Source organism: Neolamprologus brichardi, chromosome 14, assembly GCF_056152115.1.
Source record: "Neolamprologus brichardi isolate AB-2024 chromosome 14, ASM5615211v1, whole genome shotgun sequence".
In the NCBI taxonomy this organism is placed as follows: Eukaryota; Metazoa; Chordata; class Actinopteri; order Cichliformes; family Cichlidae; genus Neolamprologus; species Neolamprologus brichardi.
The window spans coordinates 12,365,142-12,507,273 of NC_142117.1; the positions used below are offsets into that span (position 1 = coordinate 12,365,142).

The 142,132-nt window shown below is 41.2% G+C and overlaps 9 protein-coding genes and 1 pseudogene across 13 annotated transcripts; 5 read left to right on the plus strand and 5 right to left on the minus strand.

The window, feature by feature from the left end:
* The first annotated feature begins 2,788 nt into the window (after window positions 1-2,788).
* On the plus strand, window positions 2,789-17,060 carry LOC102793213 (von Willebrand factor A domain-containing protein 5A-like). Its single transcript, XM_087851432.1, has 17 exons — window positions 2,789-2,831; window positions 2,985-3,187; window positions 3,375-3,597; window positions 4,018-4,184; window positions 4,268-4,382; window positions 4,514-4,662; window positions 4,752-4,840; window positions 5,000-5,144; window positions 9,497-9,576; window positions 9,667-9,781; window positions 9,921-10,079; window positions 10,165-10,268; window positions 14,040-14,260; window positions 15,337-15,372; window positions 16,042-16,065; window positions 16,644-16,685; window positions 17,017-17,060. Exons 1-17 carry the CDS (start codon window positions 2,789-2,791, stop codon window positions 17,058-17,060), a joined length of 1,959 nt encoding a protein of 652 aa, XP_087707558.1.
* A 1,355-nt stretch (window positions 17,061-18,415) lies between these two features.
* Window positions 18,416-42,223, plus strand: LOC148098821 (von Willebrand factor A domain-containing protein 5A-like). The gene is made up of 15 exons (XM_087850833.1): window positions 18,416-18,510; window positions 18,600-18,822; window positions 19,395-19,561; window positions 19,645-19,759; window positions 19,892-20,040; window positions 20,129-20,217; window positions 20,380-20,524; window positions 29,777-29,856; window positions 29,947-30,061; window positions 30,201-30,359; window positions 30,445-30,548; window positions 31,598-31,875; window positions 41,370-41,515; window positions 41,891-42,014; window positions 42,144-42,223. The coding sequence occupies exons 1-15, from the start codon at window positions 18,496-18,498 to the stop codon at window positions 42,221-42,223; spliced, it is 1,989 nt and encodes a 662-aa protein (XP_087706959.1). The 5' UTR covers window positions 18,416-18,495.
* On the plus strand, window positions 23,279-25,487 carry LOC148098822 (uncharacterized). Its single transcript, XM_087851396.1, has 3 exons — window positions 23,279-24,329; window positions 24,462-25,121; window positions 25,216-25,487. The coding sequence occupies exons 1-3, from the start codon at window positions 23,279-23,281 to the stop codon at window positions 25,485-25,487; spliced, it is 1,983 nt and encodes a 660-aa protein (XP_087707522.1).
* Window positions 42,224-50,797: 8,574 nt separating the features above from the next.
* Window positions 50,798-52,561, minus strand: LOC102786602 (tripartite motif-containing protein 16-like). The gene has a single exon (XM_006803897.3). The coding sequence runs from the start codon at window positions 52,545-52,547 to the stop codon at window positions 50,874-50,876; it is 1,674 nt and encodes a 557-aa protein (XP_006803960.2). The 5' UTR covers window positions 52,548-52,561; the 3' UTR covers window positions 50,798-50,873.
* Window positions 52,562-68,596: 16,035 nt separating this feature from the next.
* Window positions 68,597-78,980, plus strand: LOC102792912 (von Willebrand factor A domain-containing protein 5A-like). 2 transcript variants are annotated; one of them, XM_087850836.1, is made up of 14 exons: window positions 68,597-68,712; window positions 70,514-70,561; window positions 71,148-71,350; window positions 71,440-71,662; window positions 72,234-72,400; window positions 72,484-72,598; window positions 72,738-72,886; window positions 72,985-73,073; window positions 73,163-73,307; window positions 73,692-73,771; window positions 73,934-74,048; window positions 77,115-77,273; window positions 77,359-77,462; window positions 78,250-78,980. In XM_087850836.1, exons 2-14 carry the CDS (start codon window positions 70,522-70,524, stop codon window positions 78,272-78,274), a joined length of 1,614 nt encoding a protein of 537 aa, XP_087706962.1. In that variant the 5' UTR covers window positions 68,597-68,712; window positions 70,514-70,521; the 3' UTR covers window positions 78,275-78,980. The 2 variants fall into 2 exon arrangements, with proteins under 2 accessions (XP_087706962.1, XP_087706963.1); XM_087850837.1 differs by lacking the exon at window positions 78,250-78,980 and having other exon boundaries at window positions 77,359-77,466.
* Window positions 78,981-81,778: 2,798 nt separating this feature from the next.
* LOC148098823 (von Willebrand factor A domain-containing protein 5A-like) lies at window positions 81,779-90,664 on the plus strand. Its single transcript, XM_087850841.1, has 8 exons — window positions 81,779-81,850; window positions 82,226-82,252; window positions 82,552-82,578; window positions 83,483-83,521; window positions 85,455-85,550; window positions 86,094-86,248; window positions 88,546-88,669; window positions 88,776-90,664. Coding segments are annotated over exons 3-8 (495 nt in total). The 5' UTR covers window positions 81,779-81,850; window positions 82,226-82,252; window positions 82,552-82,577; the 3' UTR covers window positions 88,856-90,664.
* Window positions 90,665-91,913: 1,249 nt separating this feature from the next.
* Window positions 91,914-96,681, minus strand: LOC118455221 (uncharacterized). Of its 2 annotated transcripts, XM_087850835.1 has the most exons (8): window positions 96,417-96,681; window positions 95,650-96,076; window positions 94,430-95,228; window positions 94,239-94,344; window positions 93,861-94,102; window positions 93,599-93,757; window positions 93,344-93,482; window positions 91,914-93,262 (listed from the first exon to the last, which is right to left on the minus strand). In XM_087850835.1, the coding sequence occupies exons 1-7, from the start codon at window positions 96,420-96,422 to the stop codon at window positions 93,353-93,355; spliced, it is 1,869 nt and encodes a 622-aa protein (XP_087706961.1). In that variant the 5' UTR covers window positions 96,423-96,681; the 3' UTR covers window positions 91,914-93,262; window positions 93,344-93,352. The 2 variants fall into 2 exon arrangements, with proteins under 2 accessions (XP_087706961.1, XP_087706960.1); XM_087850834.1 differs by having other exon boundaries at window positions 91,914-93,482.
* A 13,749-nt stretch (window positions 96,682-110,430) lies between these two features.
* LOC148098824 (TRPM8 channel-associated factor homolog) lies at window positions 110,431-124,512 on the minus strand. 3 transcript variants are annotated; one of them, XM_087850825.1, is made up of 9 exons: window positions 124,460-124,512; window positions 117,546-117,762; window positions 116,944-117,004; window positions 113,642-114,276; window positions 112,957-113,173; window positions 112,501-112,792; window positions 111,936-112,237; window positions 111,657-111,831; window positions 110,431-110,583 (listed from the first exon to the last, which is right to left on the minus strand). In XM_087850825.1, the coding sequence occupies exons 2-9, from the start codon at window positions 117,614-117,616 to the stop codon at window positions 110,561-110,563; spliced, it is 1,776 nt and encodes a 591-aa protein (XP_087706951.1). In that variant the 5' UTR covers window positions 117,617-117,762; window positions 124,460-124,512; the 3' UTR covers window positions 110,431-110,560. The 3 variants fall into 3 exon arrangements, with proteins under 3 accessions (XP_087706951.1, XP_087706949.1, XP_087706950.1); XM_087850823.1 differs by lacking the exon at window positions 124,460-124,512 and adding an exon at window positions 118,553-118,797; XM_087850824.1 differs by lacking the exon at window positions 124,460-124,512 and adding an exon at window positions 118,415-118,549.
* Window positions 124,513-130,225: 5,713 nt separating this feature from the next.
* LOC148098825 (von Willebrand factor A domain-containing protein 5A-like) lies at window positions 130,226-139,485 on the minus strand. The gene is made up of 5 exons (XM_087851434.1): window positions 139,339-139,485; window positions 139,150-139,204; window positions 134,935-135,089; window positions 130,781-130,904; window positions 130,226-130,669 (listed from the first exon to the last, which is right to left on the minus strand). Exons 1-5 carry the CDS (start codon window positions 139,483-139,485, stop codon window positions 130,590-130,592), a joined length of 561 nt encoding a protein of 186 aa, XP_087707560.1. The 3' UTR covers window positions 130,226-130,589.
* Window positions 133,675-134,615, minus strand: LOC148098826 (uncharacterized; annotated as a pseudogene).
* Window positions 139,486-142,132: the final 2,647 nt, after the last annotated feature.

Here is a 142,132-nt window from a genome sequence, read left to right on the forward strand (position 1 = left end):
ATAAAGCTGAGGTTTTTGAGTTTCAAGTTAGTGTCTGAGTCCTGCGTTTGGATCTTCCTCTCCGCCTGCCCGCACACAGAGCCCTGACAACATCTGCACCTCAGTCAATCCTTCCATATCCCTCATGTCACGGTTCCTGCAATTTAAAAATAAAAACTTCCCCGGAAAACCCTCTTTTGCCCTATGTTAACTTAACACAGTTAGATGTGCACAACTTTATTGTGCATATCTGTCTCTTAAAAATTCCAGGGATTCTCCCCTGGAGTAGTTTCACTCCAGGCCCTGTCGTAAGGAAAAAAACATTAGCCAGTGGTGTGTCCTGCTGTAAATCATGTGATTAGATCCCACGATTAATTCTCTGCTGTGAAAAAAGTGATGTAGATGTTAGTGCAGCGCATCTTTATGCACACTTTCTCACAGTGACATTTGAACTGTAAACAATACAAGGTCATGAATAACACACTGCTGGTAAATTCACAAAGACACAGAAAGTGGCAATTAAAAGGTTAAGTCGGCATGGCCCAAAAGCTCATGCAACCTGTTGCTGTCACCTTTCTGCTCCTGTAAAAAGAAACATACATACATCCACCCTTTTGTCACTGTCTGGGTGGAGGTGTAATCTTGCATACTGGTGTCAAGTCAGTTAAGCTTTTGTCAGTCCAGTCAGTCCCCATTTTTATTTGCTGACAGTAGAACCTCTCGTGATGCAATAAGTTTCTACTGCCAGCAATGACGTCATTTCAAAAAAGAAAAAGAGTTTAGACTGGATTACCTCGCTGAATCCTTTTTGACAGGGACTTGTTTTCTGATCGTCCCAAATAAGTGGCTTTCTCCCGAGCCCATTTTAATTTTGGAGAAGCTCACTTGCGATTGTTCAACATGTTGTGTAGCGCTTTCAATCCTGATCTTGCAGGCCTGCTTGAAAAAGAGAAAATTACCGAACAAAAAATCTCAGTGCACTGTTAAAAATCTAAAAATATGAAGGCCTAGTTTTAGGACTTGTCTAAGCGTACTCTCTTAGAATGATAGATCAAAACAAAACTAATTTGTAGGTTAAAAGTGGTACCAAAAGAAAATGCATCAGTCAAGTAAATCCCCGAAACTTTCATCCACCAGTCACACCTCACACAACAACAATATTCTATTAGATGATGAGTTTTTGTTTCCCTCATGTACCCAGATGTGTGTCATGATAAGACCTCCCCCACACATCAGAAACAAGAAACTCAATAATCTATTAGTCTCCACTCATCTGACCCTCCTGCAGCATTCTGTTCACCCCTGCAATGATTCAATCATCCTTCCCCAAAAATAATACTAGTTCACTAGTCTATGTATCACTTCTTAACCTACTAAATTGCTACTATTGCTAAGCCCCACCCACTCAACTCTCAAGCAATCTCAACTGGGTATAAGAACTTGTGTGGGGATATTGTTGGCACACAACCGCTTGCTTCACATAGTGCAGGAGTAAAGTACTTACCAGACACGTAGATCCCTTTTCAAAGGTAGGCTTTTCTTTAAATGTACGTTTACGAGCTTCAAGGTGATGTAGCTCTTGAAAAACAGCCTTAATTATATTCAAGGTGCTCTCAGTTGTTATGTGTACATATCTGCATGTGTGTGTCTGAATTTCCAGATCCTGAACAAGCCGAACAGAATTATTTATCTCAGTCCAGGGCTAAGGAAACATGTTAGTGAAAGGTGACATGCTCTGATATTAGATTATTCTAAAATAAGGAATTAAACTTTTAATTTGTTAGATTGTTGTGTTAAAGTGCATAGTGTGACCCAGTTCAACACAGTGATGCCAAATTAGTAACAAGAACAGCTTTGGCTGCAAAGAACAAAGTGCGGTTAGTAAGATATCATACATTTTAAAGTGTTCATGAGAAACAAATGTCGATGCTTCTTTCCAACCACAGGAAGTACACAAGAAAGCCACCACCCAATTTCTTTCAAACACTTTGAGCTGGAAGAGTAACTTTGTTCTTTCACAGTCTGTGGTTGCAAGACGAGTGCAGGAACCCTGCACACAGTGCAACCGTGAAACACATACATACAAACATATGTAGAAATGTCACTTTCTGGGCTTTGTAATGCAACCTGCTGGTTATATTAAACCAATAACAAGAAAAGAAAACAGAGCTTTATGTGGTCAGACCTTGAAAAAGACATCATTCTGTCATCTCAGTTCATTTGAGACCTATAATTCTGGGTCTCAACAACACTGAAAGAGACAAGAATGCTTTACTCCCATCCTCTAAGGCACTGTACCATTTAGATATTGACCTCAAACTTTCTTACCTGCTATTTTATTCAGCTTGTTCAAACCTTTTGCCATTTCTGTTTGTTTTATTTTTTTTCTTTTTTATTTCTGATTCTGATCTATTGTTTTATATTCTGTAAAGCATTCTGTGAGTGTTTTATGAAAAGTGCTCTCTCATAATTTCCTGTTTTGTGTTGTACATTACTTGCTTGAGAATTGTGGTGTAGGTTAAAAATTGATTAGAATAATTTTCACTTTGCAAAACCATTCAGCCCATAAATGTGCTTTCCCATGATCCATGTGTTGTTGTTGTTGTTGTTTTCGCTTTTACTATTGAACTCTAAGTGCATCATTAATCCAAATTATATGTAAGGACATTTGGGGAAAGGCCAGATTAGATTCATCCACCTTAACCATATTTGACTTCTGGTACCAAAATCGCAGAAACTTATTAATGATTTATTTTTAACAGTTATTTAAATTAAATCTCTGTGGTGGTTGTCTTTTGTATAGAATACAATGAATAGATCCTGTGGTCTGCTAAATTCCCAGAAGGAAGCAGGTAAGAGTCAGATAAACATCAAAACCACTATGCTCATATACATCAAAATTGTTCCTTACAGATGCATGGAAACATGAATGAACACGAGGAAGAGCAGATTTTGACTTGAATTAGCAACATTTATTAGCTTGGATAATTTTGTTTGTCTGTCAGTTCCTCTGAAGAGCATTGAGGTGGAGCTGGAGGTGAGGGACCATGTGGCTACAGTGGTCTCCACTCTGAACTATGAGAACAAGGAGGACAAACCATTAGAGGCTGTTTTTGTCTTCCCTCTGCCTGGAGATGCTGCTGTCTGTCATTTCAGTGCTCAGATTGGACAGACACAGATTGTAGCTGAGGTGAAGGAGAAACAGAAGGTGAGCTGGACAGTAAATATAACCTGATTATAAGTGAGATTCAAAATAAACACAGTACATGGCCTGTATTTGTATAGCACTTTACTAGTCCCTAAGGGCCCCAAAGCACTTTACACATCCAGTCACCCACCCATTCACACACTCCGATCACAGTGAATGTCACTGACATGTGTCACCTGTGCTTCAGGCTCGTGAGGAGTATGATGATGCTCTGAGCTCCGGTCAGCAGGCCTTCCTATTGGAGGAGAGTGATCAGAGTCCAGATATATTCTCTCTGAGTGTGGGCAGTCTGCCTCCAGGAGAAAGCGCCTCCATCAGGTTGGAGTACGTCACTGAGCTGGCTGTGCAGGCTGATGATGGTCTGAGGTTCTGTCTGCCTGCTGTGCTCAACCCTCGATACCAACCTCAGGGTAGGAAAGCAGATGACACTTTAACAGAAAAAAGTTTCATTTCTGCATAAGGTGGTGGGGAAATTTCCACTCTCTTTCTGTCTGTAAAAACATAAACATTCTAGAATAAAACAGAATTTTTTTTTCAGAAGTTGTGATATAAAAGTTACATTGAAATGAGTGCAATATAACACTAAATTATTCAGTGGAAAATTTACTGCAAAATAACTTTATTTTAGTTATCACCTTTGTTTACAAGCTCAGAAAAAATATTGTGGGATGGGTTTCATTTTGCATTGATTCTGGCCTTTAAAAATGTTCAATTATTTGATTTCTCCTTAGTTTTTATTAAATGTCATTTTACTATCGGAATTTCTTTTGATATCATTTGAAGTTACAACTGGATCAAAGGGTTTTTATTCAATCTCATGTCAAGTACAGGTAGTGAAGGTGCAGGTGTCCAGGTGACTTCTGTTCCAGCCTCTCTGGTGCCCTACAGTCTGTCTTTTTCTGCCCGAGTGTCCTCTCCTCGTCCAATCTCTAAAGTAGAGTCCAACTGTTCCCTGGACTCTCTGCAGTACCTCAACACTGATCAAACCCAGGCCACGGTAGGTAGAGTGCTGATGTGTCTGCTGTGTGTGGTTGTTACTTCTTACTGAGGAATAAATATGAATGTGTTTGTGGTGTGCAGGTCAAGCTGGCTGCAGGACACAAGTTTGACAGAGATGTTGAACTGCTGATTTATTACAAAGACGCCCACCAGCCCACTGCTGTGGTGGAGGCAGGACAGGCCTCTGCTGAGCCAGGTGAGAGCAAATGAGAGAAGTCATTAGTTTGGAAATAAAAAGTTAATTATCTTTACTCATCAACTCAGGAGTTAAATATGTTTGAATAAATACTGTGTTGTTTTACATTCTTTCTGTCTTTTACTTTTCAGACTCCCTGATGGGTGATCCAGTGGTGATGGTGAGTCTGTACCCTGAGTTCCCCCAGTCTGTGATGTCTTCAAAGGCTTCATGTGGAGAGTTTGTGTTCTTAGTGGATCGATCTGGAAGTATGAATTATACTCGCATCAGCAGTGCCAGGGTATTTATGATGTGGTGTTACAGTCATAAAGTCTTTCTTAGTGTTCCTCTCACACAGTAGCCTCACCATCTTCTCCCTCTTCCCTGAAGGACACTCTGCTCCTCCTGTTGAAGAGCTTACCAATGGGCTGCTATTTCAACATTTACAGTTTTGGGTCCAGTTATGAACACATCTTCCCGTAAGTCTCTCCCTCGTATCATAGCCCAATAAAATCCAGCTGTCCGAGACATAGTTTATTTTCACTTTATTAAAGACACACATTGGTCAATAGCAAACAAAATAAATACAAAAAAATAATTTAAAATAAATGTGTATATCTGTGTTTATGTTTTTGCAGCACGAGTGTGAAGTACAAGCAGGAGAATGTGAAGATCGCTCTGACGAAAGTTGAGCAGATGGAGGCTGATCTTGGAGGAACAGAGATCCTGGAGCCCCTCAAACATATTTACAGCCAGCCCTGCATTCCTAAACAGCCTAGACAGGTAACACACACACATACGGACATTCTTGTGTAAAAGGCAAAAAGAAGAAATTTCACAGAGTTTAAGATCATAGGTAAGATCATAGGTAATTCTCAATCACAGAGAAATGTGTTGTACATAGCTTACTAAGCAGTTTCAATGCCATAACTTTAAAATGTATTTATTTTTTTCATTTGTGTTTTATTGGTTTTCTTTTTTATACAAGGAATACAAGAGTACAATTTAATAACAGAACAAAAACAGTCGGGAAAAACAATGAACATCACGCCTTTCATTTTGTGTATAGGTTAACCATTTCAACCAGTATTCCTCAAACAAGTCCGCCTGTGACTTCATTCTAAAAGTTATTTTAGAGTATAATATAATAATATAATATATATCAAATCAATCCACTCATTTATAGTAGGAGGCTTGGCTTTTCTAGAAGCCACCAACAGCACATTGGGCAGATATTTATCCCTTTTGCACAAGTTAAGACTCTCTTAGTTTCCTAAGTACAGTACAGCGAAATTAAATTGTATTTTCTTTTTAAAGACAGTTTCCAAGACCTTATGTATTTCCTACCAAAATGGTGCCACATCAGGACAATCCCAAAAGATATGGAAGTGATTTGCTACTGCATGCCCACACAGCCTCCAGGTGGTTGTCTGTTGACAATATTTGGATTTTTGCGCCAGGGTACAAAAGTAATGAGTTACATTCTTCCAGCTGAATTCCCTCCATGAGGGGGAGTTTACAAATTCTATCCCATTCCTCTCTTGATGAGGTTAGATTGCCCCTCTGTTTCCCCTTTTGTTTTTACATATTCTGTATCATGATCCTTTTGATTGGTCAGTGATCGATATAATTTTGAGATACGTTTTTGATTGGGTCCATCCTTATATGCATTCTCGAATATACAAATATTTTTTTTTCATCCCCCATCAGTAACTGGGGATGTTTTAATTTACTTATTCAGAAAATCCCTCAGTTGCAAATATCTAAAAGAAAAAAATCTTGATCCTGGTCCTGCAAACTATTCCCCCTCTTTTAATGAGGTACTGTATGTGGGGAGACCTTTATTACCCTATGTTTTAAATGTTGAGTCAATCTTATAGGCAAAAACTCTGAGCTGTATGCGACCCACCTAAAGAGTCCAGCCCCCTGTTTTAATTGACACTTTTTAAGTAATCCATTCCATGTCTTCACCGAGCTTATTATCCAAGGGTTACCTAGGTCTCCCAAACAACTTAACATTGAGGGGTCTCCTATCAGTGCCCTAACAGGAAAGTTACCTCCCAAGGAATACTCGATTTCCTTCCATCTTGATACAATACCCAGGCTTACACCAGCCCACCAGTGGCTTTATTTGGGTTGCCCTATAATAGTCATGTAAGCAAGGAAGGCCTAGTCCTCCTTTATCTTTGGGAAGCTGAAGTGATTTAACCTAAAATCTCGGCTTTTTACCCGCTCATATACATCTGGAAAAGATTTTATCCCACTCTCCAAAGCATTGCTCCGGGCTTTCTATAAGAACAAACTGGAATAAGTGTAACATCTTTGGGAGCGGATTTTTTTTTTTTTTTTGTTGGGTGGGGGGGCTCTAATGACTATTGACAGCTTGTGTTTTTGCACATACATGTTGTACATAAACTCCGTAAATGATCTGGTAGGGTTTGATAAGTAAGCCAAAACTCATTTGCAAACAATGCCAATTTCTGCTCACTTCCAGCTTTATTATTCCTTTTATTGTGTCATTCTGCATAGTCCATTGAGTCAATGGCTCTATAAAAATAGTGAATAAAAGTGGACTCAGTGTGCATCCTTGTCTTGTTGACCTGAAGGATCTGAAAGTTCACCATTGATCTTCAATTTTGCGGTTGGTCTGTTATATATAAAGCCTTCATTATTGCAATAGTCGATCCACTAAACCCAAATTTAAGCATTACTCTGAATAGAAATTCTCATCTCACTGAGTCAAAAGCGATTACAGCATCTAGACTCAGTAATATGGCTGGCATTTTATTTAAATTGATGTGTCTAATAATTTGCAAAGTTCTCATAACACTATTGTGGTTTTGGCGCTACCTAACAAAACCAGTTTTATCCAAATTTACTATTGTTAGCATGATCCTTTCAAGTCTCTGTGCTATGATTGATGCAAACAATTTATAATCTACATTTTATACACTGACTGGTCAATAATTGGGGCACTCTAATTTGTCTTTACAATCTTTAGGTATAATAGAAATTATAGCTTCTTTCCATGAGAGGGGAACTTCTCCCTTTGTAAAGACCCAATAAAATGTGGGGTAGCACCAGTGTCAGATTGTCCCTCAGTTTCTTATACCACTCTGCAGTAAAGCCATCTGTACCTGGAGCCTTTTTTGCCTTGATTTAACAATCACCAAGTGAAGTTCTTCCTTTGTAATTTGCTCCACTAACGATTTATTTTCTTGTTCCATGAGTTTTGGGAGGTGTAGCATGTCAAACAAGCTCTCTGTTTTTCCATCATTATTCGTGGGGTGTTGGGAATATAGTTTTTCGTAATATTTCTTAAAGCAGTGCTTAATTTCCTTTATATCTTGCATTTTCATTTTGGTTTCTGGGTCTCTTATCCTGTACACTGTTCTATCTGCTTGTTGCTTCCTTAGTCTATATGCCAATTATTTCATATATTTAGTTCCCCCCTCATAATATCCTTGTTTGGTCAACATTAGTTACGTTTGGACATTTTGAGTGCATATCTCGCCAGTTTGATTTCTCTTCTTTGCAATTTCTAATCTTGTCTTAGTGTCAATAGTATTATTCACAATGCCCCGTGCTCTCAGCTCTCTCTTTTTTTTTTCTTTTTTTTTCTTGCCTGTCCCATTTGGTTCTTTAGCCGTCAGAATTGTTGTCTGAAGACCAACAAGGATACCCAATGGATTTATTTTGCCAAATGGATCATCATGGCATTGCCGTATTGGTCCTTTTGATTGACCTTTGTTTTTATTATTTATTTTATTTTATTTTCAGTTGTTACAGACGGGACAGACATAAGTGAGGGATAGGAAAGGGAGAAAGAAAGAGGAAGGAAAAGAAAAACAGAAGGGGAGAGGGACAGTGAGAAAGGGGGAAAAAAAAAAAATCTCCGGGATCACCTGTGCTCTCAACTCTCTCACCGCGTCCTCTGCGTCCTTGTAGCTCCAGTGGATGCGAATCCGGGAGAAGGGCATTTGAAATCGAATGCTCCTCTCTTTTAGTGCCTGTTTTATTCCCATGTACTTGTACATTTTGTGTTTCTCCATGACTTCATAAGCATAGTTGTGATAAAAAAAACAAAAAAACAGTTTGCTTCCCATCAGCAATTTTTCCTTCCAGGCAAGTCTAAGGACCGTCTCTTTTACATCAAACTGAAGGAAATTAATGATTATAGATCTCGGTGTCGCATCTGGCTTGGGCTTACATGTTGAGGCTCTATGTGCTCAAGGGACATACCTTCAGGTAATGGCAGTTCTTTCTTGAGCAGATTTTGTAAAAAAGTAATTACTGACTCGCCCTCTGAGTCCTCGGGTACCCCATAAATATGGATGTTGTTCCTCCTGGATCTGCTCTCCAAGTCAATAACCTTTTCTCCAAGCTCATCTTGTCTTTCCAATAAACTGAGTAAGGCCTCATTTGTCACCAAGCCACTCTGCTCCATCTCAGCTATACGTCCCTCTGCCTTGGCAATGGCCTTACCCTGTGACTGCTGTGTAGCCACACATTCGAGTAGCTTTTGGTTTATTTTCTGATTGAACTTTGCCAACTCATCTGTCAGTTTTCTGCCAATGTCTTCTGTGACTTATGAGAGTGATTCTTGAACTTTATCTTTAAAACTGCCAGGCTCCTTGGACACTTCTGCGATCTCACAGAGGATGACGCAGTCTCCTCCAGCCTCAGCTAGCGCTTTCCCATGGCTAGGTAGCCAGCAGCCGCCATCTTCTTTGTTGTGTGGTTCCATTCTTTCTTCTGTCTTTGCCCACTCATTCATCACCTGGTTAATAATTTTCTGTCCTATTCTGGGTTTCCTCTTTTTCATCCCTTTTTAAATACTCTGGTACTTTTACTTTCGAGTCTGGGGGCTGTAATTTAGTTCAACTGGATTGGAGCTCAGTAACTATGCGTCCATTGCACAACCAATTTATTTTTATGTGACTTTTTTGTAAGCCTTGTGAGTGTAATCCTTTTTCAGGCAATAGATTTTGTTTGGAGTTCACAGTAACTGTATATTGTTCTTTGCACATGATATAAAAAATATTTGTGTTTCTGAAACCTAACTCAGCTCTCAGAACAAGATGTGTGTTTCTGGGATTGACGTTATGTCCTCATGTGCCAACTCTCGTTTTTAGCTGTTTGTCTTTACTGATGGAGAGGTGGGAAACACCAAAGAAGTGATTGATCTGGTGAAGAAGAATTCAGATTCTCACAGGTGAAACCACAAAAATACAACTATATCTACACAATTCCCAGAATATCCAACATGTCCTCTGTGTAATCAGCAAAAACTGTTGTATTGCAGATGTTTCTCTTTTGGGATTGGGGAAGGGGCCAGCTCTGCTCTCATCAATGGGTTGGCCAAGGAAGGAGGAGGTCACGCTCAATTCATCACAGGGAATGACAGGATGCAACCAAAAGTACGACATTAAACACAATTATAAGTCAAGTTAATCATTACAGCAGCAGCAGATACATTTTTGAGACCAGACCTGCAGTGAGTAAAATGTCTGTTCCAGCTGTTTACGTATATTTGGAGAGTTTTTCATTATTTTTCAGGTGATGCAGTCGCTGCGATTTGCTCTGCAGCCAGTTGTGGTCGACATCTCAGTCACATGGGATTTACCAAAGGGTGTTTCTATCACTGTCCTCTCTCCACCAATCATAACACTCTTCCAGGGTCAGAGGTCACTGATTTATGCCCAGCTCACTGGACAGGTAGGAGCATCAGCCTCTCATGTTGTTGTTTAGGTATTTGATGACAGTAATTAACGTGACTTCTAACACTGTAATTCTGTGTCAGAGCTCAGAGGCAGCAGAGGGCTGTGTGACGCTGAAGTACAGCCTGGCAGGTCATCGCTCTAAGAAGAAGCTACACTTCAGTCTCAGACCTGCAGAGGACACTGGGTACAACATGTTTTTATATAAACAACACTATTCTGTGGCCCATGACCTTAGACACATGTTTAAAATAGCAAATTATGAGACATATGACACAACCTATTAAAATATGTTGCGGTCATATAAGATGTTAACTGTGCAACACGCATCCACAGATTGCATGCTATAAATCTACAGTTTCTTTATTACAGCATGTTTTAAGTGCATGTTTTAATTTAGATTCTCTCCTGGGTGAATGTGTGTAGCTTACACGTACCTCCCTAAAACCACTGAATGAAGCATTAAATGTGCATCACATTGTCACAGGAATGTCTTGGTATGTTCTTGTATTCAGTTAGTTTAGAAAATGTATAAAATGTTTTAATACATGATTTTTCTTTGCTGCTAAGATAGACAGGTACACATCAATGATCACTTTTAAGTCAATAAAATTATTTTTTGATTTAATCTGTTGAAAGACTAAAGTAATTTCCATGTCTTCTTTATTACACACTGTAACTTCAATCCCAAAACTGTGATAATAGAACTAATGGCAGATTTAAAACCTGTAGCAATTGTTCACATGTCATTTGGATTCTCATTCGTTCTATTTATGAGCATTTGTTTCCATTATCAGATATTATTTGTGTGATTCTTACCCAAAGCTGTGGGTTTTGACTTCATCTTTGTACAACCTTAAAAACAATACAATGTTATTGTGGACACAAAAGGAGTATCTCCCCTCTCCGGCCCTGCCCACTGCTGAATAGGGAATGATTAAATTATGCTCGCCGGCTTTGAAGACCAGCCTCCCCTGACACCACACCCTGAACTTTCTGCATCACTCCTCCGCTGCCATCAACTACACCACGCCACACATCCCCACTGCCCAACTGCCCAACTTTTACTGGGGAGCCTTCCGACCATTCCTACTCATGCCCCACCCCCTACGAGCAGGAGAAGAAATCAGCAATGACTATCTGTGCCCCTGGCAATTTCAACTTAATAGGCTGGAGGGCCAGATAGAACCATGTGGTCCCGGCATTGGCATCCTTCATGCGGTGGAGCCATTGCAGCAGGGTGTGACCAAACAGAGGGTGAAAGCGAGGCCAGGATGTAATAACGGAGGGAGTCAACTGCTGACAAGGCACTCTTTCTCCATGGTAGTGTACCTAGCCTCCCACTCCAACAGTTTGCGGCTGAGCTGGGACAAAATGGCCCCCAGCACCAGAACCAGTGAGACGTGAGGGAGACGTTAGGTGGATGGAGCAGAGGTTTCCCATAGAGAGCCCTCTTCACCAGTGCAAACCTACTGGACCAGATCTTGGGTGAGAGTCACGGTGCTTGTCAGGTCCTCAAAGTCGGCCACAAACAGCAATAGTAACCAGCCACCCACAAGAACCACCTAACTTCTTTTTTTGTCTTGGGATTGAGGCAGTTCTTTGGGTTGGCTGTGAGTCCAGCCTGACTCAGGGACGCCAGAACCGCGGTCACCCACTGCACAAGCGACACCCAGGTGTCTCTATGGATGATAACATTGTCCAGGTGGTCAGCAGCATGTGCAGCTTGTAGATACAGCCCGTGGTCCATGAGGCGCTGGAAAGTGGCTTGGGTTCTGAACAAGCTGAAGTGTGACAAACAAGTACAAACCTTATGTAGTGGGGAAGGCTGTTTTTCCTTAGACTCTACAGACAAGGGAATCTGCAAGTAGGCCTTAGTTAAATCCAGTGTTGTAAAAAAATAAATAAAAAAAAAGCGCAGTGACCCAGAGATAATCATCAAACAGTCAGACCATGTTCACATTTCAGTAGTCAACACAGAACTGGATAGACGTATCTTTCTTAACTACAAGAAGTATTGGTGATCGTGGCTCAAGAGTTGGGAGTTAGCCTTGTAATCAGAAGGTTGCCGGTTCGAGCCCCGGCTTGGACAGTCTGTGCTGCTTAAGCAACATTGAGGTTGAAGAAGGCAGTAATGCAAGCAATCTGTCTCCAGTTTGTCTTTGAGTCCAGCCCTTCTGATGACCTCCCAACATGTGCAACTTTGCTCTCAGGTCCATTATGTAATGAATCTTCTTTTTGCAGGGCTTGGACCTTCCTCTTAAGTTTCCTGTAATCAGTTCCAACACCCCCCATGACTTTCTGCCAAACAGTAATTCAAAGAGAGAAAATCCCATGAAGGCCTGGGGGCACCTCCTGCACTGCAAACAACAGTGATCCCAATTGTGTTCATCCTCATGAATGAACTTCAAATTCTCATTCAGCTGCTCCACCAACCCATCAGTCTGATGGTGGAAGATCCTGGTCCGAATAGATTTATTGTCCAATAATTCAAACAGCTCTTTTAGCGTGCGATATGAATGACGTGCCTGGGTCAATCAATGTCTCTTTCAAGATGGCAACTTGGGAGACGACCTGAAACAGTGCCTGGGCCACACTAGTACTTGGCGGCATGGCTTTCTGTATAATCCACCAGAACTAACATAACATACACTCCGGTGAAATGGGGTTCATGCCAATGCACTCAAATAGACCCTCTATTAATGGCAATGGCCACAAAGCTGACTATTTTGGAATGGTCAGCTGGTTAACCAGGTGACACTCCAGGGAGGACATGCCCCAGCAGGGCACGTTCTCCCATATGCCCGACCAGTGAAATTGAGCCATTATTCTATCCAGAGCAATATTTATGAATATCCCCATGCATGCACCTAACCTCCAGCCACTCTGTCTCCAGCAATGCTGCCAGGGCAATCAGGGCTTGCTGGACCAGGGACTGCATACAGACCAAATGTATCTCCTTGGCACCTTACCAGTATGCGGTACATCTGTCCTGGACCCGGACCATTCTTCGTGGGGCTGGAATAGGTCAGTAAGCCGCTACTGGTTGCAGGTAGCAACGGACCCACTCCACTGTCCTGACTGGCAGCCAAGTCTCCCCAGGTGTGAGATCAGGCTGTAGCCACTTGGCTGTGGCATTGTGCAGCCGCCTGGCATACGTAAAGGGTTGTACCTCTGGCCACATCCGACTATCCCAGAAGTGGTGCTGATGGTCCTGGGGAGAGAGCCCTAACCGTTCAGGATGGCTCTCCGCAAATCTGGGAAAGATTTCCCTCGCTGTTGCAGGAAGGCTCAGTGCTGCCACCTGGGCTTCCCCTAACAGCAATGGGAGCAGCCGGAGAGCCCACTCTTCTGCAGTCACCAGTATGTCTCCACCATCACTTGGACCACCTCCGGGAAAGCTTGGGGCTCGTCATCCCTCCTATCTAATGCAACGTCACTGGGGGGAGCAACAGTGCTGGAGCCACACCAATTGACAATGCACTGCCGCCTGCTCCCGGTGCATTGCTGCCAGCCCCGACACCACCTTGGCCAGTTCCTCCACTGACTGTGCAACATGATGGTGGCCTGGGTTTCGGCACCACTCGTAGACAAGAAAGGACCTGGCATGACCCAGATGTTTATCCAGACTTTTATAATACGTGTTCACTTCCACACTTTATAGTGCCCACTGCTCAGCTCTCCAACCTCTGGTCTCTGCTATCAGCTCCTCCACTGCAGCAGTTCTGATCGGATCTACCCTCCCCGGCCAAGGCTGCCACTGAAATAGGTAAAGCATGATTAGATGATGCTCGCCAGCTGCGAAGGCCAGCCTCTCCTGACACCACACCTTCATCCCACAGCTCCATTACTACCCTGCAGCCAAGCCACCAACCACTTCCTGCCACAGTTATAACAAACATTGAATTCACAGGTAAACAAATGTAGTATCTTTGTGTGCGTTACTTCTTGTCTGCAGATTAACAGTCCACAGGTTGGGTGCTCGGACTCTGATTCGCTCCCTTGAGATGGAGGAGAGAGAGCACGGACGACAACAAGATGGAGGAGTGAAGGAGAAGGTGGTGCAGCTCAGTGTCCAATCAGGAGTGAGCAGTTCTTTCACTGCTTTCATTGCTGTTAACAGAGATAACGGCAGGGTGATTCAAGGACCCCTGAAGCACAGAAATATTCCAACACCAAGTGAGTTTAATTTAAAAGCAAAATAAAACTCAGCTCTGAAGATAAAGATGGCTGAACTTGAATGAAGTGTGTGTAATGACAGCTTTAATTGCAGAATATTAGAGTCAATTCAAGAAACTAACAAACAAACCTAAAAAAAAACAGTTAGGTAGTAAGTGGTTTCTCAGGTGATCACCACAGATCAGAAAGGATCAGGAAGTAAAAAGCTGAAAGAAAGTACGTTTTATAGAATAAATCACATCTTTGCATTCGTTTCTGTCCTCTTCTTACATCAATTCCCCCCCCCCCCCCTTTTTTTTTTTTTTATCTAAAAGTGACATCAGCTATTAGACCAGCATCGTGTGGATATGCTGGGAGAAGTAAGTATAAAGCTGAATGAATGGCACTGAAAAGCATGTGTGTGCATGGACGTTTGCGGCATACCTGAGGTTTAACACATTTATACATGCAGCTGACAATACAGCAATTATGATAGTGAGAGACTTGATGCGGGGGTCAGGGGTTGGGCCAGACTTAAATAGCCAACAATCAAGCACAGGTTCTGGGAAATGGGTCACAGGGTGGATCCAGGAAATCTATATACAAGGACGAGATATTCAGTACCAAGGAAAGCACAAAGAAAAATCAGAATTATGCAAAGCCGGGATTACACTGATGTGCGTTACCCAATAGTCCAGCAACGAGAAGCTCAGAGCCACTGCCTTAAGAAGTGGCTGGCAAATAGGAAGATGAACCAAAGGTGAGAAATTACTTGCAGCTGTGTGGACCAAATGCCGGAGCCCGTGGTCCAGGCAGAGCATTACAAGTGAGAAGAAGAAAGAGAGAGAAAAACAAAACACATGTAGCCCCACTGGGCCGACCTAGCAGACACTGAGACCATGATACACTGTGTATAAAATATTCGCACTTGCTGTGATTTATAGTGTGAAAATATATCAAATATGTAATATGAATGAAAAATATTACTTCAACTGCTTGTTGTGAGTCACGAAGCACAGCAACCAGTAAGTTAGTTCATATTGATTTCTTGCTGATTTTGGCATATTTTGATTTGTCTTTATATTTTCTCTTCTTAGCTGACATGTCGGATGACTCCATAGAAGATCTAGAGGGTAAGTAAAGTAGTGCTTATTAATTTTTCTATTATTTTTCCCCACTGTTATGGAAATCACTGCATGGTTTCTATCCTGCAGCGTGTACCCTGACCAGTTGTGTGCAAAAATGTTTACTCATGTGGCATTTTATTATTATAACAACTATATTACTCTGTATAAGTTTTAAAATGCTTGCTGTGAGTCATGGTAAGAAGCTCAGCAAACAATAATTTAGTAAATACTGATCATTTGCTGATGTTGACATATTTTGACTTCTTTTTGGTTTTTCTCTTTAAAGTGGACTATGGTGCGTGTATTGACTCTTTTATCTGTCTAGTGGGTAAGTAAAACAGTGCTTATTAGTTGTTTTCTCTCTTCCTTTTTTTTCTTTTTTTTACAACACTACCAAACCTCAAACATAATCTGGAGAATCTGAGGTGTCCCTTTGAACCTCAAGTTTAGTGAATGCTGACCAACTGTATGCAAAAATGTTTACTCGTGTGACATTTCATCATTATAACAATGATATCTCTCTGTATAATTTACTCTATAAGTTTTAAACTGCTTGTTGTGAGTCGAGATACTTGTAAGAAGCTCAGCAACCAGTAATTTAGTTCATATTGATTTGTTGCTGATTTTGACATATTTTGATTTGTCTTTATATTTTCTCTTCTTCTTACATGTCAGATGACTCCATAGAAGATCTAGAGGGTAAGTAAAGCAGTGTTTATTATTTTTTTGATTATTTTTTCAACACTGTTATGGAAATCACTGCATGGTTTCTATCCTGCAGGGTGTAACCTGACCAGTTGTGTGCAAAAATGTTTATTATTATAACAACTATATTACTCTGTATAAGTTTTAAAATGCTTGCTGTGAGTCATGGTAAGAAGCTCAGCAACCAATAATTTAGTAAATAATTTAGTAAATACTGATCATAAAGGGCGACCCCGGCTCAGGGGGTTGGGAAGCGTATCTGTAGCCGGAAGGTCGCTGGTTCGATCCCCGGGCTCTGTGTCCTGGTCGTTGTGTCCTTGGGCAAGACACTTTACCCTACCGCCTACTGATGTTGGCCAGAGGGGCAGATGGCGCAATATGGCAGCCTCGCTTCTGTCAGTCTGCCCCAGGGCAGCTGTGGCTACAACTGTAGCTGCCTCCACCCATGTCAGAGTGAATGAATAGTGGAATTGTAAAGCGCTTTGGGTGCTTTGAAAAGCGCTATATAAATGCAATCCATTATTTGCTGATGTTGACATATTTTGGCTTATGTTTGTTTTTTCTCTTTAAAGTGGACTATGGTGCGTGCATGGACTCTTTTGGCTCTCTAGCAGGTAAGTAAAACAGTGCTTATTAGTTGTTTTCTCTCTTCCTTTTCTTTTTTTTTTTTTTTTACAACACTACCAAACCTAAAACATAATCTGGAGAATCTGAGGTCTCCCTTTGAACCTCAAGTTTAGTGAATGCTGACCAACTGTGTGCAAAAATGTTTACTCGTGTGACATTTCATCATTATAACAATGATATCTCTCTGTATAATTTACTCTATAAGTTTTAAACTGCTTGTTGTGAGTCAAGATACTTGTAAGAAGCTCAGCAACCAGTAATTTAGTTCATATTGATTTGTTGCTGATTTTGACTTGTGTTTATATTTTCTCTTTTTAGCCGACATGTTGGATGACTCCATTGAAGATTCAGAGGGTAAGTAAATCAGTGCTTATTATTTGTTCTCCAGTGTCATGGAAATCACTCCATGATTTCTGTCCTGCAGGGCAGGGCCATGCAGAGATGCTTGTAGGGGCGGCTGCTCAATTTTTTTAAAAAAAATGTATATATAAAAATATATATTCCGTTGTTATATATATTGTTTTTTTCTCTTCTAAGAGGACTATGCTATGCGCTATAGCTGTTTACATGATCTAGAGGATAAGTATAACTGTGCTTATTACTTTTGTTCTGTTTTGTTCAACACTACCAAAGACCTCAAAGTAATCTGGAGAGTCTGAGATTGCCCTTTAAATCTGAACCTGGTTTTCATGGTAAATAAGATGTCACGTGTTATTAAAAATAAATTAATAAATAACATAAGCAACACATCTGAAGAAATTTGGAACAGGACAATAAAAAGCTGGGATAGTAAGTCTACTGACAAGAAACAGTTGCCACTAGTTAAGCTTATTGGGTTGATCAGGTAATCAGTGGATCTGGATGAAGAGGTAGTCCACACATGAGCCAGCACAGGACCAGTGTGTATGCAACTGGCCTTGTGCTGGCCCATGTGCGGGACCCCTCTGGCAAACCCGATCTGGACCACCAAAGGGCCGTCATTCTTTGTAGTATGTGGGCCATGTGTAAACACATTGTGTGGGGCAGATCCAGGCCATACCTATTTTGCTATGTGAGTTAACTGGGTAAAAGGACTTGTGTGGGGATATTGTTGATACTCAAGTGCTTGCTTCACATAGTGCAGGAGGAAAGCACTTACCAGGCACATAGATCCCTCTTTTCAAAGTTAGGCTTTAAATTATATATATTTTAAGAGCTTCACAGCATGTGTGTGTCTAAATTTCCAGATCCTGAACAAGCAGAACAGAATTATTTAATTCAGTCCAGGGCAAAGGAAATGTCTTGGTGACATGCTCTGATATTAGATAATTAAGCAGATAAAGGAAGCTAACTTTTAATTGTTAGATTAAGAGAACATTTATTTAATTATTTATTTTTTTAAATGCAGTTAGATTAATTCTCTGTGGTGGTTGTTTCTGGCATAGAAACAATAATCAGATCCTGCAGTCTGCTAAATTTCCAGAAGGAACCAGGTAGGAAGCTAATAAACATAAAGAAATTTCAGTCTAAATAAAAGTTTATACAGAGGCATGGATGAACTCGAGAAAGAACACATTTTTGCTTGAATTAGCAATATTTGCAAGACTGGATGCTGATGTTTGTCTTTTAGTTCATCCGAAGAGCATTGAGGTGGAGCTGGAGGTGAGGGACCATGTGGCTACAGTGGTCTCCACTCTGAACTACGAGAACAAGGAGGACAAACCATTAGAGGCTGTTTTTGTCTTCCCTCTGCCTGGAGATGCTGCTGTCTGTCATTTCAGTGCTCAGATTGGACAGACACAGATTGTAGCTGAGCTGATGGAGAAACAGAAGGTGAGCTGGACAGTAAATATAACCTGATTATAAGTGAGATTCAAAATAAACACAGTGAATGTCACTGACATTTGTCACCTGTGCTTTAGGCTCGTGAGGAGTATGATGATGCTCTGAGCTCCGGTCAGCAGGCCTTCCTATTGGAGGAGAGTGATCAGAGTCCAGATATATTCTCTCTGCGTGTGGGCAGTCTGCCTCCAGGAGAGAGCGCCTCCATCAGGTTGGAGTACGTCACTGAGTTGTCTGTGCAGGCTGATGATGGTCTGAGGTTCTGTCTGCCTGCTGTGCTCAACCCTCGATACCAACCTCAGGGTAGGACAACTTCAGAATACTTGGACCAGAAATGTTTAAACCATATTAGGTCTTTAACAAACATTCAAAACACTGACAGAATACAATGTATGGCAGAAAATTAAGTCAAGATCCAACTTCATTTTCTAGAAGAAAAAGTGATATAGATATTTTTCATATTATAAACTTTGTAAGAAACCAGAGGCAGATGTGTTGAGTAACCACAGACTGTAACTTTTCAGATTTTCTTGTCAGCTTGATATGTTGCAAGTGAAATTTGAATATATAAAATTGTTATGGGAATTTGTGTATGTTCCAGTTTGCTATTAGAATTGATCAAGTATGTGGAACATTTGCAAAACACACAGAGTACAGCTGTTAAATTGTAAAGCTGCTCACAGAGATGCATGGTTCTCTATCATTTGTACTCTGATAATTTAGTTATTCCTGAACAGCTGAAATAGAACTGTTTTTTTTAAAAATACCTAATTTTACTGAAATCCTTATTCGAAGCAGAGGTTTTTAGCAGCTGAAGTTTTTTCTTGTGAGCAGACTTATTGTTTACAGCATTTCTAACCTGATGCTGTGTGCAGGTAGTGAAGGTGCAGGTGTCCAGGTGACTTCTGTTCCAGCCTCTCTGGTGCCCTACAGTCTGTCTTTTTCTGCCCGAGTGTCCTCTCCTCGTCCAATCTCTAAAGTAGAGTCCAACTGTTCCCTGGACCCTCTGCAGTACCTCAACACTGATCAAACCCAGGCCACGGTAGGTAGAGTACTGATGTGTCTGCTGTGTGTGGTTGTTACTTATTACTGAGGTGTAAATATGAATGTGTTTGTGGTGTGCAGGTCAAGCTGGCTGCAGGACACAAGTTTGACAGAGATGTTGAACTGCTGATTTATTACAAAGACGCCCACCAGCCCACTGCTGTGGTGGAGGCAGGACAGGCCTCTGCTGAGCCGGGTGAGTGAAAATATGTGAAGTCATTAGTTTGCAAATAAAAATTATTGTTCTTCTTCAACCTAAAAGTTAATTGTGTTGGAGCTATTATAAAATGTAAACTTGACCTATTTCTGTCCTTTTCATGTGTTTCAGGCTCTCTGATGGGTGATCCAGTGGTGATGGTGAGTCTGTACCCTGAGTTCCCCCAGTCTGTGATGTCTTCAAAGGCTTCATGTGGAGAGTTTGTCTTCTTAATGGATCGATCTGGAAGTATGAATTATACTCGCATCAGCAGTGCCAGGGTATCTATGATGTGGTGTTAGATTTATAAAACATTTCTTAGTGTTCCTCTCACACAGTGGCCTCACCATCTTTCTCTCTTCCCTTCAGGATACTCTGCTCCTCCTGTTGAAGAGCTTACCAATGGGCTGCTATTTCAACATTTACAGTTTTGGGTCCAGTTATGAATGCATCTTCTCGTAAGTCTCTCCCTCGTATCATAGCCCAACAAAATCCAGCTGTCCGAGACATAGTTTATTTTCACTTTATTAAAGACACACATTGGTCAATAGCAAACAAAATAAACACAAAGATATATATATATAAAATAAATGTGTGTATCTGTGTTTATGTGTTTGCAGCACAAGTGCGAAGTACAAGCAGAAGAATCTGAATAAGGCTCTGAAGAAAGTTGAGCAGATGGAGGCTAATCTTGGACGAACAGAGATCCTGAAGCCTCTCAAACATATTTACAGCCAGCCGTGCATTCCCAATCAACCTAGACAGGTAGCACACCTACACACACACACACACACACACACACACACACACACACACACACACACACACACACACACACACACGATATACAGTGGGGCAAAAAAGTATTTAGTCAGCCACCGATTGTGCAAGTTCCCCCACTTAAAATGATGACAGAGGTCAGTAATTTGCACCAGAGGTACACTTCAACTGTGAGAGACAGAATGTGAAAAAAAAATCCATGAATTCACATGGTAGGATTTGTAAAGAATTTATTCGTAAATCAGGGTGGAAAATAAGTATTTGGTCACCTCAAACAAGGAAAATCCCTGGCTCTCACAGACCTGTAACGTCTTCTGTAAGAAGCTTTTCTGTCCCCCACTCGTTACCTGTATGAATGGCACCTGTTTGACCTCATCATCTGTATAAAAGACACCTGTCCACAGCCTCAACCGGTCAGACTCCAAACTCCGCCATGGCCAAGACCAAAGAGCTTTCGAAGGACACCAGGAAAAGAATTGTAGACCTGCACCAGACTGGGAAGAGTGAATCTACAATAGGCAAGCAGCTTGGTGTGAAAAAATCAACTGTGGGAGCAATCATCAGAAAATGGAAGACATACAAGACCACTGATAATCTCCCTCGATCTGGGGCTCCACGCAAGATCTCATCCCGTGGGGTCAAAATGATCATGAGAACGGTGAGCAAAGATCCCAGAACCACACGGGGGGACCTGGTGAATGACCTGCAGAGAGCTGGGACCAAAGTAACAAAGGTCACCATCAGTAACACACTACAACGGCAGGGAATCAAATCCCGCAGTGCCAGACGTGTTCCGCTGCTGAAGCCAGTGCATGTCCAGGCCCGTCTGAAGTTTGCCAGAGAGCACATGGATGATACAGCAGAGGATTGGGAGAATGTCATGTGGTCAGATGAAACCAAAGTAGAACTTTTTGGTATAAACTCAACTCGTCGTGTTTGGAGGAAGAAGAATACTGAGTTGCATCCCAAGAACACCATACCTACTGTGAAGCATGGGGGTGGAAACATCATGCTATGGGGCTGTTTTTCTGCCAAGGGGACAGGACGACTGATCCGTGTTAAGGACAGAATGAATGGGGCCAAGTATCGTGAGATTTTGAGCCAAAACCTCCTTCCATCAGTGAGAACTTTGAAGATGAAACGAGGCTGGGTCTTCCAACATGACAATGATCCAAAACACACCGCCCGGGCAACAAAGGAGTGGCTCCGTAAGAAGCATTTGAAAGTCCTGGAGTGGCCTAGCCAGTCTCCAGACCTCAACCCCATAGAAAATCTGTGGCGGGAGTTGAAAGTCCGTGTTGCTCGGCGACAGCCCCGAAACATCACTGCTCTTGAGAAGATCTGCATGGAGGAATGGGCCAAAATACCAGCTACTGTGTGTGCAAACCTGGTAAAGACCTATAGTAAACGTTTGACCTCTGTTATTGCCAACAAAGGTTATGTTACAAAGTATTGAGTTGTATTTTTGTTATTGACCAAATACTTATTTTCCACCCTGATTTACGAATAAATTCTTTACAAATCCTACCATGTGAATTCATGGATTTTTTTTTCACATTCTGTCTCTCACAGTTGAAGTGTACCTCTGGTGCAAATTACTGACCTCTGTCATCATTTTAAGTGGGGGAACTTGCACAATCGGTGGCTGACTAAATACTTTTTTGCCCCACTGTAGATGATATGCCCTCCAAACCAGCTGAGATGGACTATGCTTTCCAAAGGTTCCAGAGTCATGGGAGAATGGCTACGCTGAAAATCCTTTAAAAATTTGCGTCACTTCAGACCTCGTACAATATTTATGTATTTACATACAGTATATATCTTGCCATATTTGACACACTCTGTCTCTATATCCAAACACCATTGGTTGGTAAACATAGACATTCAGAAATTATGAAAGACTTATGTCTTTCGATTTTAATCGATAAATCAATTATCAAAATCCACCCCTACTTTCAGGTCAACAAATGTAAGAAGGACAAATTCAGCTTTAACCTGAGCAATGGAAGAAGAGGGGAGGAGTGTTGGTCAAGTAACTTGAAAACAGTAATTAGTTATTAATTACTGATTACTTCTCCAAACACACTCCACTTTATCCATTGTTGGTCTACACACGCCTGTTGCTCTCACGGACATCGCATTCGCTTACGTCATTGTCATGAGACACTCTCACAAACAAAATCACGATGGTTTAGTAACTGTCATGGTGGTGGGTCGTTGACCCAGCGTTTTGTGTTTTATGATTATTTTCCTCTGTTCTAGTTATTCTGTGTCCTCCCCCCTTGTGTCCGGTTCGGGTTCTAGATTTCCTGTTTTGTTCTGAAGGTCTGTGTCTGTTGTCATTGTGTTCAGCTTGTCTCCTCCGGTCCTCATGTGTATTGGGTTCAGCTGTTCTTCCCTCCTGTGTGTGATTACCTGATTACCTTGTGTGTGTATATTTAGTGGGTGTCGGTCTGTGTTCGTTGTGGGCTCGTCTGTGTTTCTTGGTATCCTGCTCCTTAGTCTGCGTCTCTCTGCTCTGCTCTCTGTTTCGTTAAGATTTCAGGTTTGCTCTTTAGTTTCTCCTAGTTTAGGTTTCCGTTAGTAACTTCTCACGCTTCATTGCCTGTTTCTGCCACTGCCACCTTGTAAATAAACTCTCACTCATATCATCAGTCGGCTGTATGCATTTTGGGTCCTTCTTTTCCTCCACACCACACGGCTCACCCTGCCAGCCGTGACAGTACGAGCCCACCAAACATGGACCCAGCAGCATCCGCACCTTCCCAGGAGTTTCGGGAGGGATTGATCGACACCGTTTCAAGGTTGGTTAACCTGTGGCTCGAACATGAGGGAGAGGAATTTCACCGCGCTGTAGAAGCCAGGCTACAGCAGCTGATTTCTGCTCACCCCTGGCTACTGGACTCTCTTCACCCGCTCGCACAGGACTTCATTCTGAAAGAACTGCACGTTCACCCTCCAGCCGCTACCGCTACCGCTTCCCGACCCAGCCCGGTGGTGAATGTTTTGCACTGCCCGCCGGGGAATCTGCGGCCCGGCCCGCCGGATGTGGAATTACCCGGCCGGTCGGAGCTATCTCCAAGAAGGAAGCGACGTTCACGCCACCGACGCCCATCGCCACAGCCGGGCCCCGAGAGTTCTGAGTTGCCGGCTGTGGTGAGTGGAAAAGACACTCTGTCTGTTTCGCCAGACCTTGTGACTGTGACTGTGACTGTGTTTTTTGAGTCAGCTGCCCAGCCGGTAGCTCAGTTAGCCGCCCAGCCGCCACTAGCTCAGTTAGCCGCTCAGTCGTCACCTCCATCGCATTCAGCCTCACTACCCATAGCCCAGTTACAGTCACAGCCAGACTTATTACAAACTATGTTGCAGTCCATAGCCCAGTCAATAGCTCAGTTGGTAGAAGACTCATCAGCTCAGCCACCTATTCAGCCATCATCTTCACCGACTCCTCTGGTACAGCAAGCCATAACAGTTCAACCCATAAAGGACAGTTCAACAACTTCTTATTCTAAGCAGAGAGACAAACCTAACAACAATGAAAACATTTCTCAAGAGCTGGCCAGTTCTGAGACTGAGACGCACTCCAGGGCCTCCCCAGATCCTGGGTTTCAGCCCCCAGCAGACTCTGGACCCCTGGAGGTTAAGAAGCCAGCTGAGGACTGCACCCGGCTGTCGCTGCCTGAGCTGAGTCAATGCTCGGTGCAGCTGCAGTCCGCTTTGTGTTTGCCAGAGGCCCGTGCGCCTGCTGGTTCTGATCTGTCCCTGCCAGAGGCCCATGCGCCTGCTGGTTCTGATCTGTCTCTGCCAGAGGCCCATGCGCCTGCTGGTTCTGTTCTGTCTCTGCCAGAGGTCTCCGCACCTGCTGGTTCTGTCCTGTGTGTGCCAGGGGCTTCAGTGCCCACTGGTTCTGAGACTGTTCTCACTGGAGGGCCCGAGGAGCCCGTCCGGCCTCCTTCCTCGTCAGCTGGAGGGCCCGAGGAGCCCGTCCAGCCTCCTGCCTCGTCAGCTGGGGGGCCCGAGGAGCCCGTCCAGCCACCGGTTGCTCCACCAGCAGCCTCATCCACGCTTGCAGCAGCAGTTTCATCCATGCCGCCGCCTGCTGCAGCGCCTCCGTCTCCGGCTTCCACGCCGCCGCCAGCTGCGGCCTCCGTGTCGTCATCCTCGCCAGCTGCGGCCTCCGTGTCGTCATCCTCGCCAGCTGCGGCCTCCGTGTCGTCATCCTCGCCAGCTGCGGCCTCCGAGTCGTCATCCTCGCCAGCTGCGGCCTCCGAGTCTTCATCCTCGCCTGGTCCGGCCTCCGCTTCAGCCTCGTCTGGTGCGGCCTCCGCTTCAGCCTCGTCTGGTCCGGCCTCCGCTTCAGCCTCGTCTGGTCCGGCCTCCGCATCCGCTTCAGCGTCGCCTGGTCCGGCCTCCGCATCCGCTTCAGCGTCGCCTGGTCCGGCCTCCGCATCCGCTTCAGCGTCGCCTGGTCCGGCCTCCGCATCCGCTTCAGCGTCGTCTGGTCCGGCCTCTGCTTCCGTCTCGTCTGGTCCGGCCTCTGCTTCCGTCTCGTCTGGTCCGGCCTCTGCTTCCGTCTCGTCTGGTCCGGCCTTAGCTTCCGTCTCACCTGGTGCTGCGAAGGCCACGCAGCCTTCAGGTCCCCAACTGCCGCCTCAACATCGTCGGTCATCTGCCAGGCCGCATGTTGGGCATCTTCGCCACCGTGGTCGGCCTCCGGACTTCCTTTGTTGCCGCCGCTGTCGTGCGCACGGTCGGCTCCCAGAACTGCTTTCACGCCGCCGCTGTTGTGCGCACGGTCGGCCCCCAGAACTGCTTTCTCGCCGTCGCCGTCCGCACGGTCGGCCTCCAGAACTGCTTTCATGCCGCCGCTGTCGTGCGCACGGTCGGCCGCCTGAACTGTTTCCCCATCGCCGCCACTGCCTTCCACATGGTCGGCCCCCTGAGATGAACTGTTCTGGGCTCCTGAGTTGTCAGCCTCCGGGCCGGCTTCCTGAACTATGTTTTGGGATCCTGTTCAGGAACTCCAGTCTGTGTTGTGTTTTGGACAATTCATTTGGCCCACTGGAGCTTGTTTTTTGTTTGGTTGTGGTCCCTCCGTCCTGGGCCCCCGCCGCCCGCCCTGGGTTGGTCGTCTGTTTTTTGTTTTGGGCTGTCGGGAGCCAGCCCTTGGAGGGGGGGTACTGTCATGGTGCTGGGTTGTTGACCCAGCGTTTTGTGTTTTATGATTATTTTCCTCTGTTCTAGTTATTCTGTGTCTTCCCCCTTGTGTTTGGGTTCTAGATTTCCTGTTTTGTTCTGAAGGTCTGTGTCTGTTGTCATTGTGTTCAGCTTGTCTCCTCCGGTCCTCAAGTGTATTGGGTTCAGCTGTTCTTCCCTCCTGTGTGTGATTACCTGATTACCTTGTGTGTGTATATTTAGTGGGTGTCGGTCTGTGTTCGTTGTGGGCTCGTCTGTGTTTCTTGGTATCCTGCTCCTTAGTCTGCGTCTCTCTGCTCTGCTCTCTGTTTCGTTAAGATTTCAGGTTTGCTCTTTAGTTTCTCCTAGTTTAGGTTTCTGTTAGTAACTTCTCACGCTTCATTGCCTGTTTCTGCCACTGCCACCTTGTAAATAAACTCTCACTCATATCATCAGTCGGCTGTATGCATTTTGGGTCCTTCTTTTCCTCCACACCACACGGCTCACCCCGCCAGCCGTGGCAGTAACACAGTAAAGCAGTGTGCTTATGGGAAAGTAACAGTAATCTAATTACATTTTTTGTAATACTTATCCATTACATTACTCGTTAATTGAAAAAAGTAATCGGATTATGTTACTGCCCATCTCTGCTGGGGATTGTAGAATTTCTTAAAAAAAAAAAAAAAAAAAAGCAAACAAAGAAAAAGATGCACTTTACCTGGTGTTCAGAGAACTTTTGAAATCTTTTAAAGTAGAATGACTCTGAAAATGACTCATTCAGTGGGATGCCAAAGTTTGGACAACCTTGTTACTTGTTATTTTCCTGTATAAATCGTTGGTTGTTACTATAAAAAAAAATGTCAGTTAAATATATCATATAGGAGACACACACAGTGATATTTGACAAGTGAAATTAAGTTTATTGGATTTACAGAAAGTGGCAGAGAAAAGCATCTCTGCATCACTCTCACATACAGCATCTCCTTGGTTGAACGATGCACAGTGACTCCATCTGCTGCAAGATGATGTTGTAGGTCTTTGGTGCTGGTCTGTGGGTTGAGTCTGACTGTTCTCACCATTTGTCGCTTCTGTCTGTCCGAGATTTTTCTTGGTCTGCCACTTCGAGCCTTAGCTTGAACTGAGCCTGTGTTCTTCCATTTTCTCAATATGTTCCCAACTGTGGAAACAGACAGCTTAAATCTGTGAGACAGCTTTCTGTATCCTTCCCCTAAACCATGATGGTGAACAATCTTTGTCTTCGGGTCATTTGAGAGTTGTTTTGAGACCCCCATGTTTCTACTCTTCAAAGAAAATTAAAAGAGGAGGGAAACTTGCAATTGACCACTTTAAATACTCATTATTGGATTCACCTGTGTATGTTGGTCAGGGGTCACTGAGCTTACGAAGCCAATTTGAGTTCCAATAATTAGTTCTAAAGGTTTTAGAATCAATGAAATGACAACGGTGCCCAAATTTATGCACCTGCCTGATTTTGTTTAAACAATTATTGCACACTTTCTGTAAATCCAATAAACTTAATTTCACTTCTCAAATATCACTGTGTGTGTCTCCTATATGATATATTTAACTGACATTTTTTATTGTAACAACAAACGATTTATACAGGAAAATAATGACTATTAAAAAGGTTGCCCGAACTTTTGAATCCCACTGTATTTGATATAAAACTGGAGCAAATGTGCGATGTAAAAGAACACTGATTAAAAGGACAAGTAATGATTTCTTTATTCCTCAGATGTTTACCATAAGTTACTTTGACACAAAGGCATCTGATGGGATGCTTATACCTCTGATGAAGTCTCACAAGTGTCAGCTTTTTTTTATACTTGGATATGTAGATTTACTGATGAATAATCAGAATCATAATATTTCTGACTGTCTGAGTAAAAGTTGAATTGATGGAATCAGGACATTGTGAATCGGAATCGAATCACTTATAGAAATCAGTGACAATACCCTGACCTATTTTCTACACATTATTTGCATCTCTATATACACGGAGAGAGAAAGACCAGTGTGGGACCTATGGATTTTTCAACACACCACATCAATAGGCTCAGTTATTTGATTAGTGGATCTAAGAACATACCATAGCAACCTCCTTGAACAGGATCCCTTAACCATCACAACCAAAAAAGAGTTGGAAAGCACCAGGCCCTGACATGATTCTGACATACTGGTTGAAGAAGCTAACTGTACTCCATGAGCACATGGCAGCACAAGTGAATCTGTTGCTAATGGATGAGACACATCCAGAATGGCTAACTGAAGGTCAGATAGTTCTGATCCCCAAGGAACAATCCAAGGGACCGGTCCCACCCAACTACCGGCCAATAATCTGCCTCAGCATGACATGGATTTTTATTTTTCAATTAAATTTTAAACACCAAGCCTTGTGTTTGATTGTAGTTAAACTATAGCTCACACTAATTAAGAAATCTAGCCCCAGACATTTTTTTCAAACAAACAAATCAAATAGATTGTATTTACACTTTCAATCTCACTGAGAACTCTAAGGGGATTTGTTTTTTGCAGGTTCCTGTCAATTTGTTAAACTAGTTGATCTAAGTAGTCGTCTGTAGCAGATGAAACACAGAAGAAAATAACATTAAATTAACAGTTACGGGCAACGTAACATGTTTAGTTCTAAGTTCTGAATACAACTATTCATTTAGCTGTAGCACAAGAAGCAAATGCTGAACATTTGATTCCTTTCCACTTGTTGAAATTTTCAAACTATTCCTGGAAGGCCATCTTTAATTAAGATAAACTCATACTTGGAAATACATTTTACAAGAAAGTAACCCCTTTATAAACAAATGGCACAAGACAGAATAGCTAAGAGAGCTAACAATGCATGCATTCAGTATTTTGTATCACAAGTTGTGGCGAAACCCAGTCGTGGAAGGTGGACCCATGACCACAGTCAGTGGAAACACTGGCAAACATAGTGACAGAGCTGGCCACTATGCAGGCAGCATTGCATTAACACCAACTCAACAGGACACAGGACCAAGCAAAACCGCTCCATGTGGCCCCATTGGATGGCTGTTTCGCCTATGCAGCCTGCTGCCAAGTGGTTGCTTTCAGGTCCTTTACAGAGGACCTCATTGTGGTCAAGTGGTTCACGGAGGGGCTCAGAACAGGCATAGTGTGGTGGGACCAATTGGTCAAGCCTTGTTTCAACCATGTTCATTGTTGGCGGTGGTGTGGGTGGAGGTCAGGTGCATGAATGGGGTCATACACAAATTGTCACGCAACTCAACAGACTCAGGCACAGACCAGAATTCCTTCACAGGGACAAACAGTGAGTTTATTTAAAGTGCAAGCCCAAGTGCTGATATGTACAAAGTGCAGAGTGAGGTCCAGGGGTTCTGGGTTCGTGGGGAAAAGGGAAGGTCCAAACACATACAATTCTCTCTCCAAACTCCAGCTCCTTTCAGGTCTAGGGCAGATCTATATACAAGAGAGATCAATTAGAAACAGATTCAAACAGAGGCTCGGATTCAAATGTCTTAAGACAGATTCACTGATGCAGACTACTCAATGATCCAGCGACGAGTAGCACAGAATTGCCATATTAAATAAGGCCCAGGGTTGCAGCGATCAGTGGCAGGTGCGCCGATTAGGAACAGGTGCGTGGGTCAAAGGCGAGAGCCTGTGATGAGCACTGTCCAGGTAGATAGAGAGAGAGAGAACGCAAGAGCGGGGTGGCTATTTGTCCCCCAGTTTGCATGCCAAATATCCTTGGGCAAAATACTAACCCCGACAAGGCTATGTGCATCAGGTCCTTTTGTGTCACACATATTGTACCTGGTGGTAAATCATATACATAGGTGACTGCACATACACACACTCAAATGTTATACTGAATTATACTCTGAAACTCATTATGAGAATGTCCCGATATACCATTGTCCCAGTAAATTATATACCTAGGTGAATACACACACACACACACACACACACACACACACACACATAGAACAAGAGATGTTTCTGGGTTTGATGTTATGTCCTTATGTGCCAACTTATCTCTAGCTGTTTGTCTTTACTAATGGAGAGGTGGGAAACACCAAAGAAGTGATCGATCTGGTGAAGAAGAATTCAGGTTCTCACAGGTGAAACAACAAAAACACAACTATATCTACACAATTCCCAGAATGTCCAACATGTCCTCTGTGTAATCAGCAAAAACTGTTGTATTGCAGGTGTTTCTCTTTTGGGATTGGGGAAGGGGCAAACTCTGCTCTCATCAATGGGATGGCCAAGGAAGGAGGAGGTCACGCTCAGTTCATCACAGGGACTGACAGGATGCAACCAAAAGTAAGACATTAAACACAATTAGAGGTCAAGTTAAACATTACAGCAGCAGCAGATACATTTTTGAGATCAGACCTGCAGTGAGTAAAATGTCTGTTCCAGCTGTTTGTGTATATTTGGAGAGTTTTTCATTATTTTTCAGCTGATGCAGTCGCTGCGATTTGCTCTGCAGCCGACTGTGGTCAACATCTCAGTCACATGGGATTTACCAAAGGAAGTGTCTGTCACTGTCCTCTCTTCACCAATCACAACACTTTTCCAGGGTCAGAGGTCACTGATTTATGCCCAGCTCACTGGACAGGTAGGAGCAGCAGCCTCTCATGTTGTTGTTTAGATATCTGATGACAGTAATTAACGTGACTTCTAACACTGTAATTCTGTGTCAGAGCTCAGAGACAGCAGAGGGCTGTGTGACGCTGAAGTACAGCCTGGCAGGTCATCGCTCTGAGAACCAGCTGCACTTCAGTCTCAGACCTGCAGAGGACACTGGGTACAACATGTTTTGATATACACAAAAAAAAAAAAAACACTTTTCTGTAGATCATGATCTCAGACACATATTGAGCTTAAAGAAAAGATTATGAGACAAATTACTCTTTTCATTTAATTGCATATAAAGTATCTAAATTTTAGGAGCAGGTCCACACCTCCAAACACGCCCCTTCTGGTTCTCATCTATATATGATCCCCCAGTTTTACAAGCTGTTCATTCTTGGAAGCCACGCCATTCCCATGCTTCCGTAAGGTCTCCCAAATATCCTTTCATTAAGGATTCAGACTGGACTGTAGCCTGGTTTTAACTGTTTCTTAACTTCTCACATCCAAATGTCAATCCAAAGTTTTCTTCCATGCAGAAGCAAAACTGCAAATTCTATAGCAAAAGCTACTGCACACCTTGTAGCTCCACCCACCCATCTGTGCCAGGTAGCATTTCTGTGCACCTGCCTCCTAACACCATTTAATGTGCAGCTGGAAATCAGTTGCTAATTGCATGCTCTGCTCCTCTTCCATTTAACTCTGCCAGCCATGGGAAGCCAGTTTTGATGTTTTCTATCCCTCCTTCCACAATGTGCACGAGCAGGTTTGGCACTGGGATGCCAGGTTCTTCTCTGGCATCCATATACATAAGGAGGAGAGTGGAGATGCACAGGAAGACTGAAGGATCATGAAAAACTGTGTTTCACATTGTCACAGGAATGCCTTTGCATTCAGTTGGTAATTCAGAAAATGGTTCAAATGTTTTTAATTCTTATGTGCTGCTTAGACTCTTTTATAAATAGGACACACAGCAAGTTGGTAACTAAAGTGATTTCCACATCTTCTTTATAAGGCTATGCCGCATTAACCTTAATTCCATAACTGTGATAAAAGAGCTAATAACCGGTTTAAAACCTGAAGCAAGTGTCCACCTTTCATTTGGAGTCTGGTTGCTTCTAGGTATGAAGAAGTGTTGTGTTTGACTCCACCTTTGTATAATATACAATTAAGTCACAGATAAAGTAATGTACTATCGTTGGGTGTGTTCCTACTTCTCTGCAGATTAACAGTCCACAGGTTGGGTGCTCGGACTCTGATTCGCTCCCTGGAGATGGAGGAGAGAGAGCACAGAAGATGCCAAGATGGAGGAGTGAAGGAAAAGGTGGTGCAGCTCAGTGTCCAATCAGGAGTGAGCAGTTGTTTCACTGCCTTCCTTGCTTTCAGTAAAGACAATGGCAGGGTGATTCAAAGACCTCTGAAGCGCAGAAATATTCAAACACCCGGTGAGTTTATTTCAAAAAACGAAAACTTTGTGATCCACAGCTCTGAAGATAAAGATGGCTTAACTTGAATGAAGTGTGTGCAATGATAGCTCAAATTGCAGAATGATACCAGTCAAAAGGTTTAGAACACCCCAATTTTTCCAGTTTTTTATTGAAAATTATGCAGTTTAATTTGTCATTGCACTCTGCAATTTAGTAAGTACTGATTGTTTGCTGTTGTTGACATATTTTGACTTTTGTTTGTTTTTTCTCCCTGCGAAGAGGACATGTGCTATGGCTGTTTAGATGAGGGTAAGTAAAACAGCGCTTATTAGTTGTTTTTCTGTGTTGTACAACAGCCTCAAACATAATCTGGAGAATCATGTGACTGATGCAAGTCAGATTATTTTATTTAGCAAAATTGTGATTAATTGTTAAATGTTATTGTCGAGGGCCACAGGCAGGACTCCACACACACTGACACATTTTTTTAAACAGCCCCAAGAAATGGGCACATCAAAGTAAAGCAAGTTTAAGATTTTACATTTTATTTGTACTCAGTTGATGTTATTGTACACAGCTTCATGGAATTGTTTTTTAGTTTAGTGAATGCTGACCAATTGTGTATAAAAATGATTACTCATGTGGCATTTTGTCCTCATAACAACTGTATTAGTTTGAATAATTTACTCTGTATGGGTTTTAAAATGCTTGTTTTGAGTCATGGTAAAAAGCCCAACAAACAAAAATGTAGTAAATACTGATTGTTTGCTGTTGTTGACATATTTTGACTTTTGTTTGTTTTTTTCTCCCTGCGAAGAGGACATGTGCTATGGCTGTTTAGATGAGGGTAAGTAAAACAGCGCTTATTAGTTGTTTTTCTGTTTTGTACAACAACCTCAAACGTAATCTGGAGAATCTGAGGTCTCACTTTGAACCTGAAGTTTAGTGAATGCTGACCAGTTGTGAGTAAAAATGTTTTCTTATGCAACATTTCATCATTATAACAACTGGTAAATGTGTCATTATTATCTGTGCTTTTTTTAAACCAGATAGTGAGGGATCCACTGTCTTTAGCAGCCTCACATAGCTCCTTTTCTCACTGTTTCTTCCTCCTGTCCTCACAGGGCATTTCTAGACAATGTTCATGAGTAATAACTTTTAAAAATCTATACACACAAAACACACACACATTCATATATGCACATACAGTGACATTTTATACCTTCTCCAGAATACTATATACTATGACCTAGTGTCCTAGTGCTGTAATAATAAATGAATACAAATAAAAAATAAAGTAATAAATATGAAATAACATATTTATAATGATACAAATTGTTTGACTATCCACTCTCTGCAAGCAGAAAGCTTATTCAATTTTTAAACTGTAGAGAGAGAAAATCAGCACTTTGTCATGTATGAAATATAAATCTAATAGAATTTGTTTCTTAATGTTTTGTTCTTTAAAACACATTTGCAATGGTAGTCAGTAACATAAGCAGCAATTTAAGATAGCTGAGTTGTTACATGTGTAGTGATATTTTGAAGACCGAAAACCTGTACACCTTGAACACTGCAGTGGAAGAAACACCATGAGTACGTGTCATAAGTTTGGATATACCTCCTTATACAGTACAGGGATTTTAGTGTTTTTTTTCCATAGTGTACAACAATACTGAAGACCTCAAATGAATGAAATAACAAAAATAGGATTATGATATAGAAGAAAGTTTGCCTTTTTTAAATTTTCAAATGAGTTTGCTTTGATTACAGCTTTGCACACTGCAGCACTGCATCACAGAGGGTCTCAGGAACAGTGTATGATCTGAGCATTAGCGCCAGATGACACTTTGTTGAAAATAAGTATCACAGTAATTTAATGCTCCCATCGAGTTTAGTTACATGTGGAGAAGTGGCTTTCCATACTAGGCAAAAGTTTTTAACACTGTTTTGACATTTTAAACAGTTTAATAACCTTGCTAGTATAGGTTCATTGTTGATCCATGGTATAAAGTTCAGTTGTAATGTCTTTACCTCCAATCTTTTATTTATTTTAAACCTGAAAAAGTTTTCCTTACTTTATGAGTGTTCCACACCAGGTTCTGCTGGTAAGAAAAAAGCTAAATAGAATAGAAACACAAATGTGTGTTTTACTGTAAATATGGTAATTGCCAAACCAACATATTTCTGTGGGTTATTTAAATTCAACATATTTCTAACCTATGCATTCATCATTCATCCTATAGGTGAAGGTAGGGACATAGATCAACTGATAAATTGGGAGCTTTGCTTTCAGGCTCAGCTCTCTCTTTACAACAACAGAGCAATGCAGTATCCATGTAACACTGTCAGGTTTCCTGGGTCATTGACCCAGTGATTTCAGTTTGTTCATGTTCAGTTTATTTTGCCACATCAATGTTGTTCTCACTTCCTGTTTTTCCGTGTCAGCTTGTCTCTTGTGTCGTTAGCCAGATTATGTTCAGCTGTTCACTCACTGGTCTCTCATTATCATCCTCATCAGTCTGTGTATTTAAGTCCTCGGTTTTCCTCAGTTCACTGTCGTGTCATTGATGTGATGTTGTCGTTGCCGTGTGTGCAGTATACTCAGTCAGCCATCTCATCTTCTGTTCCGCTCCTCCGTTCATCCCGTCTGTAATAAATCACCAGTCTTCACCTACCTGCGAGTCCTGCGTTTCGGTTCTTTCTTCTTCACCTCCACACAACTCCTGACACACACCAGCTGTGTTGCTAGTCCATATGGCGATGTCCCTTTCCCTTCTTCCCTCACTCATGAAAAAGACCCTTAAACTACACTCAATCTCATGCACTCTCCCACGGTCCTTCCCCACCAGTGAAGATCCCACAGTGCTTCAATAATGGAGCACTGTGGGAGCACTAAGGAGGCCAAACCATAATAAACCCATGTTCCATTGTGTGTGTATGTGTGTGTGTGTGTGTGTGTGTGTGTGTGTGGGGGGGGGGGGGGGGGGGGGGTGTTCTATTATGGTATTACTTTACTGCATTTCCAGTGTGTTTGAGATCTAACTTATACTGAAAAATGAAGCCACTTCCAATCAGATGCTTTCCAGATGGTATTGTATGCTAATTCAAAATCTGATATTAGTTTAATATGTTCATAATTCCTTCAATTTTTACAAGATCTCAAACACCACTGGCTGAAATACAGGGTGTTGACCAGAACATGTTAAGGCACAACATGGTGAGCAAAGCGTTCTGAACTGACAAAACTTGTGTGTTGGTAACAAGCACTCAAGCCAATGATTTAGTTCATTGTTTGCTGATTTCAGCATTTTTTTAACCTTAGTTGTGTTTTTTTCCCTGTTTTTTTTTTTTGATTACAGAAAGTGAGAGTGAGTCTGAATACATAAACTATGTTTCCTCCCCTACGAGTAAGTTCATTGTTATTTACTATTTTCTACTGTCTCCTATTCATCCTTGTGTTGACTTTGACTTGGTTTGTAAAGGGAAATTACAGATTAAATGGAATTAGAAATACGCAAGTATGTGGTTTCTATAAACTCATTAAATACCTTAAAACACTTAAAGAAAACTTTATTTATTTATTTTTTTATTTTTCTATTTGACAATTTTAAAACAGGCTTCATAATTTAGTTTTTAGGTGTCTTTAGTTTAGCTCTTCATCTTCCTTGTATGTATCGTCAAGTCTCAGTCTGTGATGTTTCCATTTTATTTTGGTACCCTTTGTCTTTTGTGTTCTGTATTCGGTTTCATTTCCCCATGCCTTGTTTGAAGTTGTCAGCCTTTCTTCCCAACTCTTCCTTGATTATCTAGTACAGGGGTTCCTAATTCCAGTCCACGAGGGCCGGACCCCCTGCAGGTTTTTGATATCACCCTGGGTCAACACGCCTGAATCAAATGATTAGTTCATTACCAGGCCTCTGGAGAACTTCAAGACATGTTGAGAAGGTAATTTATCCATTTAAATCAGCTGTGATGGATCAAGGACACATCTAAAACTTGCAGGGACACCGGCCCTCGTGGACTGGGATTGGGGACCCCTGATCTAGTATGTATTTAATGTCTCTGTCTCCCTATGTTCAGTGTCATGCATCTGCATGCCTATGCAGTTTTCATTGCTAACTTTATGGACTTAGTGACGTAAAAGGCCCTTTTTGTTTTGCCACTTCATCTTCAATAAGACTTTTTTCAAACCAAAGCAGTTAAATTATTACATTTTGCAGTGTCCCTAATAAAACAACTGTTAGAAATATAAATTAACATATTTTTTACAACAACTAGTTTGTATTGCTCTTTAGACATAGAGCACAGACTTTGATGATTATTTACATTTAATTAGTGTTCAAGTTTGTGCAACATTTTTGTAAAAATCCCCAAATTAAAGCCAACTGTCTGTCCTCCCTGTACACTGTGGTAGTGCATAGTGGCAAAACTCAAAAAATTATCTGTGTTAAACAAATTATGGATCTTATTATTTAGATTATACTATTTATTTATATTCCTGTAACGTCTCTTTGGGGGTGATCGTGGCTCAAGAGTTGGCAGCTCGTCTTGCAATCGGAAGGTTGCCGGTTCGAGCCCCGGCACGGACAGTCTCGGTCATTGTGTCCTTGGGCAAGACACTTCCACCTACTGGTGGTGGTCAGAGGGCCCGGTGGCGCCAGTGTCCGGCAGCCTCGCCTTTATCGGTGCGCCCCAGGGTGGCTGTGGCTACAATGTAGCTTGCCATCACCAGTGTGTGAATGTGAGGGTGGATGACTGAATGTGTAAAGCACTTTACTAGTCATTAGGGACTAGTGAAGTGCTTTACACATTCAGTCATCCACCCTCACATTCACACATGTCATTAGGGACTAGTGAAGTGCTATACAAATACAGGCCATTTACCATTCTTTGTTTTTTGTTTTTTACTTGTATTGCTTAGGTATCCAAGAGGCATCTACTGTGACAAAACAATCTGATGGTAAATAAAAACTGTCTGTCTGTATTTTTCTATTATATAAAACATATTGTTGGGTGAATGCCAAAAAGCATTCAACCAACTGAGTTCCTGTTTCTTTGTACTTCATTATTATTCAAGTTGCTTTGTTTTTTGGCCTAAAACTATTCCCATAGTTTTTCTGCTATTTTCACCATTCAAATATTAAAATTTGAATTTGGAAATTTGCTATTTCTGCTTTCATCTGCTATATCTTTTGGTGTAATTTTTATACTTTTTAAAATATTAAGCTTTTTATGTGATTTTTTTCCCCATTGAAATAAATGGGAAACGTCCCACAAATATCAACTTCCTTTAAAACTTGCTTGTGTTTGAAGCTTCACTGCTTTCACATGCTTTCACCTACAAACACCATTCAAACTTTAAAATGTTCCCGCCGTTATTGGTCTGTCATTGATCTTTCATATCTCTTAACATTTTCTTAAAATCCCTTGTTAACTTTTGGTTGGAAAGAGGAGAATTTTTCACATAGAACATGGGTTGTTATCATTGCTACAGACCACTGAACAGGCCATGTACTGCCCCTTTGTGAATCTGTTCTTCATGTCCAAACAAATGCTACTAACTCACTCAATTTTCATTCTATCCACACACAAATTATATATCAAAACATAGGTTATTTTGTTGGCTTTCAGAAAATGTCACTGGTATTATTGTAGGAGTTACCATTTTCTTGCAAATTGCCTTGAAGCAACACAAATTCAGAAAACTTCCCAAATTAAATGTCTATGGCGACTCCAGTGAAATCACAGCTGATATTCTGTAACGGGATACATTTTCAACTCGTCATATGTCCTAAACACTAATCCCTAGAGATATGAGCCTGGTGCCAGTACATCTTCAGACACTCGTGACGCTCACTGTGTAAAAAGTTTTTTTGATACCTTTTACCATGTTCCCATGAATTACGTTTGCTTCAGGGTAAGAAATCTGTCCTTCTCTCAGATTTCAAACTCTGGAAATGAAGCCGTTTTTTCTCTCATCATATCTCCTAGATGGATTTTCCTAGGGACCTGAAACCATTGCTTTGATTGTTCACCAAAGCCTGCTGATTCTTACAGTGAATGAATGATATTGTTAGCCTGAGTACTTTTCGAGTTACAGAATGTTTAGTAACAGCAAGAAACGGCGGTTTTTGCTTCTCATCTAACACTACAAATTTAGAGGCCTGTTTAGGTCACTGGGAGGAGCCCAGCTTTAGCTAGAGTAGAGAAGGCATTCTGACAACAGAAGACACTGGTTTGAAACATACCTTTGGCAGTATGTTTTCAGCAGACAGTACTACTTTTTTTGGCTGTTTTCAGCAGACCATTTCAGGTACATGGCATTCACCTGGCATTTTCGCAGGAAATGCAACTCTTTCTAGTTTGAAGTGTTTTGAAGTGTTGAAGTGTTTTTTTAAACTTGTATTGCTTAGGTACCCAAGAGGCATGTACTGTGACACAACAATCTGAGCGTAAGTAAAAACTGTCTCTCTGTATTTTTATATTATATAAAATATATTTTTACAAGTGTTTTTCAATTGAAGATTTGTTTTAACTTGTATTGCTTAGGTACCCAAGAGGCATGTACTGTGACACAACAATCTGATAGTAAGTGAAAACTGTCATTCTGTGCGTATTTTTCTATCCATCCATCCATCTTCTACCACTCATTCAGGGCCGGGTCGCGGGGGCAGCAGCTCAAGCCAACAAGCCCAGACCTCCCTCTCCCCAGTCACCTCCTCCACTGATGTTCTGGTGGGAACACCAATGCGTTCCCAGGCTAGCCGAGAGATATAATCTCTCCAAAGTGTCCTGGGTCTGTCCCAGGGCCTCATCCTGGTGGGACATGCCTGGTCACCTCACCCCGGGAGGTGCCTAGAAGGCATCCTTGTCAGATGCCCGAACCACCTCAGCTGGCTCCTTTTGATGTGGAGGAGCAGCGACTCTACTCTGAGCCCTTCCCGGATGGCCAAACTTCTCACTCTATCTCTAAAGAAGAGTCCAGCCACCCTTCGGAGGAAGCTCATTTCTGCCGCTTGTATCCACGATCTCGTTCTTTCGGTCACTACCCACAGCTCATGACCATAGTTGAGGGTAGGGAATTACAGGTTACTAGGTCGACCAGTAAATAGAGAGCTTCGGTTTTACAGTCAGCTCTCTCTTCAACACAACAGAACAGTACAGCGTCAGCACCACTGCAGTCGCAGCACCAACCCGTCTATCGATCTCCCGCTCCCTTCTTGTGACTTAGGCTCTGGTAACCCATCCTGGGAAGGGTGAACGGTTCCCTCGATGGTCTTCTCATAGGGGTCTTCTCAGTCGCTCTTTTCTGGTTCCTCACCCACTATTTTTATATTATATCATATATTTTATATTATATAAAATTGTTGTTATGTTGTTATAAGTGTTATCTATCTATCTATCTATCTATCTATCTATCTATCTATCTATCTATCTATCTATCTATCTATCACAATTTGCAACCTTTAAGTACTATTTGTAAAGAGTTAATAGATATTATAATGTTGTCTGAATCCAATTTTTACTTGATATTACATTTATTAATCTACTAATTATAGACCCTAGCTGTGCATTGGCTGTAGAAAAGACATGAAATAGTAGACATGAATATTATGTTGTCATTCTCTTCCATTATACAGAGAAACCATTGCACTGGGTGATATTTTGCTTAATGGATTTAGAGCAGGATTTTACATTTGGCTTTGTAATATACTCATGAAAATGAGTTTTGTTAGTCATAATAAATAAATACATTACCAGAATGTTTAATTTGGCTTTGTTTTGTATTTTAGTAATTAATTGAGCCTCATCAGATTCCCGTTTCTCTGCTCTCTCAACAGATTGTCGCTACAAGCCTACCAAAAATGTTGACAACATCACAAGAGTGTTCTCTCAGATGAAGAAGAAACTAGTTAAGTTCTGGAAATCTCGTGAAATGCCTTTGGAGGCTGATGATGCAGCTCCAAAATATGTACCCAAGAATAATATGCATCGTAAGTATATAGAAAAGCACAGATATATAGGGGTGGGTTTAAAAAAAATCTGATTTTCCTTCTTTTTTTTCTTTTTTTTCGCCTCTTGGGAAATCAGATTTTCCAATTCAAATAAATTCTAGCTTGAATAACGCGATATTAATTAATTAAATCCTGAATAAATTTTTATATATAAAAATATTTTACCAAAAATGATAAATTTCAGTTTAGAGCTCACAAAACTATTTTAACAACCACCAAACAGGTAAAACAACAAATGAGAGCAATTAAACATATTCCACACAAAGCTGTAAACACAAAGCCCAGACATACACAGACACGCCATCAGACATCTCACAGATTCTAATGCTGCAGGTTTTGTCGTTCTCCGACCAAAATTCACTAAACCAGCAGCAAAAGAAGATCAAAACTAGGCTTCACATTTGATAAACATCGCCATTAATTCCCTCTTACGTTTGCTGTTTTGCTTTCACCATGCTAAAATCACTGCACAGCTCTTTCGCTCTCTCAGTGTACTTAAAGAACAGTTCCCCATCTCAAATCTCTGTTTTCTGCATTGTTCGCTTGCTTATTACGTACCAGAGTTCTGTTGTGTACAGTGCTCAGTGGTCAGGAAAATTCCCTTTGGGTTTTTCTGTGTTTTATCCTTACTTCGTTTCACACAAAGGCATCTGCTGTGATTCTCACACCTCTGGTGAAGTCAGTCATGAAGTGTCAGCTTTGTTTTTATACATGGATATAAAAATATTGATATGTACTAATAAATGATCAGAATTATAATATTTCTGACTGTTCTAGTAAAAAAAATTATTGATGATGATCAGTGACGATACCCAGCCCTACAGCCATACACATCAATCCTTTACAATGTGTAAATGTAAATGACAATCACTGAGAAAAAGCCAGTGACGAGCTCTTTGGACTGATTTTTAATCTTTGTTTTAACCTTTGTGATCATGTATTATACTAAAAGAAGGTATTTGTTAGCACTCATAAGTATAGGGATTTATGTCGGTATATGGGCATTTTACTTAATTTTTATATTATAAAGTGTTCATTTTGTGACAGTGAATCTCAGGCCATGTTATAGAGAAGAGTGAAAGTAATGTAACATGCAATAGCATCTATTATTAATATTTTTCATATACTGTTTTATATAGCATTTTTTGTTCTAGACAGCCAGTGAGCTCATTAAAGCGAATTGTTTTATTTCATTTCAAATCCATGTTAGTTATACAGTCCAAATTCCCAACAATGTAAAATCAAGACGCTACAACCCTACAACGAACAGTCATTCATTCTAAAGTGAAAAAGGTCATTCAAAAGTGGAAAGACACTGAAAAGAGCTGCCAATCTTCCCACAAGTTGATCTAAAATTCACCTTAAGGTCAAACCACACAATGCTTAGAGAAACAACAAGACACCCAAGAGCTACATCTCAGATTCCATGGGCCTTACTTGTGGTGGTTTATCCATTTAATTATTTTGTATACTATTTTATGTCTTCTCATCTGGTGTCTTAATCAGATCAGTCAAGTCAGGTTAGAATTTCATTTTTGCACTTTTTTTCAGCTGCTGTGCCCGAGCAGCCACCCAGAGACCCTTTGCTGCAGTTAGTCTCACTCCAGGAGGCGTCTGGCTGCTGGGTGCTTGATCCAGCTCTGGCTGCTGCACTGGGAAAGTCCAGTGAGAAGTTGGAAAAGTCAAAGCCTGCACTGGTGGGTTGCTGTTAAGTCAAATCATAACACAAAACCTAGAAAGTAATTTATTGATTTTTTTAAAATAATTAAATTGTTTAATTTAAAAGAAAATGCCTAATGTAGCTGAAATTTTTAACTACAATGTGAAGTAAAACTAATAAAAATGAAGTCAAACTAAAAATAGGTCTGCCCATCTGCATAAAAAATATGTCATACTTAAACCTTCAGAGCAAAACATAACTGATACTTACACTCTTGAGCACCTACTGAACTGCACTGAAGTCTGATATTATCCAGAAATCATCCAGCAGCAAGTATTTTCCATGGAGATGAAGTTGTTCTGAACTACTTTTTCTACTTGTTTCATGTTAATGACTTTGATTTGATAACTAGGTCACTAAGGAAGTGTGGGCCACCATTCTGGCTCTGGTCTGGCTTCATGGTTTCAAGATGGATGCAAAGGACGAGTGGGAGCTTCTTGCTATGAAGGCTGCCTCGTGGCTCCGTGCTCAGAATGGTAGTAACCACGATAATAACTGCTCGTGTTTTTTTTTAATGTGCTAATTTATTTATTTATTTGCATTTGATACTAAAAACAACTGTTTTCCCTTCCTATAATATTTTCATGTTTTGTTTTGTTTTTAAGCAGCTCGTGTGACAAAGTGTGTGGAAGCTGGAAATGTACTGCTGGGATGCAGTGTGAAGAAAGAAGCTCTGGGGCTGTGAAGAGTTTCTTAAAGTCATTTGCTTTTAGGATTGGCTTACAAGCAGTTCTGCTCCCCGGTGTGCTATACATCTACATCCTGTCATAACTGAATTCTGTTAATATTTTATTTTTGTTTGTTTTGTGGTAATTTTGAAGAATTGAGTATTTTAATATATTGTCTGCCAAAGCACTTTGTGAACAACTTTTAAATGTGCCATATGTGGATTTTTGGAATACTGTAAACTGCAGTGCACTGGGTTTTAAGCTTGAAAGATGAAAACTAAAAAACGAACACAACAAACACCAGCATGGTATTGTAAAGCTTTTAGTTTTGATTGATATCTTTCCACTATGCAACACACTAACAAGGTAAGAGTAACAAGGAGGATCCTGCTGCTCACAAGTGGGAAGGACTGAAGTATTGAAATACCACACCTGTGTTTCCAATGTCAAAAGTTAGAAACCTTTAAGCTGTGTTAAGATTTAAGATTTGAAATTTTAATGCCAGAAAAGAGCTTGAAACAGTTGTACAGCAATGATGGAAGTCAAAATACAGTCAGTTCTTTTAGACTACCCAATTTTACAACTATTCTTCACCATTTTAATATGGAATATTATTTTACATTGGAACCAGCAGCAGGCTGCACCATCAAACCAGTGATCCTGAATACAGAGACCATCCACAACACTGACCTGCTGTTTTCTTTGAGCCAGGTCATCCTGCTCGGTTATCCTGTTAAGTGCAGTCAGGTTAGGTTCCCAATTCTTTGTGAAGTGAGTGTTTCTGGCAAAAAAAAAAAAAAAAAGGCACTTAAAAGTCAATAGCAAATGATCAATAGAAAAATGTAACAAATGACAACTAAAAATACATCAAGGATCCATCATGATGACATCAGTGACAATTCAATGCATCCATCCATCCATTTTCTTCTAAATTATAAATTTCTTCTGCTTATCCGGGACCAGGTCGCAGGGGAGCAGCCCAAGCAGAGAAACCCAGACCTCCCTCTCCCCTGTCACCTCCTCCAGCTTATCCAGGGGAACACCAAAGCGTTTCAAGGCCAGCCGAGAGATATAATCTCTCCAGCTTGTCCTGGGTCTGCCCCGGGGCCTCCTCCCGGTGGGACATGCCCGGAACACCTCGCCCAGTTGGCGCCCAGGGGGCATCCTTGTCAGATGCCTGAAACACCAAATTATAAGTCTGTATCATAATGTCTGGTGTTTTTGTGTTTGTTTTTTTAAATTTTATTTTGTTTTATTTTGCGAGTTGGTTATTAGACACTGATACAGCCAGCCAGAGAATCCCCCGCCGCCCTGCCCTCTCCTCCCTGTGCCGCAAGCAGCAGGCGCACCTCGCAAACGGAGGGCGCTCTTACTCCCAGCAAATGGGCAATAGAAAACCGATCGGTGCCTATGCCATTCCCAATATGCGCTGGCATAAGTACGAGTAATGTATTATTTTTATTTTTTTCCGATGCCCGTGATGCTGCCCCCCACCACGATGCCGCCCCGGGCAACTGCCCTTGTCGCCCGTATCAAAAACCGCTACTGCCCTCACCTATGGTCACGAGCTGTGTGTAGTGACTAAAAGTAGGGATGCACCGATACCAGTATCGGGTATCAGCCTCAATACCACATTTTCTAAAGTACTTGTACTCGTTAAAAGTCCCCCGATACCGAGGACCGATACCACGGTCTGAGACCTGTCTATGTTTGAGCGGCATGTAAGGGGTTAATCACAGGCGCCGAGTGCCCGCCCCCAGGCCCCGGCTGCAGCTCAGAGCTGGGAGAAGGCGAGGCGAGACATATCAGCCGTGTGGAACTATTTCAAAGTGAACGAAGACGCGAAAACAAAGGCGGACTGCAAGTTGTGCTCAGCGAAATTGTCCAGAGGAGGCTCAAAAGGTAGCACATTTAACACAAGTAATTTAATCAAGCACCTAAAATCCCAACACGACAACGAGTACAAAGAGTTTACCCACGCTTATTTACCCACGCTTATTAGCACAGAGGAGCATAGCTGATGCTATAGCAGTGGGACGGAAAATAGTTGGGCATTTTAAACATTCCGCCTTAGCCTAGTCCCGCCTCGAGGACATTCAGGGACAGCTCAACTAGCCAATAAAGAGACTGCAGCAGGACGTACAGACTCGCTGGAACAGCACGTATTACATGCTCCAGTCCCTCATTGAGCAAAAGTGAGGGCTTGGGGTGTCCGAGCATGAACTCCCTGACTATCTCACCGCTCACCAATGGGCTCTTATGGAGACGACTGTTGCCATCCTCGCCCCCTTTGAGGAACTAACTAAAAAAGTGAGCAGCTACGACGCACTAGCCTCTGATGTCATCCCAGCTGTGACTGTGCTAGTGAGACTTCTAAACAGAGAAACAGACGAACAAATTTAAAATTACATTTTGTTTTTTTTATAATTATTTATTCTGTAATGTTGCATACAACATGCTTTTCATTTTAAACAAATGTTCTTAATTCTAAACTAGTCCCTTGTTTGTTTGTTTTTTGTTAAATTATAGGACTAAAGCTGTTACCTGCAAATTTAAATCATGTTTTTATTAAGTACTCGGTATCGGTATCGGCGAGTACTGAAATGCAAGTACTCGTACTCGTACTCGTTTCCAAAAAAGTGGTATCAGTGCATCCCTAACTGAAAGAGCAAAATCAGGGATACAAACGTCACAAATTAGTGATGCTTGTAAACTTCAGGTGGCTGGCCTCTCCCTTAGAGATAGGGTTAGAAGCATGGCCATCTGGGAGGGGCTCAGAGAAGAGCGGCTTCTTCTTCACATTGAAAGGAGCCAGTTGAAGTGGTACTGGCATCTGACAAGGATGCCTCCTGGGTGAGGTGTTCTGAGCATCCCCCACCAGGAGGAGGCCCTGGGGCAGACGCTGGGCTGGAGAGGTTATATCTCTCAGCTAGCCTGGGAACGCGTTGCTGTTCCCAGGGACAAGCTGGAGGAGGTGGCCAGGGAGAGGGAGGTCTGTGCTTCCCTGCTTGGGCTGCTGCCATCTCGACCTGTATGAGATGGCAGCAGGCAGGCAGAGCAGGTCTTTGTCCCATTGCATCAAAACTAAGGCACTGTTACATCCCCCAGGATGATGTTGGTTTTCTTCTCTCAACTAACTTCTTATGTTTTGTCTAGGCTTCACCTCCTCTGTCGTGATCGAATGCTACTCACAGAATCCAGCTAATTGTCCATCAGCAGAGAGCTACTTAAGGCCTGTGGAGCTGTGTTGCTGGGCCCTCAGGCTATTTTGATTGCCATATCTGTGCAGGCTTGCATGCCTTTTGACTTATATGTGCACTTTTGGTGTTTTCATGTTCAGACTGCCTGTAGGGGAGAGCTGCCTTTTGTTTTCACACCCTGTTTTCTCCTGTTTATGTGTTGTTAGGTAGGTTATGGTTAAAGGTTGTATATTTTGTTTTCTTTGGAGTTAGGTAAGTTTCTTTTATTTTCATATCAGGGATGTTTTGTTTGTTATGTTGGCCTTGGCTCTCCCTGAAGTTAACCCTCAGTCTGACCCAGGTTTTCAACATGAGCATGAAATAAACCTTTTAAAATTACCACCTCCTTCACTGTCTAAGGAGCTTGCAAAGAAAAGCATCTGGACTTCTTTGAGTTGCTTGAAGACGTTTCACCTCTCATCCGAGAAGCTTCTTGAGTTCTAAGGGTCAAATGGTAGAGAGTCCCAGATTTAAACCCAGTGGGAGCTTCCTCCCAAAGAGGGACAAAGGACCCCCTGATGATCCTCTACCTAATCACATGAGCCAAGGTGTGAAACTGGGTGTGGGTCACAATCAGCCAGGGTTTCGGGTGAGCTCATTATGAAACCTAGCCCCACCCTACCATGTGATTTCCTGAGGTCAGATGGCCCAGGATGTGAGTGGGCATTAAGGCGTCTGGGACGGGATCTCAAAACTGGCTTATAGATGGCAGACAGTTGGTGTTGTAAACCACCGCCTCTGTTCAAAGGTGGTCACTCACAGTGGACGTAAATGGCTTCTTTCACTCCTCTTTCAAACCATCTGTCCTCTCTGTCCAAAATGTGAACGTTGGCATCCTCGAAAGAGTGACCTTTGTCCTTTAGATGCAGATGGACAGCTGAATCTTGTCCTGTGGAGGTGGCTCTTCTGTGTTGTGCCATGCGCTTGTGAAGTGGCTGTTTGGTCTCTCCGATGTAGAGGTTTGGGCATTCCTCGCTGCACTGTACAGCATACACCACATTGTTAAGTTTGTGTTTAGGAGTTTTGTCTTTCGAGTGAACCAGTTTCTGTCTGAGTGTGTTGCTGGGTCTGAAGTACACCGGGATGTCGTGCTTGGAGAAAACTCTCCTGAGTTTCTCTGATACACCGGCTACATAGGGGATGACAATGTTGTTGCGTCTGTCTTTCTTATCCTCCCTCGCTGGTGTCTGATCTTCTTTTCTGTGCATCTTTGCTGACTTTATAAACGCTCAATTAGGATAACCGCATGTTTTAAGTGCTTCCTTTACATGTGTGTGTTCCTTCTTTTTCCCTTTGGGCTTAGAGGGAACATGTTCTGCCCGGTGGTGTAGGGTCCTAATTACTCCAAGTTTGTGTTCCAGAGGGTGATGGGAGTCAAACAGGAGGTACTGGTCCGTGTGTGTGGGCTTCCGGTAAACTTCGATGTTGAGGTTGCCATTCTCTTCAATGTGCACAGCGCAGTCCAGGAAAGGCAAACAGTCATCCTTTGTGTCTTCCCTGGTGAACCTGATGTTTTTATCCACGGCGTTGATGTGCGCAGTGAAGGATTCCACTTCTTGTCTTTTGATTTTGACCCAGGTGTCGTCTACATATCTGTACCAGTGGCTGGGTACTCTCCCTTTAAAAGAGCCAAGAGCCTTTCTTTCCACTTCCTCCATGTAAAGGTTGGCTACAATAGGTGACACGGGGGAGCCCATGGCGCAGCCATGTTTTTGTCTGTAGAAACCCTCGTTGTATTTGAAATATGTAGTGGTGAGGCTGAGGTCTAACAGTGTGCAAATCTGATCGGGTGTGAAGTTGGTCCTGTCTTCCAAGGAGCTGTCTTCTTGTAGTCGTTTTCTGACAGTCTCCACTGCCTCCGTGGTGGGTATGCAAGTGAAGAAGCTTCTCGGATGAGAAGTGAAACGTCTTCAAGCAACTCAAAGAAGTCCAGAGAAGTCCAGATGCTTTTCTTTCCAAGCTCCTTAGACTACGATGACCTGGATGACTGAGAACCTTGACAGACATACCCACCTCCTTCACTGCTTACCTTTATGTTAGTCCCTTCAAACCCCCTAGACTAGCCAGGGGACAAAAATTATATTAATTTAGACATACACACATATTTGTAACTATATGTGTCTTGCATTTATAGATATACTTTTCTATAAATGCAAGAAAAGTATATCCATATAATTGTCATTATTGTCATTATAATCTCAAACAACTCCAGGATCCAAATTTTGGTTACATTTTAAAAGTTGAAGCCACATTAGGTTTGGCAATTTTTGGTAATTTGGTAATTTATTTCAACATGTGAACAATATACAATTACATTTAGAAAAGAAAACAAGAAAGAAAAAAGAAAAAAAATACTATACAAATTACATACAAAAAAACGCTCTGATTAATTTACATGTTGAAAGGGAGTGGGAAGAAGTAAACACTTATTTAATCCCACCCCTTTGCCATAAATTATCAGTTAATATTTAGTCAGCTTCCTTACTGATATAATTTGTAATAAAAATAGTGAACAGATTTCTGATATACTACATACTATAATATCACATCATGAGTTTTTGTTTGTTTGTTTGTTTGTTTTTTAAATAGAGACATTCACTTAATTTAAATATTTTCCTTGTCTTTATAGTTCGAGAAGATCATATTTTTATAACTCTTTTTGAACAGTTTTATGTTTGAACATTGCTTTAATTCCATATTCAGACTGTTCCATAGTTTCACTCCATGAACAGAAACACAAAAGCCTTTTCTTGTAGTACGTACCTTCATTGTTTTGAAGTTACAAAAACCCCTTAAATTATAACTTCCTTCTTTCAAAAAAACATACTCTGAATATTACCTGGCAGTTCTTTATTTTTTGCTTTTAATAGAATTTGTGCTGTTTGAAATTTTACTAGATCGTCAATTTTCAATATTTCAGACTGCAAAAATAGTGAGTTTGTATGTTCCCTATAACCTGCATTGTGGATGATTCGAATTGCTTTTTTTTGAAGAGTAAAAAGTGAATGTAATGTGGTTTTATAGTTATTGCCCCAGACCTCTGCACAATAGCTTAAGTATGGTGAAACCAGTGAACAGTATAGAATATGAAGTGATGTTCTGTCGAATACCTGCTTTGCCTTGTTTAGTATTGCAAGGCTACGTGATACTTTGGAATGAATATATCTTAAGTGAGCTCTCCAGTTAAGTTTTTCATCTATTATTACCCCCAGAAATTTATTTTCACTGACTCTTTCAATATCAACACCATTTATTTGAATCTTTGCATTTGTATTTAAACTACTATTTCCAAATAACATAAGTTTAGATTTATTCAAATTTAATGATAATTTATTTTTATCAAGCCAGAACTTCACTTTACTTATTTCATTAGTCATATCCTCCAATAAATTCTGCAGATCATCACCAGAGCAAAAAATGTTTGTATCGTCAGCAAAGAGAACCATTTTTAATACTTTGGACACTTTACAGATGTCGTTAATGTACAAGTTGAAGAATTTTGGACCCAAAACTGACCCTTGGGGTACACCACAAGCAATGTCCATACATAAGGAACAACCACCATTTATTTTCACAAACTGCTTTCTGTCACTTAAATAACTCCGGACCCAATCTAAAACTACCCCTCTGACACCATAACGTTCCAGTTTTCTTATTAATATATCATGATCTATAGTGTCAAATGCCTTTGTCAAGTCTATGAATAACCCAGCCACATATTGCTTTTTGTCTATGGAATTTGTGATGTATTCTATTGAATCTAATAGTGCCAATGATGTTGATCTGCTTGATCTGAATCTGTACTGACTGTCAGTGAGTAGTTTATGTTTATTTTAGTTTATATAATATTTCCAGTCGGTTTTTAAACAGTTTTTCAAGAACTTTTGAGAACTGAGGTAGTAAAGAGACAGGCCTGTAGTTTGTGAAATGGTGTTTGTTTCCAGATTTGTATAGAGGTATGACTTTTGCTATTTTCATTCTGTCTGGAAATTACAGATGTATATAAATGGTTTTATAATAGCCTCAATGACTCTTTTAACCACTATCATATCAATATCATTACAATCCAAAGATTTTTGATTTTTACATTTTTTGACAATTTCAAAAACTTCATTTTCATCAACAGCTGTGAGAAACATAGAATATGGATTTCTGTCTGTGTATCCGGTTTTTCCTGTGCTTTCCCAGGATGAGTGATTGTTCTTGCTAAATTTGGTCCAGCAGTTACAAAGAATTCATTGAGACTATTTGCCACAACATCCATATTGTATTCTTCATGGTCATTACAAATGAAATACTTGGGATAGTTCTTTTGTCCAGTCCCACGTTATATAACACTGTTCAGGATTTCCCATAATCTTTTATTATTATTTCTATTTATATCTAATTGCTTCATATAGTATTCCTTTTTACTAAATCTAAGTATATTAGTTAACCTATTTTTATATCTTTTGTATCTGAATTCAGCATCTTTAGTACTCGTTCTTAAGAACTCTCTATATAGAGCATTTTTCTTTATACATGCATTTTGCAGACCTTTTGTTATCCATGGACAGTCCATATATTTATGTTTCCTACTATATTGCTTTATTGGACAGTTGGTATTGTACAGTAATGTAAATATTCTAAGGAATTCATTATAAGCACTATTAACGTCCTGTTCCTGATATGCTTCACCCCAGTTCTCTTTCAATAAATCTTTTTTAAATGCATTCATTCTTTCTTCTGTTCTTACTCGTCTGTACTCTTTTTTACTGTCCATTTTATTGATCTTGTAATTCCTATCATAGATTGTAAAAATTGGAAGATGGTCACTTATATTGTTAATCAGGAGTCCACTTACAGTCTTATTTTCAATGTCATTTGTAAAAATGTTGTCTATGAGAGTTGCACAATGTGATGTAATCCTGGTAGGTCTAGTAATTTTAGGGAATAGGTTCATACAGTGCATTGTGTTTATAAATTCCTCAGTGGTTATATGTTTATTTATATGTTTATTATAGGTTTACAATCATATATGAAAAGGAAAATTAATTGTTACATTTTAGAAATCAGAGTACTCATTATTTTACTTTTGTGAGTAAAATGATAAAACAATAAAATGCCTAATCATTCACTAACAGAAGAATCTTTACAGCTCCAATGCATGTTTTGCACTTAGCCTAGGACAGCCACAGAGTTACACAGAATAAAACCACTAACCAGACTAAAGTAGACAGATTAATGATTTAAAGTATGCTGAATATAAAAAAGTAGCATAATTTAAACTCACATTAACTCATGTTAGCTATAATAACAAATTCTGATTTATATTTATATAAGTACAGTTGTAATCACTGCAAAATTATCTGTCGCCCACTGAATGCTTCAGAAAAAGCCTCATTTAGAGGTTTACATAATGATCAGGGATCAAAATGAACTTGTCCTTCTATTTGATTCGAATCAACTCTGCAGTGACTCCATCTACCCAAAGCCAAAGTCCAACCGAGAGAGGCTGAGTGAATGTGGTCTGGACTCTGTGGAGTAGGGTCATCGTTTCAGAGATGCTGTAGAATGACATAATACCTGCACTGTGATCCAGGTAGACCCCTACTCTGAAGGACCGAGGACCTGAAAGCTTAGTTTGTACATTGTTGTGCCAAAATACATAACTGTTTGTGTCACAACATAATGCCCATGATTTGTCATTGAAACCAAATAAACATTCATATGACTTCCCTATTCTTCTGATATTCTTGTATGCAACTGCTACACCGACTCCTCCCCCTCTCCATTCCACCTCCCAGTAGCAACGTCCAGTCAGACTCTCTCTACTCAGGACCTGCTCCCATACACTGAATCTATCTGGATGATGAAAATAAGCCTGTTTTTGTTTCACTCTTGTTGCTTTTCTATTGCCCTCAGATAATAACACATGTGGAAATGCAGTGTTTGGATCCAGTGTGATTTCACTGGAGTATTTTAAGAATCCAGCCCTGGTCTTTGGCTCTGGTGGTGAGAGCAGAGCATCCTTTTCAGTGACTTTTAGTGAGGAATTTGTCCATTTCTCTCTCAGAAATTCCTGTAGTTTATCTCTGGCCTCTGAAAGAGTTGCTGTCACATCCTCAAAGTACCTCTGAGGACAGATGCTTATACTGGATGAGAGTGTAGAATCAGCGAGTGTTGACAGTGAGGGATAGTTGTGTAGAAACTGGTTGTGATCCTCAGTGTGTGAGAGCTGTTCCAGTTCTGCATCTTTCCTCTTTAGCTCAGCAATCTCTTTCTCCAGTTCTTCCAGAACCTCTTTGACTCGATTCACTTCAGTTTCCTGCTTGGATCTGACCTGCTGCTTCACATCAGAGCTTCTATTCTGAATGAGATGAATCAGTTCAGTGAACATCTTCTCACTGTCCACCACTGTTTTATCAGCAGAGCTAATGATGGCCTCCACCTGTTGCTGAAGCAGCTTGACATCTTTCTCTCTGTTCTGGATACTCTGCTGGATTTTTAGTCGTCTCACCTCGAGCTCTTTCTGTTTCTCTGTCCTTTCTGTTGCAGCTGGGACTGTTTCATGGCCTTTATGTTCATCCAGCAAGCAGAGATAGCAGACACACTGCTGATCAGTACGACAAAAAATCTTCATCACCTCATTATGGCGAAAACAGATGTTCTCTTGGAGCTTCTTGAATGGCCCAGCAAGTGTGTGCTTACTTAGTTGGGCAACATCACGGTGAGGTTGTAGGTGTTTCCTGCAGTAAGAAACTAAACAGACCAGACAGGTTTTGCTGGCTTTCAGCTTGGTCCCAGTACAGACATCACAGGACACGTCTTCAGGTCCAGCATAGCAGTGATCAGCCAGAACAGCCTGGGGTCCAGTTTTCTTCAGGTCTTCCACCAGCTCTGCTAACAAGATATTTTTCTCCAGGATAGGTCTTGGTGTGAAAGTCTTCCTGCACTGAGGGCAGGTGTGGATTTGCTTCCTGTCCTCTTCATCAAAGTGGGTTTTAATGCAGTTCAAGCAGTAGCTGTGTCCACAGGGAATAGTCACTGGAATTTGCAGTAGCTCCAAACAGATTGAACAAGAGAATTTCTCTGAATCCAACTGATTTAGTCTCTGTGCCATTTCTCCTCTCAACAGCAGTGAATCACCAGATATTGGGCAAAAGCAGCTCAACTCAACTCACAGCATTCTGTGAGTTGAGTCTGTGGAAGGGGAGGAGCCAGCACAAAAGCAACACTGAAACCTGTTTCTATGAAAAGCTGCCAAGATTCCAGGACAGGGAGCAGTCTGAGTCGACTTCCTTCTTTCTTTAGAACTCCTTTGGCATGTTAACCTGCAATAACCTTTTAATATATAAATTTTTGGTGTTCACCTGTGCATGTTTATGTTTTTAATTTTTCTATTCCAAACAGCAAAAAAAATGTGATCCAGTATTAGTCTGTGAAGGTTCTCAGTCATCCAGGTCATCATAGTCTAAGGAGCTTGGAAAGAAAAGTGTCTAGACTTTGCTTTCCAAGGCATGGCATTTCCTTCCTTTTTTACAACAGCCGTGTTTATTAAATTCATATTGATGAATCCAGTGACTTAAAGTTTATCCCATCTTCACATTTCAGATAGTAGAAACGGCTGTAGTAAAGCCTTTCTTCAATCATGACTAATAACTGAAACTCCTCCAATAATTAGTGAAATGCTACACTACTAAGCAACAAATGAAACTGAATGCTTGTGGCTCAGGAGATGCACTCAAAACAGAGTATAGAAGTGTTATATAAGTACCAGTCCATTTAAGGTATATTGAATATGTATAGTTTAGCTCAGAATAAGTAAGAAAGGGAAAGTGACTTTGAATTTGGCGTGGTTGTTATTGCCAGATGGGCTCATCTGAATATTTTAGGAACTCTTCATCTACAAAATAGTGAAGAAGGCACTAATTCTCCCATTTATGAACTAACTACTTTCAACTGCTCCCTTGTAACATGGCACCACCACATGCGATGCTCCACGTGTGTGATTTTGGCAGTTTCATATCAGAAGCCCTTCCTGCTGACAGTTGCTCTGATATGAGACTGATGACTCCATGAGATGTCTGCAATAACTGATAAGTATTTCTGGGGATTCTTGGAATAATCCTTTATTCAGTTGTGATTCCATAACTTAATGAATCCCGGCGAATTGTGAGTAGACCTGAACAAAAATCGACAAAAGAAAAGGGGCAAAAACAAAAAGCTTTCCAATCACCTCCTGCTCCACTATGCAACCCTCTCCCCTGGACCCCGGCAGATACTTAAATAGGGTTTGTTAGCTGGATATCAGCTGTGCAGGCCAGCCTTCCCTGGCACTGTCCCTGAATGAAATGTTCACCCTGTAGCTGAACCACAGTCCACACCCTGCCCTGTTATCTGACAGTCATGGAAGGACTACAGTGGACCACCTAGTCAGCTACATATTGTTGGATTATAATATTATTTTATGCCATGTTAGACCCCTAATTAAAGATTGTGAATTATTATGTAGTTTTGGTTTGCATTATTCTCCTGAATTAGAAGAAGGTGATAACTATTACATTTGTTAAACTGATTTGCATTACATTAGACTGCTGATTTATTGTGAATGAATGATATTGTTTTATGATGCATTATACGGCTGAGTTATAAGAAATACTGTTTGCAGAAAGTCATCGCCTTATTTGTCTGATTAGAAGAGAACAGAGCATACTGGAGAGGTTTTCTGCCCCATCTCAGCAGGAGCAGATAAACAGGGAGCCAAGGTCGTAGCTTAGGCGCTGTGTGAGAGAAAGAATGTGAATGTTTAGGCTTTTATGATTAGGTGGGGGCCACTAGAGGCTATAAGAGTTTGATCAAGGCTCCACCATTTTGAGATCTGATGCTGTCTGCTGTATGGTGTCCATCTCCCACGCGTGTGTTCATTAAATCATCGTTTGACTTGACCCGGCCGGACCAGTGTTGTTATTTTGGTTTTCCTCTTGTATCCATCCCCAATATTTGAATCCGTAACAATATTCAGCCAGGGATCTCCATATCCTTGGACCCTGCATCTGCTCCCACTGGAGGCTCTGGTGAGCAAATCCAGCTCTCCGTGGCTCCAGCTCCACAGTTTGTTTCAGCTGAGGGCTCTGGAGAACCCAGCCAGCATCATGTCAAGCCAGCTGGATTGTCCGAGGGCCCCGTTCAGCCGCCTGTCTCCGCTGGAGGGTCCAAGGGGCCCATCCAGCAATCTTCTGTTTTAGCTGGGGGTTCTGGAGAGCCCAGCCAGCATCAAGCCTCATCAGCTACACTTAAGGCCTGGCGGCCACCTTCCAGGCCGCTGACTGGACTTCTTCGCCGGCGTGGTAGGCCTCCTGAACTGCTCCGTCGCCGCCGCCGGTTCTGCGGCCGGCCTCCTGAAATGCTGTGCCATAGACTTTTCAGTTTTGCATCATTATTGAATTTTTTGTCATCACTTTTCTTTTCTAGTCTTTTGATTTCTGTTCTGTGTTCTATGGCTGCTGTATCCCTAAGTCATGTCGGCGTCTGTTTTGTTTCCTGTTTTACTTTGACATAAGACACAGACTTTCAATGTATTTAGTTTTGCTTCCCTTGCTCTCGTCATGTCAGATTACTCCCAGCTGTGCTCCCCTTCTGTGTCTCATGCCCTCGTTATCCCAGTGTGTATTTAAGCCCTGTGTTTTCCCTGTTCTGTGTTGGGTTGTTGACGGTCACGTCCTCCCTGTGCTGTGTTTGGAAATTGTTCTTAGTTCTTGGTTCTGTTCCCGTGGGTTCTTTAGTTTTAGGTTCCAGTGTCCAGTCTAGTTTCGTGTTTATGATTTTGGTTGTGTTTCAGTAATGTTTATTTCTCTGATGAGTCATCCCAGTGAATAAACTGCACTTTAAGTTAACCTCTTAGTTACGAGTCCTGCGTGTGGGTCCTCCATCCTGCCTGGTCCACAGCACACTATGACTGCTCCGTGACAAAAGATTTGCGTTCGTGACAGAAACTACAACATACTCCTAAACAGGAACCAGGAAATAAATACATGTACCAGCAAAACTGGATTCCGTTTCTGAGAAAAGGAAGTGATTGTCAGAGGTTTGTTATTCTAATGAAGAGAGCAGTTTAAGCTGACTTTATACCTTGTTTGGGATCCTTTTCCCCTGTGGCATTAAAATTTGAAGGTTGTGGTTGTTAAATAACACACTGGTGTCATGAAAGGATATTTGTGATAAGCTCAGTTTGTTATAAATTTTACAGATAATAATGTCCTTTTTTTTGTAAGTTACATTTAAATAAAACATTAAATAGCTGTGCTTTGCGCCTAGGAAGAAGCAAAGTAGTGGTAACCACAGAGGATAGCTACTCAAAAACTGTTCTCTTGCATATATGCATGTTTTGTTATAGTTGCATATCACCTAGCACAGTGAATGCTTGTGCATCACCCAATACACCTACACAATAATACAGAGAAAATAGAGAATTATATGACCCCCTATGAGCAAGTGTTGGAGGTTTTTGACTCATAATTTAAACATTTAAACTGAAGCTGTGCTATGTTAAATTATGTACTAATGGTTATTATCAATTGATGGGTGTCTGCAGTATTAACGACTTAAGAATTTAATGTGTGTGTATGTACCTATTTTCCTCTATTACTTTCCCTTAAGCCACCAAGTACATCCTGTGTGTGAGTAGAAAGCGAGGGTGAGGGTGCATCTGAAGACTGACCAAGGATTCAGGGCCCTTGCTGGTTACAGGAACTGTTTTCAACTCTGTGTTGGACAATACTTTTGAGCCCCTAAAATGAAGGAGCTGGAAAAACTCAGGGAACGTGCCAGCTTCAGTGCATAAAGAGGGAAACACATCATCATGTAGCAATTTCAAATATCCAGTGGCCTTGAGGTTTCCATTGATGAAGAATGGACCCACTATCGTTGTACCCCATATACCACACCAAACCATCACTTTTGTTGTTCCAACAGTCTTGGAGGGATCCATCCAATGTGGGTTAGTGTCAGACCAATAGCGGTGGTTTTGTTTGTTAACTTCACCATTCACATAAAAGTTTGCCTCATCACTGAACAAAATCTTCTGTGTGAACTGAGGGTCCTGTTCCAATTTTTGTTTTGCCCATTCTGCAAATTGTGTGCACCGATCTGGGTCATCCTCGTTGAGATGCTGCAGTAGCTGGAGTTTGTAAGGGTGCCATTTGTGAGTAGCTAATATCCGCTGAAGGGATGTTCGACTAATGCCGCTCTCCAGTGACATGCGGCGAGTGCTACGCTGTGGGCTCTTGCTGAATGAAGCTAGGACAGCCACTGATGTTTCTTCATAAGGGACAGTTTTCTTGCGTCCACATTTTGGCAAATCCAACACTGAACCAGTTTCACAAAACTTAGCAAGCAGTTTGCTGACTGTAGCATGGGAGATGGGTGGTCTCGTAGGGTGTCTTGCATTGAAATCTGCTGCAATGACCCGGTTACTGCGTTCACCAGATATCAACACAATTTCTATCCGCTCCTCACGTGTCAACCTCTTTGACATGTCAATGGCTGTGAACAAAGAGAAACTTGTAAATAGCTCATGAAAGTATAAAGTTACGTTGAAACCAAGCACACCATTGTTTTTCTTGAGACATTACCAATAAGTTTGATGTGTCACATGGCCCTCTTCCTATTGAAAAAACAAAAGTTGTATCCAAGATGGCCGACTTCTAAATGGCCACCATGGTCACCACCCATCTTGAGGAGTTTGCCCCCTCACATATACTAATATGCCACAAACAGGACTTTAATATCACCAACCATTCCCATGTTATTACGGTGTATCCATATAAATGGCCCACCCTGTACATCACAAGCCAGTTCTGGAGTGGAATTGGAGTGCCAGGACCTCTGCATCTGACTGTGACCCAATCCACAGAGCACACAATCGTTGTTTCTTTCCATTACTGTGGAACTTCTTTTAATGCGTTGTTTCTAGAAAAATTCAGTTGAATACACACAACATACAAAGATTTAAGTTTCTTCAGTTTGACAGAAAAACAAATATGCTATTTTACCAAAAGATTAATTGTAAATAATTAAATAAGTATTCCTTTACTTATTTTTAACCAAATATTTATATTAAATTATAACAACACAAAACATTTATATTTCACATGCAAACACTACTGACAAAACAGCTCATGAAATCTTTAATAAAAATAAATAAATAAATCTCTACTTGTGAATTAGTTAAGTTTAGGATTCAACTAAAGGTATACAGGACATCAGTAAATTTATTAAATCTAGTGATGTGGCCAAAATTGCTGCTTGTGTAATGCTGTAGTCTCTCACACCTTAGGCTTTTCTCCCCAGTAACACAACAGGGTGATTCTCAAAGTATGACTAAATACATAAATACTCTGAATTTAAAACAGAAAGATCCAGTTGGAAGATCGTAGATTAATAATGGTGGGTTTATGGTACGTAGTACAATAAATCTTTCTCGATGTAAAACTGCAAAGAATTTTTTGGATAGGATAGAACATTTTGTAAACAGCTACCTGAGAACCTGCTGAAGCTTGCCTCTCCTGAACTGTTAGATGGATGTTTGTGTCACGATCCTGGGTCTTATGACCCAGCGTTTTGAGTTTTAGTTCATTTTGATGTTTATAGTGCATGTTTAAGCTCATTAGTTTTCTATGTTCATTTGCTTATTATATTCCCCTTGTGTTTTCAACCCTTGCGTTAAGTCTCCCTTATCCTTCATGTGTTTCATGTCTGTTTCTTATGTTGTCAAGTCCATGTAGTCATGTCAGTGTTTCATTGTTTCCTGTTTTATTTTGAAAGAGGTCCTATGCTTCGGTGCTCTGTTTTGCTCTTTCCCTGTGGGCGTCGTTATGTTCATGTTGTGTCTACTTTGCCTTTCTGTCCCATGTTTCAGCTCCATATGTTCTGTCTCAGTTGCTGTTAAGTTTACATGTTTTGAGTTCAGTCAGTGTGTTTCCTGTTTTACTTTGAAGGTCCATGTCTCATGTGAGTGTTTCTAGTTTTGCTTCCCTTGTCTCGTCCAGCCTGATTACTCCCAGCTGTGCTCTCCTTCTGTGTCTCATTCCCTCGTTATCCCTCTGTGTATTTAAGCCCTGTGTTTCTCTTTGTCAGTGTCGTAGTCTCCCTCATGGCTGTGTTTCCTTGCGTTTTAGTTTACCCATGTCCCAGTTTAGTTTTCCATGCCGTCCTGCAATAAAGCAGCTTTTTGAGTTTAATTTCGTTGTCGTGAGTCTTGCGTTTGGGTCCTTCTCCTGCCTGTACACAGCCGAAACTTGACAGTTTGGTTACTTGAGTAACAAACAAATACATTTACTCTAAACAATAATAAGCTATATCTGATTGTTTCTTCAAAAAGTAGCACAAAAAGTAGCACAAAAAGTGGACAAAAAAAGACTCAAAAATGATAAATAGAGCTAGGCTGATATTCAAGCAAACAATAATTTATGTTTAATGCTTCAAGACCTGTGACTTCATCGCATGTGCATTCAAATTTTGCAACAGGCCCAACATCGTTGGTGTTTAATGGCTTTTAGCTGCTCTACTTTCACTTTGAACAGTCTGCTTTCATTTTGTCTTGTGACTGTGTATTCTTCTAAGGAGAAGGTTTGGTTTTGTTAATATAAACTTTGAGTGAAGTTCACAACAGAGGTGAACACACTAGATTTAAACTTTAAGTCAGTTAGGAACAAAACTAAATCTGCTAAAGAATGCATGAAGTGTGGAGAAAATTTAATTTGATAATTAAATAACACAACCAGATCTTGGGTAAACTAACCCAGGATCATGACATCTGTCACAAATTCAATTTTCAGTTCAATTTAATTACAGCCAAATCACAACATCAGTTGCCTTAAGGTGCTTTGTCATTTAAGGTAAAGACTCTACAATAATGCAAAGTATTCAAAATAATGACATCCAAAATAGTTTTCCTGGGAAACAGAACAGTAGCCTAAAGAGAGTATAAACACACTGGGTTTGTTGGGTCATTCATCTGTTTCCTCAGGAATCTCATCTCACTGTGACAAGGGAGAAGTAGTCCTGTTCTTAACTGATTTATTAGCAATTACTGCTGTTGTCATCTCTGATGTGAATGCAAAGCACCGAAAACACAAATGTGAATTTGAAATGATGAAAACGAATAACAGAGTTTTTAGTTTGGATACATTCTTTGTTAGGAACATAAAGTGAACATGAAGTTACAAGCTTCTGCTTTGAAACTGAAAAACAGCTTCAGTACATACACTTGCATCAGCATAGGTGCTTCAGTAGAGCAAGGCTTGTTGTTCAGACCTGGCAACTGGAGAAAGAAACATCCTGACCTAATGTTAAGCGAAACAGCCACTTTGACAGAAGAATGGCCGTTTTTCATGGCAGTTTGCATCCAGTCAGTTGATTTCTTTTGTCTCATTAACTGAGATGGTCTTTCCACAGAGGTTGTTTAAGAGGTTCACTGTTGTTCCACTGAGAATATAAAATGTTTGACCCTGAAATCCATTTCCATTTAGGACTGCTGTCAGAAATGGATCGTTCCAGGCCGACCCACACCCCTGTGTGTGAGTCTGTTTTTTTGGCAGCAGATTTTTAGCTTCAACACCCACTGTGTCATTGCAGATTTCAACCAAGGAGAAATTCTCTTTCTGACAGGGCTGCAATACATCACTCCAAGCTTTGTTTACCGAGTAGAACTGCAGATCTGAACACAGAAAAGGTAAGTTAAGGTTTTTGCAACCCAGATTTTAAGATCTGGTGACACAAAACTATCTTCTGCCTGACTGCTGCAACAGCAAAGCTCTGAGGACTGTTTTCACTTTTCAGTTGCTGGGGTAAACTGAAACTCACTGCCGGGTTTTGTTCAACAAAATTGTCTCTGACATGAATGCTTTTACGGTTGTTTAGTTGTCAATATTTAACCCTTTAAAGTCTGAGCCATGAAATAATTGCCAAAAAATTCTAATTGTTTGTAAACTAAGCATTTATTAAGCCTTCTGGCAATTTAAAAAATATACAATAGAATAGAATAGCTCTTTAATGTCATTGTACATGTTCAACAAAATTGTGTGTTCTCCACACCAACCGTGCCGGAAAAAATATAGATATAGACAGCAGGAATAAATAGCAAACAGGAGAAATATATACAAGAATAAGAGACAGGCACTCACTAGAGAACAAAATAGTCGCAAAGTGCTCGGAAGTAGTGCAAAGAAAAGACTTGGTCTGAATAGAGTCCATCTCTGAGTGGCCTGATTGTTGAGGGTTACTCAGGCTGTGGCTGTGGTGAGGTGGACAGGCAGGGGTAGGGTGTGGGGGGACAGTGCTGACTGTCTGAATAGCCCAGCAGAGAAAGCCGTTTGTGAGACTGGAGGTGTGGGAGGTGGAAGGCATGCTTCCCGGCATGTTTTACTGGAAGGAGCCCCCAGGGTAGAACCAGGACAGGCTGGACAGACTATATCTCTCAGCTGGCCTGGGAACCTCTCTGTGTTACCCCAAATAAGCTGCAGGAGCTGGCTTGGGAGAGGACGTTCTGGAATTTTCTGCTTGGGGTTTTGCCCTCGTGACCCGGCCACAGAAAAGCAGAAGAAAATGGATTGAAATGAATTGAAATTTTATAACTGATGGCTCCATAATGTAGTGGTTTACACATGCACTTAGCAAGCTGAAGGCTAGTTCATTTCTAGCTGGAGGCACAAATTGCCTTTGGGGTTATGTCAGGATGGTCGCCAGTTGTAAAAATGTATCAGATCAAAAACATGCTCTACTACCTGCTACATGACCCTTTCTGACATGAGTGTACTGTTTTTTTCTCCCATGACTAAAAATTATTTGTTGATACTGTGGGAAGTTATAATACTGAAGTTAGGGGATGATGTTACCAGTGCATGTGTAGTGTGTTAGATTTTGTAGATGTTCTGTTTCTGCATGGTGTCTGTGAACGCAGCACGAACATTCAACTTTGCCCTAGCTCTCTAATCAGAGGTTGGTTATAAGGTGCAGCTGTGGCCTACTCCCTGAGATGAGTTTGATTTTTATTTGGGATTAATAGATGCTTTAGTGTCTTACTGATTGATTAATTACTTAGAAACCTGCAGACATATCAGTATAAGATGTGCAGGGCAGCTTAAAGACCATAACCAGTGCTTTATATCCATCATGGCCACCTCTTAGCTCAGGCCCTGCAAAACAAGCAGCTTCTCCCCACCAGTTTTAACTGGTAAAACTTTGCCGGGGGGCTAACTGAAGAAAACTGGTTCTGAACAAAAGATGCGCATGATAATATTTAATCACTCCTTGCCTGCTTTATTAAATAATAATTGAAGAAAGAAGTGTAAATAATGTAAATACCACCATATTAATATCATAGTTAATAATATAGCATGTGTATTTCAGTAATAGTGTCACGGTCTGGCAGGCAGACCGTGGGGATATGGGGAATGAGGACCCAAAACGCAGACTCTGCGATGCAAACAGTGCTCTTTATTTACAGTGAAAACTGTACACACAACAATACATCCCCGTGTGCTCCCGACTTCCACTCCGTGTCTTCTCCCAGTGTTTGTGTAATATCCTAGGACTAAGGAACCACGGAGACCATGTTTAACTCACAGTTACTTCTTTATTAAGAGAACCGGGGCATGCGCCCCACAGACTGAAAACTCCCCAACAACTGTTGCCCCCTGGTGGACAAATCCCTGCCACAACATAACATTCCTCCCCCCTTAAACTGAAACTACTCTGTAGTTTTAATCACTACAGAAAATACCCATAAACAAAAACTTCACCTTTATAAAATTGCAACAACCCCGTCCCCAGCCTTTATTGAATTTTCACTCTGTAATAATGAACCTTTAATCCAACAGTCTTAGGGTAACCTATAACAGTTCACCATAATCTCCTTCTTATTATTGTAATCACGGCACAAAGCCTCTCAGGTGCTCCGGCGGTCTCTTGGTTCTTTGCGATCGCCGTAACCCAGTGGCAGGTGATTCCTGTGAATCACTACTCTCCATATGTGGCTTCACCACTGGTGTAACTTGCACCTCCATGTGTCTCTCATCCTCGTCTCCTGTCTCAGTGCCGATGTTTGGGGCTGCCTTTGGAGGCTCACCTGGGTGGCCTTCAGGCATTCCTGCTGCCAGGCACGGCTCCAGGCGGGCAAACAGCTGATCTACGTGACGCCTCACCACTGTCCCATTGCCCAGCATCACCAAGTAGGAAACAGGCCCCGTCATCTCCTGTATAAGTCCTGGTATCCATTTGGGTCCTCTGCCATAGTTTCTGGTACATACTGTGTCTCCAATAACAAACATGCGCTCCTTGGCATGTCTATCATGATACAGTCTTTGGCTGTCTTGTTTTGCTGTCACTTTCTGTTTCAAATCAGGGTGTATGAGATCAAGAGTACACCTCAACTTCCGGCCCATCATCAACTCAGCGGGAGACTTCCCTGTTGTGGACTGCGGTGTGATTCTGTAACTAAACAGAGCCCTGTTTAACTTGGTTGCCAGTGTGTCTCCAGTACTCTTTTTCATGAGTTCTTTGAACGTTTGCACTGCTCTTTCTGCCAACCCATTGGATGCTGGGTGATATGGAGCGGAGGTGACGTGAGTGATTCCGTTCTTTGCCATGAACTCTTTAGTTTGTGCACTTACAAAACACTGGGCATTGTCTGAGACCACCATCTCAGGAAGGCCGTGCGTGCTAAAACAGTTTCTCAGGCAGTCTATGGTTGCAGCTGCTGTAGCGGATGGGACTGGATACACATCTAACCATTTGGAGTGGGCGTCCACTATTACTAAGAACATTTTACCCAAAAACGGGCCAGCATAATCGATATGTATCCTTCTCCAGGGCTTTTCTGGCCACTCCCAGGGGTGTAGCGGTGCCTCTTGAGGCCTATGTCTATGTTCTTGACATGTACTGCAGGACCTCACCTTGTCTTCAATGTCATTCTCCATATGCGGCCACCACATGTAGCTTCTGGCCAGGCCCTTCATGCGGCTTATTCCTGGGTGTGACTGATGTAGCTGTTCCAAAAGGGGGCGTCGACCTCGTTCTGGTATCACCACCCTCGCCCCCCACAGCACACACCCATCCTGCACACTCAGCTCCTGTTGTCTCTGTCTGTAGGGCTGAAAATTAGGATGCTGCGTAGTGGGCCATCCTCTCAAAGCATACTCACGCACTCTGGAGAGTATGGGATCTTTGGTTGTCCATCTTTGCAGCTGCTCAGATGTCATCACGCCCTCCTGGTCCTGATCTACCATCAACACTTGGTCCTCAGCTGCTACCTCTTTAGGGAGGTTCTCTGGAAGAGGGAGACGACTCAGACCATCAGCATTACTGTTATTTTTGCCTTCTCTGTATTTAATGACATACTCATAGGCTCTTAATAACACCGCCCATCGCATGATCCTCTGTGACGCCATCTGAGGGACGGCCTTCAACTCATGGAACAAACTTATCAAAGGCTTATGATCTGTGATAATCATGAACTTCCTGCCATACAGGTACTTATGAAAATACTGTACACCAAATATTACAGCCAATCCTTCTTTATCCAGCTGTGAGTAGTTCTTTTCTGCTGCATTCAGGGTACGTGATGCAAACCCAATGGGTTTTTCCTGACCATCTGGCATGCGGTGAGCTAGTACTGCTCCCACTCCATAGGGGGACGCATCGCAAGAAAAAATTAAATCTTTTTGCTCATCATAGTGTACCAATACACTGCTTGACTGCAACAGTTCCTTTGATTTGCAGAAAACCTTCTCCTGTGCTGGTCCCCAACACCATGGTTCCCCCTTTCTCAGAAGCTTGTGTAGTGGGGCCAACAGTGTGGACAAGTTTGGCAAGAACTTATTATAGAAGTTCAACAACCCCAAATAAGCTTTGAGTTCTGTGACTGATTTTGGGGGTGGCGCCTCCTGCACTGCTTTCACTTTTGCTGGCACTGGATGTAAACCGGTCTTATCCACCCGATGTCCTAAAAATGTCACTTCCTTCTCCATGAATTGACATTTGCTCCTTTTTAAGCGCAGGCCCGCCTCCTCCAAGCGCTGCAGCACTTCATCCAGTGTTTGAAGATGTTCTTTGTCATTCTTTCCCGTCAGGATGATGTCATCCAGATACACTGCGACATTGGTCAGACCTTGCAACACACTCTCCATGGTGCGCTGAAAAATGGCAGGACTTGAACTTACACCAAATGGCAACCTGGTGTATGTAAACAAACCCCTGTGTGTGTTCACTGTGACATACTTTCTAGATTCCTCATCCAGTACAACCTGTTGATATGCGTGACTCATATCTAACTTGGTGTATTTTTCTCCTCCCGCCAGCCCCACTATCATGTCCTCCATTCGTGGAATGGGGTATTGTTCTACAGGCGACACCTTGTTAACAGTCAGTTTGTAGTCACCACAAATTCTGGCGCTGGAGTCTGGCTTTAGTACGGGTACGATGGGTGCGGCCCACTCTGAGAATTTCACTGGTTGGATGATCTTCTCCTCCAACAGTCTCTCCAGTTCCTGCTCCACTTTCTTTTTCATAGCAAACGGAACTGATCGGGGCTTATAGAAGCACGGTTTGGCATCACTGGCGACATGTATCTTTGCTGCAAACCCCTTCAGCGTTCCCAACTCATCCTTAAACACTGTTTCATGTCTGGCCAGTATCCGCTGTAAGGCATCATCTCTGCCTTCTATCTTATGTACAGGTTGCCAATCTAATTGGAGGGCCTTAATCCATCCCCGACCCATCAAACTAGTTCCAGCCCCTTCAACCACCACCACATCCAGTTTTTTTTTACTGTCTCTGAATTCCACCTGCACTTGGGCTGCTCCCCACACGGGTACCTTGTGGCCTCCATACGTTCTCAGTTTGATTCCACACTTGCTTACTTTGGGTGCATTACTGCCTTCAAAAAGTTTTTTAAATGACTCCTTCGACATGATAGTGTAGCCACAGCCTGTGTCTACTTCAAATGTCACATTCTGTCCATTTACTTTTAGCTTCTGTCTGATTGGTTCCTCCCTTGGGATGCTAATCTCCTCCTGCACATTATACATAGTCACACTTGCCTTTATGTGGTGCATTTCAGCTCCTTCTTCCTCACTCTCCACATTCTCCTCTTCCAAGAAATGGGCTTGTTTACCTTGTCTGCTACGCCCTCCTTTTTGTTCCATTTTCATTCGGCAGACCCTTTTTATGTGTCCCACCTTTCCACAGTTGTGGCATTTTTCTGAAACAAACCTGCAGTCCTTGGCCACATGATTTAGCCCTCCACATCTGTAGCACTTCCTGACAACCAGTTGTGACGTCGAGCCGCCGTCCTCCATCTTGTTCACCGCTCCTAATCCTTTAGTGCATCGCGACTGTTCCGTCATGCTTTTCAAATCCACAATGTCTCTGTTAGCAGCCTCCATTGCTTGAGCAAACTTCAGCGCCTTTTCAAATGTTAGCAAATCCTCTGCTAACAATCTGCGCTGTATCCTGTCGTCGCTTATTCCACATACTAAACGATCCCGCAGCATCACCGTCAGGGAGTCTCCAAAGTTGCAGTCCTGTGCGAGCTTCCTCAGCTCCGCTACATAATCGCCCACACTTTCCTCCGGCCTTCTATTCCGTGTGTTAAACTTCCACCGCTGCACAATTTCACTCGGCTTAGGGTGAAAATGATTGTTCAACAATCCCACCAACTCAGCATAAGACCGATCCCCTGGCTTGACCGGACTGAGTAGGTTCCTAATCAGGGCATAGGTCCGTGCGCCCACGCAACTCAACAGTACCGCTCGCTTCTTCTCCTCCTCCTTAATATCATTCGCCACAAAGAAGTAATCCAAAATCTCACAATATTCCTCCCAGGATTGCAGCTCGCTGTCGAACGGTGCCACCGAGCCCAAAGTGGTAGCCATTATTCCACACCGAGGGTTACGCTCCGCTTCCAACAGATGCTAGCGCTGTACCACTTGCCAACCTCACTCCATAAGTCACTTATCACGGTGTAACTTCACAGCAACACCTGGCCTTTATCCTCGTCGCCATATGTGATATCCTAGGACTAAGGAACCACGGAGACCATGTTTAACTCACAGTTACTTCTTTATTAAGAGAACCGGGGCATGCGCCCCACAGACTGAAAACTCCCCAACAACTGTTGCCCCCTGGTGGACAAATCCCTGCCACAACATAACAGTTTGTGCTCGTGTGTCCGCTCCCTCGTGCCAGTGCACTCTGTGTCTGCTGCCCTCTCGTCCAGCAATCCTTCCTGGGAAAATAGAGGCAGTAGTTAGTACCCTCAGTTCACTTGGTAAGCTCACACTCACAAACAGACCAACTGGAGAACTGACGGGAAGTCTCACGAAATGATCCCGCGTCGGTGGGAGCTCCAAGACTCTCTTAAGTAGCTCCCCGACGAGGCCTGATCAGGAGCAGGTGTGTGGCTTCGGGTGTGGCCAGTCCACCAGCAGGGCCACACCCACCCGGCCTGAAGGCGCCCGCAGAAACACATACACACATCCGCAAACAGGAAGAAGAGAGACAGCAACACCAAATATACATATAATATAACCAGTCCATAACTGCTCAGGGATCCTGGGTTGCTCAGACCCAGAACCCTGACAAATAGCCTATTTATTTTAGTATAATTGTGTGCAGTTCTTAACAGTCCACATGAGTCCAGATTTCCAAGGACACAGATCACATGAGAGTTATCTTTGACACTCCTAACTATAAGTTAACTTCAGTTAACCAAGTCACAAAATTCTTTTATCATTAAAAATAAAAACACTCATATCTCCCGTTAATTATCGCAGTGTCAGCTGTTTGATTCACAGCAGCTTCTGCAGCAAATATGGTAACCATGGACACTGAGCGGATGGATCGATGCAGGTCAGACTTTGGGAAGTATCCCTCATGTCTCTTTGAAACTAAAAAGAGGTCATTCATCAACTGTGCAGCTATTTTTCCAGCACGGTTCTGCTGTAAAACTGCAAAACAAATGGAATGTGTTGATGTTGAAAATAGTGGGTCTGCCTGAGAGTTTTACTGATGAGCATCAGTAATAAAGTCATAGACAAAACTTTATTCACCATTTTCATGTTGGCTGCAAAAATTTTTTTTACATATAAGATCTTATATGTAGTGTCTGTTAGACACAGACACTCCTTGCTCAGAATGGTCGTACCCATGAGACAACAAATAAAATATTCTTTTAAACACTGTTTGATGCTGTAGTGTGTTTTTATTTGATTTGTTCTCATAATAACTTTTCTATTTTAGCAAGATGTGTGTCCGAGTGTGTGGAAGCTGGAAATGTCGTGTTGGGCTGCAGAGTGAAGAAAGAAGCACGGGTCTATGAGGATTTTCTTAATGTGCCTTCACCTTCAACAGAAGCAGATCTACTTACACCATACTGCCTTCAGTTCGATGTTGTGTGTTATAAATGCTGTTTAATCAGTATTTCTTCAAATTTCTTTTGAACTATTTCTATGATCTGTAAGCCAACTATACAACCTTATTTGTGCTGATTAATGAAAGGTATGCACAGTAAATTACCGAATAACGCGGAAGAGTAAGCTCAATTATTTTAAGTAAGATTTTTAGCACTTCAGAGCTATTGCAAAGTAAAAATGAAACTCACAGAAGCTATTCTCAAGTAAACAAAAAGAAAACAAACAAGCTACAGATAGCTCCGCCCACCCAATTGTATAGGGTGCAAAATACAGTAGAAGTTAAAAGAATTAAGGGAATGAATAGGCGGGAGGAGATTGTTATGTGTAGAATAAGAACATGGCATTGTTTCCTGAATGGCACGCTTTTTAGGATGGGGAAACATTTAACGGGGCTGTGTAATGTAATTGGTGTGGTGTTATGGAAACAATTGAGCATGTATTTATTAACTGCAGAAGGTATGATAACCATAGGAGAATGATGAGGGTAGAATTGGGAATTAGGGGGGAACTCAGGTTTGAAAAGGTGGTTGACTGGCTAGGATGTCATGAAAGGAAAGGAGCGGTTCTTCGGTTTCTGAGAAAAACGGGATTGTTGAAGAGGATTTAAAGAGCTAAGTGCAGTCTAAGTAACAGCAGAGGGTGGCAGTAATGCAACTTCGATGGATGCAAGCTGCCGTTAAACTGGAAGAAGAAGAAGAACAAGGAAATGGGACGTATCCGACAGCAGTGACTTGTTTCTGCAATGGGGTCTGTAAACTACTACAAGGGAAAAGAGCTGTAATCAACCTGCCCGGATACAACTACCTGTCCACACAGGTAAGCTTCTATTGCGCACGATTCTTCATTTGGGATCTCGAGTGCCATATTTTCATATTTGACAGGTGGATTTTAACCATCCTGTTCTTCATGAGTTTGTCCGTCAGTTCATTCCTAATGTCACATCATTGGTTTCTATTTCAGTTTTCATTATTGCCTTTTAAAAAAAAATGCTTTCGGGTCAAAGTAAAAAAAAAAAAAATTTCAAAACTGCTTCAAAACAATTTCAAATAGTTTTGTGTTTTGTGAAAAAGAACTACTGCCTTAGGTTCTAAAGGTTATTATTGCCTAGGTGCACAGTCACTCTGTCACAAGAAGAAAGATGCAAGTTTCAAGTCAGAAGTTATCAACGCATGGAAAAAGTCCTCGGTTTTCCATCTTAACTGGTTTTCTGGTGGCGTTTTTCAACATTTCACTCCGTGTAAAAATAATCCATATTTTTCTAGTCGCAGATTCCTCACATTATGCGAATCTTTGTAGAAGCGAAGACGTAATCTTAGTAAGACGCGTGTCGAGTCATTGACGTTTAGACGATTTAACGGGTCAAGGAGAATTTGTTTTCTCTTAAGAAAACCGCTCCCATAAAGCATGCACTCTATGTAACGCACTCTACTGCGTTGGTCAGGAGCAGGATATGTTCAGAGTTGCAGTTTTAAATTGATTGGAATGAATTGTTTCACACTGTTGGATTTGCAGATACAAACACAGAACGCATTCAAGGATTTCAGTTTAATAAATAAAAATCAATTTGGTCGATGTTTTTGACTCAACTGATAATTAAGTTCATATTTTTCAGTGATAATTTGATATGATCTGCTGACAAACCGAAGCATCTACGCGAAAGTAACTCTTGATGTTTTAATATTTAAAGTTTCGGAGCTCTAATGCGCAGCTGCCATATTAGAAATAAACAGCAACACTGAGAGTACACTCAGCGTTATAATAGTAAATTAAATTAAGTTTAATTATTTTTATTTCATCCTTCTTTGTGCGCATATTCTGTTATAAATTTTTAATCACCCTTTTATCATTGTCACCTGATAAAGTGTCTGAATGGATTGCGCTGTATTTATAAGAAGCGCCATGTTACCAGTAGAGCCCCCCCTCCCCCGTCGTTCGTGTGCCACGGTGAAGTCAGCCGCCTCTTATCCGACGCTTAAATTTCTCGCGCCTTTTCAGTAAGCTTTACGGTAGCGCATCTTTGTGTCCTTTGTTGTTGCCCCTAACACACACCGGAAATTAAGCGAAATAAAGCTCTTGGAGCTCTTGTTTTTACCAGTTAAGTTTTTATTTACTTTTCTTTTTACTTTTGCTGCTAATGTGCTTCTTCGTCCATGATTCATTGAAATCCTAAATGTTACCTGCACCCACACTACATTTGTCCCGAGTTTCACCCCAATCAACTGCAAAATTCCTAAGAGGTTAAAGGACAGTTATGCTCAAACTCAACTAACGCTGCAGCTATAGTTTATAATTCTATCGAATATACCGTTGATTAATCGGATAAGAAATACTTTTGTCTTATTAATGAGCAATAACAAAAAAAAAAAATCTAAAGAAAAACAATACAGGGCGTTTAAAATGAACTCCAGTGTTTTTGTTTCATTTGTTAAAAAACTAAAAACAACAAAAACAACCCTTTAAATGTCATATTAAGTTTTTGTTTTAAGGAAACATTTTCTTAAATGCAGAATTGTATATGTATATACTATATATATAAAGTAGAGCATTGTTCCAGGCTGCATAGATGAGAAATATTTCTTGTTTTTAATATTAATATCACTATGTTTTTGTTTCACAGGTACGATTATGAACCGCTGTGGTCTGCTAACTCTCCAGAGGGAACCAGGTACTGACAGGAAGTAAAGTTTTCTCTGCAGACTCTTTTCATTCATGTAACATTCAAATGTAAAGACTTTAATCAGTTGTAGTAACAAATAATAATATCTAATTGTTTCACCCTGACTGAGGCTGTACTCAACTATCAGCATGAGAATTGCATTGAGGTTCGTGGCCATTTTCATCTTCTACTGGCCAAAGCATACATAATAAAAACGTCTGGGTCTCCCAGACTTACTGGTGGAGAGTTCAGGATGGCAGCAAGCTCACTCTGTACAAGTTGGTAAAGTTGACCATCTGCATCCTGGGCAGTGGGCTGCTGCTACATATGGCTACGGGTCATGCAGAGTATATCCTTGTAGTAGAAAAGTAAAGAGGAAAATTAATGGATAAAAATGAATAAATAAATAAATGAATCAATATTAATAAAAATAAAAACACATTGCGACACTATCGAACAGTCAGGTTTAAGTATCAACTTGTTAATAGTTAACTTTTGTGTGGCTGAAATATAACACAAGACACAATCTGTGAATCAACATTTGCAAAACATCAGTATGGTTTATGTAGTTATTCTAATTCTGTTTCTCTGTCAGTTCCTCTGAAGAGCATTGAGGTGGAGCTGGAGGCGAGGGACCATGTGGCTACAGTGGTCTCCACTCTGAACTATGAGAACAAGGAGGACAAACCATTAGAGGCTGTTTTTGTCTTCCCTCTGCCTGGAGATGCTGCTGTCTGTCATTTCAGCGCTCAGATTGGACAGACACAGATTGTAGCTGAGCTGAAGGAGAAACAGAAGGTGAGCTGGACAGTAAATATAACCTGATTATAAGTGAGCTTCAAAATAAACACAGTGAATGTCACTGACATGTGTCAGCTGTGCTTCAGGCTCGTGAGGAGTATGATGATGCTCTGAGCTCCGGTCAGCAGGCCTTCCTATTGGAGGAGAGTGATCAGAGTCCAGATATATTCTCTCTGCGTGTGGGCAGTCTGCCTCCAGGAGAGAGCGCCTCCATCAGGTTGGAGTACGTCACTGAGCTGGCTGTGCAGGCTGATGATGGTCTGAGGTTCTGTCTGCCTGCTGTGCTCAACCCTCGATACCAACCTCAGGGTAGGACAACTTCAGAATACTTGGACCAGAAATGTTTAAACCATATTAGGTCTTTAACAAACATTCAAAACACTGACAGAATACAATGAATGGCAGAAAATTAAGTCAAGATCCAACTTCATTTTCTAGAAGAAAAAGTGATATAGATATTTTTCATATTATAAACTTTGTAAGAAACCAGAGGCAGATGTGTTGAGTAACCACAGACTGTAACTTTTCAGATTTTCTTGTCAGCTTGATATGTTGCAAGTGAAATTTGAATATATAAAATTGTTATGGGGATTTGTGTATGTTCCAGTTTTCTATTAGAATTGATCAAGTATGTGGAACATTTGCAAAACACACAGAGTACAGCTGTTAAATTGTAAAGCTGCTCACACAGATGCATGGTTCTCTATCATTTGTACTCTGATAATTTAGTTATTCCTGAACAGCTGAAATAGAACTGTTTTTTTAAAAATACCTAATTTTACTGAAATCCTTATTCGAAGCAGAGGTTTTTAGCAGCTGAAGTTTTTTCTTGTGAGCAGACTTATTGTTTACAGCATTTCTAACCTGATGCTGTGTGCAGGTAGTGCAGGTGCAGGTGTCCAGGTGACTTCTGTTCCAGCCTCTCTGGTGCCCTACAGTCTGTCTTTTTCTGCCCGAGTGTCCTCTCCTCGTCCAATCTCTAAAGTAGAGTCCAACTGTTCCCTGGACCCTCTGCAGTACCTCAACACTGATCAAACCCAGGCCACGGTAGGTAGAGTGCTGATGTGTCTGCTGTGTGTGGTTGTTACTTATTACTGAGGAATAAATATGAATGTGTTTGTGGTGTGCAGGTCAAGCTGGCTGCAGGACACAAGTTTGACAGAGATGTTGAACTGCTGATTTATTACAAAGACGCCCACCAGCCCACTGCTGTGGTGGAGGCAGGACAGACCTCTGCTGAGCCGGGTGAGTGAAAATGGGAGAGGTTGTTAGATACATTTTTATTAGCAAATTATCTTTACTCATCAACTCAGGAGTTCAATATGTTTGAATAAACACTTAAAGGCGATGTTGTTTTAAGCTTTTTCTGTCTCTGATTTTTCAGGCTCCCTGATGGGTGATCCAGCGGTGATGGTGAGTCTGTACCCTGAGTTCCCCCAGTCTGTGATGTCTTCAACGGCTTCATTTGGGGAGTTTGTGTTCTTAATGGATCGATCTGGAAGTATGAGTAATACTCGCATCCGCAGTGCCAAGGTATCCATCATTTGTTCTTACACTCATGTTAGATAGATATTCTTTCACAGCGTTCCTCTCACACAGTGGCCTCACCATCTTTTCCCTCTTCCCTTCAGGACACTCTGCTGCTCCTGTTGAAGAGCTTACCAATTGGCTGCTATTTCAACATTTACAGTTTTGGGTCCAGATATGAACACATCTTCCTGTGAGTCTCAACAACAACAACAAAGGCCCCGCTGTCCTTGTTAAGCTATCTTAATGGATGTTTTGGTGCATGTGTTTATGTGATGGCAGTAAGAGTGTGGAGTACAGCCAGCAGACCATGGAGGAGGCTCTGAAGAAAGTTGAGCAGATGGAGGCTGATCTTGGAGGAACAGAGATCCTGGAGCCCATCAAACATATTTACAGCCAGCCCTGCATTCCCAATCAGCCCAGACAGGTAACACATAAAGTGGGACACTTTCCTAGGGTGGTTATGGCTCAGGTTGTGCAGCAGATAATCTGCTCATAAGAACATTGGTGGTTCGATTCCTGGCTGCATGGCAATGTGTTCTTGATCCCAATGTCCATGATGTAGAGTTAGTATGCGCATGTTACTGCTTTATAGAAACCCATAGAAAAAAGGGCCTGTATTCACCCATTTTATTTGAATAGGTGAATGAGACATGTTGCATAAAGAGATTTGAGTGCTCAAGCAGAGTAGAAAAGCACTAATAAAACACAGCCCAGTTACTATTTCTGAAAACTAACTCAGCTCTCAGAACAAGCTGTGTGTTTGTGGGTCTGGTGTTAGGTCCTTATGTGTAAAAAATTTGCTCTCTAGCTGTTTGTCTTTACTGATGGAGAGGTGGGGAACACCAAAGAAGTGATCGATCTGGTGAAGAAGAATTCAGGTTCCCACAGGTAAAACAAAAAAATGTGATTATATGTGCTATATGCCAAGTGTGTCTGTTTTTAAAACAACTGCTGTATTCTCGCAAACCAGAAAAAAACAACTACATCTACACAATTCCCAGAATGTCCAACATGTCCTCTGCGTACTCAGAGAAAACTGTTGTATTGCAGGTGTTTCTCCTTTGGGATTGGGGAAGGGGCCAGCTCGGCTCTCATCAATGGGATGGCCAAGGAAGGAGGAGGTCACGCTCAGTTCATCACAGGGACTGACAGGATGCAACCAAAAGTAAGACAATAAACACAATTATGAAGGAGGATAATGACACCATATGAAGGACTTACTAAACATACTTAACCAACTCATAAAAGACACAAAATCTTATTCTGCTGTTTTGATCAATGGTAATAAATCCAATCAAAGGTTTTTGTTTGACACCATCAGCAGATTCCTTAATCCACCTCAATCTGTTTTCCCTGCCATGTATTCTAGTGACTGCTTAAAAAGTCTGCACATCTTCAACTGGACCAAGTCTCTTGATCGGTTCTCTTCTCTGATTTTTAACTAATTTTTTCGACAGATCTCCTTGACATTATTTCACACATGCAGTCTTTTTACTCTGAGGTACAGTACCCTTCCCAGTCTACCCAAGACTGGCAGCCACGACCATGCCGGCGCACATCCAAGATCCTGCACATCAGCCACGCTGCTTTGCTAGCTAAAACATCGGTGTCGGCACATAAGGACGCTGTCATAGCCTGTCAACGATGTTGATTAGCTGCGTATATACGAATGTGAATCGCATCATTGGCTGGAGCAGCCAGTCACCGGTCACTTACTGACTTATACTGCAAAACAGAATGAATTGGTAACGTACAATGCTGTGATTGCAGCCATTCCCCAACTCTCTGTGAATGGTGCTCATGGCCATTGATCAGTGGTTGTTGATCAATGTTCATGAGTGTTTGATCAAGGAACTGACCTCCCAGCCCATTGTTCCTTCACTGGGCTGGTTTCAGTCATAATGCAAATGTTCTGTTTATAAGATTGGGGAAACCTGCAGTCAGCTGAGACTGAAGAAGTCACTTAGTTGAGTGACAAAACATTTCTCCCACTGAAAACGCTACATCCAGATGAACAGAATCAACTTTTGGGGATTTACTTACCTGGATGATTGATTATGCATCAAGATGCTGGTAGCTTCAGTTTAACTACCTCGGGGCTAATGAACGAGCCCCACCTTGTATGGGTAAATGCAACAGTGACTTTAGGGAAATATCTTTTGCAGCAAGCCATACCTTCTGCCCAAGTAGCTACCTGGGAGTGCGTGGTCTGTTGTGGTCTGCTTAACGGCGCTAGCGCTCATCTTTCCAGACTAATGTCTCTCTGGCCCGTGTCCAGACACGTTGACATCGTCGCTGCTGCACTGAGGGAACTGCCAGTTCTATCTCTGTTTCTGGGAACAAAGTGGTTGGTATCCTAAGGAGATTTCAAAAGAGAGAGAAACCAGTAACGGATGAAGTGTGAGAGTTGTGTGCATACTCCACTCAGAGGAGATATGATGACCAGGTTGAAGGGTTGTTGAAAGTGAGACAGCAAAGTGTAGCCTCCAGCTCCTGTTTCATCTGCTCTGTTTGGCTGCTGGTCTGGCTATGATATCCAGAGCTGAGACTGACCCGGCCTCCTAATGCTGAACAAAATGACCTCCACACCTGTGAAGTAAACCAAGGGCCTTGATCAGACATGATCTCCACCGGAATACCATGGACTCGGAAAACATGATCTGTTAACAATTTAGCTGTCTCAGCAACTGAAGACAGTTTTTTTTTTTTTCAAGGCTATACGGTGGGCTAACTTTAAAAAACTGTTAAATATGGTGATTATTACAGTTTTGCCTGAGGAAGCAGGGATATGATTGTAGGAAACAGAGACGTTAAAACGTGCGTAAAATAGTGACCAGCGAGCCTGATGGGCTCTCAGTCTCTTGGCTGTCCTTAAATAGGTTAAGTTCTTATGATTATCCAGATCACAAAAGGATGCTCTGCCCCCCTTGTAAGTGTCTCCATTCTTCTAGGCCCAATTTTACAGCCAACAACTCACGGTCATCTACATCATAATATCTGGGGAGAGACTGCGAGAAAAGAAGGCACAGGCTTGTAGTTTGCCTTGAGAACCTGAGTACTGTGAGAGGACTGCTCCAACACCAGAGTCTGATGCTTCCACTTCTACAATACACAACTGTGAGGGGTGGATGAGAATGGGAGCAGTTGTGAATAAGTGTTTTAATTTTGAAATGGCGATTCAAAGAAGGCAGTGTGTTTGTTCAGCCTCACTTCTAGTACCGGTGCCCACCTCAATTTTAAATACACGTAGACATTGAGGGTTCTTTGGGGGGGCATGCTGACACTGGCTTTTGTCTGGCAGGTGAACAGGGGCAGGTCATTGGCACCATGCCCCTCCCATGTTTTAAATTCACTTTTGAACAACACCATATGAATGGGCAGAGTGAGGGGGGTCGTCACAAACTGCTGATGCCAGGAGAACAGGAGAACTTCCCTGCTGCTGCAGGACTGGAAGCGGTCTCCTTGTCTCCACCCCAGAGTAAAGGAACCCTCTCCTGGGTCTGGTTATTGCCTCAGGTAATAATACTGATGGCTTTGGTCTGGTGGGTAATGGTAGTGAAAAATTGGTTATTAAGGGCTGTAGCAGGGATGGGAGGATTTAACAGGACCAAAGGGAGATGTAACTCGTTAGCTAACCTAATATCAATTAGGTTCTGCTCAGCTCCTGAATCTGCTGAGGCTTGAAGTGACCTAGTGATCTAGTTGAGACTGAGGATGACCAGAAGGAGAAGCAGAGATTCAGTGGAAGTGAGGGATTCGCCCACCCGTATGCCCGAATTTACCAGTGGGCGGAGTCTTTTGGCCAAATTGGACAGGTTGCCATAAAGTGATTTGGAAAATTTCTCTGCAATGGAAGCATCTCTCCCTTTCATCAGCTGGAGGTGGTGACACACGGACCGGGATCGGAAACAGAGGGAGTCAGGACAAAGACAAGCTATGAAAGAGAGAAAGCATTTATCGGTTACCTTACCCTTGATCTTTCCCCTGTATTTTGGTCCATAGTTTGCATGTTGGAATAAATGTCTGAATGTATGGTTGATTATGTGCATGTATGTATGTTCAAACATGTTATATATGATAATAATAATAATAATAATATTATTATTATTATTATTAAGTCAAGTTAATCATTACAGCAGCAGCAGATACATCTTTGAGACCAGACCTGCAGTGAGTAAAATGTCTGTTCCAGCTGTTTGTGTATATTTGGAGAGTTTTCATTATTTTTCAGGTGATGCAGTCGCTGCGATTTGCTCTGCAGCCAGCTGTGGTCGACATCTCAGTCACATGGGATTTACCAAAGGAAGTGTCTGTCACTGTCCTCTCTCCACCAATCACAACACTTTTCCAGGGTCAGAGGTCACTGATTTATGCCCAGCTCACTGGACAGGTAGGAGCAGCAGCCTCTCATGTTGTTGTTTAGGTATTTGATGACAGTAATTAACGTGACTTCTAACACTGTAATTCTGTGTCAGAGCTCAGAGGCAGCAGAGGGCTGTGTGACGCTGAAGTACAGCCTGGCAGGTCATCGCTCTGAGAACCAGCTGCACTTCAGTCTCAGACCTGCAGAGGACACTGGGTAAACAGTTTAACACAAACAACACTTCTGTTTTGAATTGTGAGTTTCCACGTATTGAATTCAAAACAGTATTTTCAGAAATGTAACTCTACTTACTGGAAAACAGTTAATAATACCCAGATCTAATGCTGTTTGTCTAGTTCTAAACATGTTTCACTTTTTCCTAATGATTATTTCTTGGATTAGGGGTATCATAACATCTAATAGTATATCATTACTGATCACAAACATATTTGACATGACAGAGTAATCTCAGTCTGCAGTTTGTGTGAAATCAAGGAGACATTGTTTGAATTCAAGTCCAAACACTTTTGTGCAATAATCTGACACTTTTACTATAAAATACACTAAGAACAGACAGATTGACACACACAGGAACATCACCAACAACAACTAATTTGTGTCCTCAGAGCCTGCTTTTGTATAAGAATGACAGACTTGTCTGTACATTGCACACTGTCATAGTGTTTGTTTAGAGAAGAAAACAAAGTCTGTCTGACTTTTAGAGGCAAATCCATCAGCAGCAGAAATAAATCTGTGCAAGATACTGTCAGGACTCCTTCAGCCTGATTACTGCGGTTACGTCAGTGGTTCCCAAACTTTTTTTTTTGCTAGGCCCCCCCTTTGTTTTACAAGAAAATCTTGTCCATGATTTGGACAGGGGGAACAAATTGTGGCAGGATCAGCCTGTCATTATTTGTATTCCACTGTAACTTTACTGTATAAAGTGTCAAAATGTCAGGGATAGTTAGTCATTATAAGAAGTGTTTGTGAACTAAAAATCCAGAATGTGGGATTCTGTTTGTCCGTGATTTGGAGAGCCCAGCGCCTGCTCCCGACACAGGGGAAACTAATTCTGCCGGGGAGACCTACCTTGGCACTTGTGCAGGTGAGGCCAAAGGCAAGATATGCTTCATCGTATTTTCTAGTCTTTGGCTTGGAAGGAAGTTGGTTTGGAGACATAGTTGTGGGGGCCCTGTCAAAAACCTGTCCATTATGATAGCAGTGTCCAAGCATTCTTTTTTTCTTTAATTCATGACACTATTTAAATTCAGACACTATCTCTATTTTTAACATTACTCATCAATACTTTCCCGTTGGGGCTGTATCAGATGACCCTAAACCATCCTTTAGGTATGCTGCAACTGGGTTGTTGGTGGCTTACCATGATACACTGAGCATTTTATCTTCATTTTATTTTCACTCTCCATGTGTTTATACACCAAATTGCACTTCTCTTGCTTTCTCTCTTTCATAGTTTGTCTTTGTCCTGACTGCCTCTGTTTCCTTCTGTGGGATTTCTGCCAAGCTGCAGCCTTTCTTTGAGGTCTAGGGAGCGGACCCAGCTTTGGTGTTACTTTAAGGACAGCTCAGGAATTTCTTAAGCTAATGGGTAGTTTTTCTTGTACTACACAAACTACTAGCTGCTTGTTAAAAAATAACTTCAAACAGTTAGTAAAGCCAAACCCAGCTCATGGGTCATTCTGTTTGAAATCAACACAGGACTTCTGCTCAACCATCCATGATTTTCATAAAAATGTTATGGTACAAAGTTTGGGCACGTATAACGACTACTGTGAAATTTTAACTTCAAATATTAAATACTACACAAGATATTTTCTTCAAAAAATGCTCTTTTGAACTACGTTGTACTGCTAAAACAAAAATATCAGTAGGTTGTCCTGTCAAAATAGAATATATGTATATTTTTAATTTGTGAGACCCAAGTGACTCCATTTCAAATAATAACATTTTGTCAGGGTCCTGGGTCTCCTGACCCAGCGTTTTTAGTTCTTTGTGATTTTTTTTTTTTTTTTTTTTAGTATTTTGTCGAGTTCGCATGTGATTTATTCTATGGTTTCTAGTTTTGATCCCTTGCCCCTCATGTTGCTCTGTGCCCCCTCTGTTCTGTGTAAAGTCCGTGTTTCTTGGTCTGTGTCTTGGTATGTGTTGAGTTTCCTGTGTTTTTTGTCACTCTGTATTGTGAATTATGTTCTCATGGTTGGTCTTTTGTTGCTCCCTTGAGTCTAGTTTCTTGTGTTCCAGGATTTCACTCTGCGTATTATTTATCATCTCTAGTCTTTTGGTTCTTAGAGTTCTCTGCTTTATGGTTATGTCTCTGTTTCTTAGTTGTTCTGTCTCCACCGTGTCAAGTTCGTGTCTCAGTATTATACTTCCTGTTTTACTTTGAAGGTCTGTGTCTCATGTGAGTGTATCCTACTTTGTTTCCTTGTCTCGTCAGTTCTGATTTCCCCCAGCTCTGCTCTTCTTCTGTGTCTCATTCCCTCGTTATTCCCCCAGTGTATTTAAGCCCTGTGTGTCTCTGTGTCAGTGTCACGTCTTCCTTCATTGCGGTGTGTTACTCTGTCCCTGTGTTTCCTTGAACTTAGATTTCCCAGTGTAGTTTTTTTTTTTTTTTTAATGCGTCTTCCTTGCCAGCCAATAAAGCTGTGATTTTGAGTTTACCCCTTGAGTCCGAGAGCCTGCATTTTGGGTCCAACTCCTTCCTGCCACACAGCACTTCCTGACACATTTTTTACATTTTTTTTCCATTTGACCTTCTGGACACTCTAGTATTTGTTGTATTTTGAAGAGACAACCTACTGATTATTTTTGTGGCATGCCTTGTCATGTTTTCTCAATGCCACATGAAATTTGAAAGGAAATACCATTTTCTTCAATTCAATTCAGTTTTGTTGATACAGCCCCAAATCACAACAACCGTTGCCTCAAGGCACTTTATATTGTAAAGTAGACTCTACAGTAATACATACAGAGAAAAACCTAACACTCATATGACCGCCTATGAGCAAGCACTTTGGCCACAGTAGGAAAGAAAAACTCCTTTTTAACAGGAAGAAACCTCCAGCAGAACCAGGCTCAGGGAGGGGCGGGGCCATCTGCAGTGATCAGTTGGGGTGAGAGGAGGAAGACAGGATAAAGACATGCTGCGGAAGAGAGACAGAGATTAATAACAAGTATGATTCTGTCCAGAGAGGTCTGTTAACACATAGTGAGTGAGAAAGGTGACTGAAGAAGAAATACTCAAGGAAAATAATAACAAAATCCAATTTTCTTTCAATTTTGTTATTAAGAATATCATGTTAAAGTATTTAGCATCCTTTATTTTGTCATATTGTGAAATTAAAAAATAAATATTCAGAAATTGACGCTAATCACCTTTTGAATAGTAAAGCTTTTTAGTGCTGTTTACCTATATCTGCCTTTGAAGGAGTGCTGGACATGGCCCTTATATCAATAAAGTGCCTAACCGTGTACACAGTGTAACTATAATATAAAATATGCATATGCACAACACAACTGAATGACATAATTTCTTTGTACATTAGAAGCATTACAGTCTATGTGAATAAGCCAGCTAATTTGGATCATTCCACCCTGGAACAACAAGAATCCAAAGAAACCATTAAAAGTCCAGAAATACCATCAAATTCATGCCCATGATGAGTGTATGTAAACTTCTCATAACACCTGTGCAAAGTTTTGTGTTCTTGCACAAATTCTTTCACAATGAGTAGACTTTAACCCTGTGACTCAGTGGTCCTGAACAACTGCATACAATATTGTTAACAATCTACCAATCAATGTTTGACTCACTTCCAGCTTATTGTAGCTTTCCTCCCTTTCAGCAATTTCTACGCTGCAGTTTGAGCTTTTCTACACTTGTCATGATCAAATGAAGTGACAGTGTTGACTTTTTAGCTGCAGTTACTTGTCAGACTCAAAGGCAGAGACTCCATTCCCACAAAAAAAAAAGCAAAGTTAGACTGAGGCTCAGATACACAGATAATTTGGGTTGTTTTGATCATTCTTTTAAAAGGACATTTGTGAGGTTGGTCATTGATCAGGTTGAGTTGAGGACTCTGTGCCGGCCAGACCAGTTCTTCCTCATCAAACTTGCTCATGTATCTTGCTTTGTGCACTGGTTTGCAGTCAGGGAGGACCCCTTCCTGCTAGAACAGGTGGGGGCCCAGTAACCCTAGCCCAGGCAGCGTTAACTGTTCCCTAATTTTTTTCACTCAGAGGGGTCTTTTGACATAATAAACATAAACATACTTATTTAATATACCTGATTATATTCGATCAGTATTAAGCATAATTAGCTATTGGCAATATCACATATGACATATGATTCTGTAATGTTTTCCTTCTTGCCTGCAGACTAACAGTCCACAGGTTGGGTGCTCAGACTCTCATTTGCTCCCTGGAGATGGAGGAGAGAGAGCATGGAGGAGTGAAGGAGAAGGTGGTGCAGCTCAGTGTCCAATCAGGAGTGAGCAGTTTGTTCACTGCCTTCATTGCTGTCAACAAAGACAACAGCGAAGTGATTCAGGGACCTCTTGTGCGCAGAAATATTCCAACAGCCCGTGAGTTTTTTTTTTTTTAAACTAAAATACTGAAACACAGTTTGAAGATGAAGAAAGCTGAACTTGAATGAAAAGAGTACAATGATAAATAGAAGAGCAGACTATCAGAGTCAGTTAACAGGATCCAGACGGTGTACAAATTTTTTTTTTTTTAAAAAAAAAAAGGTTGGTTAAAGCGCGCATATATATATATATATATATATATATATATATATATATATATATATATATATATAAAGTGAAGACTTTTACCTGATAACCTCAGTCTGTTTAAGGTTGATTTATACATTTTAAAGATGGACAGTGTTTTCTTTTTCTTTTTCTCTAATAATATTCAGGCTGATATTTTTTTTTTATTTTTTTTTTTTTGCGTAGTGTCTTGTTTGGCTCCAATTTCTTGTGGTGAGTAAAAGCTGAGCAAAAACATGCATCTACACAAATATGCATTTCTGAAGAATAAAAATAAAGAGACCAACACATATTTTTATTTGAATTCACATGAATACTGTATGCAAATAGCTGCAGTATTTGCTGTGACAGCCTTTGTAATGCGCTGTGTCCCAAAGTGAAGACTTCACCTGATAATCTCAACCTGTTTAAGATTGATTTATACATGTTAAAGATGGACGGTGTGGTAATGCCAGTTTTTATTTCTCTCTTATATGTTCACCCTCAACCTGACTTTTTTTTTTTTTTCATAGCGGCCAGGGCTGCTCCATCCACGATTAGTAAGTAGAAGCTGAGTGACAACACACATCTACACACATGTGCATTTCTAAAATAAAAACAAAGAAACCAACATATTTGTATTTGAAATGTTAAATGTCAAACATTCACTGCACAGTTGCTGCAGTATTTATTTTTCCAGTTGCTGTAATTGGCTGTATTTATACTACCATTTATGATAAGTTGCAGGTCATGATAATGACCTCAGAAGCCATAAACGTACTGATCTAAACAGCAAATGAAATGTCTAATTTTCCCAACATTTCCATATTAGCGTCATAATCTAGCTGCAATTCCTCACTGTGAAACTAACTTTTTTGAATTATTAAATAATTAGAAATGTAATTTATTAAATATGTGATCATGTAGTTCCTTCCATAAAGAGCCATTTTCTTCTCTGCTGCACAAAAGAGTAAAAACAATGAAAAAGACCCTTTAAATGAGCCAATGTGTCTGAACTTGAATGATTAAATATAGGTGGTGTTTATCAACATGTTGATTTAAATACAGTTTAAATATTGTAATAATATTCTAACCTGCTGTAAGACTCTCGGAAGCCAGAAACATAGTATGATGTGGAGACATTACATGTTAAGATGAAATATTAATCTGTTTTTGTCAGACAGATGAATGTGAATAAAAAGAGTACGATGATAAATTTAAGAGCAGAATATCTGAGTCAGGTTCAGACGATCCAAAAGCAATAAATGACATTGACTTTAAAATATTTGTTACAAGAAATCAAGATTCTGATTAGAAAGGTGACAGTGATGTACATTTAAATACTTTTATACTATTATATTAGTATATTATACTATTGTTTTGTATTTATATATCAGCAAATCAGTAAGTTAGTGTTCCTTAGCAAATTCTTAAGAAATGTACTGACTCTATTTTACGTTATAGTGTGTGACTCCGCAGTGATGTTTGAGGAAATTGAAACGGGTAAGTAAAACCTAAATGACACATCTGTACATCTATGTAAATGTGTAGCTGTTTGTAGAAGGGACCGGGCCCATACAACTACTGGACATAACCTGCATCAGTACCACATGGAAGCTCCTGTTCAGGCATCATAGCGGCTAAGATGAATAAGCACATGGCTCAATACATAAGCGGGGCACAAAAAGGAATTGGCATGAATACCAGAGGCACAAAACACCAGCTACTGATAGAGACGGCAAGACTTGGCTGACCAAGCCCCACACTCAGATCCTGGAATGCCTAGAACTGTACAAGATCAACAGGACCCTAAGAGCCTTCATCAGGAACTCTATGTGGATGTGGCGAACAACACTAGAGGCTAACTTCAAGCCAATAGCACAAGTCACCATCAAGTGCGGGATCTACCAAGGAGATGGATGATCTGTCCCCACTGCTTGTCTGCTTAGGCCTGAACCCCCTCACTGAGATCACTGACAAGACTGGTTACAGATACCGACTACAGAATGGAGCACTTGTCAGCCACCTCCTGTGCATGGATCATATCAAGCTGTATGCCTAGAGTGAACGAGATATCAACTCACTGATCCACACCACCGAGATATACAGCAATGACAGAGGAATTTTATTTGGGCTGGAGAAGTGTAATCAGATGACAACAAAGGGAGGGAAGGTAGTCAGAACTGAGGGGATCGAACTACAAGAAGTCAACATTGCAGACATAGAGGACAGGTACAAGTACCTGGGGATCCCACAGGCAAATGGGAGCTGTGGAGAGGCTGCTAGGAAAGCTGAAACCACCAAGTACCTGCAGAAGGTCAGGCAGGTCCTGAGGAGTCAGCTGAACAGTAAGAACAGATCCAGGCTATCATCACTTACGCCCTGCCCGTGATCAGGTACCTGGCTGGGATAATAAGAGATAGAAGCCACTGACATCAAGACAAGGAAACTCCTGACCATGCATGGAGGGTTCACCCTAAGTTCAGCACCCTGAGGCTGTACGCTAAGTGGAAGAAAGGAGGACGGGGACTGGTGAGTGTCAGTAACACAGTCCAGAATGAGACAACAAATATCCACCAATACAACCGACCACGTGCTCAGTGAATACCTCAGGCAGCAGAAACCCGAGGAAGAGGAGGAGCCATTGTAGAAGGACAGACCCCTGAACGGTGTGTACCACCGGCAGATAGAGGAAGAGGTATCCAGATGTCCTGATCTGAAAGACAGCACAGAGGCACTAATCATGGCAGCACAGGAACATGCTCAGAGCATATATACCTTTGTGTGTGTGTATATATATATATATATATATATATATATATATATATATTGTTCACTGAACTTAAACTCAGTATTTATTCAGGTTAGGATGTACGCATTTGGAAAAAAATAGTTTTAGGTGTGGTTCAGTGTGTGGACTGAACATGCACATGTGAGTCCTCATTGTGTCATTGTGCACACTTGTGGAGCTCGGTTTACGCTTGTGGATCGACCCTTTGTTGAACACATTTTTCTCCATACATATGCATCAGTTAGAGCAGCAAACAAGCAATAAAAAGAGTAAATACAGCAAAACCAGTTTTCATCAATGTGATATTTTGTACAGTTTCTGTGAATACACAGACTGTTAAACACAGAGTAAATGATGTGAGCTATTACATGTAGGAGTTGGTAATGTGGTCCATAGCAACATGTATGTCAGGGGAATGTTTGTGTCTCTGACAGTCAAAAGAATATTATCATGGAGTGTGTATGCTAAGGGCAGAGGGGCACAATAGTGCACTGTTTTAACATTGTATTAAATCAGGAAGTGAAAAGGTTATGATTTTTTTCTTGGAATATGACTGTTTTTGAGAAATCCATGCATTCAGATACGATTGCTGAGGAATTCTCTGTAATGAACTCAAAAATGTTTTTTGTGTGTTTACCAATTCAGATGGATTCCCGATGATGGAAGAAGAAAACCAGTCAAGAAAAAAACAAACTGAGAGCATGTATTTAGCTTTAACTACCAGGAGTGTTTTTTCAAAAGGTTAACTGATGGAAATTCTTATTTTCTTATTGTCTGTAACACCATCAGTTAATTTGCTGGGTTAGAATAAAATAAGAAAAAATAAGCATGCATTATCTTGGTAGATATGAAGGAAGTTTAAGGCTTAGTGGAAGAGACTGCATAACAATGTTTAGTTCAGTTGCTTTGATGTTGAGATCCAGTTTTCTCCTGTTGAATAATCTTTAAGTCTTATATTCCAATAAATCAGATTAAAATAATTTAATATATAAAACCATATATTTTCTCTGTAAAACATGTGAAACACATACTTTACATCATATTAAGCTTTCATTTCATCAGCTTGATTGCCTTCAGATGGTATTCATTAAAACCACAGTAACTGTTGGTGTGGTGCTGCCAGTTTTAGTTTTCTTTAATAAGTTCAAACTGTTGTAAACATTTGATTTTGTTGTGGAGCTCTTATGTAATTATTACAGTTTTAAGATGTAATTTATGGTTATCATGTAGAGTTCTGTTTGTCATCTAGCACCATAATCAGGTTTTGTTTTTATTGCATCTTAGATTTTTCAGCTGCTGTGCCTGAGCAGCCACCCAGAGACCCTTTGCTGCAGTTAGTCTCCCTGCAGGAGGCGTCTGGCTGCTGGCTGCTTGATCCAGCTCTGGCTGCTGCACTGGGACAGACCAACGAGGAGGTGGAAAAGTCAAAGCCTGAAAAGGTGCACTGCTGTCAATTTAAATATTAATACAAAATGATGATGTGAGATAAAACAGATTTGATTCTATGATTTCAACAAAAACACATGATGTAATCAAAAATACACCATAAAACAAAGAAAATAAAGTCAAACTAAATGTAGGCCTGCCTCAGCCTGAGAATAAACATCTGCATATCAGAAGCTAAGGCTACGTCCACACTAATGCGTTTTCGTTTGAAAACACATCGTTTTCTCTCCGTTTTGGTCTCCCGTCCACACTGAGACAGCGTTTTCCTCAAGGAAAAATGCAGGGTTTTGAAAACGCTCTCGAAAACGTATACGTTTCAAAACAGAGCTGCCCCGTCACAGTGTGGACACTCAAAAACACAGACTTTCTAAAGCGATGACGCATTTTAGTCATGTGATGCAGTCATGTGACCAATTAAACAAAGATAGCGGAGGGCATTATACAGCAGTTGTTTTGTTGGGAAGCATTTATCTAACAAAGTGTTTTGCAGGTTACCTCTGTGGTGGCCATCTTGTTTTCCCAGTAAAGAGGAAGCCTGTCTCAATTGCAGCTGTTTTATAGGCCAGTCTGTATTAAGAAGGCGTGGTCATTAGGGTATTTAAAGGGAGCAGGAAATGGATTTGGAGCCATTTTGAGAAGTTGTTGTCTGCATGTGCATGATGTTGGCAAGAGACAATAAAATAATTACTTTAATTAAGATAGAGTGAAGTCTGATGTTTCCTTCACCACCCCTCTCTGCGTAACAGATTGCTCTCAATTTTGACAGCCCTAAAACAGATTATTATCAGTTTGTACATGCTCCAGATAGATTTTCTTAAAATTCTTTAATTCTCACTCGCTTTTGCGCATGCGCAATACTGGAACGTAAGCGTTTTAGGCCGTTTCAATGTGGACGCGCAACTCTGTGAAAACAACTCAAAACGCTAGTGTGGACGCAGAGCATTTTCAGACGAAAACGCAGTCTTCAAATCTATCCGGGCTAGCGTGGACGTAGCCTAAAACACTGGTGGTAATCATACTCCTAACCACCCACTGAGATGCACCAGCGTCTGATATTATCCAGAAACTGCAGAGCAGCAGAAATTTTTGACTGGCAGGCTGGCAGGCTGGCAGTCCATCAGGATCGGCAACAGGACTTCAGCCAGCATTATTACAAATACTGGCGTCCTCAGTCACATCCTTTACACCCTGTACACCCTGTACACCGTGTACTGTGTCACCTCCAACAAGGATAACATCATTTTGAAGTTCGCGGACAACTCTGCAGTGGTCGGTCGCATCACTGGAGGAGATGTGGCGACTTACAGGAGAGAGGTGGTCGGTCTGGTGTCATGGTGTGAGGACAACAACCTCACCCTCAACACTGGCAAGACAAAAGAGATGATAGTGGACACGAGGAAGAAGAGGAGGCCTCACTCACCGCTGTCTATCCGGGGCCTTGAGGTGGAAAGGGTGAGCAGCTTTAGCTGGGCGTCTACATCTCTGAGGACCTCACCTGGACACTGAACACCACACAGCTGGTCAAGAAGGCTCATCAGCGGCTGTATTTCCTGAAGAGGCTGAGGAAATTTGGTATGTCGGCCAAGATCCTCAGCAGGTTCTACAGCTGCATTGTGGAGAGCACACTGACTAGCTGCATCACTGCATGGTATGGCAGCACTACTGCCATGAACTGAAAATGCCTGCAGAGAGGTTCAGAAGTGTGAAATCCAGAACATCCAGACTCAACAACTTCCACACTGCCATCAGATTCTTGAACAGCTGACCCATTCTGAACAGTAATAATAATTTTTTTTGCACGTCTGGTCATCTTACATATTAAGCCAGCATATTAAGCTATAGCTCTTTTGCACACATCTGTTTCAAATTTCCATATTTTGTCTCCTTTTCTGTCTTCATTTATTTATTTGTACTATTTGTATTATATGTTCTATTTCTATTGTATATATTAATCGACATCTGTGGGTGGAAGGAATTTCATTGCACAGAAAAATGCCTTTTCTCTTGCGACACATGACAATAAGCACTGTGAATCCTTGTATTATTTTCTTCATCAGTTGTTGTAAAACATGTCAGCACATTATTTTAGAGCATTTATGATATCACAGTTTGGGATTTCCTCAGAAGAGCATCCAGTGTAATAATCTGCCAAATCAAATATGCAGAGCTGCCCACCTTGGTGACCCCGTGTGACAAAGAAGTACACAAACATATCTAATATTACTGGTTGTAGAAAGTAAAATGTGTGTTCTGTCTGTTTTATTTGATTGATTTTGATTTGGTGAATTAGACCAGCAGTGAAGTGTGGGCCACCATTCTGGCTCTGATCTGGCTTCATGGTTTCAAGATGGATGCAAAGGACGAGTGGGAGCTTCTGGCTATGAAGGCTGCCTCGTGGCTCTGTGCTCACAATGGTACTAGCAATGATTGTAACAAATAAAAAAACAGCTTTAAAAAACTGTTTCATTCTACAGCTTTCCTCCCACAATCATTATTTTAATATCTGTGTTGTGTTTTTAGCACAGTGTGTGTCAGAGTGTGTGGATGCTAGAAATGTCCTGCTGGGTTGCAGCGTGAAGAAAGAAGCTCTGGGACTCTGAGGGTTTTCTTAAAGTAGCTTCATCTTCAGAGTGAACAGAAGCAGGTCTGCTTACTCCACACTGCCTTTGATACAGAGCTGTTTTATATCATTGAACCCTTTTACATGTTTATTTGTCATGAATTATGTACCTAATTTTGGTTTTACCATTGTGGAAAAAAAGTATGTCAAAATTATCTGAATACTCCTAACACAGTAGAAGATTGGACCACTGCTGTGGCAGCTCATTCAGAAAGTGTTTTGATTCCTTTTCTCTGCCACTAAATGGCGATTATGTTCATACTTTTACTGATTTCACACAGAAACACCAAAACCAATCTAAGAAGAGTCTTTTCCCTTCCTGTTATAGTTCTGAAAATGGCTTCAGTTCAGGACATTTTCAAGATGGTCCTCAGTGAATTTATTAAAAAAAAATTTAAATAACTATTTACAGTGTTTACACCATCTTCTAAACAAAGTAGTCTATCTTAGCTTTTATTTTTTAGAAAGTAATATTTTTATGGCCAAATTGAAATGAAACCATACAGAACATCATTCTGTTTCTCTTGCAGGAGTTACAATTTTATCCATAAAACACTTTCATTCTGCTAACTGACACTGATTGATCCTTGAATGTCTTAAGACAGCACATAGTCTTCATTCATGTTTGCTTATTCATGTAGTTCGAGTTGAATCTGAAATTCCCAAAACTGCCTGTTTTGTAATGACTTTCCAAATAATACTTAGCATAAAAAGTTAGAAAATTTATGTTTGGTCTCTCATTCCTTTGTTTGTGATTCAGCTAATAACACAAGAATTTTTGAAGCCACGCTGAAAATACTCAGCAATCTGTGCATTCATGACTGGATGTAATACTGGTAGCTTAGCTGTAGCATTTGTAAGGCTTCAGCTACAGGTTACAAGGAAATTCCATCATTCACGTAGATTACTGATTAGCAGTGCTAACTCAAAATTTCTAGTTACTTTTCTCAAAATTTTGAGTTAATAAGTCAAAGTTTCGATAAAAATAGTCGAAATTTTGAGTTATGGATCCTTTTTTAATTTTTTTTTTTAGTGGCAGAAACGGGCTTCCATACAGAGCACATCTCCTTATCTAAGGAAGGTTTTATGTGTTTCTTATTCTCTTTAAAAGTTCTGCTGAGGGCCTCCAGAGCCAACTCTGTTCTTTGGCTCGACTTTCTTCCATAATCTTTTCACTTTTGTGAGAAATAAAACACAATTTAAGAACAGATTGTCAGAAAAAGAAATGACATCAATAACTACACCAAGGACATTCAAAACAAATTTTAAACTTTGCTTAAAGACCATAAGTCTGATCTGAAAATGTCGACCAACTTCGACATTTAGATTGTGACACTAACTTGTCTCTCTTCCACAGTGTGTTTCTTTTGTCCTGCTCCCCTCTCCCTTAACCAGTTGTGGCAAATGGCTGCCCCTTCCTGAGCTTTGATCTCCCAGAGGTTTCTTCCTGTTAAAAGGGAGTTTTTATTTCCCACTGTTGCCAGGTACTTGCTCAAAGAGGATCATTCAATTGTTGGGTTTTTTTCTGTATTACTTAGTGTATTTATTTTACAATATAAAGCACCTTGAGGTGACTGTTGTGTTGATTTGGCGCTATATAATTAAAACTGAATTACATCTCTGAAGAAATGTTACATGCATGTTTTGTTGCCTTTTTAAAGTGATGGGGGAATAATTGTAATGGGCTAATAAAAAGGGACAGACGTGCTCTGTGTAAAGATCAATCCTTTGACCATCATTCACTGCATCAGTAATTGCTTTAACTTATAGTCCATAATGCTGTAAAAACAAAAAAAGAAAAAGCTGAGTCATTTTCACATTTTTATTGAGGTTTGAATTCAGAAAGTCTGTTGCTGATCTCAGTAAATGTAACAGGATGTCTCCGTCCCTGCCTGAAAATTTACAGATGTGGGTAAAACAGGGTGATGTGTTATTGTCAGGTTTGAGTGAATAACAGGACCCAAATGCAGGACTTCCTGAGAAGCCACAGGCAGTTTATTTACTTCACTTAGACTTTATATCAGTTTGGCCAGCAGTCACGTATAGGTTCAAACAAAATGGCACGAGGCTGCAAAAATATTTATCATCTAGTAATCTTTATTAATGAAAGCATGAGTGTACCCACCAAAACACACCAAAGAACCCAACCCCTGTAACAGCAACTGCCTTCTTTTTATTCTCTACCATTCAGGTGAGCATCTGGAATAGCCCAAGTCTGGAGGAAGCAAAAAAATGAGAAACAAAACATCCACATATGCAAACATCAAACCACAATATAACACATGGAAGACATTTATATTTTCTACAAAGTCCTGTGAATAATTCAATATGTATATGCTTCAGTCAATTGCATATAAATTAGAAACACCAAGAGTGAAACTTCCCCAACCTGGCACATTGGTTTACTCCAGGAGCTCATAGGCAATTAAGAAAATCAGTTGTTGTGCTTCACCTTTGCTCCCAGTGTGTCCTGCCCATTATTAACCAAGCTTTCCCTCTGTTACACTGGAGTCCTTGCCAGTGTTTCTCACCCACGTTCATGTGATTAAGATTCCTGTAACAAACGAAACTTTGTATTCCCGTGAAAAGATCTTTTTTTATTGAGTCTGCTTTTGGGTAAAGGCCAACGTATCGACCTTCCTTGGGACAGAAAATAATCTGTGTCTTAGTCTTAATACTCGTCAACAACACACACAAAACAAAAATGAGCATTTAAATTTAAATGGCATAAATAACACTGAATATAAACAGTCTGGTTTTCTAATATTGAAATGAAAGAAATTCTATTTTTTAAATTCAATCATTTTGAATTTTTAGCAGCACTGCCAAACTCTGATTCCTTCTTTAATAAACCTGGAGAGTCACTTACCTCTGTGTCAGTACTTACCAAAATATTGCCTCTTGCCCCTCTGACAGATGAGAAAAAAAACAAAAAAAGAAAACTTAAAATGGCTGCAACTGCTGTGCTCCCTAAATTAGTACAAAGGGGGGGGGGGGGGGGGGGGGTATTTGTAATGAAAACTGTGCAGAACATTAGGAAAGAAATATACTGTGCAGGAAGACTAGCAGCATAAAACCAGTTTACTTTCATCACTCCAGGCATGATATTACACTGTCCCAAATATAGTCATGGACCAAGTGAGGAAATGCAATATTTGCTTTTGAAGGAATCCTTTAAAAGCCAAAGATCCTTTTTTATAGATGATGTTTGGTGAGTATTCATGCATGTATCATCCATTAATGTTTGGGATGAGGGGCTGATTGACTTTGTCAGGACTGTTTTTCCCATTAAACTTTGACAAGCCTTATGGCCAACTCAACCCATCAGATCTTTGATGTGTTAAAGCCAAAAACCTGCTACAAGACACAATCGAGAGGACTGATGAGAAAAGAAAGTGAACTGGATTTTCTTCAAATTTAAAGAGCACCATTAGATTTAGCTCATTTCGCTTTGTTAGTGAGCATACATGTAGCTTACAAATAAGTCAATTGAATTAAGGGAGGGAAGAATCAACTTGAAGGCTGAACTCCAGGAAAAACTAGGAAGCTTGAAAGGGAAACAGCAGTTACTTTGGCTGCTTCCACAGCCGCTCCTTAAATACCTGGTCTTGCTGACACACTTAATTATCAAGCTGGTGCCTACATGAAGGTGAGAATTTCACTCCCAACCACTGAATAGACAAGATTGTATCCACACGACGGCTTTATTGATCCCTTTGCAGAGGTTTGAAATTTCTTAAAATAAATCTCAGAAAATCGATTTGGTTTCGATGTTTAAATAATTTTTCCTCAACAACAAACAGGAGCAAGCCTGTGAGCATCGGTCCAAACAAAAACAATACAAAGATATTATTAGTAGCTAACATATTGCACTTTAGGCTACTGACTAGATAGCCACTAATTACGCGAGGAAATACAAGAATAACTCTGAATGCAATTTGATTTATTGAATTTGTTTATTGAAAATGACTTGAAGAAAGACGAGAACATTTGTTGTCGTTTAAAGTTTTCTTTATTTTGTGCCAAATTGGTGCCAAATCAATAAATGAGCGGTAGAAGCTACCGTTCACAGATGGAAAATGTAAAACACTCACTTGCCACTCTATTAAGAACATGTTGCTTTTTGGTCAATGTGACGGACCAAAAAGCAACAAAGTTATTGTACCCAATTGATCCCTATGAGCAACTGTGGAGAGGAAAAACTCCCTTTTAACAGGAAGAAACCTCTGGCAGAACCAGGCTCAGGGAGGGCGGCCATCTGCCTCGACCGGTTGGTGGATAAGTGAGTGTTTTTTGTGCATATTAAATATTTAATTACTGTGAATGTTATATTAAATATTTAAATTACATATATACTTACCTGAAGCTGACGTGATGTGGGAAATTTCTGAAAATGCCACACAGAAATGAGCAGCCTTCAAAGTGGTTTCTTAATTTGAAGGCTGCTCATGTGTGCTGTGCGGCTTACCTGTGTCTGTTATTTCTGAAATACGTCTCTGAATCTTCTTTCCACCTCCCAGCGGGATTTATCCGGGACGCTTTCTTCCCACTTCTTTCTGAATTTCCTCTGTTTGACCAGGTCTTTTAGGATGGCCTTTCCATGAGCTCTGCAGAGAGAAGGATTTTTAATCAGCACTTTAGTTTCTAAGTAAATGCAGAGAATTTATCAAAAGAAAGTCAAAATAGAAATATCAGCCTATAATTGTTAAAAGTTCACACTGACCTGACTTCAGAGGAGGCATCCTGACACAGTTCACTGACAGCCAACAGGAAGCATTTGGTGAAAATCTGTCCTGCAGACAGAACTTTCTCCGCTTCCATGAATTTACTGATTATGAGGAGCGTCAGTGCGGCACCAGCTCTCACGAGAACGCTCTTATGTCTGAGGAAGGAAACACAGACAAATCCACTCAGTGTGTTTGATTTTCACCTGATCTGATTGTGATGCTGGGGGTCACAGATACTCTTCACAGGTGTGAACTTACTTCAAACCGTCAGTCACCAGGCTGTTTAGAAAGCGTTTCGGGCTGCAACCGTGAACCAGAGCTGTCAGAGCTTCCTTTGCATGCTGCTGAATGAACACATTGGCATTTGCCCTTGCAAACACCTCCAGTAAACTCTTACAGGTCCATTCAGCTTCTTTGTCCATCTTCTCTCTGAGGTGTGCACACAAATATATTACGGTGTCCAGTGCCGCACAGGACACACAAGGGAGATTGTTTTTAATCTAAAGAATCAGAGGAAAATTTCAGCAGTTAGAAATCAAACCTGTTACAAAACTGCATGAGACAGGGCACGCTTGCAAACATGGACAGAAGAGGGTGGCAAAAACACAGATGTAGAGAGAAAAACAGCTGGTATACCTCTTTTGTCACCGCCAAGCAAACTCTACGGAGGTTTAACTCCAACTCCACTGGGTGATGGTGCGCCAGGGTGCGGATGTATCGCAGCCCCTCTATCTTTTTCTGCCTGTAGGAAGATCAAATAGTTTTAAAACTCATATCCTCACATTAAATTGAAAATAATTAATGATAATAGTAGAAAATCATTTTACCAGTCGTCCTGACTCAGCAGGCTGAGGCTCAGACAGAGAGTCTCTGAAGGATTCGAGACTGGCTGTAGCTCCTCCCCTAACTTTTTGTCAATTGACAGGAGGTACCCCACGATAAGCCCTTTAAAGTCCACCTCTGGAGGGTGTCTAACAACCCTTCGAGGTTTCCTTTGTTCTGGAGCTGGAGTTTGAGGAGGAGCTGGAGCTGGAGGAGCTGGAGCTGGAGAAGCTGGAGCTGGAGGAGCTGGAGGAGCTGGAGCTACAGCCCCTGCTCGAACTCCAGCTCCTCCTCCAGTTTGAGGCGCTGGAACTCGACGGGGTGCCGGAACTGGAGCTCCAGGAGGAGCTGAAGCTCGAGCAGGGGTCAGAGCTACAACCCTTGCTCGAGCCCCATCTCCTCCTCCAGTTTGAGGCGCTGGAACTCGACGGGGTGCCGGAACTGGAGCTCCAGGAGGAGCTGGAGCTTGAGCAGGGGTCAGAGCTACAACCCTTGCTCGAGCCCCAGCTCCTCTTCCAGCTCGTGGAGCTGGAACTCGACGGGGTGCCGGAACTGGAGCTCCAGGAGGAGCTAGAGCTCGAGCAGGGGTCAGAGCTACAACCCTTGCTCGAGCCCCAGCCCCTCTTCCAGCTCGTGGAGCTGGAACTCGAGGGGGGGCCGGAACTGGAGCTCGGGAAGGAATTAGCCTCCGACGAGCTGCAAGGGTTTGGGGCAGGTAGGCATCTACAATTTTTTTAATTGATTGGTCCAATACCCTAACCGCATGTTGGGCTGTCACCAGCCTCACACCAGCAACTTCTTTGTCTGCACAGATTAGATCATGAAATATTTATTACTCACATTTCTGTTTGTTTGCAGCTGAGAATTGAACAAGACAAAAGTGCACTTTAAAGGGGAGAGCAAACCATGTATGTCTATAAGTGTGTTTATTAAATTAAAGTACAAGTTTTCAATTCAACATAATCAATCTTAATTAACCATTTACCAAAATTTGTATTCAAATAATAATAACCAAATCACAGGCTGGATAAAAAGTGAAGCTGAAATGTCAAATTTTTCACCTCTATAGATATTTTACCATGGCAACACCTTAACACTCAATGTGTTTTAGCAATGTGTAAACTCTGGTTGGAGGGTTTATCTCTCACACAACAGCTGATTAAAAGTCTGAAGAGTTTAAATGTCTGACATTCTGAGTCTTTACTGCGTCGATATAAGAACTGACATGTTTCTCTGTAGTTTTTTGGCCTCACTGGAATCTGACATCTGTGAGGTCGAGAAGATGATGGAGGACATGGAGCAAATGGTGGAGGAGGAGAGGGTGTCTTAACTAATGGGATAGCCCTGAGCTCCTCGGGAGTGCGACTGTCTCGACGTGTTATTGAACTTCCATCAGAGCTCAATGAAGATGCCAAGCTCAATTCCCGCTGCGGCTGCACCTCCCCAAAAATTTCACCAATTGGAGGCAGGCTGACCCTGGGTGTTTCTCTGAAGGCTGTCACGTTTCCAACAGCCACCCTGCATTCCAAGTGATCATTGAAAATCCGGGCACGGATCCGATATTCTAAGTCCTCTGTAACTCGAAGAATCTCATTAATTTGGAAAAGAGTGTTTGTCCTTCTCTCCGTGTTTTCTATGTCCCATGTATATCTCTAGACAATCAGATTAAAGGAAAAAAAGCTGAGTTGACTTGAAATGTTTAAAAATTATTTTACAAAAATAGATTCACAATTTTACTGTAATAAACTAAACGACATTACACCATCACACATCTAATCCTAGAAGGTTTGTTTTTTAAATGACCAAAGTATTTTAACTTTATGCCATAACAACAGAAAGTATGAAAACAGAAAAAGCGATGAGCTGTCTTCATATCTCAGTTATTGTTACAACAGTCTTTATCTGTTTTACTTTTTAGCATCTACGTTTTCTCTTCAGGAATTTGAGATGTGAAAAGTATGTTTAGAGAAGTAAAAAGAAGCTTGTACTTACATTCATTTCTATAAAGCGATGATTTTCGTTGCGCTATCGTGTAAAGTTATAATTTTATCCTGTTTAAGCAAACAAAAATACAGTTAATGCACCGAAAGCTGTACTTTCCCAAAGTGACGTCTCAAAAACGAACGCGTCTGACAGCGGTAGGGTGTTTGTGACGTTACACAGAATGTCACGTGCAATGTCTTGCCGTTGTAAAGCTGCATCCATGGTAACAAAACAGCCAGGGTGGGGGAGATTCCAAGATGGCTGCCGAGTAGAAGCATCTTTTTTTTTTTTTTTTTTTTTTTTTTTTTTTTTAACATGACCTTTATTTAGAACAATAACAATGACAATCTCAAAGAGACAAGCGACATATTGAATAATTCAGAACAGAATCACACCTCCTTTTTCTTTTCTCCCAATCAGAAGAATACACATCACTGCCACAGTGCAGTTGGTACACCACAATGAAATCGACAATAACTGCAAGTGAACATACATACATACATACATACATACATATACATGTATATATATATGTGCATATACACATGCATACGCACACATCTATACACACACATCTACATAGTAATAATAATATAAAAAGATGAATAACCAATACAAAAATAAATAAATAACAATAAAAAGAATGAAAAACAAGGAACAGAAATAAAGGGGACAAGGGGGATCATAAAATCTCTAAAAGTGAGGTTCCATAAACAAGACACATAACTTAAATAAGGGGCTAAGAAAAATCAAACTCTTCTAAAAATCTATGCAATTTGACTGCTTGGGGCTTATTCATGAGCTTAAGAGATTTACGGAACAGGGAGAGTTCGTTTTTAAGAGCAGGCCATGAAGGGGGGGATTTAGCATATCGGCATTTATGAATATAATACTTTGTTATAATAATGAGATTGTTAACTAAAAACTCACTACTTTTATCCTTAAGGATTACTCCAATTTGAGTATTTTGAAAAGACCAAAAATCAATATTTCCATACTGGGACAATATTAGGACATGGAGAGATTTCCATAAATCCTGGATTGTGACACACCCATAGAACATGTGCTCTGTTGTTTCCGAAGTTGTTTTACAAATATAACAATTGTCTAACACAAATTTAAACCTGTCTCTCAAAAATTCATTGGAGGGGTAAACGTTTTTTGTAGTTCTAAAATGGACTTCTTTAAATTTGGGGGGAATTGGAAATTTTAAATATTTGGTTCTGATCAACGAGATCTCAGATTTGTTATAATCTTTAAAGATGAGTGAATGTTTTGTCCTACCTGGATATAAGGTGTTAACCAAATACCTCCTCAAAAACTGATTATTGCATTTTTCATTAACCAAGTCAAGACCATCTAGTTTAATTTTATGTAAATTTGGAGTCGGTATATTTGAAAAATTGTTCTTTATCGTATTTACAAGGACTATTGGGATATTCTGTGAAACCTTTTTATAGAGCTCGAGCGAGCAACTCATATCATATTTCTCATTAAGCCTGTTTAATTCAAGTATATCTCCATTTTCATCCAATATATGTGCCACAGACCAAATTTGTTTTGTCATCCATTCTTCCACAAACATAGATTTCCCCCGATTCATTATCACCCTATTATTCCACAGTGGAACGTTGTGGGGACTAAAGTTATGTTTAAACATTAATTTCCAATTTAACAAAACTTGTTGATGAAATTTGGAAAGTTTTATGGGTAGTTTAGAAATTTCAAAATCACATACTAAAAGGAATTGGATCCCCCCAACTTTGTTGAAAATAAGAGATGGTATCAAGAACCAGATCTCATTATCATTTTTTAAGAAAGATCGGAGCCAATTAATCTTTAAAATGCCATTCATTATTTCAAAATCGATTGCTTTTAAACCCCCCTCTTCATAGTCTTTTATCAAGTCCCTGTTACTGATATAATGATGTTTATTTTTCCATATGAAATTAAAATTCACCTTATTGACGTCTTTTATAATTCTTGGTGGGATGGCTAGGGAATAAGCTGGATAGATTAATCTGGATAAAGATTCAACCTTGGTCAACATTATCCTGCCGAACAACGTTAAATCCCTCTGTAGCCAATGGTTTAGAGTTTTCTTGCATTTGTCAATTGTATTCTGAATATTCTTTTCTTCACTATCAGCCATGCATTTAGTAATCCAGATTCCAAGATATTTGATTTCATTTTTGACAGGTATATTGTACAAAAAAGAGTGAGAACAATTGTGGATACTCATGAGTTCACATTTGTCCAGGTTCAGGCGTAGTCCAGAAGCATCAGAAAAGACCTTTATTGTATCTAAGGCCAATGGAATTTGTTCTTTATTTTTTAGAAAGATTGTTGTATCATCAGCAAGCTGACTTATTATTAATTTGTGGTTATTTATATCTAATCCTTTGATGTTTGAATTTATGACAGTAATAGCAAGTAATTCAGTGGCTACAATGAATAAAAGAGGTGAGATGCTGCAGCCCTGCCTGATACCTCTCTCCACCCTGAACCTGGGACATGTGCCTTCTGAAAGAGAAACACAACTATTAATGTCAGTGTATAACATAGTGATCATATCCAGAAATGCATCTCTCGAGTAGAAGCATCTGTCGCTGTCACTACCCGATCCGTACCGGAAACCCGATCGGTACCCCGCATGCGCAAATCTTACGTCACTTCCTCTCTTTGCCAACATTACGACATTCAAAATATTTGAATGATACGGTTAGCGCCCAGTTAGCTCCTAGCATTTCTCAACAGCTCTGCCTCCTTTTCGACTGCCCGGGACATTTAAACAATGGATAATCCGTATACAAACAAATTCATGCTTTTCTCCTCAACAGAGAGCGTTCCCCGATTGAACAACAGTGCCGTAAAATAAGAAGAATGGCGCCTTATTACAGACTTAATAATATTGATTTAGCAATGTGTCACGTGAAGATTCATCAGCCAGATTAAGTGTTTACTGACAATTGACAGTGATAGCGGACATCATCAACACTATTCCAGTCAATCCTCTCAACACAGACAAGCATAAACATACTCGACTATCACTAAATCAAATTTAACATGCGTTTGTAATGACGCTAATTCAGTTTACAATAGGGTCCATTCGCTCGGTCAGCAGGTGGCAGTATCCTCATACACTGGGGAGTAAACTGCCATTAAACCAACAGAAGAAGAAGAAAACATCTGCACATGCGCGGTACGGATCGGGTAGACCCGGTGCCAAGATGGCGGAGTGAGTAGACGCTCTCTACCGAGTTCTGCACAGAAAGTTCGTGAACAACGGTAAAACCTCAACTTTATGCTGCTAACACTAACAGTTCACTAAACAAGAGAAGATACAGCAACCATAGGGCAAGAAGCAGCAGAATGCCGAATCAGAAAGGAGCGAAAAGGGGACTGGAAAGTTCCAAGTCTAAGATAGCGCCTGAGAATGCTAACGAGGAGAGTGCTACGCCCAGCAACGTGCTAATGGATAGCTTCCATAACTACGCAGCTACTACGGTGGCACTCACGTTGGCCGAAGAAGAAATGGATGAGTTCCCACCTCTCCCTGTTACACCTCTCAAGTCGCCAGCTCCGAAGAAGGTGATGTACGAACGCAGCAACTCTGACCCAGCTGATGTAAATCAGATAATTTCTCGTCTGTCGGCACTAATAAACACCAGGTCTGATAACATTGAGAGCATGGTGAGAGAGAACTCGAACATGGTGAAAGAAAATACGCTCCAGATTGAGGGTCTCAAAAAGACGATTGATTTTGTGTGCGCGGAAATGAAAGATATGAAGGGGAAAGTTTGCGACTTGGAAAAAAAAGTAACTAAAGAGGAAGGTCGAGTGGACAACTGCCAACAGAGAATATCTGAGTTGGAAAGATATTCCAGGAGGTGGAATCTCAGACTACATGGAGTCAAGGAGGCTGAGAAAGAAGACGTAAGGGGAAAGGTGACTGTGATATGCCAGTCTGTTCTGCCAGAACAAAATCATAGGCTGCCTGACGTCATCGACACCGTACACCGACTCGGAGCCAAGCGACAAGGTAGCACCAGACCTAGAGGCATCATCGTGCAGTTCACCTCCCGAATCTACAGAGATGCTGTATGGAAAGCAGCCAAAACATCCTCCTACCTGCAGGACAATCATTTGAGGTTCGCTGAAGATCTGTCCAGGGAGGACAGAGAACGTTGTGACAAACTGTGGCCGATGATAGACAAAGCCCGTAAGGAGGGTAAGCCGGCTTATTTCGTGGGAGGCCGAGGATTCATCAGTGGATCAGAAGTTTTCCCTCCTTCATAGAGACGCTTATTCAGTCTCCGAAATGACTTTTCTGTAAGTTTGTTTACATGGTGAACTTGATATTTTCACCCTCAGGTTAAAGTTTTATTTTGTGTTGAAGAGTGTGTTTATCTATAAAAAGCTATATTTAAACCATAATAGATAGTTAAATACTGTATTTTTATAAGCTTAGTCACTCAGGGTTTTTACTGTTCTACTACCTAAATTGTGCAGCATCCGGTCCCCTTATCCTATAGATCTATTCTTAGCTGTAGAAGTTTAGAACTTACTTTTTCTCTTTCTTTTTTCTAATAACTTTGTCTTTTTCATTTGTTTCTCTTAATACCAGGGGTTTAAGACAAACCTGTAAACGCAAAGCTTTGTTTTTGTTTGCCAAACAATTTAAAACAGATTTTTGCTTTTTCCAAGAGAGTCATTCCACACCTGCTGATACAAATTTTTGGAAATCACAATGGGGTAATGAAGTCTGGTTGTCCCATGGCTCTGAGCGTTCTGCTGGAGTTGCCACGCTTAAAAATTATTTTTCTGGAGATGTGTTACACTCTGACTGTGACACCTTAGGACACTACCTCTGCTCAATAATCAGACACAATAACAGTACTTTCATTGCAGTAAATATATATGGTTACAATAATAAAACTGAAAATGATAAATTACTTGACTCCTTAGAAGAAAGAGTTAATTTCTGGCTCTCCAAATACCCAAATTCAGTCCTTTTAATTGGTGGAGACTTTAACATCGCTTTAGACAATATGGTTGATAGGTGGCCTCCAGGGCAGCAGTCTTCATACAGTGCAAACTTAAAAATTTTTATGGGAAAATTTAATCTTGTGGATATTTGGAGAGAAAAATTTGCAGATGATAGACTCTTTACTTGGAGCAATAAGACAGGATCCAGGCAATCACGTATTGACTTTTGGCTTGTTTCTGACTGTATTGATAAAGATAATATTACCGTTAATATACTTGCCACCCCTCTCACTGATCATAGAGCAATTCACATTAACGTCCAAATGTTTACATTGGATAATATACCTCATAAATTCTCTTATTGGAAGTTAAATAATTCTTTACTAAAAGATAAAATAGTTAACATGCAGATTAATAAATTAATTGTTTATTATTGGAACAAAGCTAACAGAGAGAAGTCCTTTTGTACCAATTGGGAACTTTTTAAATTTGAAGCATGCAAATTCTTGAGAAGATATGGGAGTCAAATTGCTAAATTAAGGAAAGCTGAAGAACAAGAAGTAATAAGCAGAATTGCCTCTTATTACCAGAAGTCCCCAGAAGAAATCTCAGACGAAGATAAATTAAGTTTACTAGAACTTCAAAATAAATTGGACGGTTTATATCGACGCAAGGCTGAGGGTGCTTTCATAAGATCCAGGAAGAGGTGGCTGGAGGAGGGCGAACAGAATTCTGCTTACTTTTTCAGGCTTGAAAAATACAGATCAAAAACAAACTCTATTCATCAACTAAATATTAATGGCATTGTCTCTGACAATCCTAGAGAAATTTCACATTTCTGTGCCGAATTCTATACTAAACTATACAACTCAAAATATAATGAGGATGTCTCAACAGGATTTTTCAATAATATTAAAAACCTAAAAACTATTGTTGTGGAAGATAGAAGTTATTGTGACAGCCCTCTGACTGTGGAGGAAGTTTGTAATTCCATTACTGCACTTAAGGCCAATAAATCTCCCGGCACAGATGGTTTAACTGCAGAGTTTTATAAATCATTTTCTAATCTCCTAGCTCCGTTTTTACTGCAGGTTTTTACAGAAAGTATAGAGAATAACACCCTCCCTCCTTCTCTTACTCAAGGTCTCATAACACTTATTCCAAAACCAAACAAAGACTTACTCTTTATTGATAATTGGAGACCCATCTCCCTGCTCAATAATGACTATAAGATTATGGCTATAATACTTGCTAACAGAATTAAAGAGGTCTTGGAAACAATTATTGATGAGACACAATCAGGCTTTATGAGAAACAGACACATTTCTAATAACATTAGACTGGTTTTGGATTTACTTGATTACTCTGATTTGGTACCTGACAATAGCTTCATTCTCTTCCTGGATTTTTTAAGGCTTTTGATACAATTGAACATCAATTTATTTTCCACTCTTTGGAAAAATTTGGCTTTGGAGAGTTTTTCTGTAAAGCTGTCAAAACCTTATACACAAATGGCAATAGTTCTATTAAAATGATTAACGGCTCCACCCCGAGATTTGACCTGAAACGTGGTATTCGCCAAGGATGTCCTATTTCACCATATTTATTTTTACTTTGTACACAAATTCTTGCAACTAATATTTCAAACAGTGTTGTACAAGGAATCACCATAGCTGATAAGGAGCTTGTCATCAGCCAGTTAGCCGATGACACCACACTCTTCTTGAAGAATGCCAACCAAATCCCTCCAGCTCTTACTGTGATTAGGGATTTCTCTGAGGCCTCTGGTTTATGCCTAAATCTAAAAAAGTGTGAGTTACTAGCAATTAAAGACTGCCCTGCAAATACTATCTGTAATATCTCTGTTAAACAAGAAGTCACATACTTGGGACTGTTAATATCCAAAGACCAAAAATCAAGATGCTCTTCAAACTTCACTCCAATTATACAGAAAACCCTAAAAAAGTTCAACCAGTGGCTGCAAAGGGACTTGTCGTTGAAAGGTAGAGTGTTAATTACTAAAGCTGAAGGGATATCCCGATTAACATATGCTGCTCTCTCCTTACATCTGGATAAGAAAATTAGTAAAGATATTGACCGTATGCTCTTTGATTTTATATGGAAAAACCGTACGCATTATATTAGAAAAACTGTTGTGATGAATAAGTACGAATCAGGTGGGCTTAACGTTTTAGACTTTTCTACTTTAAATAACACTTTCAAAATTAATTGGGCTAAACATTTTCTTAAAAACCCTACCTCTATCTGGAACTTTATACCATATCATATTTTCTCTCGTTTTGGTGGCTTTAATTTTATTTTAAATTGTAATTACAATGTTGAGAAACTTCCTGTAAAGCTTTCATCCTTCCATAAGCAGGTCCTCTTAGCGTGGACCCTCATTTATAAACACAACTTCTCACCTCACAAATACCTTATCTGGAACAACAGAGATATTTTATATAAAAATAAATCACTTTTCCTGGAAACTTGGGTCCAAAATGGGATCCTATTGGTGGCTCAGCTGGTTAATAAAGAGGGACAACTACTTACTTACAACGACTTTATTGTACTATATAATTTTCCAATCAGTGTTCAGGAATTCTCAATGGTGCTTGGTGCCATACCCTCAGGGACTTTAATGTTATATAAAAACACTGACAGCTCAATATCTACCTCAGTCACTCTCCCTGATCCAGCTGAGTCACCAATAGGAAAAATCTGCTTTTCACAGGAACTTGGTAACAGCAATAAGAGAATACGTAGTTTATTCCAAGAAGATATCGTCTCTCTCCCATATATAATATCTTATTGGAACCGATATGTTCCAGATATCAAGTGGAAGACAGTCTGGATGATCCCCCATAAATATTTGATTGTAAATAAGGTGAAAGAAGTCTCATTTAAAATTCTACATAAATGTTATCCAGCCAGTCACTACATGGTAAAATTTAAAAGGGACATAAATACTAATTGTACTTTCTGTGGGGATCATCCAGAAACTGTGACACATCTTTTTTGGTACTGTTCTTTTACACAGAGATTCTGGAAGGAATTTAGCAGGTTTGTTATTGTCCATATTTTAAGGGAGTTTTCTTTACGATGGGAAAATGTTTTATTCTGTTTCTTTAAGTTCCCCAAGAAGTATGATAAATGTTTTTTATGATAAATTTGTTAATACTTTTAGCTAAATTTTTTATCCATAAATGTAAGTTTACTAACAAAACACCATATTTCTGTCATTTTTTTAAGGATGTGGAAATGTACATTCAATCAATATCAGACTCCACCAACAAAAAGGCTCTCAAAACAATATATGTATGTGAATTTTTGCGTGTATTCTTATAATTGTTACCTTTTTCTTTTACCCCTGGCTTTTTGTGTTCATGTTCTGTTTTGTATACTTCATCTGTTTGTATGTTGTATACTCATTGTTTGTTAAATAAAGCTTAAAAAAAAAAAAAAGGATCGGGTAGACCCGATTTGTACGGTCCGACTTTGCACATGCGCAGTAAGGATCGGGGAGTCCCGATCCGTAACTATCTTTTTATTTTTCGTTTTTGTCTACATTGTACTGAAATGCTTCATTATTGCAAACATTTTAAGATATACTTATTATTCTTAACATCTTAACTGATACGCTGACCCATAACTATCGTAAAACGCTACGACCGGAAGTAGACACCTTTCGCGCATGCGGGGTACCGATCGGGTTTCCGGTACGGATCGGGTAGTGACAGTCACTATATTTAGCGAGTTTTCAGACTTTTTTTTTCTAAAAAGTGACTAGCGACAAATCTGGCAACTTTTTCTGGTGTTACTGGAGACTTATTTATGATGCCTTTTTGACGTGAAAACGCGTATCGCTCTTACTCTCAACAGGCAGCGGTGCTGCCGTGGGCACCTCACCCGTGCCAAAGCGCTCCCAGGCGGAGGATAGTCCTCCCCCAGCTGCTATCGGGGCAGGAGACGTTCACACCTGTGCGTCCAAACGGCAAATGAATCGCTCATGAGCGAAGCCGCTGCTCCCGCACTGACTGTAACGTAGTCAGTTCTTCTTTTACTGTTATGCTGTTTTGTGAATCACAAGGTTTAAAACTACTTATAAACAAACACACACACACACAAAGTAACTCCACCAGAGTGCCTATTTCGGGTCACTTTTGCCAGTCCAGGCCCGGATAAAGGAGCAGGGTTGGAATTGTGACATTACAAAAACAATAATTGCTAAAATAAATTTAATTCGTAGTTCTAAATAAATTCTAACTGCATTTAGGACGTTTTTTACTCACTTTATGTCTCTTCCACAATGTTTTTTCTCTCTCCAACAACGTACGTTACAATTACATTAGCATGACCGATTATGCAAATTAGGCAATGACGTCATTTGGCGACTTCTAGCGACTTTTAGGACAGCCAATAGCATGGCTCGAAGAAGGAGAGCAGAATTGACCCTGTGCACGAGAAAATGCTAACTTCCTGGTTTGAGACCGGATGTGGGGTTGTACATTTCCGGTAGCTTTACTTTGCGGTCAATCGCTCCTGCGAAGATATACTCCAAAATTGATGTCCACAACTCGAAAACGGAACGATCGCGTTAAGTTACAAAGAGGAGAAGGTGGGAACACTCACCACTGTTGTGTCAGAAAAATCTTATGATCAATTTTGACGTTTAAAGAGTTTAGATCGATCAGTTGTTTACATCACTAAACACAAGCAGAACTGCATTACTGCAGCAGAAGACACATCGTCCACATTCAGAAGCACATCTCTGTACAGTGACTGTTCTTATGATTTAAACAGGCAAATGTTCAGCATTCAAACTACAGGTGAACAATAGTCAAACCAGATGTTTCCCCCGTTATGTCGATATCAGCTAGTCAAGTACACACCTACACAGCATGTTAACAAACCGTGAAAAAAAGCCACACAAAAAAATTATGATTGCTGGTAACGGTTTCTATACATTAGTATTTACGAAGGGTATGTTGTGACTTACCTTCAAAATTACAGCGGTCCCTCGCTACAACGCGGTTCACCTTTCACCTCGCTGTTTCGCAGATTTTTCAGTGCAAGTTTGCATGCTTTTTTACGTCCTGCATCCTGATCGCTGCAGACGATCTCCTCCGTCTCTCCTGTACAGTACAGAATCGCTGCATCTATCGCTAGCAGTGTGACTCTGAAGTGCAGTGCTGTATGTCCACGATGTCCACGAAACGTTTTGCACCGTCAAAAAATAAAATTGGCTACTTGATTTCACCTATCGCTGGTTATTTTTAGAACATAACACCCGCGATAAACGAGGGACAGCTGAGAAATATAACATTTAAATCCATTTTCTCTTTTCCCCTGAGGCGTGGGGGAAAAATATCAACAAGTCGATGAACATCATTTACAGATATATTGGGTAAATGCCCGAGACATCTATAGAAATGTAAATCGCCGCTTTATTTATTTATTTGCTTAACTTGTTTTGGACCGTAAACAGGGCGCGAATAGGACACCGGAAACAAAGCTCCCCACAGGAGTTTCCGCACCGGAAGTAGCATATGCTAACGTGCACATAGTCAATTCAGCCTATTTTTTCAGACTTGAAAAGCATCTATCTAACACCAACTCCATCCTACAACTAAATATTAATGGGACAATTTCTAATGATAAGGATACCATAGCAAAATATTGTTCAAACTTTTATTGCAAACTTTATTCTTCTAGTTATTGCCCTGAAGCTTGTCTGACTTTTTTTAATTCTTTAGACAAAATTACTCAGCTGAATGAGGAGGATAGTCAGCTTTGCGACAGATCAATTTCTTTGATTGAGGTTGCAGATGCTATAAAACATCTAAAGATGAACAAATCACCTGGAACTGACGGCCTTACTGCCGAGTTTTACAAACAGTTCGCTGACAGTTTAGCCCCGTTTCTTTTAGAAGTTTTTAAGGAAAGTATGGATAGAGGTGCACTCCCTCCCACTTTATGTCAAGGTTTGATCACCCTCATTCCAAAACCAGGAAAGGATCCTTTGCTCTTAGACAATTGGCGACCAATCTCTTTACTGAATAATGATTATAAGATATTGGCACAAATTCTGGCTAATAGAATGAAACCTGTATTAGATAAAGTTATTGATGAGAGTCAGTCTGGTTTCATGCAGAATCGTCATATCTCAAACAACATAAGATTAATTTTAGACATAATAGATTACCCAGAACTTGTACAGGATGATAGTCTTATTCTTTTTTTAGATTTCTACAAGGCGTTCGACTCCTTAGAGCATGAGTTTATTTTTACTGCTTTAAATAAATTTGGGTTTGGTCAGTCCTTCTGTAATGCCGTTCGGACACTGTATTCCAATAGTAACAGCTCCATAAAGCTTGCCACTGGTATTTCCCCAAGATTCTCTCTAAAGCGTGGAGTGAGGCAGGGTTGCCCCCTATCCGTATATTTATTACTTCTTTCTGTGCAACTCCTTAATTCACACATTAAACTCAGTTCTTTAAAAGGCCTGGTCATTGCTAACAGAGAAATACTCATAAGTCAGCTGGCAGACGATACAGCTCTCTTCCTCAGAGACGCCTCGCAAGTTTCAGTGGCCATTAACAATATACAGCCATTCACTAAAGCCTCCGGACTTTCACTCAACCTGCATAAATGTGAACTTTTACCAGTTAAAAGTTGTTTAGCAACTTCAATTCATGGAATACCTGCAAGAAACTCTGTAAGATACAGTGGGGCAAAAAAGTATTTAGTCAGCCACCGATTGTGCAAGTTCCCCCACTTAAAATGATGACAGAGGTCAGTAATTTGCACCAGAGGTACACTTCAACTGTGAGAGACAGAATGTGAAAAAAAAAAATCCATGAATTCACATGGTAGGATTTGTAAAGAATTTATTCGTAAATCAGGGTGGAAAATAAGTATTTGGTCACCTCAAACAAGGAAAATCCCTGGCTCTCACAGACCTGTAACGTCTTCTGTAAGAAGCTTTTCTGTCCCCCACTCGTTACCTGTATGAATGGCACCTGTTTGACCTCATCATCTGTATAAAAGACACCTGTCCACAGCCTCAACCAGTCAGACTCCAAACTCCGCCATGGCCAAGACCAAAGAGCTTTCGAAGGACACCAGGAAAAGAATTGTAGACCTGCACCAGACTGGGAAGAGTGAATCTACAATAGGCAAGCAGCTTGGTGTGAAAAAATCAACTGTGGGAGCAATCATCAGAAAATGGAAGACATACAAGACCACTGATAATCTCCCTCGATCTGGGGCTCCACGCAAGATCTCATCCCGTGGGGTCAAAATGATCATGAGAACGGTGAGCAAAGATCCCAGAACCACACGGGGGGACCTGGTGAATGACCTGCAGAGAGCTGGGACCAAAGTAACAAAGGTCACCATCAGTAACACACTACAACGGCAGGGAATCAAATCCCGCAGTGCCAGACGTGTTCCGCTGCTGAAGCCAGTGCATGTCCAGGCCCGTCTGAAGTTTGCCAGAGAGCACATGGATGATACAGCAGAGGATTGGGAGAATGTCATGTGGTCAGATGAAACCAAAGTAGAACTTTTTGGTATAAACTCAACTCGTCGTGTTTGGAGGAAGAAGAATACTGAGTTGCATCCCAAGAACACCATACCTACTGTGAAGCATGGGGGTGGAAACATCATGCTATGGGGCTGTTTTTCTGCCAAGGGGACAGGACGACTGATCCGTGTTAAGGACAGAATGAATGGGGCCAAGTATCGTGAGATTTTGAGCCAAAACCTCCTTCCATCAGTGAGAACTTTGAAGATGAAACGAGGCTGGGTCTTCCAACATGACAATGATCCAAAACACACCGCCCGGGCAACAAAGGAGTGGCTCCGTAAGAAGCATTTGAAAGTCCTGGAGTGGCCTAGCCAGTCTCCAGACCTCAACCCCATAGAAAATCTGTGGCGGGAGTTGAAAGTCCATGTTGCTCGGCGACAGCCCCAAAACATCACTGCTCTTGAGAAGATCTGCATGGAGGAATGGGCCAAAATACCAGCTACTGTGTGTGCAAACCTGGTAAAGACCATCTTGATCTTATTGTATGTGAGTAATCCACTAGTCTCTACTTTAGGTGATATTCCTCATCGTTTCTTTGTATATATATTTTGTTTTCTAGAAATCTTTGCATCCCCTCATCAACAGAGTCAAAAACAAATATAAAAATGTATCACACTGAGCATGAACATGATGTTTTATTTAAATTGTTGGTCATCCACAGTGAGTTGGGACAGGTTTCAAGTCCTTGGGAGTCAAAGTGCACTTACCAGCAGAAATCTGCACATCTGTCACAAAGCGCTCCTTGCGGGGAAATTTGCGTGGTTTGGCAGCCAGATCCGCAATAGCCCTCATGATTTCATCCCAGAGAGCGGCCACCTCCTCGGGGCACTCCAGACCCCGAACAACATCTGATGGTACGGTGAGGACGATGTTTTCAAACTCCAACTCTGCCCAGGGCCCAGGAGCCGTGCGCAGCGTTAACCATTTAGCTGCAGTTGTCACACCTGAAAAGAACAAAGAGAGGAGCAGATCTATTAAAATGCTTTGAATTACTGCATTTTAAAAAATATAAACATTTTCTATAGTATCTGTATTTTGTATTTATGTAATTTTTCAGCGTCACATATGCATTTGATTACACCCTTCAAACATCCTTTAAAGTTTTAAAACAGGCTTTTGTGTAAAGCTGAAGGCTTTGAATAATAAGAATTAAGCGAACCTTGTGCACTGTTTTAGACGAGAGGGTTAAACTGTTAACTAGATTTTTGTTTACTTTACTTAACTTTCAACATGTTGAACTGAAATTGTACTGCATCGTCCATTGAAAACACTTGGGATCAGAATGAAGGTGATCCAAGTGAATAAGATTAAGACTTATCAGATATCTTCCATTAACTCCATGGACATAAAGTACACAGCACTGTTATAAACCACAGACTCACCAGACTTGTAATATGGAGCAGTTACAGCTTTCTCCACTATGATCTCCAACCCCTTCACTTGTGTGTTGGGTGGGGCCACCAGGTAAATAAGGCCCCCCCACAGGTTGGACACATGCATCATCTCTGAAGTAACAGGAAATCGCTCATAAACACGTGGAGGTCTCTTCAGCTCATCCTTTCTGTGTAGGTCATCAGTTTGACAGCCTATCTGAATCTGTAGATGAAATGGAAAATCTATTGGATATCAGGGTTTTGACAAAACACATTCAATTCAGTTCATTTTTTTTATATAGTGTCAAATTACAACACCAGTTGCTTTTACAGCCCCATTCCTGAATACAGAGTGCATTCAGGAATGATTTACAAAGCAGTTTATAGATGTCATGATTACATTTTCTTTCTTGCGGTGTGCTATTAGTTTTCTGTGTCAATATCGTCCAATCAAGTAAGAGATTTCAAGGATGGTTTGAGCTGTTAAATGACAGAAAAAATCAAGTGGGGCTGGTCCTTTAGATTGAATGAACCTTTGCTGCAAACAGGCAGAACCTAAGGGGCTGTTGCGGCACGCCATGCAGCACAACACAACATAACTCAACAACACTCCAAAAAGCTTCAAAACAGAGCATCACCTGTGAGTGATGTCATGGTGGTTACATCAATCTTTTAAATAGCTGCAACTACAAATGGACCTTGTTACATTTACAAGGGGTAAAAAAGAGTCATGCAAACCTCACTTGAGGTTTTCATGAACATGTAGTGTCATCAAAAGGAGAAAGAACTTTAAATTATACAATTTTGTAGGTTTCACCTTCCACTCCTTGTTGACAGTCTCAGCTGGCATTACCATGTAGGTACTCATACCAGGAGAGAGGTAGAGACCAGTGCTGATCCACTCTTCCCCATTTAACACACACACACACACACACACACACACACACACACACACACACACACACACACACACACACACAAATTTGAAGAAAAAAAAGTGTCACTGGGCGTCTATCTCTGAGAGAGAGAAATTTGTGGAGGAGAATCCGTTTCTGTGTCAAGTGGGATCGGACGTTCGGGATTTCACTAGTGAACACTACGAGTTCCTACAGACTTAGTAGATATAAACAGTGGATTTTCTCTTGCTTGAAGATTTTGTAAGTAGTTATCACATCACTTGGACTGTAAATAAACTCACTGAATCTGACCCACTAAGTTTTGTGTTTGAGTGTGGCTTGCACACTGGTTGTGACATATTCACAGTTGACACATTTGTCCACAAACATGAAATCAGACCTGCTGTGTTAACATCGATCTTGAGCCTGTGGTTATAGACGTCTGGCATCAGTGGCCTATCCTTGATGAGGTAGGGCAGGAGGGCCTCAGGATTTAGGCAAAACTCGTATACAGGTGATCCCACACTGAGGAGTAGATGGTCTTTTGGCGTCTTTGCAGGGCAGCTGTCACTCACCTTGACAGAAGAACATATTAGTTTAACATCTTAGTGGTTAACAGCTGCCATACAGTGATCAGTGGCACTAGTCTGTGTTGTTCAAATGTTTTTTCTCTACTCACCTGTGCCAGGCCTGACCTCTTTAACATGTCAGTGAGTGCAGCCAACACTTGAGTGTAATAGAAGCAGCCATGTGCCTTTGTGCGCAAGTAAGCATCACAGTCGTTGCCCAGCTTTTTAAGACATCCCTCCTCATACTTGCTAAGTTCTACACCTGTAGTCACATGGGCAGCGAAGCGGTGTAGAAGGTGGCGGAAGTGGTAAGTATCTTTAATCGGCCAGCTGGGTACAAAGGCTTTGTATGTTCCTGCACTGATTGTTGCTCCCAAAAGGCTCAATCCCATTTGGTTCAGGATCTTGTTCCCTGAAAAAAAGTAAAGCCAGTTTGACTTAATTTACTGAGTTATGTGGTTGGAAATGTCGTGACTTTGTTTTTTCCACTAATGAGAAGATTCCTTTTTTGATCCTTGACTTATCACAAGATATTACACCTTATAATGTATGAGTCTGTTACAGCACTGCATGTATACAACACATTTTACACATGGACAATTAGGTGGAAAATAAGAGCACTACCAGTATTTCTACTCTGTATATTTTGAAAACCCTTGTGGTGCATTTTCATACCTGAGAAATCTGTTAGTACATTTTGCCCAGCATGTGTCTGTGCCCAGTGCCAGGCATGTCCTCCAATCAGCAGGCCTCCTCCCTCTGCCACAAAGTTTTGGATTTTCTCCAAATGCTCAGTGATATACGCTTTACACACAAACACACTGAGGTCTTTCCTGAAGTTTGTCTTCTCACACTTCAGCCCAGACTCACTCAGAACTTTGAGTGCAGGATCCACCATGACACCAACAACCCCTCTGCGACCTTCATCCAACCAGTGAATGGCGTTTCTCCAAAATGGAGCCATGCTCTAAAATGAAAGGAAAGCAGCAGCAAAGGAAGTCGTGTAATTGGTGATATATCAAAGACAAGTCCAATCAGCACACATTTTACTTTAAATCATCCTGAGGTCTAATACCTAAACCTCTAAAGATTTTGACTTATTTTATGACTAACATTTAATGTTGACTCTACCTCAACTCCAACACATCTTTCATGCGTAACCACAATGACTCGTCCTCGCCCATAGTAGGCTCCTGCCAGGAATGGTCGTCCATCTTCTGTAGTGCCGATGGGAAAGGCTAGTGGGCTGTGGACTAGAACCTCAGAACACAGATACTCAGAGAGGAGGTTGAATTCTGAAACCCCCTGGAGTAAGAACCCCAAGTCATCCTTGAAATCCCTGCCTGTCCTGTATTTGAAAAGTGTAATAGAAAAGTGACATGTGCAGAATTAAAGAGATTTAAGAATAACTCTACACATTTCTTCATATAAAAAGATCAGTGGTTTGTAAATTAACCTTTTTGTGAAAACTATATAAACTCTGTAAAAATAAACTGACTTTTCTGAAAAGATAGATACACACACACACACACACACACACACACACACATACACACACACACAAACTAAGTCCTTTGATGGACTTTTGTGGATGATCCTCCAAGATCCAGGGATGCTGGGAGGGGAAGATCCCAATATAAATTAAATTAGCTAATAAAGAAATGGTATCAGTCACAAATTTAACCTTAGAAAGACTCTTTCAATGAGAGAAAAACTGTTTTCAAAAGCTCAAAAGGTCACACAAAATTTAGAGTTATTATATGGAAGTGGAACTTTTGTAAACATGCAGTAAAACAGAACTCCAGCATATACTCACGCTAACGACTTCCAGGAGGACGGGATCTGAGGGTAGACGGGCAGCTTCTCCACTTCACCACAACGCTCAGTGAAGTAGATTCCTGCCACTCCTGCCACTTTATTCCCATCAAACTGATGCAGTGTGTTGTCTTTGGGGTGAGTTGCAGCCCAATGCCACGCCTGTCCAGCTATCAGCACCCCTCCTCCAGCTTTCAGAAACGCCACCAGCTCCTTTGGGTCTGAGCCCATGCTGTAGGCATTGGTCACATAAACACCAACTCCCAGTTTGTCACTGAAAGCTTCCACAACCTTTGGTTGGAAGCTGGAGTTTTTGAGGCTATCAGCAACTGCACTGACATTTCTGTGCACCCCTACGGAGAGGTTATCAGAGCCTTTACCTCTCAGCCAGGTCAGAGCATTTTCTACCAGAGCAGGAAAGGCTGTCAAGTAGCCCTCATGACCCAGGACCACAATCCTTCCACTGCCGTACAGAGAGGCAGCCATCAGCACCTGACCTCGGCTGTTCATTGCTAAAGGAAAGGCATGGTCTCCAATCAGGACCAGGCCACTGGGAACATAGGATCCCTGTAGGTCCAGCTCCTTCAGGCCTCTCATCAGGGAGGCGTAGGCCTCTTCATGTTGGTTTTTGAATGACTGGTTAGATGACATAGTGTAGAGGATTTATACTCTGTAGACTGATGAAGAAGGTTAGGATGCAGAAAGAGGAAGTTGTTAACACATCAGGTTTAATCTCATTACAACCAAATGCAACATTTTTTTTAACCTGAAAGTTTCCTTCTGTGGTATTACGCTGTAGCCCAACAGGTTTTAAGAGAAACACACTCTACGTGACAGGACAGGAGAAAAAATAAAAATGAAAGCAGAGAATGGAGCTGGTTACACAAGGTTATGTGCTAAGGAGGAAAAAGCAAGGGGAGGGACCACTGATGAGAGACAGCTCCTTTTATCACCACTGGGGCAAAATGTGAGCATAAATGAATGTTTAATCAGAATGTGACGTGTCCTCTCTAAATTTGCAAAGATCATTGTTTTAAAATGTATTTCCACTGAAAAAATGAAGAAATGAAGTGTGTCACAGCTACTTCAGGGTTAGCAGGGAAGGAAAGAAAATCTTCCAAGAAGCAGGTGAATTTGGCAGTATGATCCTCGTAACTGACCAGGTGTTCAGTTTCTGGACCAATGTGCAATGAAAACAGTAAAAGTACCTCATTTTGCATACCCAAATACATTAGATGTTTAAATGTCCTTAATTATATTCCAACTTGTGTCTGCCTTCTTTCTGTAAGGCCAGCATCCAAATTTAGATGAGGGAGTAAAGAGTGTGGCCAGAAACTTTATTACACTCATCCACCAAAATCTTGATAGAGGCAGTGAGACAGACAGTATGGTTGGCCGATATGTAAATTGTCATGGTCCCCGTGTCTGCCCGGCCAGCTCCTCAAGGCCACATGTGTTTTGTGTACATTCTCCCCTGCCAGGGCGGAGCTCACTGCAGGCTCGCGCCCTTGGCACACACCTGCATCTCGTCAGGCTCTGATTACAGGTTGGACTCTTAAGGCCGGGATGCAGACAGCCTCACCGCTGGATGATTATGCTAGACACGTTAGTGAACCTCTGCCTCGAATCTTTAAGCCTTGTAGACTTGCTGCGATCTCCGTGTAACTTTATTTTCTCCTGTGCACAGTTTTCCCCGGACCCGTGACTAACCTGTTGTTTTTACTGCTGTAAAGAAGAAGAGCCAGCGTGTTTGTGACTCCAATCCCGGACCTCCCTTTCGGACCTAGGACCCCCGTTCCCCTCACTGTATATATCTGCACCTGGTGGTTGTGTAAATAAACGTTGCTTTCTCCTGAACTCTGCTCTGCGCCTGAGTCCTACTACACCGCATGACATAAATGTTTTCAACCGACATTCGTCGTTCCAATAAATGAGGCGATATCGCGCAGTCGACTTTTTGATGGGCAGAGCAATGTAATCATGCACGGACTGATTTGCGCATTTAAAATTTAGAAGCTTTGTTTGGAGGAAATATTTTTCTCTCTTTTCTTGTTTTTTTTTTTTAAGCATTAATATCGCTACTTTTTGGATTATTCATTAATTAATTTGAGAAGCACCAAATCACAAAAAATATTTTTTTTTATGTTCGCTGGAACAGACATTTTGGTTTTTAACTTACTTTTTGTTTAATTTTGTATTTGGTTACAGTGGCTGTTAAGAGATATATTCTAAAACACTTCTTCAGCAGAGAATCAGAGAGGAGAAACACACAGAATTTCTTGCTAGCAAGGGCAGCCTAGAGTGAGACTCAGAGACTCGCGCTGAGGACTTGCCCTGGTCCTTTATTTATACACTTCAGTGGGTGCTTGTGTGGTGTGTGTGTGGTGTGTGTGTGTGAGGGGGGGTCAGAGTGTGACCCCATAAAGACTTCCCTAAAACTGCTGGTCTGGAAAGTCCAGCAGTTCATCAAACCAAAACCACTTAGACTGGAAACAGATATAACTACGTTAATCCTACCGTAAAACAATAAAACAAGGTACGAACTTTCCCATGCTCCTAGGATGTGGGGGTGAAAGCCAGAACACCCTGGAATGTTACAGACTTCCTAGGATGAGACATCCTTTCAATAAACACAAATGGTTACATGTAGTATTCTACCATATACAAACTTATATCATTAAAAGATTATACTGACTACTAAGTACAATTTTCCATTGACAGTGGCAATTGTGAATATAACACACAATGAAAGTTGAGACAGGGTCCTACTGGTTTGGAGCATTTTCACAGAAACAAGTACCCCTTCAGGCTCAGGTGTTCTGATTGTCACTGCTGCCTCACTGTTATTTACCTCACTATTGTTATTTACACAAGATTTATGAATAGCCTTGAAAATGCCCCTCTTTGGAAAAAAAAAAAATACTTTCCAAACTATTTCCACAGTTACAAAATTAAGAACAGAGTTGTGTGTATTGTTGTGTGTGAGTCTGTGTAAGTGTAGTAAAGATCTCTCCTCACAGAGAGAAACTGATGTTTCTTCCTCCATATTCTGAGGTGCATTCTCCTGAAGGAGTACATAGGTCAACCTTAACACATAAGAGATGTCTGTCTACTCAGTAAGGCAAAAGGAACCTGATTAAGTTTTATAACACTGGAGTCAACGTTTATACAAAAGCAAGTCTTTGACTATTTGAAAATCAAAAGCTAAGATGTATTCTGCAAAAATAAAAAGCTGTTCTTCACTGATCTCATTACAACCAAACACAACTTAAAAACACAACACTTTAGGATTTTCTTTGTTACCTGAAAGATGCCTTTCTGTTGTATTAGACTGTAGAGATGAAAGACCAGGAGCTCCACGTGACTGGACAGGAGAAAGAATGCAATTCAGAGCAGGGAAAGGTGCTGCTTATATCAGGAGATACGCGAAGAAGAGGACAAACATACAAGGGGAGTGACCACTGAAAGGAGGCGTTTCTTTTTATGGCCACAGAGTCAAATGTTTATAAAGTTTATAAATGTTATGTAAATGTGAGAATGGGAATGAGAACTTTGATGTGTTATATCCTCCTGAGAACCAACCTATTCATTTATGTCCTCTGTAATGGACATTTGTTTTTGGTCAATATCTTTTTGACTTATTTAAGCTATCCTGCTAAGTCTAAGCAGCATGCCCGGGAGCTCCAGTCACCCTTCTATGGGTCACGTTTGGCTTGGGGTGGGTCTCTCCTCCAAACTGCCATGGCTACGGCCGAGCCGGCGCCTATGCCTCGGAAGATCATATTGAGCACGTGCTCATTCTCTCCGGTCGCTACACCTCCGCCTCCACCCCCGGATTACCAGTCCAACAAGAGGGTTAAACAGCGGAGGAAGAAGGATTACGTGACGCCGGACGTTACACTCACTCCGCTGCAGTCCTTCGCTCTGTTTTTGGGTCTGCCACGTTCTGAGCTTCACAAACTCTCTGCGTCCTCATCGCAGCCCGGTCTTTTGGAGGATACGCAGCCCAGTTTGCCACCTCCCACTTCCCGGAGAAAGCGACGCTCACGCGGTCGCCACTCTGTCTCTGCTGAGCCACTCCCCGTGGTGAGTTATGACTGTTTTCATTCTGCTCCCTCTGAGCTGGAAAAAGACAAACATGTGAACACTATAAAATCTGAGACTGTGAAAACTGTTAAGACTGTTAGACATGGTGGTGGTAGGAAGCTAAAAAACATTTTAGAGGAGTCTGTGTTTGCTGAGCCTGCTCCTTCACACCGCTGTGTTCCTGCTCCCAGCGCAGCGCTGGCCCAGCATTCCACTGCACCCTGAAACGGGTGCAGTGGAACCTGAACCACTGAAACGTGCTTCAGGTGAGGGAGGCTGAGGTCCAGCTGGTCCCTGCTCCGGTGTCCAGGCCGGCTGAGGCTCTGCCTGTCGCTGCACCCGTACCAGCTCCTCGGGTGGGGACAGCAGCTGCCCAGCCGTTGACGGTGCCTGCCCCAGCTCCCGAGGTGAGGCTAGCCAGGACACAGCCTACCTCTGCACCCGTACCTACTCCTTGGGTGGGAGCGGCTAGCGCCCAGCAGGCTCGTGCACCCATTTCTGACCTTGCTGGAGGCTCTGGTGAGCCCGTCCAGCTGTTTTTTCTCATGTTCTGGAGGCTCAGGAGAATTAGCTCAGCTACCTGCTAAACCACCACCTAACCCACTGTTACTACCATCTTTACAACAGTCAATACATCTGAAACTTCTGTCCATAGCTCAAACATTACCTCACCTATCGGCTCAGTCACCTGTTCAGTTTTCACCTCAGTCGTTTGCCCAGCAACCTGCCTCCGCTGGAGGGTCCGAGGGACCGCTTCAGCCTCCTGTTCCCGCTGGAGGGTCCGAGGGACCGCTTCAGCCTCCTACCTCGCCTGCAGCACCACCACCTGCGGCTCCCACGCCGTCGCCTGCAGCTCCACCCTCGTCTGGACCAGCCTCCGAGTCTTCGCCTTTGTCGCCGGGCCCAGCCTCCGAGTCTTTGCCTTTGTCGCCGGGCCCAGCCTCCGAGTCTTCGCCTTTGTCGCCGGGCCCAGCCTCCGAGTCTTCGCCTTCGTCGCCGGGCCCAGCCTCCGAGTCTGCGCCTGAGGTCCCCATGCCGTCTGGTCCTGCACGTCCTGTTCGGCCGCTTTCCAGGCCGATGACTGGACGTCATTGCCATCATGGACGGCCCCCTGAACTACGTCGCCGCCAGTGCCTCCCGTCCGGCCGGCCTCCCGCCTGCCCGGCCCCCTGACCTGTTTTCTGGACTCTTGGGCCGTCTGCCTCCGGGCCGGCCCCCTGATATGGAACGCCAGGACTGCCATAATGAATTAATTAAATGTGTCAATAAATAATTAATTAAATGTGTCAATAATTAATTAAAATGGGAAATAATTAATTAAATAAATAGTTATGACACATTTAATTAATTAATTATTGACACATTTAATTAATTATTTATTGACACATTTAATTAATTATTTATGTATTTCACATTTTAATTAATTATTGACACATTTAATTAATTATTTAATGATATATTTATTTATTTCATTTTGGCAGTCCTGGCGCCTGGCTCTCATCATGAAATAATTTTATCTGTCAACCTCACCCATCAAACGCAGGGGGCGGGGTTAACGCTGATCGACTCAAAACCATTGCTTTGGCCTGGTGGCCATTGTTTTTAGCACGCAACAACCAGCATGTGGAAACTAACAGAACTGAACTTTGAAAAACCCTGTTTGTGTGTGTCACCAAATACAGTTTTAATATTTTTTTAGCCGAGAATGTAGTGGTTTAATTTTCATGTGTCTGGTCGGTTTCTCAAGATACAGCCTCTTTGCAAAAGTGCTTCGATGATTTCGGAGATGTCTGCCCAGTCTCACGGCAAAGCGTGGATAGACCCGCTCGCCTCGCAAGCAATCGAGCTGTTATTACCACCGACAAAGCGCAGGCCCCGGTACACAGCTGTAATAACCCCCGCTGACACGGACTTCTTTTACTGAGGTTATATTTATCAGGGTTTTATTTCCTGATGTTCTTATGTGTCCTACATGTTTCAGTCGCCAATTCTGAATTATAACTAACATTAAAAACATGTTTAAGGAGGAGATAGAGCAAATAAATTCGATTAACAGCTGATCTTTGGGTTTTTGTTCAGTAATCAGCGTGACCTGTGTATAAACACATAAAAGAGATAACGTTGGTGTTTCCTCATGTAGTAACTGCTGGCTTTAACTGTACAAAGGTTGTTCGAAACTATGACACACATACAGACTTCATGATGTTCGGCTAATATTTTTATTGTGAATATTAATCATGAGGGTAAACTGACCTGTACACCACAGAGCGAGGTCAGCATATCCACGATATCTTCAGCTCTCTGAGTTAACCCAGAGTTTCCCAGCTGACTAATCTAACTGTCATCTACGAATAATTCACGGGTCATATCAATATGATTTTACAGAAAATCATCCTTAATACTGCCAACTATTCCAGAGACGTGAAAATCTACAGCATAAAGAACAAAAAATATAGCAGTCTAACACAACACTGTAACAGAGATGAACCGTCAGTTTGTCGCAGATCAAAGTGGAATGAAAGTGATTGGTTGAACAGGTGTTCGTGATCTGTGTTTTCTGCATTTTCATCAGCGTAAGAGACTCAGCAGCAGATTAGAATAACAGTTATACATTCAATAAATTACCAAATGAACGCAAGAAACGAGCAAACCTGTTCCGACAATTTGAGTTTGTGTTCCCTCAGCTGCAGACTGTTTAAATGTTTGAGAGGAAGATTAGATATAAAGCAATCGTCAAACATAGACTCAGTCTGCGTTCACATTTGATATGAGGCCAGGACGGATAATGGCTGTGTCCTGTTTTAAGATCATACATGTAAAATTGTTGTCTGACCTCCGTCGATCCAGCCGCTCAGAGTTAACTGAAGTTAACCTGGATAAATTATAGTTAAGGAGTATCACAGATGACCACGTGAGCTGTGTGACTGTTCACTACTACACTGAAATCAGTAGGCTATTACTGAAATACACGTGCTATTTCATAAACTATGATGTAAAGTCCTACTAACATGTTTAGTTTTAAAGGACACCTTCCTGCCTTTAGTCTAATTCATCAGCAGTATTAGTTTTCTTCTAACATCCAGAAGTCTGCACCATGTGTTTCATAGTTTGTAACAAACCTTTGACAGTTAAACATAACATGACCGAAAAAGCAAAAAAATAAATAAATGAATAAAAAGAGAGAGAGAGAGAGAGAGAGAGTTGAATAACTATTAAAAAACAGATGATATAATATTTCTGTCCAGGTTGCAGTCTGCATTATGAACATGTAGTTGGAAACTCTGCTCCTCTCGGTGGAAATGCGCCTTCTCTTTCCTCTTTGTATAAAAACATTTTAAAAGTCAGTTTAATCTCAAAATTTACTGTTAAATCCAAAACACACCAGATAAAGAAAAGCGAATGGTTCAGTCTAACACATGTGCCAGTGAACCATTAAACGTCTGTAAAACGGTGCAGTTATGAAACGTAACTTTAACCTCAGCCAAACCGATTTGCTCAGTTGTAAATAAAACAGCGAAGTAAACGTGACCCGACAGACAGAACCTGAGTGAATTAAGTCCAGCGTTTAACCACTGAGAGCTAAAACTCAGGTGAGGTTTCAAAGCTGTGTGCCGGTGATTGGACATCAGCCGCTGATAGGACATCAGCCACTGATAAAGTGGGTTCGCCTATAAAGTGCTCTGTTGGGAAACAAGCTCCAGCAGCTCTGCGCTCGGGAAAAACTATATTTACTTATCTTGTGCAGAAAAATGTGCTGAGGTTGCGTAATATCGAGCACCGGCTGCCCAGTTAAACTGTGACTATCACCAGGTAACGTGGGCGTGTTTCTTGAATTAGCAGCAGGTGTTAAACAGCTGACAGGTGAGGAGGAGGATGCATGCAGGTAAACTGAGGGCCTGTTGAGCTGATCGCTGGTTTCGTGAGAAAAATGTCAGCTCGTTCTTTATGTTACAGAAGCACAGAGACACAAGAGCAGGTGGAAAGAGACAATCGTTCGGTGAAAATGAGAATCTGCGAATGCAACACGTGGAACACGGAGAGTGGAATATGTAAACAAACCGGTTAACGTAACCCCCTCGGTGCACTCTGCATGCTGACTGTTAGCAGAGCTACTGAAATCTCTGAAAACATCTGAGCACCTTTGCAAACATGTTCTATGTTGACAACCTCGAGGCTAGCTGCCAGGCCACGCCGGGCTCCACCACCAGCTAACGAGGCTAGCTGCCAGGCCACGCCAGGCTCCACCACCAGCTAACGAGGCTAGCTGCCAGGCCACGCCGGGCTCCACCACCAGCTAACGAGGCGAGCTGCCAGACCACGCTAGGCCACACCGGGTACCAACACTAGCCAGCAAGGCTATCTGCCAGGCCACGCAGGGCTCCACCACCAGCTAACGAGGCTAGCTGCCAGGCCACGCCTGGTACCAACAAAAAGCCAGCGAGGTAAATTGCTAGGACAGGCCGGGTTTTGGCAACCCTCAAAGGTGGTTCGCAACCAGCGGGCCTTAAAGCCGTTAAGATGCCGCCTAAGAGGAGCACCGTTAATGAGGAGGAACTGGAGGACATAAAGAAATCCCTAAACTTTATGTCAGAAGAAATAACAATTTCAAAACAACAACCTGACCCGACATGTGAAGATTACAGCGCGACATTCGCAGCTAAAACACTGTTAAAAGTGTAGTTGGTGACAGAAAAACGGGGTATTTTAAAACTACACCACCACCATTGCTGCCTGTGATTTGAAATGCATTCTGGGATACCTGGCTGCCCCAAGTCTACACAAGCAATCGATTATCTAGGATCGACCTGTTTTGACTTACTTTGCACGGCAACCAATCAAATGTTAGACAAGCTGCATGGGCAGCGTTAACCCCGCCCCCTGCGCTTGATGGGTGAGGTTGACAGATAAAATTATTTCATGATGAGAGCCAGGCGCCAGGACTGCCAAAATGAAATAAATAAATATATCATTAAATAATTAATTAAATGTGTCAATAAATAATTAATTAAATGTGTCAATAATTAATTAAATGTGTCAATAATTAATTAAAATGTGAAATACATAAATAATTAATTAAATGTGTCAATAATTAATTAATTACATGTGTCATAACTATTTATTTAATTAATTATTTCCCATTTTAATTAATTATTGACACATTTAATTATTTAATGGTGTATTTAATTCATTCATTATGGCAGTCCTGGCGTTCCATATGACAGTGTATATATAGATGTATTATATATATAAGATACAAATATTGTTCTTTTAATATGTTGGCATTACTAAATTTGGCTCAATGCTTATATTTGTGTGGAAGAAGCAAATGTACGAGCTGTGATAACTGTTTCTGATAGAATGAAGAGTAGACTGATATATGAAATATTCCTTTATTGGGTGAGAAAATCAGGCCATGTCATAACTGCTTTAAGTCATACAGAATAGATATCAGAGCCTTAAACAGGCTGACTTCTGTTAAATGGGTCAAACTGGGCAGAAAGTATACAAACACATAACATCCTTATAGAATATGATGTAACACTATAGATCAACTTACCTCAGAATATATAAAGCATATAAACAATTGTAGCGATATGATGCAACAAACACAGCAGTACTACTAATCCAAAATACTCAAAGCTTCATAGAACTGAAACAAACAATTATTTTTAGCTCCATTCTGCTGCTGATACATACTTTAGGTTTCTGAACATTAAACTTGTTGCTGCCTTTCATAGTGTGTAACTTGAAGGCCCTGAGTACTTTCTCCCACACTAAAAAGACTGGGATGATCAAATTATTTGAACATTATGTTACGGGCCCCAGGAATGGTGCCACAATAACAAAGAAGAAATCCCTGCAAATACAGGTAAAGTTCAGGAGCAATGAAGACAGTGCACTCGGTTTGCCTCTCAGATTGCATCTCTTATTCAAGTTTCAATAAACATGAACAACATTAACAATATATATGTGTGCATGACTCTTTCAGTCCCAGTGTCCATATCTGTCCATTTTCCAAAGTCACAAGTAGAAAAATAAATGGATTCACACTCTACACTTTCCACTATTTTACATGTGCTTCATGTGATCGCTCAGTGAAAGTCAAACAAAAGTACATACATGCCTTTGCTTAAGCAATTGAAAGCCACTGTGATCTACAGTGAATATACAATATACAACTGTATTTAAAACAAACCACACTTTTATCTGGTTGAAATTAAAGTGGACAACTGTACCGGTTCTGAATACTGAAATTGAGCAAAAATAAACACACATCATTTACAGCACACTGAAGATGAAACTCTCTTTGGCATAACATGAGCAACTTCTTTCTAGTTTACATGTCATTAATACTCACATAATTAACAGCTTTATACTTTCCAAACCTCAATGACACGTTAGCAATAAAACATCTTTGTATCATAAACTTTATATAAAATAGTAAAGTGTGCGGGAGTACCAACCTTCATAATGAAAAGAAAATAAATCTATATGAATGACCTTCCTACAAGACAATGCTCTGGGCGCTACGACCCACAATAACAAAACATTACCGCGACGTTTCTGCTAGCGGCCTGCGCAGCCTGACCCCGCTGTCTCAGACTGATGCGGGTCAAACGTGCGTCTGTGCCCATAAGTGTTACAGGTACTGTCTTACTTCTTTACAACTTAGCATGGAGATAAAACATTGCTATGTAACAAACAGTGGTAGTATTTTTTACCAGGTACTAACCTGCAAATACAGGTAAAGTTCAGGAGCAATGAAGACAGTGCACTCGGTTTGCCTCTCAGATTGCATCTGAATAGTGGGCGGAAGTCCATCCCCCTAAAGCAACTGGGTTGCACCTGCCTTAAAATAATAGTTCCACCTGAGGTGTTGCTCCATTTTTTTGTACCTTCTGTACAGTTCATGTGACAAAATAATATACAGGTTAAATTGGTCATGTTACCAAAGTCATTTTGAATATTAATAGCCACAGAAAATAACTGATAAACAAATTAAATAAATTAAATTAAATGATTAACACAAACGTGGCCATGCATTTTGGGTGTGCCACAATTACCTAATAAGACTGATTCAGGACAGACAGTTAGTTATGTTAAACTTTCCTAGCAGTCCTTCACAAACAGGGAACAGTCTGTCTATTCTCTCCATCTGTCAGCTGCTGCTGGCTCTTCCTCCTCCTCTTCCTCACACACTGCTGAGTTTGTCCTGGTGGATCATCGGGGGTGGAAAGCCTCACAGATGATGTGCAGCAGTGGGTCCCTCAGTCTGTCCTCACTCTGGACACTTGCAGTCATCACACATGGAAATCAAATGTGTGATAAGCTGCAGGATTCAAACACAAGTGTAACTTATAAATACATGTTCATACTTTTATTCCACAATCAGAGAGAAAGAAACAGGTGACAGTCTCAGGTGTATACACTGCTACAAACAGAAGGATTTAGTGTTATTACGAGTGCTAAACAAGAAGAGTTCCCAGCTGGTACAGTGGACACATGTGTGACTGCTGTGATTAAAGCATCTTTCTTTCAGCTTAATGAGTGTAGGAGCCATAATTAAATGTATTGAATTTTTTGATGATCACTGGGTTTTCATTTGTTTGGTTGCTATGGTGATGTGTAATGGGAGTCACGTGGGTGCTAGCGGTGACATTAAGAGGGCGTTGTCAGTCTGTCATTCACTGGTTTTGATTTTGACAGAGAGGAGGGCTGGGTAGCCATAGTTTTTGTTGACCGCTGCACAACATGTTTCGTCTTGTTACATTAGAGCCTGTGACGTTGTAAGAGTCCAAATCTCGAGATGACATTACTCTGTAAACACTTTAATAAACAAGCAAACAATTCCACCTCTCGCATTATTGCGTAAAGTTGACAGCGCGTCAGGCAAATAGGCGGGCTCCATCCCCGGCCTCTAGCGACTGTGGAAGTCGCTACAATGAATGAACCGTCAGCTCGTTCAAACACACGTTAAAGTCCGTTTGGCTCAACACCACCGAACAGAGGCAGCAATATAACATAGTTAACATTAACAGTGCAGTGGATCCTGCTTGTGCCGTGATATTCAGGACTGCAAACCGAGCAGCATCACTGACTTTCAGCCTGTTGTGTTTGTGGATATATGACTGACTTTAATTATCCACAAAATCATCACATTCTCTGTAAGATTAAGGTCGACTATCTAACGGCGTATAAAGTAAAGACTTTAAAACAAAGTAAACGCTGAAAGTACAAACATCGCTAATGTCACATAACTTTGCCGGCATGTGGCCAACAGTAATGTTTTAATGTTCCTCGTTATTAAACATTTGCACATAAATAAGTGACATAATATTCAGAACTTACTTTTGGAAGTTTACTCTTTGGCCGCTCCGCTTCCACTTCGTTGAAGTGTCTCCCAGTCCCAGTGCACTTGTTAGCATGTTTTGGTCAACTGGTCTGTCCGGTTATTGTCTCCCCAGAAACATTTCCGTTGTGTTTTTTCCTATTTCCGTTGTGTAGTGTGTGCTTTTGCAGCGCTTTTCTTTTTGCAGCGCTTTTTGTTTTTGCAAGTGTTTTTCTTTTTGCAAGTGTTTTTCTTTTTGCAGCGCTTTTCTTTTTGCAAGTGTTTTTTCTTTTTGCAGCATTTTTCTTTTTGCAAGTGTTTTTTCTTTTTGCAGCATTTTTCTTTTTGCAGGTGTTTTTCTTTTTGCAGCATTTTTCTTTTTGCAAGTGTTTTCTGAAGTTGCAGTCCGTTTGGCCTCTCAGGGCCACCGTAGGAAAGGGCCCAAAAATAATGTCCCCGGCCGAATCACAGTTGTTACACTTGTGAAAGGGGGTCTTTTTAAAGAAAAAAGACCTCCTCCTATTGCAGTAAAAAAAAGTGCAAAACATTTTAACAGCACTCTAGTTTTCATATAGTCATACTCATTCTGTACACTCAAACTGCCCGATACACCCACCCAACATAGCACCTTTAACACTGTGTGTGTGTGTGTGTGTGTTCATACACTCCTGTTTCACACATCCTGTCTACTGAAAGAGTGTGGCAAAATCAAAGCCATTTCTTCTATGCTGGTGTTACTGTGGGATCCCAGAGAGGGATATTATGTGTAAAACACGTGTTATGGGACATGTTTCATTGATATATGTATTTATTTTCAGTTTCTTTTAAAGAATAGAAATCCATATTACGTTGGAAAGCAGTGGGGGCAGAATGTTGGTGGTTGCTCCAGGGTTTTGGGGAGCAGTAAGAGAGCCCACCTTCCGCTGCTTCCTCAGACATGTGCTGGAGAAAAACTGAGACGCATCGTGTCTTCATTACTCCGCTCTTCACCTGCTTTTTCAGGTAACATATTTATCACGGTTGTCTTCATCCTTGGGACCCGCAACATTAAATTCTGTAATATGTATAAGTCAGTACGTATGGTTAAAATACATCAAATGCAGTAAGTATACGCATGTTTCATATAAACATAGTCTGTAACTATCTTATTGGCTTTAGCCTAAATAATTGGGCTAAATCAGAAAGTTTAACTATCTGTTGTCTTTTTTTTGTTTTGCCCCTGTTTCCAAAAGAACGAGGACAAAAACATAGTTAAACTTAAAAGTTTAACTTAGAAGGGTAAAATGAGATGTCCAGTGAGTTAGCAGCATGGTGGTGCGGTGATTAGCACTGTTGCCTTACAGCAAGCAGGGCAGTTCAATTCGATTCCACCACCTGGCTGGCTGTGGATTTTGCATGTTCCCCATGTGTTTGCGTGGGTTTCTCTGGGTACTCTGGCTTCCTCCCACAGTCCAAAGACTGTGGGGTTATTGGGGTTAGGCTAATTGGTCATTCTAAAGTGTCCATAGGTGTGAATGTGAGGGCAAATGGTCTGTCTGTCTCCACCTGTTAGCCCTTTGACAGACTGGTGACCTGTCCAAGGTGTACCCTGCCTCTCGTCCTATGGTAGCTGGGATAGGCTCCAGCCTCCCCGTGACCCTCACAAGGATAAGTTGAAGAGAATAGATGACTAGAATCTCCAGTGATTTTAGAAACAAGCTAATGTTTTTGACACAGCAACATTTCTACATTATCAGAACAGTTTGAACTTTTACTATATTTCAGTTAAAGTTTTTTATAAATTTGCATCACTGATTTGTGTCATGAAATTACCTTTCTGACACAGCAACCAAAGTCTATTTAATGACAAACCAGGCTGGTGAAGTAGCAATGCCTCATAACTGGATATAAAACCTGTTTTTATTCTATCCTGTACTGTTGTCAATAGAAAAGTTAGGAAAATATAACATTTGAAAATCATTCGAGAAAATGATACTAAAATTAATATTAATATAATTATATTAATGAATAGTATTAATATAGTTATTTTTAGGGGTGAAATTTGGGGGTGACATACACACATACACTCAACACTCTCTGTGTCTCTCTCACACACACGTCTCACAAGAAGATTGTTATTTATGTATCTGTGCATTTTCTAGTATACACATATTGAATAATTCATAGGACTTTGTACAAAATATAAATGTCTTCCATGTGTTATATTGTGGTTTGATGTTTGCATATGTGGATGTTTTGTTTCTCATTATTTTGCTTCCCCCAGACTTGGGCTATTCCAGATGCTCACCTGAATGGTAGAGAATAAAAAGAAGCCAGTTGCTGTTACAGGGGTTGGGTTCTTTGGTGTGTTTTGGTGGGTACACTCATGCTTTCATTAATAAAGATTACTAGATGATAAATATTTTTGCAGCCTCATGCCATTTTGTTTGAACCTATACGTGACTGCTGGCCAAACTGATATAAAGTCTAAGTGAAGTAAATAAACTGCCTGTGGCTTCTCAGGAAGTCCTGCATTTGGGTCCTGTTATTCACTCAAACCTGACAATAACACATCACCCTGTTTTACCCACATCTGTAAATTTTCAGGCAGGGACGGAGACATCCTGTTACATTTACTGAGATCAGCAACAGACTTTCTGAATTCAAACCTCAATAAAAATGTGAAAATGACTCAGCTTTTTCTTTTTTTGTTTTTACAGCATTATGGACTATAAGTTAAAGCAATTAATGATGCAGTGAATGATGGTCAAAGGATTGATCTTTACACAGAGCACGTCTGTCCCTTTTTATTAGCCCATTACAATTCTTCCCCCATCACTTTAAAAAGGCAACAAAACATGCATGTAACATTTCTTCAGAGATGTAATTCAGTTTTAATTATATAGCGCCAAATCAACACAACAGTCACCTCAAGGTGCTTTATATTGTAAGGTAAATACACTAAGTAATACAGAAAAAAACCCAACAATTGAATGATCCTCTTTGAGCAAGTACCTGGCAACAGTGGGAAATAAAAACTCCCTTTTAACAGGAAGAAACCTCTGGGAGATCAAAGCTCAGGAAGGGGCAGCCATTTGCCACAACTGGTTAAGGGAGAGGGGAGCAGGACAAAAGAAACACACTGTGGAAGAGAGACAAGTTAGTGTCACAATCTAAATGTTGAAGTTGGTCGACATTTTCAGATCAAACTTATGGTCTTTAAGCCAAGTTTAAAATTTGTTTTGAATGTCCTTGGTGTAGTTATTGATGTCATTTCTTTTTCTGACAATCTGTTCTTAAATTGTGTTTTATTTCTCACAAAAGTGAAAAGACAGATTATGGAAGAAAGTCGAGCCAAAGAACAGAGTTGGCTCTGGAGGCCCTCAGCAGAACTTTTAAAGAGAATAAGAAACACATAAAACCTTCCTTAGATAAGGAGGTGTGCTCTGTATGGAAGCCCGTTTCTGCCACTAAAAAAAAAAATTAAAAAAAGATCCATAACTCAAAATTTCGACTTATTTTATCGATACTTTGACTTATTAACTCAAAATTTTGAGAAAAGTAACTAGAAATTTTGAGTTAGCACTGCTAATCAGTAATCTACGTGAATGATGGAATTTCCTTGTAACCTGAAGCTGAAGCCTTACAAATGCTACAGCTAAGCTACCGGTATTACATCCAGTCATGAATGCACAGATTGCTGAGTATTTTCAGCGTGGCTTCAAAAATTCTTGTGTTATTAGCTGAATCACAAACAAAGGAATAAGAGACCAAACATAAATTTTCTAACTTTTTATGCTAAGTATTATTTGGGAAGTCATTACAAAACAGGCAGTTTTGGGAAATTCAGATTCAACTCAACTTATTCATGTAGTTCGAGGGTTCAACTCGAACTACATGAATAAGCAAACATGAATGAAGACTATGTGCTGTCTTAAGACATTCAAGGATCAATCAGTGTCAGTTAGCAGAATGAAAGTGTTTTATGGATAAAATTGTAACTCCTGCGAGAGAAACAGAATGATGTTCTGTATGGTTTCATTTCAATTTCGCCATAAAAATATTACTTTCTAAAAAATAGAAGCTAAGATAGACTACTTTGTTTAGAAGATGGTGTAAACACTGTAAATAGTTATTTACATTTTTTTTTTAATAAATTCACTGAGGACCATCTTGAAAATGTCCTGAACTGAAGCCATTTTCAGATCTATAACAGGAAGGGAAAAGACTCTTCTTAGATTGGTTTTGGTGTTTCTGTGTGAAATCAGTAAAAGTATGAACATAATCGCCATCTAGTGGCAGAGAAAAGGAATTAAAACACTTTCTGAATGAGCTGCCACAGCAGTGGTCCAATCTTCTACTGTGTTAGGAGTATTCAGACAATTTTGACATACTTTTTTTCCACAATGGTAAAACCAAAATTAGGTACATAATTTATGACAAATAAACATGTAAAAGGGTTCAATGATATAAAACAGCTCTGTATCAAAGGCAGTGTGGAGTAAGCAGACCTGCTTCTGTTCACTCTGAAGATGAAGCTACTTTAAGAAAACCCTCAGAGTCCCAGAGCTTCTTTCTTCACGCTGCAACCCAGCAGGACATTTCCAGCATCCACACACTCTGACACACACGGTGCTAAAAACACAACACAGATATTAAAATAATGATCGTGGGAGGAAAGCTGTAGAATGAAACAGTTTTTTAAAGCTGTTTTTTTTTTTTATCTGTTACAATCATTGCTAGTACCATTGTGAGCACGGAGCCACGAGGCAGCCTTCATAGCCAGAAGCTCCCACTCGTCCTTTGCATCCATCTTGAAACCATGAAGCCAGATCAGAGCCAGAATGGTGGCCCACACTTCACTGCTGGTCTAATTCACCAAATCAAAATCAATCAAATAAAACAGACAGAACACACATTTTACTTTCTACAACCAGTAATATTAGATATGTTTGTGTACTTCCTTGTCACACGGGGTCACCAAGGTGGGCAGATCTGCATATTTGATTTGAGAGATAAGAGATAAGATAAAACTTTATTAATCCCTCGGGTGGGTTCCTCTGGGAAATTTGTTTTCCTAAAAGCACAGCACCGACAGAAGTTACAGAGTTAAGAATATTTTATATATATATATATATATATATATATATATATATATATATATATATATATATATATATATATATATATATATATATATATATATAAATACAAAGACATATATAGATAAAATATACAAAGGGGATAAATAGAATAAATAGGAATAAAAATAAAAATAAAAATACAAGTGAATTGCACATTTAAAGTATTGAGGTCTATTGCACCGCTGATTATTAACAAAAGTATTGCACAAAAGGTAATTGCACAGTGAAGAGAAGAGGCACTACAGCTTAGTTGTTCCCCCCTCCTTTGTCCTCCTGTCTCCCCTCCCTCTCCCCTCCAGAGAGGAGTTAAACAGTTTGATGGCGTGTGGGACAAAGGAGTTTTTAAGTCTGTTGGTTCTTGTCTTTGGGAGAAGCAACCTGTCACTGAACAGACTCTTCTGGTTGTTTATGGCCGTGTGCAGAGGATGCCCAGCATTGTCCATAATGTCCAGCAGTTTCTTTAGTGTCCTTTTCTCTGCCACTGACACCAGAGTGTCCAGCTTCATGCCGAACACAGAGCCAGCCTTCCTGATCAGTTTTTCCAGCCTGGATGAGTCCTTCTTTGCTGTGCTGCTCCCCCAGCACCCCACAGCATAGAACAGTACTCCAGCAACCACCGACTGGTAAAACATCCTCAGGAGCTTCCTGCGGATGTTAAAAGAGCTCAGCCTCCTGAGGAAGTACAGTCGGCTTTGGGCTTTTTTGTACAGGTGCTCTGTGTTGCATGACCAGTCCAGTTTATTGTCCACCCACAGCCCGAGGTACTTGTACTTGTTGACCACCTCCACCTCCTCCCCCTCTATCTGAACCGGCAGTGGACCTGCTCTGGACCTCCCAAAGTCCACAACCAGTTCCTTAGTCTTTGAGGTGTTGAGTTGCAGGTGGTTTGTGTGACTCCATGCGACAAAGTTCCTCACCAGACTTCTGTACTCCTCTTCCTGGTCATCCCAGATACACCCCATGATGGCTGTGTCGTCTGCAAACTTCTGAATGTGGCATAATTCAGAGTTGTAGCAGAAGTCAGAGGTGTACAGGGTGAAGAGAAGAGGGGACAGCACAGTTCCCTGTGGTGCTCCTGTGCTGCTGACCACAGTGTCAGACGTGATGTCCTTCAGCCTGACGTACTGTGGCCTGTCGGTGAGGTAGTCGGAGATCCAAGCCACCAGGCAGGGGTCCACCTCCATCCTGTTCAGTTTCTCCTGGAGCAGACAGGGCCGGATGGTATTAAAGGCACTGGAAAAGTCAAGAAACAGGATCCTGACCGTGCCTTTTCCCCCATCGAGGTGTGAGTGGGCTCTATGCAGGAGGTACAGGATGGCATCCTCCACTCCGACACCCGCCTTGTAGGCGAACTGTAGTGGGTCCTGGGCATGTTGTACCTGTGGTCGGAGGAGGTTGAGGAAGAGCCGCTCTAGAGTCTTCATAAGATGTGATGTCAGTGCCACCGGTCGGAAGTCATTCAGCTCATTGGGCCGGTTCCTTTTGGGGACCGGGACGATGCAGGATGTCTTCCATAGGGCGGGCACTCTCCCCAGTCGCAGACTGAGATTGAAGACTCGTTGTAGCGGCTCCCCAAGTTCAGCAGCACACGCCTTTAGCATCCTCGGACACACCTTGTCCGGACCTGCTGCCTTTCTGGGGCGAAGCTTCCTCAGTTGTCTCCTGACCTGATCCACTGTGACACTGGGAGATGATTGGAAGGAGGGGGGGGGGAAGATGTCCTGCTGCTGAGAGAGGGATTGGAGGAGGGGGGTGTCATCATAGTGTCAGGAAGGGGGGGAAGCAAGGGAGGTAGGAGAGTGGGGAGAGGGCTCTGTAGTAAAGGTGAGGGTGAGGGTGGGGGGGTTGTGGGCTGGTCAAACCTGTTGAAAAAGTTGTTGAGTTCGTTTGCCTTCTCCACAGTCCCCCCCACCGTGCTGTTCTTGGTATTGTGGCCTGTGATGGTTTTCACACCATTCCAGACCTCCCTCATATTGTTCCTCTCCAACTTCTGCTCCACCTTCCTCCTGTAGGTGTCCTTTGCTTCCCTCAGGCAGCGTTTCACCTCCCGCTGTGCTGCTTTCATCTCCTCCTTCACTTTGCTCCTGAAAGCCTTCTTCTTCATGTTGAGGACAGCTTTGACTTCCTGTGTTACCCACGGTTTGTTATTAGGGTAACACCGTACCGTCTTAGCAGGGGCGACCGTGTCCACACAAAAGTTGAGGTAGTCTGTAAGACAGTGTGTCGCCCCCTCTATGTCCTCACCATGTGGGCTCAGAAGCACGTCCCAGTCTGTGGTGTCATAACAGTCTCTCAGAGCATCCTCCTTTTCTGGGGTCCATCTCCTGATGGAGCGTGTTGTGACAGGCTGTCTTTGGACGAGGGGTGTGTATTGTGGCTGTAGGTAAACCAGGTTGTGGTCTGACTTCCCTAGTGGGGGGAGGGGGGTGGCTCTGTATGCATCTCTCACATTAGCATACAGTAGGTCAATTGTCCTGTTGCTCCTTGTGGGACAATTCACAAACTGGTGAAAAGCAGCCAGAGTAGAATCCAGTGTGGCATGATTAAAGTCTCCAGATATAATGATGAAAGCCTCGGGGTTTTGTGTCTGAAGTCTTGCTGTGACTGTGTGTATTTTCTCACAGGCAGCTGTTGCGTCGGCCTTCGGAGGGATGTAAACACACACACAGATCACATGACTGAACTCCCGTGGTAGATAATATGGCCGCAAGCTAACAGCTAGCAGCTCCAGGTCTGGACGGCATACCGAAACTTTAACGGAGACGTGTCCGGGGTTGCAGTATCTGTTGTTAACGTAGACAATGAGTCCCCCACCTCTGCTTTTTCCGCTGGCCTGCGTGTCCCTATCGGCTCTCACGGATGTGAAACCGCATAGGTCTACGTTAGCCTGTGGCGTTAGCTCGGTTAGCCACGTCTCCGTGAAGATAAACAAACTGCACTCACGGTATAGTCGGTGGTTGTTCAGAGCACACAGTTCGTCCATTTTATTCGGTAGCGAGTTCACGTTGCCCATTATCACTGTCGGGATTGATGGTTTGAATCGCCTCCGGTGATCCGCTTTCCTCGCTCCAGCCTTGCAGCCTCTGTAGCTCCTCTTTATCTCAGCCGGGATATTGTGTCGCATGCCGGTCTGTCCCTTTGTTCTTAGAGCCAGCAGCTCCGCTCTCGAGTAGATGAAGGAGCTGGTTCCAGAAGTTTTAAAAAGTGCATTATCCATCTTGTATCGCTATATCTAAGAGGTAGAAGTACAGTAACTAGAGGAAGGAAAATAAAGTTTGAAAGCCTAGTCTAAAAAAAAGTTAAAAGTTAAGAAAAAGTGCGGTGTTGCAGAGCTACTTGGAAAGGCTGCCGTCACTCCAGCGCCATCTTGGAAATCTTGATTTGGCAGATTATTACACTGGATGCTCTTCTGATGAAATCCCAAACTGTGATATCATAAATGCTCTAAAATAATGTGCTGACATGTTTTACAACAACTGATGAGGAAAATAATTTCTGCTGGTTTCTGGATAATATCAGATGCTGGTGCAGCTCAGTGAGAGGTTAGGAGTGTGATTACCACCAGTGTTTTAGCTTCTGATATGCAGATGTTTATTCTCAGGCTGTGAGGCAGGCCTACATTTAGTTTGACTTCATTTTATTTGTTTTATGGTGTGTTTTTAATTATATCATGTGTTTTTGTTCAAATTATAGAATCAAATCAGTTTTATCTCACATTATCATTTTGTGCTAATATTTAAATTGACAGCAGGGCACCTTTTCAGGCTTTGACTTTTCCACCTCCTCGTTGGTCTGTCCCAGTGCAGCAGCCGGAGCTGGATCAAGCAGCCAGCAGCCAGACGCCTCCTGCAGGGAGACTAACTGCAGCAAAGGGTCTCTGGGTGGCTGCTCAGGCACAGCAGCTGGAAAATCTAAGATGGAATAAAAACAAAACCTGATTATGGTGCTAGATGACAAACAGAACTCTACATGATAACCCAGTGCATAAAACACCGCACTGTAAACTATGCAACAGATAAATATTATGTTTTTCACTTGAAAATTACATCTTAAAAATATAATCATTACATAAGAGCTCCACATCAAACGCACAGGACACTCCGAGGGACACAGTCGAATGCCGAAGCCAAAAAACACATGTAGACTGGTTGGGCAAACTCCCATGCACCCTCCAGTATCTTCATGAGGGTAAAGAGCAGGTCCAGTGGTCCACAACCAGGATGAAAACTGCATTGTTCGTCCAGTATCTGAGGTTCAACTAACGGATGGATTCTCCTTTCCAGCACCCTGGCATAGACTTTCCCAGGGAGGCTGAGGAGTGTGATACCCTTATAGTTGGAACACATCCTCCGGTCCCCCTTCTTAAAAATGGGAACCCCAGTCTCCCAATCCAGAGGTACCGCCCCTGATCGCCGCGCAACATTGTAGAAGCGTGTCAACCAAGATAACCTTACAACATCCAGAGCCTTCAGGAACTTCCCTAGGGGCCCTGCCACCAAGGAGTTGTTTAACTGCCACAGTGACCTCACCCGCGAGATAGACGAGTTGCCTCTCGTCTCCAGACGCTGCTTCCTTCATGGAAGACATGCCAGTGGGATTAAGGAGGTCCTTGAAGCATTCCTTCCACCACCCGACAGTGTTCTCATTCGAAGTCAGCAGCACTCCACCCTCACTATGCACAGTGCAGGTAGATCACCTCTTTCCCCTCCTGAGTCGCCAAACGGGTGGCCATAATCTTTAGGCGGGATGGTTTAGTGGTTACCACCACAACAGGCACCAACCACCCTGCAACCGCAGCTCTGATGATTTGAAATGGAGTCCCTCAAGTCTCCCAAATGAAAAATATGCACATATTCTTGTTGGACAGGAAAATCTACTGATATTTTTGTTTTAGTAGTACAACTTTGCTTAGTCCAGGTTGAAAATAAAATGAAAGAGCATCATTTTTCCAAAATTATAGAGCCTCATTCATTTTGATGTCTGAAAACTTCAGGGAGTTTTCTTGGTTTTTGAGATGGCATCAGATTTCAGTGCGTAAAAAAAATAACATGCCTGAAAGTGGGTTGACAGAGCATTTTTCAAAGGAACTTATTTTGAGTAGTATTTATTATGAACCTAAAATTTCACAGCACTCATCATATGTGCCCACACTTTGTATCATAACATTTTTTATGAAAATGATGGATGGTTGAGCAGAAGACCCGTGTTGATTACAAATTGAATGACCCATGAGTTAACTGAGCTGGACTTGGTTTTACTGACAGTTTGAAGTTACTGTTTAACAAGCAGCTAGCAACTTCGGTAGTAAAAACAAAAACTACTGTTAAGGTTCAATATTGAGGAGGGGTAGAGGAGGTAATAAACTTCCATAATAACAACACTGATCCGGCCGGGTGGAGTCAAACGATGATTTTAATGACACGCGTGGGAAGACCGCCTGCTGTACGCAGACAGCGCCGATCCCCGACTTACAGAGCCTAAGCAGGTGTTTTATACCTTTCAGGGCTTAAATTTACTGACGCCCTTAAACGTCACTCAGATACAGTTCATACATAGGTTTCAAAACCACAATGACTTAAGACAGTTTAAAAATAACATTGTCTCCATCTCCACAGCAGATGCTTCCTGTCATCTGACTTTCACTTCCCGTCTGGAAAACCAAACTGTTCCTCTTTTTGCAGAGACAACAAGAAACTATTCCTCTTTTACAGAGACAATTTTAGAATTACAAGCAAACATGATTAACCTCTCACCTATAAATGAGATAAAGTCTACTGTGTGTTTGTGTCATCATGAACTGCACTCAGTTTCAACTTGTAACCTTTTCCACCAGACAGAAGGCCAGCACATACACATTTCAGATTATAACAAGCATTCAAAAGCATTTAGATTATAGATTCAACTGAACAGTTTAGAGTGGTTATAACTGCACCTGTAATAAAGGCTAATTGGGTACCAATATGTTTAAACATTTGAATGCAATATCAATACTGCAGATTGTATTATTAATGCAATGGTAATGATGATGATTATTAACAATAGCAGTAAAATTGTGAAAAGATTTTACCTTATTACCTTTATGTTTAAGCTTATTTAAATTGCACAGTAATGCCTGTACATAGCGTGTCAGCAAATTCTTTAGCTGCAACAAAGTGATCACATGAGGAAGTTGCTCAAGTTTAGACAACACCCACGTGTATTGTTCTAACCCACTACAAGATCGTTAATCAACTTGTCCATCTTCGTCTTGCAAGCTTGCATCCTGTGCAGCCTCTATGCAAGCAGCAGATAAGAAGTTGTTTTTTCCTAACTTGTACTCCACCCATGAGTGTTACGTGAGAGGACAGTATATAATAAACTCTGAGCGAATGCCTGGCGCGCTTTGCCTACACTTTCTGTAGTCGACGGAAGGTGTCAGGTAATCGTCCATGTACATGAATTAACTCTGGGCCCGTGATTCTTTGCTTTTCTGAGGTTTTTCTCCTTACAAAAATATATTTCTAATCCCTCTCACTACGCATCAGCTTAAGAAATTACTGAGCTGTGCTTAAGTTAACACTGAAGCTGGCTCCCTAGACTTCAATGTTGTGGTATTTGTTTTGGTAAAAGAACATGATCCTAAAATAGTTTTAACAGGAGTTATAGTGAAGAGAGGCTGCAGCTTAGCAGAAATCCCCCATAATCACTTTGATAGACTGTATAAATGATCATTTATCATTTGCAATTATTTTATTTATATTCCACTACTTCACAACTGTGATTGCTTTAAGTCACTTTGCATATTAAGATAAAGACCCTAAAATATTAGAGAAGAAAAACACAACAACCAGATGTTCCCTATGAGCACGCACTTGGCAACACTGGGAGGGAACGACTCTGTTTAAAAGAGGAGAAACCTCCAGCAGAACCAGGTTCAGGGAGGGCAACTATCTGCTGCAACTGGTTGGGGGTGAGGGGAAAGACAAGGATGCAGAGGGAGTCAAGTATCTGGACTCTGTGTTTCTAACATTTTTAGGGTCGAGCACAAAAACTCGCTTTCGCCTGAAATTAGAAGCAAGAAATTCGAGGTCATCCAGGCCTTGATGTCTTTAAGACATGACTGTACTTTAACTAATTGATTTGTGTCACAGGGCTTCATGGAGACATTGTTAAGACACCAAATAGAAATCTAAAGATTTTTAACGAGAATCTGGTAAACATAGACAACAGTGCATTTAACTTACTGTAAAACCTCTGTGTTTCTTCCTACTAAACTCCAAAAATGCTTTATTTTAAAAAAATTATGCAGTATTGCCAGTGACTATATTTTCAAGATTTATCTTGCTATACTTTGTTTCTATCGCACACACTGACAGAGGATGGTGACCTTTAGTCCAGACAGACATGCTGTCTTTACTTAACCCCAGTTATCAGGCTGAAGTCCTGACAGGATCTCGATTCCTTTCTGCTGCTGATGGATTTGCCTCTAAAAGTCAAACAGGCTTTATTTTCTTCTCTAAACAAACACTATGACAGTGTGCAATGTACAGACAAGTCTGCCATTCTTTACAAAAGCAGGCTCTGAGGACACAAATTAGTTGTTGTTGGTGATGTTCCTGTGTGTGTCAATCTGTCTGTTCTTAGTGTATTTTATAGTAAAAGTGTCAGATTATTGCACAAAAGTGTTTGGACTTGAATTCAAACAATGTCTCCTTGATTTCACACAAACTGCAGACTGAGAATACTCTGTCATGTCTAATATGTTTGTGATCAGTAATGATATACTATTAGATGTTATGATACCCCTAATCCAAGAAATAATGATTAGGAAAAAGTGAAACATGTTTAGAACTAGACAAACAGCATTAGGTTTGGGTATTATTAACTGTTTTCCAGTAAGTAGAGTTACATTTCTGAAAATACTGTTTTGAATTCAATACGTGGAAACTCACAATTCAAAACAGAAGTGTTGTTTGTGTTAAACTGTTTTACCCAGCGTCCTCTGCAGGTCTGAGACTGAAGTGCAGCTGGTTCTCAGAGCGATGACCTGCCAGGCTGTACTTCAGCGTCACACAGCCCTCTGCTGCCTCTGAGCTCTGACACAGAATTACAGTGTTAGAAGTCACGTTAATTACTGTCATCAAATACCTAAACAACAACATGAGAGGCTGCTGCTCCTACCTGTCCAGTGAGCTGGGCATAAATCAGTGACCTCTGACCCTGGAAAAGTGTTGTGATTGGTGGAGAGAGGACAGTGACAGACACTTCCTTTGGTAAATCCCATGTGACTGAGATGTCGACCACTGCTGGCTGCAGAGCAAATTGCATTCTCGAGTTTGGGCACCACAATCTCAAAAGCATGATCGCCTCTGACTTTAAAATCAGAGCGAGGGACATTTAGGAGACCCTGGTTACAGGATTGGAGAGGTCGGCTGTAGTGATAAGGTCTCAGAAGCTCTGCTATGCAAGCTGGAGTGGTGTGAAAAAGTGTTTGTCCCCTTCCTGATTTCCTATTTTGTCACACTTACTTGTTTTAGAAACAAATATTAGACAAATTACACGAGTAAAACCAAAATGTAATTTGTAAATGAAGGTGTTTATAGGTTTTATTAATTTGGGGGGGGGGGGGGGGGGACCAAACCCACATGGCCCTGTGTGAAAAAGTGGTTTCCCCCTCATTATAACAGAAATTAGCTGCACTTGGGTTCTGCAGCAGGACAAAAAACACCAGTAAGTCCACCATTGAATGGCTGTAGAAAAACAAAATGAAAAATTTGGAATGGTGTATTCAAAGTCCTGACCTGAATCTGACTGAGATGCTGTGGCGTGACCTTAAAAAGACGGTTCATGTTCAAAAACCCTCCAATGTGGCTGAATTACAACATTTCTGCAATGATGAGTGGGCCAAAATTCCTCCACAGCCTGTAAAGGACTCATTACCAGTCATTGCAAACACTTGACTGCAGTTGCTGCTAAAGGTGGCCCAACCCGTTATCACAATCAATTTTATTACACAGGGCAATTTAGGTTTGGATATTTTTTCCTTTACAGTTTTTTCTGATTGCTTAAGCACATTTTTTGTAACTATTGGCTATTTTTGCAAAACTCTACACACAAATAAGAAAACCTGTCACCCAATTATCAAAACATTGTAGTTCTCTTGCAAAAGCGAACACAGCTAGATTAACTCTTCACACCTTCGTAAAAATGGTGTTTTCGTATCAAACAGTACACACAAGCCATCATCTACTAAGCACACAATGCGCTAACTGCACACTGATGGTATGAATAAAAAACACATCTGGCTTTTGCTTTCTCTGTGCACAAGGTAGGCTATGTCAGTTAACTTCAAGTACTATTATTCACACACATCAAAACAAACATAAGTGTTTATTTCCAAGTATAGGATTATTTGCAATCGCCATATTGACTATATGGGTTTCTTGTTCTGCAGTGAACATGCTTCCTCTGCCCCCAGCATCTGGTCGTCTAGCAATTCTGTAAAGTAACAATTTCAGTATTTTTACATCTATGGTATTGTTGTGCTACAAATCTTAGTGCAAAGTGACTGTACTAACTGATTCTCATTTCAAAATGTCCTTATGATGCTTGCTACAGAGTAGTGGCTCGAGTTAGGCTGAACCCGTTGGCCAGCTTCCCTCAGGGTCATTCCACGGTTGATTACATGGTCCACTATTGTAGCTCTGATGTCATCAGCAATTCTATTTCTTACTCTTCTTACCCTTCCTCTCCCCCCTCCTCGTCCTCCTCTCCCCCCTTCTCATCCTCCTCTTGCTCCTCCTTGTCCTTGTCGTCCTCTTCATCCTACTTCTTCACCTCCACGTCCTCTTCCTCGGCCTCCTCTACTTCTCACTCTTCCTGCTCCCTCCATTGTACTCCACACACAGAGCTTACCTGTATTATAGTGCTTGGGCTGATTGCAAAGTGAACTAATTATCTAAAAAAGTTTTCACAAGTGAAAGTGTGCCAGACAGTTGGCAAAATAGTGTTAATGATAGCCATACATGTGTATAATTTTGCTAGGAGTGTGTTGGAAATTTGGTAATTGAGTGTAAGCAGTGAGTTGTGTTTAAAGTTCTGCAAAAAGAGTGCTGTGCAGTGAATTGTGCCTACAGTTTTGCAAAGTGTGTGTTACAAAATTGCAAACTGAGTGCAAAGCAGTGTTTGTGCTTTTAGATTTGCAAACTCAGTGAGTGGTTTTGCTATAAGTATTAATAGTTTTAGGAATTGTGCTATAGGAATCACAGTTAGGGTTTAAGCATTCAGAAAAAACTGTAATAACTTGTGTTATCTGTGCCTAACATGTACATTTGTTTGGTCATCTTAAACATTTAAGTGTGACAAATAGACAAATACACAGGAAATCATGAAGGGGAAACACTTTCTCACACCACTGCACATTGATTAATATGAATTATGAAATATTTGTTGGATAAATATGTAGAAAACCATTTGCAGGCAGTACCAGTGATGCCATCCAGTGTTGTATTATATTAATAAGAGTAGCATGATCAGTGGTATCAAAGACTGCAGATACATCAAGCAGGTATAAAATGGAATTTTCACCCTTATCCAACTACACAAGAATATCATTAGTAATTATATTGTTAATACGGTTGTTTCAGTGCTGTGGTTTTGTCAATAACCAGATTGATTAATAACAACTTTCTCAAGGATTCGTGAAATAAACAAGAGTCTGGAAATTGGTCCATAATTATCTAAAACAGTGGGAACAAAGCAGAGGAAAGATGTTGGCTGTTTTCAAGTAATCTGGAATAAAGTGAGATGAAAAGGACTGATTGGTGATAGAGAGAAAGGAGCTGCCAGGCAGAACCTCTTAATGAATTTCAGAGAGATTATGTCCATTGGGCAGGACAAAATGTGCATGTGTGAAATAATGTCAAGGAGATCTGTCGAGAAAATTAGTTTAAACTCAGAGAAGAGAACTGATCAA

What these genes read in the sequence shown, in the direction of transcription:
- LOC102793213 (XM_087851432.1), top strand. Translation starts at nt 2,789, where the DNA reads ATGAATAGATCCTGTGGTCTGCTAAATTCCCAGAAGGAAGCAG. An exon ending in AGGTGAAGGAGAAACAGAAG is followed by an intron (nt 3,188 to 3,374) that starts GTGAGCTGGACA and finishes CCTGTGCTTCAG; the next exon opens with GCTCGTGAGGAGTATGATGA. An exon ending in CTGATCAAACCCAGGCCACG is followed by an intron (nt 4,185 to 4,267) that starts GTAGGTAGAGTG and finishes TGTGGTGTGCAG; the next exon opens with GTCAAGCTGGCTGCAGGACA.
- LOC148098821 (XM_087850833.1), top strand. An exon ending in ACAGGCCTCTGCTGAGCCGG is followed by an intron (nt 19,760 to 19,891) that starts GTGAGTGAAAAT and finishes CATGTGTTTCAG; the next exon opens with GCTCTCTGATGGGTGATCCA. An exon ending in TTCCCAATCAACCTAGACAG is followed by an intron (nt 20,525 to 29,776) that starts GTAGCACACCTA and finishes ACTTATCTCTAG; the next exon opens with CTGTTTGTCTTTACTAATGG.
- LOC148098822 (XM_087851396.1), top strand. Translation starts at nt 23,279, where the DNA reads ATGGACCCAGCAGCATCCGCACCTTCCCAGGAGTTTCGGGAGGGATTG. An exon ending in GGCCCATGCGCCTGCTGGTT is followed by an intron (nt 24,330 to 24,461) that starts CTGATCTGTCTC and finishes AGACTGTTCTCA; the next exon opens with CTGGAGGGCCCGAGGAGCCC. An exon ending in CTCTGCTTCCGTCTCGTCTG is followed by an intron (nt 25,122 to 25,215) that starts GTCCGGCCTTAG and finishes GTCATCTGCCAG; the next exon opens with GCCGCATGTTGGGCATCTTC.
- LOC102786602 (XM_006803897.3), bottom strand. Translation starts at nt 52,547, where the DNA reads ATGGCACAGAGACTAAATCAGTTGGATTCAGAGAAATTCTCTTGTTCA.
- LOC102792912 (XM_087850836.1), top strand. Translation starts at nt 70,522, where the DNA reads ATGAACCGCTGTGGTCTGCTAACTCTCCAGAGGGAACCAG. An exon ending in CTGATCAAACCCAGGCCACG is followed by an intron (nt 72,401 to 72,483) that starts GTAGGTAGAGTG and finishes TGTGGTGTGCAG; the next exon opens with GTCAAGCTGGCTGCAGGACA. An exon ending in AAGAATTCAGGTTCCCACAG is followed by an intron (nt 73,772 to 73,933) that starts GTAAAACAAAAA and finishes GTTGTATTGCAG; the next exon opens with GTGTTTCTCCTTTGGGATTG.
- LOC148098823 (XM_087850841.1), top strand. An exon ending in GTTTGAGGAAATTGAAACGG is followed by an intron (nt 83,522 to 85,454) that starts GTAAGTAAAACC and finishes TTACCAATTCAG; the next exon opens with ATGGATTCCCGATGATGGAA. An exon ending in CAGGAGTGTTTTTTCAAAAG is followed by an intron (nt 85,551 to 86,093) that starts GTTAACTGATGG and finishes ATTGCATCTTAG; the next exon opens with ATTTTTCAGCTGCTGTGCCT.
- LOC118455221 (XM_087850835.1), bottom strand. An exon ending in AAAAAACTACAGAGAAACAT is followed by an intron (nt 95,229 to 95,649) that starts GTCAGTTCTTAT and finishes TAATCTGTGCAG; the next exon opens with ACAAAGAAGTTGCTGGTGTG. An exon ending in CTGGTGACTGACGGTTTGAA is followed by an intron (nt 93,758 to 93,860) that starts GTAAGTTCACAC and finishes TTCCTTCCTCAG; the next exon opens with ACATAAGAGCGTTCTCGTGA.
- LOC148098824 (XM_087850823.1), bottom strand. Translation starts at nt 118,760, where the DNA reads ATGGGGACCTCAGGCGCAGACTCGGAGGCTGGGCCCGGCGACGAAGGC. An exon ending in CGACGGCGTGGGAGCCGCAG is followed by an intron (nt 117,763 to 118,552) that starts GTGGTGGTGCTG and finishes GTCTTTTTCCAG; the next exon opens with CTCAGAGGGAGCAGAATGAA. An exon ending in TGTACTAACAGATTTCTCAG is followed by an intron (nt 112,238 to 112,500) that starts GTATGAAAATGC and finishes ACTTTTTTTCAG; the next exon opens with GGAACAAGATCCTGAACCAA.
- LOC148098825 (XM_087851434.1), bottom strand. Translation starts at nt 139,485, where the DNA reads ATGCAATTTGCTCTGCAGCCAGCAGTGGTCGACATCTCAGTCACATGG. An exon ending in AGACCTGCAGAGGACGCTGG is followed by an intron (nt 135,090 to 139,149) that starts GTAAAACAGTTT and finishes ATTCCATCTTAG; the next exon opens with ATTTTCCAGCTGCTGTGCCT. An exon ending in AAAAGTCAAAGCCTGAAAAG is followed by an intron (nt 130,905 to 134,934) that starts GTGCCCTGCTGT and finishes TTGGTGAATTAG; the next exon opens with ACCAGCAGTGAAGTGTGGGC.